This window comes from Drosophila suzukii, chromosome 2L (assembly GCF_043229965.1).
Source record: "Drosophila suzukii chromosome 2L, CBGP_Dsuzu_IsoJpt1.0, whole genome shotgun sequence".
Lineage (NCBI taxonomy): Eukaryota > Metazoa > Arthropoda > Insecta > Diptera > Drosophilidae > Drosophila > Drosophila suzukii.
In genome coordinates this window covers 2,703,055-2,844,921 of record NC_092080.1, presented here as the reverse complement: position 1 = coordinate 2,844,921, position 141,867 = coordinate 2,703,055, and the positions used below count along the sequence as shown (strand labels likewise).

Genomic DNA, 141,867 nt, shown 5'->3' with positions numbered 1-141,867 from the left:
ACCACAATAGATAAAATAATATTTTTTAACATACTAAATAGAGTTTACTATAGTAAAGTAAAGTAAATCTATACCTTAAAAAGAGATGTTAAATAAGAAAATCTTTTAAAAATAATATTGTAATTTTATTGGTGCTTTGATGTAGTATTTCCAGATATTTTAGAATATTTTCCACAGTGATGCGCCGCTGCAGACAACGGTAACATGGCGTGTTTGTTTATTGCGCATGCGCGCCGGCAATCGCTCCAGCTCTGGCGGAGATCGGGCGGCGTTGTGGCCCCCGCTTTTGGCTCGGTCGCCCCATTACTTTAGCCCACTTAGCTGCGCATCGGCATCGGCATCGGCGAGTCAGGATCTGGGCCCTGCAACCCACACCCGCCTGGTGCTCTCTCACGCGATAGTTATCCTAATGGGTTGACTTTCGTTTGGGACTCGGCGGAACTCGGTCTCTTGCTTTTGGCCACATCTATCAGTTGGTAGCTTCACGGCCTGCCTTTGTTTAAGTGAGATGTTGGTAATAAAGCAGCAATTTGTTAACTTTCCAGCCGCGCTCATTTAGCTACCTCATTGGCGGCTCTTGTTCGCTCTTTGGCGGGGTCGTGATTTGACGCTGGGAAAGATTCGCATTTCTCCCAGTAACAGCTAACAGCCAACAGCTAACTCCTCATTATGCAGGTCCTGTGGAAATGGTGGAAATTGAACATGCAAACTATCCCATTGTTCTAGTCGCCGGGGCTGGGCAACAAGTGCCGAAACAACAGCCGCCAACAACCGGTAGCCATCGCAAACAAATGCCCATAAATATGGCCAATGGCCAATGCCTGGGGCCAACTGGCTAAACGAAAATGTGGGAAAATCCAAGCTGCATGGCACATTAACACCAAGAAGCCACCGCATCGAGATTCTACCCCGGGCTTAGCTTCTTTTTGTCCGAGATTATGACATAAGCTGCACGTTCTGGCTTTGATATATCTCCCGGGGAATTGCGCATCTACGAAATTGACACTTTACAACGTTCAGCCCATATAAACGTGACCCAGACAAGGGAACATATTTGCATAAGCAACTGGTAAGTAGGAGATGCCATCTCGATAAGGCGAAGATTATATACCCTAGGGAAAGATGTCCTGGTATCATTCTTAGGGGGCCCTTTTACAAAAAAATCTAGTAATATCTTTTACATGCAAAGATAGTAAATCATTTCTGACCTGATCACATTTATCACCTACTTTTTATACCCGTTACTCGTAGAGTAAAAGGGTATACTAGATTCGTCGGAAAGTATGTAACAGGCAGAAGGAAGCGTTTCCGACCCCATAAAGTATATATATTCTTGATCAGGATCACTAGCCGAGTCGATCTAGCCATGTCCGTCTGTCCGTCTGTCCGTCTGTCCGTCTGTCCGTCTGTCCGTCTGTCCGTCTGTCCGTCTGTCCGGATGAACGCTGAGATCTCGGAAACTATGGGAGCTAGGCTATTGAGATTTGGCGTGCAGATTCCTGAGCTTCCTACGCAGCGCAAGTTTGTTTCAGTAGACTGCCACGCCCACTCTAACGCCCACAAACCGCCCAAAACTGTGGCTCCTACAGTTTTGATGCTAGATAGAAAATTTTAACTGAAATGTAATGTTCTCATCAATACCTATCGATTGACCCAAAAAAAAGTTTGCCACGCCCACTTTAACGCCCACAAACCGCAAAACCCTGTGACGCCCACAATTTTCATGCTAGATAAAAAATTTTAACTGAAATGTATTGGTCTCGTCAATACCTATCGATTGATCCAAAAAAAATTTGCCACGCCCACTCTAACGCCCATAACGCTTAAATCTGTATACCGCCGGTAGGTGGCGCATTTTAATCTCGCTTTGCTGCTTGCATATCTCCATTTAGCTGAGTAACGGGTATCTGATAGTCGAGGTACTCGACTATAGCGTTCTCCCTTGTTTGTTTTTAAAAGCTTGTTCAATAAGTAATCTTATTTTAAATCTAGTCAAATCTAACAAGAATGCTAGATAAAATAAATTTTCTAACCTGATAATGAATTTCACCCATGGTTTTGTGTCCCAATTCTCTGTAAAGTGTGCATACCCCATCGAAATAAAATCCGTTTAAAGATGCGTTTTGTCAGAAGCCCCCCTGGAAAAAATAAAAATAATACTAACCCAGGATGACGCAGAGAAGTAACCAAAGGGGGATCTTAAGGACGCAGACACGATCCCAAAATGCAAACATTCTTTATGCGCGATGCGCAAACAACAATAAAAATATGAAGCTACCAATGCCAGATCGCCGGCAAGTCGTGTAAAGTCAATGTTAATGTTAATGCCGATGTTTGGCGACCGCTGAGATCCAAAGTTGCTTAATGCACTGAGCAAAAACATCCCGATGTTTGAATGGTAATATTTGATATAAAGATTTTTAATTATTCTTAGATATTTATATATTAAAACATTTTTACATGTTATACAGTATTTTTTAAAAACCCTATATTATAACCCTAACAAAGTTAGGGTTAGTCTGGGTTAGCTGTTAGTCCTAATATTTTTACAATGGAGTTGGTATTCTTCATGAATTTTATATGTTAAATCTAAGAAATTTATTTGGGCACACGTAATATTTTGATTTTTGTAATACGACAAGAAACTATTTTTGGGAACACTTGTCCGATTTTTCAAAGTGCCGTACCTGGTTACTATGGCCTATTGTTCCAGCATCTCGGATCGGATTGGATCCGATCCAATGGCCCAGGAGTAGGAGTCTGGGGTTCCGACTCCGAGTTGGAGTCGCTGTGTCTGTAAAAAAGTGGAGTGGAGCAAGCGATTCGGAAATTATTGGCTCTGCGTGCGGAGAAAGTGCACGTTTTGCTTGTTAAAAAGCACGAATCGTAATGAAAACAACCTGTTAATCTAAATATCTCACTCGATTGTTGCGCCGGCGACTATTATTATATATAGTCTATACCATGGAGTCGTGTAACTAACTGTGCCTGCACATTTGCGCGGCCCAAAACTAACTAAACTGCCAATTGCCAACAAATGGCCGTACGTCCGATCTTATTAAAATATCATAAACAGGCCACGAACCCGGGTCGCAAAGGCATTTGTACCTGTCAATTTGTTGGCCAAACAGTTTCACTCAGTCCCCCGACGAACGCCAGCGATTTTATTACACAAATTAATTGAAATTGCAACTGCCAACTGCAAATTTAATAGCAGTATCATATCGATAAATATTACTTTTCAAATCAAAGAAATAACAAATTTTAAATTTGTATAAATTGTAAAAACAAATTGTGAACTACTTTCATTAAATATATTGTTGCTAAATTGAAAGACACGTATAATAAATGGATTCCTTTAAAATACTAGCTATGGTTGTACTTGGCAAACAGTTTTCTCATATCAAATACCCTTTAAACATTATTAAAAATACAAAATCTCCCAAACTCCTCTTGCAAACAAAAGTCAATAACGCGGTCAGGTCAAAAATAAAATCCTCAAAAAATAACAGAATTAGCACATTTGGATTGGGTTTATAATGCAAATGAGTGATAACAAAGCTGCGGCTAATTGCGGATCGAGAGCAGGCCACTGTATCACCCGAAAGTGACTCACACTTGCTCCACTTTTCGGATTGGATCGCTTTCTTGGGGACTGGCAAACCAAATGCTACCGTAAAAGTCGAAAATTCGAAGTGTCTGGAGCACAATTATTACTGCCCTGTCATAGTGGGAAAGTGAAGTGAGTCGGGGGTCCAATTATGCCGCTCTTGGCGGTGCCATTCAAACAATATCTGAGTTCCTCTAATGAAGTTGAAGTTGAAGATCGCCACGGCTACTGTCCGGCGTAATTCACCACTTCACCGGTCGTTTAATTTCGAATGTCCAACCTGTCCCGTATCGAAATTAGACACACAACCTGTTTGGCTGCCCAGAACCCCCGACACTTGATAATAAATCACCTCTTTCAGGTTCTGTTGGAGGTGGTCTTCTTTAACTTCATTGAAAGGCTTAGGAAAACACCCCATTTCCTCTGGTAAAAGAAGTAATTATTGTATGTTTAACAATATATAAAGTTCGGATTAACTATTAGAACCGATTTTAGAAAAAGTTTTATTGCCCAGAAGTTCCATAAAAAATTTTGTTCAATATTTTATTTAAAGCTTAAATATTATATTACTGCTATAAAAAAAATAATCACAAACTAATCTGGTTAATTATTGAATTGAACGTTACTGATACCTTTCATTCCCCTTTATGCCCTTTTATGAACAGTTGAGTCTTGATACAAACTCACCTACATCCAATCCAATTCAGCTGTCAGAATCTAGAACAACGCCAGGTCAAAGCAGTTAATCATCGAAAAAGTCTCTCAAGGCGCAGAAGGTAATTGCAAATTATTTCTGAATATTTCCCAAGTTTTACTTTCAAAAATATGTCAAAAGAAAATCAAACTGCTGCCAACTGAACGGTCAAATTTATGGCTTGATTATTTGCTTATGATTGAGCCAAAATGCAGCGGCCGAAAAAAGGCCTCCCCATTTTTCTGGCAACTTTAATTGGACTTATCAAGGCGATTGGAACTGAGACCGGAGGTTTCCTTCAATTTCCTGCATTTTCCTGCCCAATTGCCTCAAACGTCAAGCACTCGGGAAAGCTTTCTTTTATGGCCGCTTGGAATAATGACTCTGCGACCGACTCTTTGAATTTATCACCCACTCGAAAAGCATTTTCCATACCCAAGACCCCAAACCCATTCCGAAATCCCCATCCGAACCCAAAGTGGAGTGCAGCCAAGTGGACTGGAGTGCCGTGGAGTGGAGTGGAGTCTGGAGTCCATGTACCTGCCACGGCCAAAGCAATAATTCAATAAATCTATTGCATTGCGTTATTGGCAATATGATGATGAGACCTGCCTTGATCTCGACTTGCATTATGCAGAAGAAGAACGACGGCTCCAGGTCTTCGTACTCGCATTCGTCTCCTGCTTCTTCTTTCTGTTCGTCGCGGTCCAGAACTTGAACTCCAACTTGACTTTGACTTAAAGTCCATCAATCGGAGTCGCGGACTCCTCCGTCTGTGGTTTGTTTTTATTATATTTAGCGGAAAGCATAATAATTCTTGAGCTGCCAACGTTTGCGTTGATAACGCTTGCCCATAATACACTTGGGATTTACTTTGACTTATTTTATAATAAGAAATTTAAAGACTTAAGAATCCTAAAAATATTTTTATAATTTAATTAAAGTGTTAAGAAATAATATATATCATAATTGTTTTGCCATTTTAAATGTTAAACGTGCCTCATCTTAGAAAAGATCTGTAAATATCAGCTATAGGTAGATCATATTTGGAGAAAGTTAACTTAAAATATTGTGGAATAGAAAAATATCGACTTGAATTCAGTCCTCATAATCGGATAGGTTCCATAAAATACAACACTTTGTTCTTTTTCGCTGTGAATTTCTTCCAGTGTACTTCGAAGTGGGTGGATCGCGAGGGGCAATGATGCAAATTTGCTGCAACATATTGGCATTGGCATTGGCGTCGCTGAGTTGCCTTCAAGTGCATCAAACAAAGCGTTGCCCACTCGACTACTATACTGTACTATACCATACCATACCATACCATACCCTTTTGGAGGCGGGAAGGCGGGCGTAGGCTAGACAGGATCGGCTGAGCCTCCTGCCCGTGATGAAATATTATTCATGGCTTCGGCTGGCAACTTGTTCGGGGAGTACCGCAAAAATCTGCATATGAAAAATTATTATTGTAATCCATTTGAGAGGAAAGGCGGGCGAGCTGCCACGAAATTATGCAGCATTTTGTTTTTACTGCCTGTGCCGTCCAGAAGAAAGGCGTCGGGAGATTTATGCCTTAAGTTTTTTGAGGATTTTCGCCGCGATTCTTGGGCAGCTAAATTTGTAGAACATTGCGCTCGGTGTTTCCCATAACTCAGCCTTTGCCCAGGCACTTCCTCCGGCGGCCTTTCGGTGTTGAAATCATTTGTAGTGCAAATTTCGTACCTTGATATATGTGGCAAGTGTGAAAATATATTTGATCAAATAGCTCACAGAGAGAGAGGCGAGATTTATCGTTTGGAAAGGCTCCAGATCGGCTGTGGGTGGATTTCGGCAGAAAACGATAGAAAACACAAAATAGGAATTTATGGAAATGAGGAAACAGCTCTAATTGAAACCGCCACTCACCCACTTTCGTTGGCCAAGGCAAACACACTTAGCCCCGAAAATCAAACTCTTTTAGCCCACTGTCATAACGCAATAAATCACCGGGCCATCAGCAGGCTAACACCTACCCAACCCAAAAATCGGGGGGTTATATAACAGACATCAACAGACCTCAGGTGAAATTTTCGAATGGACCGCAGACAACATCGAACCCGCATCCTCAATGCGGCTAATCCGGCGCCTCAAACCGCAAAAAATGGTAGAAAACTAGTAGAAAGATGTCGGGGGATCGGGGAATGGGTGTACTACTCACTTGAGGGTCTTCATCAGAGACACAAGCGCTGAAACTCCGCAACTCCACAACTTGTGGCTAATGATGCGACACATTTGCTAATTTCTATTGAAGCCCACTTGCTGGCTTTGGGCCAGGTCAACCGCGAAAACAGGTCTTAAGGGTGCACTCAAAGAAAAATACTAAAAAGCTAAAAGTGCCTTTATCAAACATACCGAGGTACAATATATCGAATAGCAATTACCTATCATTTTTTATAAGTAAAAAACTATTTAGTAAGTCCTAAATGATATATTCGATGGTGGTAAGCATTTGTAAACGTATGACTTACTTCAATAAGACATTTGATTGTCTATAACATTTGTAAACGAATGTGATAAGAAGATATAATAAACCATTTATTATAATTGAAACCCCTTTTGGTAGTCTTCAATGAAAAATAAGGTCTAGGTAAGTTTTTCTGTAATTTATTTATAACTAGTTTAATATTTTTCCGCCTGTAAGGAGAGTTATAAGACGGTTTCGGGTGGGTCAGGGGGCCAAGGGACCGAAGGTGGTTTCAGTTTCAGTAATAAGCACCGCCACCCGAAGCTTTCTATTGTGCGGATTGAAATTAAACCGTGTTGGCATTAGCTCTCTACGAATTGTTAATTATTTCTGGACTTCTCGGCTGGGAAAGTGTGCAAAATTTAGCCCGATCTGTCCATCAGTCAGTCATTCAGGCAGTCAATCAGTCAAATGCTCCGTCATTGCTTCCCAATCAATTTGTGGTTCATATTCCGATTGCCTGGAGTTTCTGTTTCTGGTGTCTGGGTGTCTCCATCATGGCTGGATTTATGATTTGCATAAAAAATCGCTTGCCAATTCTTTCCCTACTTTTACCTTTTGTCTGCCCGATTTCGTTTTCTTCTCTCTCCCGCTTTTTTTGTCTCCTTTGTTTGTCTGACATTTGAACTTTTCACTTACAATTCTCCATGCGCCAATGGCAAATGATCTTTTAAGGAAATATCGCTGCGAAGAAACACCATAATGGACATTTCGCCAGCATTTCCATTTCCTTAAAAGCTTCAAAGAGTGAAAATCGAAATCACGCGTGTCGAGGCTTCGCCTAGATTTCAATTACTTAAGGTTTGACAAAAAATCAAGGGGTGAAAATAGAAGCACGAACAGTTCGATCCTATTCTTATAAATCATTCAAAAGCCCTGAGTTACCGAGAAAAACAAACGTATACTGACAAATTTTATTTTATACATTTTGCAATGTAATTAAAATAATCATTTATTGCTATTTTAATTGGTAAATATATCGTTCCCAATAAATATTTATTTTATTTTTTTGATTGGGTGTCCATGTTATATCTATCGCTTTTTATTAAGGTTATAATAATTGTAAACGCTTACTAATATGCTCAACCTTAATCTTTTCCAATAGTTATACTTTTATTTTTTTTCTCAGGAAATAGAGTGACTGATCGTTTTTTTCCAAACTACATAATGGATTACAAGTGAATAGGAAAAATCCGGAAAAGTACGCAGCTAAATAGATGGTGATAAAGACCGTAATGATAGAGGGGTCACCATTATGTCTGGGCTTCCTCGGAGGTAACTTGAACCCAAAACCCCATCGCAGATGCCTTGGGCTAAGCCCCCTGAAACTGCGTCTCCGGTTCTCCAGCAGCTCCAGGTAATCGGATAGGCGAAAGTTGCTCCTCCACTCGACTGCCCCCCATAACCACCTCATTTCACTATTAGTTTGTTATTGTTATAATTTCTTTATTGTCATTATGGCGGAGAAGCCAATGGCTGGCAATATGCCGACTCCGAACACCGGAGCGATCCACATTCGTAATTACCAATGTGTTGATGCGGCCAAAGCCAACCGCAAATCCACTTGGAGTCGGTGGGCCACTTGGTGGCAGCGAAGACTCTTCCCCGACCACTTGAAATTTATGCGGCTGTTAGCTACCAGATAACGCTTTTGATTATGACAACTGGCATGGAAATTATGGAAGCTGCCTCCCAAGCCGTCTGCCCCCCGTCTCTTGATCTCCGCTGCTGCAGTTCAGCTTTTTATTCGAAAGCCGGAGCAGCTGTCGGCCTAGCGGGGGTGCTGCCCCCTCTCCGGGGTCCCCATTCTCTCTTGGCCAGGTTGATCCGAAGCTCTAGGCATCCTCTGCACTGGGAGAAATATTTCGGGTCTTAAGAACCCACTGCATAAAAGGGGTGTACAGATCTTAAGAATGTATGAAAACGTGTCACCTTAAATTCGCATTAAAAAAAATTTTTTAAAAAATTAGAAAATTATTTACAATATTTATTAGAAATGTAAAAAAAAAATTAGTTTTACTAAGTTTTGCTGTATTTTAAAATTATTTTAAAAATCCAAAACCTTGAAAATTTTTAAATAATTTATATAGTTAAACATTGAATAAAGCAATTAGTAAATCAGTGTTCTACCAATAGTTAAAATTTTGGGAGTAGGTTACTTTATAATTTGTTAAAGAAACTAAAAAAATTTAAAATTACATAAATGGTTTCCTACTGAAATTATGTTTACTTGGACAAAGAATATACTTCTAGTGGTTTTTGAGCTTGTGATCATAAAGTTTTTATTAAGTTCAAGTCCCACCTAGGCCCTGTATTTTTCTCCCAGTGCACCCATCGAGCCATCACACTCGGCAGCTGCTGCTGCATCTTTCGAAATCAGTTTTGTTTTTGTTGCTGATGTGCCACTGTGGCCCACTCAGCGGAATATCTTGAATTTGGCTCGAGCTCACTTTTCATGTTGATGGAGTGGAAGGCTTTTGGCTTTTAGAATTCTCCCCCTTAGTCTCCCCTCCGCATTTATGGATGGAAAGGGGAGAACTGTGTGTGCTACAAAATGCATAAACAATCGAAACCAATTTCGAGCCCGGCTTTTTGGAGAAATGAAAAAAGAAATATATATGAATTGTTTGAAATCTCATGCCCCCGGTTTTTGTTTATTGTTCTGAATTCAAATGAACTCAAAGCCAATGTAAATATGGAAGCTCTATTTCAAAGTGAACTGTGGGGCAATATCTGTAAATCTGGAGCGCACATAACTGCTTTACTATCTTTTCCGAATGATAATGTTATTAAAGGTATTTCCTAAAAAGTGTTCATTTTTTACATAAAAGAATTTAATATAACTTAATGTTTAACAACAAAAATAAATTATATACTTACCCTTTAAGACCTCTTATACTATTTGGTAAAATCTGAAAATGAAAGGATTACATTAAACTTTCCATATAATTTTCGTCCCACTGTTCACAGAAATACCAGAAATATTTTCATAGCATTTGAATACCTGTGGGCCAAAAGCAGCGCAACCTCGAACCCGGCCGGCAAATGAGTAAAAAATTGAAGAAAAGACAAAAACCTGAGACAATTAAGCTTAAGGAGCATTTCATTTCATTCCATTCCATTTCATTTGATTTCGATGCGAAGAAAGTTCAGCGCTGAGCCGCCAAAGAGAAACCTCTGGCCCAGGGCTGATCTACAACCGATGGATGGCCGGGGGTTCGAGGATGGGTCGCCAGGTGAGTGGGCTGCTGGGTGGAAGACCAGTCTTGATCTTGCGGTTTTGGAAGGCACTTAGAGCAATGGACCTTGAAGACCACAAAATGTAGTACCGCAGCAGGAACAACAACCATGGGCAGCGATCATGAATCATAGGAAAGCATTTGAATTGCAAAAGACTCGCCAGATATACATACGAAAATAGTCTGCAATTGTTTCTACATATATTAAGGCATAAGTGCAGAGAGAATAAAAATGATACCAATATGGAACAACCGAAAAAAAATAATTGATCAGGTAGTACCATTATATCATTAATCTTGTCCATTACTTAGTATCTGATTTAATATTAGCAATTAAAGTAATGAACTATCCATCGAAGTCAACATATAACATTACTTTTAACTAGGTCCAAGAACTGTACATACTTACGCTCAGTGTAAGAAAATAGTTACCGAATTTTAATGCTTTTTCTGTGAGTTTTTTAGCCTGCTGCTCCGTGTCTTTTTGACATTTACGGATCATAACAATTTGAATTTAACATACGCAAAATGAGACCATTTTTGGTAGCAATGCCCCAGGGTATCAATTTGGACATGTGCCGAGTCGATTGTTAGGAAATATATTTTAAGTGGCCGCCGGCGGCAGAGAATCGAATGTGTCAAGAGGGGCAGAAATCTGGGACCCAAGAAGTACATTCGTCATATTTCGAGATGCGAGAAATTCTCACAGCTGAATTTCACACGTTGCCCCCTGTTTCAAGGTGTGTTCTATTAATCAAAACCAAAGTCCTGTTACGTTGAAATGAAAATGGAAAATTAACATAAATTATAAATAAACATGACAGGGCAAGATTTCAGGGTTTCCCCAGCAATATCCTGCCGTGATTTTCCAACGGTTTCCACTTCCGATCTGCGACCTGGGATTCCCATGACCCCAAGGAGAGTTCGATTTTCCCGATGATGCCCGCTTGTCAGCGTTCATTCCCAGCATATGTAATCTGGATCCCGAGTCCCCTCATCTTTATGCATGCGCACGTCCAGAGAAAATCATTGAGGGGGCGGGGGAAAACCCAAAGAACAGGTTCTTTTTCCTGCCTTGATTTTGATTTTTTTTTTAGTTTTATCTTTTTTTGGTAATTTGATCCGATGTGCCTGCAAGGAAGTAGAGCACTGGGATCTTTAGCATATGAATACTATTTCGGTTTCTGTTGATAAGTTCACTGCACCTTGTTTCGGGGATAGGAGTTCTGTGTGGGAGCAGGATCTTATTTTTTGTATCCTACGTTTTGTAGATTTGATGAGCCACTGACATCGGGGGTCAATTGTTGGAGGAGCGGAAGGTTATGGCCGCCAGGTGGGGATTTTGGAGGAAGTCGTGGATATGGAAGATATGGGAGATATGGAAATGAGCCAAATGAAGCGCGATTCCCACAGGATTATAGGGAAAATGGGAATTTTCTCAATACTGTGAAAAGGAATATAATTCAGAACGTTGGGAATTGTGTAATTGAGATGATGTAATATTTGAAAGTATTCCTTCTAGTTTGATGTTATGCTTACAATTTAGCCACCAACCGACAGGTAGGCCATAAAAACTGTTAATAGACTGTGCTAAAAACTTTTAATGATGTACTTGACTTCAATCAGCTTTGACCGCTAGCTTGGTTAATATTAAAACCCATTGCTTGTGCAATTGGGTCACAACTTAATTAATGTCCTCGGAACCAAAGATCTTATAAGGCCAGTTACCTAAGGTTAGTGGGATCTCCACCCACAGCAACCGTAAATGTGGAAGAAAGTTTGTTTTTCGTTTTAATTGCCAGCTGCAAACTTTAACGAAGATTCATTTATTCTGAGCCACTGGCCAGAGGCACGGCAATAGTTAAGGCCCGGCCTTATAGCCCATGGCCTATAATCTATTCATGTTGATCGAGCAAACGCATTCGCAGAAAGAGATGGGGATAGTCAGGGGGTGGGGGTGAAGTGGGAGAGAGCGAGTGCATTTCACACAAAACGTGCAAATAATAACACCATCTACGCTAATGATCAACGCCATGATGCTGCCCCTCTCCTCTAACTAACGCTAACGCACGGTGGAACGTAGAGAATAACATTGCAGGTGGGAGGGAGAGGTAAGAACAGGTGCTGCGAACTCAGCTATTTTTCTATCTTTTAGTTTTTTATAGAATTCGGAAACAAAATCCAAAAATAAGATTTCTTAAATATAATTAATATTAAAAAAAAGAAAATGCATTTTACTTTTTTTCAAGATAATAACAATCTAACTTTAAGGGATCTTAAACAATTTTTCACTTTTTTTTAGAACAGGTAAATAGGTTAGGTACGCAAATTATGATAACCTAGACTTCTTTAAAGTACCGAAATATTAAATAAGATACATTTTGCAAATATATTTCGCCAAAATGAATTAATTTAACATATGCTTGACTTAAGAATCAATTATTGCAATGTTCTATTATAACAAAAATTTATGCATTTAACTGAAATACGTTTTTGAAATACTTTTTTTTAAATAAGAATAGCTATTTTCCCGCTGAATAAAATCCTAAATTTAAGCATTACTCATGGGCAAATAAACATAGAAGGGGTGAGAAAAAAGGGGGAAAGAGGGGTTCCAACAGTGGCCACTTGCAAACAGACAATAAAACGCGTTAACTGCTCTTTTGCCTGCCGCAATTGTTGAGCTTGGTCTATGCGCTGTCTCCCTCTCACCTGTTGGCACTCCCCAGGCCACCACCCCTCAAACCACCCCCCTCACCGCCCACTTTTGGAGCACGCAGAGCCACTAACTAATTGGCTGAAGCAACAACAACTTTGAACCCACGTCGCCTCTCTCGCTCTCTCTCGCGCATTTGAAGATGATATCGTTGTGTTGCAACTCACGCACTCACCATTACACTCGCACTTAGACAAACACACACACATCCATTTTAGCCCCATCATCTCTCTGTCTCTCTTTCTCACACTGGAAATGGAGTTGGCCCCAAGGAAAAAAACAACAAAATAGCAGAAAACACTTGCGCTGTTGTTGCTCGCTCACACAAATTAGCTGAAATTGTCAAAGAAATGTTAAAAGGGGGTAGGGAGGGGGAATGGGGAAATGGGGGATAGAGAGTGAGCGAGAGGGAGACAGCAGGCTCCATTTCTGCATTTCGTGCATCTGTCTCTTATCTTCCAAACAATGAGATTCGCTTTATGACAGCTTTTCTCCGAGGCTTACGAGTAATTTAGACCAAGTTGGGAAATTACAAGCTTGGTTTAGATGTGAAGTACATTAATTTTGTAGATTTTTTTACAGGCTATTTACGTTAATCTTTGTATTTCTATGAGAAATAGCTATTTATACCCGTTACTCGTAGAGTAAAAGGGTATACTAGATTCGTCGGAAAGTATGTAACAGGCAGAAGGAAGCGTTTCCGACCCCATAAAGTATATATATTCTTGATCAGGATCACTAGCCGAGTCGATCTAGCCATGTCCGTCTGTCCGTCTGTCCGTCTGTCCGTCTGTCCGTCTGTCCGTCTGTCTGTCCGTCCGGATGAACGCTGAGATCTCGGAAACTATGGGAGCTAGGCTATTGAGATTTGGCGTGCAGATTCCTGAGCTTCTTACGCAGCGCAAGTTTGTTTCAGCACAGTGCCACGCCCACTCTAACGCCCACAAACCGCCCAAAACTGTGGCTCCTACAGTTTTGATGCTAGAATAAAAATTTTAACTCAAATGTATTGTTCTCATCAATACCTATCGATTGACCCAAAAAAAAGTTTGCCACGCCCACTTTAACGCCCACAAACCGCCCAAAACTGTGGCTCATACAATTTTGATGCTAGAATAAAAATTTTAACTCAAATGTATTGTTCTCATCAATACCTATCGATTGACCCAAAAAAAAGTTTGCCACGCCCACTTTAACGCCCACAAACCGCGAAAACCTGTGACGCCCACAATTTTCATGCTAGATAAAAAAATTTTAACTGAAATGTATTGATCTCGTCAATACCTATCGATTGGTTAAAAAAAAAAATTTACCACGCCCACTCTAACGCCCATAACGCTTAAATCTGTATACCGCCGGTAGGTGGCGCATTTTAATCTCGCTTTGCTGCTTGCATATCTCTATTTAGCTGAGTAACGGGTATCTGATAGTCGAGGTACTCGACTATAGCGTTCTTCCTTGTTTTATTTATTAACGGAAGATATTTTTTTAATGTTAAAAAATAGTTTTATAAATACTTATGTATATATGTAATAGTTGAACAAAAATGTGGAAATTTTAAATGGAGCTTAGCCAAGTTTTGCAAGATAATTTTTATTCCATTATCTTAAATATACATTTTCTGTGAACTTTCCTGAGAAATATTTTTTCAAATATACAATAGCAAACTACCTTCTTGTTAAATACTAAGGGTTTTCCAAATTTCCGGTGTACCATTTAGTTTAATTCTTTCAATACCTTCTTAAATATTTACAGGCTGCTCATACATATATTTAAAAAGGGGCCATTTCGATTTCAAATGCATAAATATTAAATACGTATTACATATAAAAAACATAAGTACATTCATTTTTAACTTGAAGACAGTTTTTAAAGTCGTAGGTTCCTTTTAGCCGAGGGTCCTTAATATTTGAACTAAAATTTTTATTTAATATCTTCTTACCTTCTTACTTATTTTAATTTCAAGTCCATAAAGAAATGTTATGAAATGCGTAATAAATATAGGAAAACCAAGCACATTCCTTTTGAAATTGAAGATGGTTTCTAAATTCCGAATTACCTTTATATTTCCAATTTTAAAATATGATAAAGGTACTGAAACCTTCTGAAATTTTTACACCCTTCTCTCATATTTCAAAAGGGGTTTATTTCGATTTCAAATCCAAATCGGACCCCGGCGATCGCGCAAAAAAGCACACTTCGACTCGTCGTGACAAACAAAACGCTCACGTTTATCGCAGACAAAAGATCTCCATTTTTACGCTAAATTTCATTTCAGTTTGCGCTTTTTTGTCGCTCGGTCTCCCTCTTCCCTCTCTTTCCCCCCTCAATTGCCATCTCTTTCTGCTCTGGATCGATCGTCTATATTTGTGTGTGTGTACTTTGCCTTTTGTTTGGAAAGTTTTTCATTTTGGCTCGTTAAAAAATTTGAAATTCAAAAAAAGTGTTTTTCTTGTTGTTTTTTCAATAGACAAATAGACAAAAGGGTGACGCAGGTTGGTGGGTGGCCGAAAGGGGGAGGCTCCTTCGCTTTGTTTATCTTTGCATATTCATAAAGCTTCGATCTGTTTACCTTTTTGCGTTGTCGTTTGACTTTTAGCTGCTTTATTATGGTGCAGCTCACTTTTTTCTGGCCAAAATCCTCAGGTTTTATCAGTGACACCAAGTGGGGGGGGTTTCGAAGGGGGGCTGGGAGCTATGGGGTTACCCCAAAAGGTGGAAGACCAGACAGACAGCTGCAGTTGCGAAAAACGTCAGGAAAGTGATATTTGTTTATTGTTAACGAATTGAAATGGATGCTGAAAAGTACTTGGGATTGGGGATATCATTCAAAGTAAAAACCATATAAAAATATTTTATTTACCAAAAAGAGAAAGATCCTAAAAATAAGTACTCATATAATAAGATATACCTTTTATCAAATTATGTTATGTGACTTGATAATAATGACTTTCAATAAGAAATTATTTCTAATTTACTTTCAGAAAATCTAATCCATGAACAAAATAATAATATTGGAATATAATCTTATAAACCCATTGACTTGAATAATTCACAGAAACCATAAGCCCTAATCCTTCTACCCCAGTTCATTGAACCCTCCCTAGATTCATCTATCGTTATTTCAAATTTTCCCACAAACAAACTCAAGGCACAATATTCATTTGCCATAAATAAGTCACCACAAGCCGGGGTCCCCAAAATCAGTCAAATTGTCGACGGCCTAACCCAAAGATCTTCATCATAGTAACCCTAACTGGACCCGCTACCCACCGTCGAATAGCCAACAAAAAAAATGCACCGATCAAGCGCGAAATTTGGCACAAATAAAATAAAATAATCAAAAATAAAGGCCCAATGGGTTGCTTTTTTCGGTAATATTTTGGGTAGGGAGAGGGTCAAGCGGCAGTTACCCTCCCGTTTTGTTGCTGCCCATGTTTTGGGCCATTTTTTATTTCATTTTTCCTATTTTTATTCCCCCGATCTTTGTTATCGAGAGCCAGAAAGCCAGACGAAGGCACACAAAAGGCCCTAAATGCGCGTCTATTTTGTTACAATTTAAGACGCTTATTAGAAATCGTTTGCAAATTGTTTAGCCAGAAAGCTGGCACGAACGATCGTCGTTTTGGGAGCAGCGATCAGCGAGCTGGGTTTTGGATTCGCTTTTTGGGTCTCCAGTCTGGGATCTTGGACCCTGTGGATCTGCAGGCTGGGCTGCCGCCTGCTAACTGCTAGATGGTAACTGGTAACTGGTAACCCGAGACTGGAGCAAACGGCTGTGGAGGAAGTGGAGCCACGAAATGCGTGCATATTAATTTTCGTATATTTACGTTGGCCCGATCTATCGGATTGGGCTGGGATCGCTCTATGCACTCCACAAAAATAATTTGTTAAAATATTAAGAAACATTTAACCCAACCATGACCTCTGGTTAAGCTGTTGATCAACTTACATGCTTGATAACATCATCAGGGTTTGAAGTTATATAATACTATGTATAGGTATATAATAAAAGTATGCAATCCGTATTATATCATATTATCAAGGATACTATGTATAGGTATATTATAAAAATATTCAATCCGTACTATATCATCCATCCATCCATCATCAATCCACCATATCATCAAGGATCATCCAAGTAAAATATGATTTATCAAAGCATGAGAATCGAGATATCGTATAAATATGCAATCCACATTCATTTATGAAAAGATGTTTTCTTGATCTTTAAAATAAATATATTTCAAACCTAAAGGGCAATATTTTACAATTAAATTTTAAAAAGGGTCTCGTAAACTCCTTGAGATTTTAAACATATTTATAAAGTTATGAGTGTCACATTCTAAGATTCGGTTTAATTTTTTTAGCTTTCTTAAAAATTTTGGAACCCTTTTCTCAGTGTACACACGTGAAACTTGACTGAGACTTGTTGCTGCCGTTGCTGTTTGGGTTTCGCTGGTTTTCTAGCTGCCTGATGATCTAATTTGGCAACAATTGTCGTGGTCGTCGATCGCTGATGCCGATGATCGTGGATCGACTGGATCGGCGGGATCCCAAGTCCCCATCCCCATCCCCATTCCAAAACCCTATCCCCACACACATGTGTGAGCTCTTTCTGGGCCTTTGGAGCAAGCTCTCCTCCGCCTGGCGATCGATTGATCTCGATAATGAGTTTCGTTTCGTTTCGTTTGGCTTCAGAGGACGCACCCATAATTTCGTATGCTCTGTCACCCGAACGATACCTTCCCGACGATTATGATTTCCCCGCGCTTTTCCGCCTGGCTGGATACTAGATGCATCGATCACACTTGGTGATCTCCAAGACTCTATTTCCACTGCTCTCTCATTAAGATCGGGTGCTCGAGTCTAATAAGACTTTTTACCGGGGCGCGGACCTACTGGGGCTTGAAGTTCGCCTTTTGATTTAGTGACTGCCATTTTGTGATCGTCGTACGTGTACCGAAATTTAAATATAATTTATGATCAGCCTGGCATATAAAGTGCGCCTTTTGCTGGGCAGACCATAAAATGTCGCGAATGGCTGATTGGGGGTTCTCATTTCCCGATCCATTCGCTCGATTTTTTGCTCATTTGTTTGGAAAGAGGAGCATGACCCAAAAAAAAAACAGATTGGGGGGAATATTTGGAGAACTTTGGAAGACCATTCACGATTATTCTGGATTCCATTGAACTTTCAAGCGGAAATAGGAATTTATTAATAACAATGCTGGACAATTGAAAAAATTATTTAAACCTTCGTTTAATATTATTAGATTGTTATATTGTTTTCAATATATATATAAAAAAAAATATTTTTCGAAAACACATTACGAATTCAATAGATTCCCTTTCCATTTGTCGTTCCATAAAGTATGTATATTAAAATTCGTTTAATGTAGTCAATATTTTCAGAAGACCATTGTGCATTTAATATGGGAAATTAAGTAAATAGAAGAATTCCTTTAGCATACCCTGATTTTGCTTAAGTTATAGACAAACATGAAATCATGATACTAAAAAATATAAACCGAATATTACTTGCATTTCAATCATTGCCAATCAGATTATACTTAGTGTTATAAATTCCATAAATGTAGCAACGAAAAAATTGGACGAGTTCAACATTTAAAATATTTTCAATCTTCTTTGGTTCTTAAAATTGTATCATTTCAATGTTGAACTCCTTCAAATTTTGGAACTAAAATTGTCAGCCTTGCTCTGAAATAAGAAATCCTGAAAAGTAGAATACCCAACCCACCCAAAAAATAAAATGATTTTCAAATTCTTTTCGTATGTAAATAAAATGTATTTTCTTCTTTCTTCGCTTGATGCAATAAATTACTTAGAATTACAAAACATTTTCGTATCAAAATATTTGTTGTTCGCTTATCTTCACTTAGGTTAAAGTACAACATTTTCAATGTATATGCGAAAAAGTAGGTTCATATCAAAAATATTTTACGGTCTACAGCTAGGCTAAAAATACTATCGTATAAAATAGAGAGATGTTGTATGTCTTGCTTGCGATTGTCTGGCGTTTCGTTTGTTTTCAGCTTAAAGTCTACAGTTAGACATAATACATTATGTACAGGATAAATCGTAGAATACTTTACAAAGTTCATCTTTAGGATATGGGCACACACGCTTAAATGGTTTGAGTTATTCAAATAGGGGGATATGTGTTAAAAAAGTGTTTTGGGGGGTACAAATTAAAATGTAATTTTTAATTTTCTCTTTTTTTCGGAGAAAATGCTGACTAGAAAATAAAAATAAGTGAAATTCTGCTTGAAGTTGTGTGTCTGCACTGGGAGTTTTTGTGTTTTGGGAACTTGGAGCCGCCTAAGAGAGCTAGGAACTAATTTTTGGTGGAACATGGCTGGGATCTCAGCTATATGTGTACGTTATATACAGCCTATTGCAGATCGCCTTAGGGCTCGGCATAGCCGGCGTAGTTGAGTTCGCTGCTGGAGGATCCGGCATTGCCGCCAGGACATCCGCCCTCCGAGTGCTTGGTCAGCAGGGACATCCTCGAGAAGGTCTTGGAGCAACTGGTGCAGGAGTACTTCTTGATGTCCGAGTGGGTCTGCAGATGGGCTCGCAGATTGGAGCGATCGGCGAAGGCCCGGTGGCAGTGCTGGCAGCTGAAGGGCTTCTCGCCCGTGTGGGTGCGGATGTGTCCCTGGAGGAGCCATGGTCGGGAGAAGGCCTTGCCGCACAGGTTGCACTTGCAGGGCAGCGTGTGGGTGCGAATGTGCATCTTCAAAGCTCCCAAGGAAACGTAGGTCTTGTCGCAATCCTTGCAGCTGAAGGACTTCTTCACCTGGTTGCCCTCGGCGGCGGGGCAGTGGAACTGCTGGTGCTTGGTCAGGCCCGAGAAGGTGGAGTAGGATTTCTGGCAATCCGGGCACTGGTAGCGTGGCGGCTGGCTCTTGTCCTTCTTGGCGGATGAGATGGGGCTGGGTCCAGGCGAAGATTCCCCTGCCGTCTTGGCTGCGGGCAGTTCTCCAGGCTGCTGGGTCTTCAGGTTCATGTTCTTGTGCTTCAGGGACAGATCTTCGGGCAGCGAGGAACTGCAGCTGGACTCGGGCGTCATCGAGCGCATGGAGTAGTAGGAGTTCTCCGAGTAGGCCGGCGAAATCGGAGCATGGTGATGATGGGTATAGCCGCCCAGGTTGGGGTAACCGCCCATGGGCGGATAGGGCAGGAAGCGGTGGTGGTGCTGCCGCACGCCAATGGGTCTGTGGATGATTTCCGATCTCATGGGCGGAGAAACGGAGCTGGCGCGTCCATGAAGATAGTGGTGTGGTGGCGGCGACAGGGAGCCCAGCGAGTCACTCGGCGAACTGGGCGCAATGAGATCGCCACGCAGCGGGGAGATCTGGTGACCCGGCTGCTGATTGATGGTCCTGTAGAATTCGGCGGTGTACGGCGACATGTGGAAGTTCCAGGGATATTTGGGGTAGGTGGGTGTGGGCACCACCACGGAGGCGGCGGCAGCGGCGGCCACGGCAGCGGCAGCAGCCAGAGCCGCAGCTTGGGTCTGGTTGGGATCGGAGTCCACATCCACGTCCACATCCTCGTCCTCCTCCTCGATGTGCTCGTCATCGGTGTGGTCCACATCCACACCCTCGTCTTCGCAACAATCGCTGACGTTGATCAGCTCTTCGGAGGGATTGTCTTCCAGAATTTCCATTTTCTTCACGCACAGATCCTGGGGTTCGTTGGGGGTATTATTGTGATTTTGGGGCGCCTCGAACTGGTAGTTAACCGGGCGCTTTTTCAGCGGGCACTTGCTGTAGTTTTTCTCCACCAACATGTCTTCCACGGAATGCATTTTCTTGCTTTTTTGTTAGAGTTTATAAGAATCGTTTGAAAAAGTTCTGGATTTTTCTTGTCACTTTTTTTAGTGTGTCCTCATGTTCACACAGGCACAACGATTTTCGGGTATTACACAGAGATACAAAACGCGTGTTCCGTTAGGCGAAGCGGTTGAATGTATCGGTTATGCTGCGGTTATGTTCAGGTTAGGAGAGCTGGTTATGTCAATCGGTTAGCGTCTGAGAAGAACTGAGCGAGTTTGGCGGTGGTGCGGCCTTTTTATACCGCCTGGGCTTCGGGTGTCTTCGGCTCTGGACACGAAGCTGGCGGAAGAGAGCGCTCGAGAGAGCTCTCCGGGTGAGAGCGTGCATGTTCATACAGGTAGCTGCGTCGACCAATCGCAGCATTCGGCGCGAAAACAGGTTTCGTCTTGTTTATATACGAATGCCTCACGTGCCGACTTCGTACACTTGCACCAATCGAAGCCGCAAACGAAGCGATGCCGTTATAATTTCACTAGTGTGGGCTATATAAACTAAATTTTTACCTGTGTGCGTTACGCTCTCCGCAGCTGCGCACTCTCTTTAACGCTGAACTAAATGCGCAATAAGGAGAAAAGCGATCTTACCTAAGAATTTACGAGGAAATTTGGAAAAACCTAACTTTTGGAGGATTAGCGAAGGAGGGTTCCTTCTGCCTCATTATCATTATCAGGTGCATCATTAGTCGACCTGATAACCGAAACGCAAAAAACAGGCAGGTAGGCTAGCTTAATGTCAAAGGGTCCAGTGACGGAGGGCAGGTAGGATTTTGCATTAATGAACCGTTTTTTGCTCCCCCGAAAGGAGCCAGTTGTTATGACAACTTTTCAAGGTATGCTTTCAGGTATGCATAATGTAAAGTTATTACATCTAACATTTCAATACTCAAAACAAAGTTTTGAATTATCTGCAACTGAAAGGAATATCAATATGACTTAATAAACCACATGGAAAATGTAGAAACCAGTAATTTCACAAAACTACTAAACACAAATTACCAGAAACAGCGTATTTTTTAGTTTTGTTGTGAAATAATTTAATTTGATTTTAAACCTCTTTAAAAATTATACGCTTAGATAGCTTTCAGACCACTTTATAGAACCTACTTTTCCTATAAGTATTTACTTAAAAATAAATACTTTTAAAAAGAGACTATTTTAACATAATTTATCAGTCTCTTCGATTGCGAAGAGCATTAAAATATCTTTCTCTTCAAATTACACTCTTATTCCGCTGTTTCGTTTCCACTTTGTTTCGGTGGCGCTCTTGATCATTTCTCTTCGGTCTCCAAAATTTTATGGGCGCCAAAGAAGTGGTTTATATATATTTATGGTTTTTTGGGATTTGTGGGAGGGATAGGATCCATGTAGAAGAGAGCATGCGAGCAATTAAGGATCGTGTTGAGGTCCTCAAGTGGAAAATGCCACACATGAGCACCCGCACACTCACACCACCAAGTGGCAGATGTGTGGCAACAACACCAAAACAAACAAACAGCGAAAGTGTTCACCCAAGAGATAAGATAAGAGGTGTTGCCCCCTCAAATTCCAATTGCAGGACATAAATCATTGAGGACCAAACCACGCAGGACACCAGTGCGAATTTCTGACCACTTACCAGGAATCACATCTACACTGGAAAATAATTCCCCCTTAAAAATCCAGACCTAATTTTTATAGCTTATCTCCCTAAAAATCCGTCCCATAACTTTTGTAGATTATAATAAGAATATTACATTTAAAAATTATAAAAAAAATCATACTTTTTAAAAATATCTTTTAGTGTTACAATTCCGTAAGGTCAAAACAAATAAAAATGATTGAAAAAATAAACCAAAAGGGGTCTCCAACTTATTAGTAGTATTTATTCTCTGTGTAGAACCCACACACAGTTGGCATTTAACTTAATTAGCGTTCTTATCAAGCGTTTGTCCCTGTGGCAGGGCGACTGCTGTGCTTCAGGATCCAGATCCAGATGCAGATCCTCCCATTCCACTTTCTGCAACTAACAGGAATTCCCAGGAAGCAGACTATCCGGGCACAAGTGCGATCCCACCGAGATTGCCAAACGAGGAACCCAAAAACCGCCAGCATAAATTAATAGATAAACATGTGCAATTCTAGAGACAGGTTCGAGTTTGGCAGGCAGTGCTGGCCATCTGGGTGTTTTTACTCTAAGTGAAGGATTGTTAAAAATAAATACAAATGGTATTGAAAAGATAAACAAAATGTACGATGCATTTGGATCAAAACATCATGAATTCTGAACTATTTTCATATAAAAAGAAATACTTTTTGAAACAGTTTATTTTAATGAAAAGAAGTTAAGGTTATCTAAGATTTCCGAAAATGATAATATAACTTTTAAAATCCTTAACAAATTTGTTTTAAATTTACAAATAATAATTTTTTAAACATGTATACCATTTTATATTATCTATTTTTCGGTAAAATGTCAATGTTTGATCCAGCACTTTTAGCCCCTCTGTTCGACCTGAGCCACGTACTGCGATTTACATGCCGTGTCCAGGTATTTTCGGTCTGGGTATGGGTATTGAGACCAGTCGAGTCCCAGGGTCTGGGAATCTGTTATCTTATCGCACGTCGTTGGCTTGGCTGTGGTTATATGGCCAAACTGCCCATGACGTCTCCTCTAATTCCCCTTAGAAGACCGAGAGACGAGACTCTGCTTTCGTTGTCTCTGCTCGATAGGCTGTTAACAAAGATTTAATGATCTTGTTAACTAATTTTTTTCTGGCTTCGTTCTTGGTTCTAGCCGGAGTAAAAGTGGTCGGGAGTGGGCCGCGAATAGGACCACCCACCGCCAAGCCGCAATCCATCCGACCGCTGTGCAAGTTAATTAGTTTGCGTTTGTTGCCGGTCTTAAATCACACTTGAACGGGTTTATTGCGAGTGATTCTACGCCGGTTAGTGAGAGTAGAAATCGCAAGTTATATCAATTTGAGAAAAAGAATTAAAAAAAGAAAGATCCTACAAAAGGTCGTCAATAAAGCGTTTTTAATGTGTCAATATCATTAGACCTAAAATACCGTAAAATACATCAATTGTACTTTCATTAAAGAAAGAATCATAATTTTAATAAATCAAAATGTTTTAAAATTCCTAAAAGAAATCGAGGGGATATATTGTTAGTCCCTCTACCTATAATAATTTCATATTTTCAGGCCCAGCTCTGCCAAAAATCAATCACGAATCTTGAAAATAGGTGACCCAAATAAGCAAACCGCAGACTTAATTTCAGAATCGAAGTCCATACGCATCCCTTGCCTGCCATAACATTTTGAAAGCGTGTAAAATGGTGATATTTAAGCGATTTTTGGATGTTGCAACATCCCAGACACGAGCGGCAAAAAGATCCCAACAAAACTCAACAAAAACATGACGCAAAAAGAGGCCAAGCCGCAACAGGCTAATCCTATTTTGGAGGCAATGAAAATGAAACAAAAATAATAAAACTTTTTTACGACAAGCTCTAAAAAGCTGAAATACAGCGCGGCCAGAAAAGGGTTTCAGAGCTTCAGACGTTCAGGGTTTCAGGGTTCCGGACTGGTTGGGACCTCTGTTTTGGTTTTTGGTTTTGGTCTGGGTCTGGAGCGAGCAACAAATTATTAACGACATTTTAAATGCAACGCCTCTCGCCGGGAAAAAAAGGGAAAAGGGTCACAACCACAAGTCGGCCGATGACTGGGCCACGATTTCTGGATGGACTTGGACATGGACTCCGACCCGAGAACCCGACTCCTTGCGGGCTCAACACGAAGACGCGACGCCTTTTAATGAGATTTGTCTGAAGACATGAAAAACTTTTGTAATTCCCTCGTTTTTGCAGGACACGCAGCAAAAAGCGACAAAAGTCGGCACTCAACAAAAAGTTACGGTCTTAAATTCAAGGATTTTTATATAGTCGTGACTTACATGAATTCTTGATATGATACAAAAAAATATTCCGATTTCAAAATGCTAAAGCAGATTCTTAACACATAGTTCAGAATTATTATGTTCCTAAGAAAATCGAAATATTAACGTTTTTACTTTGCATAAATATTTATAATTTATAAGAAAATGTAAAAATATTATAAATTTTTTTTGTGTTCCTGAATCGATTTTTCTTAGTGTGTAAATCCCAAAAGGAATCACTTGCCCCAACGTGTGGCATTAACAAGTGTGTGCTGCAAGTTGTGCTTTATATTTTATGCTCTGGCTGTTAAAATTGAAAATTACTTTTGGCCCAGTCTCTCAGACGCTCGGATCTCGAAAACTTTCGAGGCCTACCGCATTTGAAAGCTGAGACAATAATTGCACAGGGAAAATTACAATCGAGCGTTTTTATTATTGCCAGCGAACAGACTCTGTCACGGATCTGTGGGGATCTTCAGTTCAGTTTGGATCGTTTCGGTTCGGTTTGGCTTGGTTTCCAATCGCAATCCCAATTCCGGACCCAATGAAAGTGCGTGTGGGTTGTTGCCCCTTGGGGTTTTTGTTTAAGGTCTTGGCAAATGAAAGTTTTCTCTCCATCGATGCTGCAGGACATTATGTTTGATTAACGAAACGCAGGGCGAACCTGGGACTGTTGTAAATAAATTTTACAACCTTTAATGCCACCCGGACAACGTAAAAACGAGAAGCAATTGAATTGTCTGAATTATGTTTGTTGAATTATTGAATTATAGGTGGTCGGAGGGCCAGACTTGCCGAAAAATACAACATACCACGAGCATGTAACTGAGCCAAGTACTTAATTACTGCAAGAGAAATTTATTTCCATATGGGAAAACAAAATTATAACGGAGGAGAAAACATGAGGCCCTTAAGTCATCATAAAACTGTCAAGCTTATTCTTATTTTTGAGCTTTATGTGTTGAAAGGAATGCCCTTAATAAATGATTCTTTGATTTTTTTGTATTTGTTGTTCCTAATTTTCTTCTGCTTTGAAATTGATCTAAGATTTTCTGGCAATTATTTTGTATAAGTCTACCAAGCAACAAGTCAAGCCCCAGCCCATTTTGGCCCAACAAGTAGCCGCACATTATAACAACATTAACATCAAGCACATCGGTTAAGTATAATGCATGCCACGAGCATAATGATGCACTCCCCGAAACCGAAAAATGCTCGATGATGACGATGATGATGACGGGGAGACACGGCGGCTACGAAAATTATTACATACGGAGCGGGAATTCGGCATGAACATGACGCGCGATGCCACCATAAACCGGCCGATAACCTGGCCCAAACCATGGCCCAAACCATGACCCACTCGATGAGCAGGAGGCGGTGACGGAGCTCCATCTTAAGGAAAAAAGTATCATATGCAAAAATTGCGGCGGAGGAGGGCGGTGGCAGCCGCTTAATGGCTGTTAGCCTGGCTGGCGTGCCTGGCCTGTGGAGGCCCCGGTTCCTCCTCTCCTAACCTCCATTCCCACCACATGGCCCCACACTTACACCCCGAAAAACTGCAAGTAGGTAAGATCACTTTAGGTAGATTAAATTATAACTGGAAATATTTTTGAAATATTTGAAATATTAGAAAACTATAATAATTATTTTAGATTATATAATGATCTATGTTGCAGGAAAAGGACTTAACAAATGGGTTATATTTAAAAAACAATTTAGTAAGACAATAGTAGTATAGTATATATTTTTTTGGGGTGTCCTTTCAGTGAAACCTCTGAAGGTTGAAACACATGTACCCATACTACTTATACATTACACAGCTTATATTCCCATTCCTCTAATTTTTTCCAGGTGCATCCCCATTTGCAAGCTCAGAAACTGCAGTCCACCAAGTCCATCGCCATGGTTTCAACCTGCAAAAATGTATAACGACAGCATTAAGCTCGTGCCACCAGCTGGAACTGTTTTCTTCTTGTTGCATTATTTTTCAGGGGGTCTTACCGCGCTTGGATGTTGCAAAGCCATATGGGACAACGGTACACTTGGCACAGGTTCAGGTGGGTTCACAAAGCGGCAACGCTCGATCTGATTTGTGTCATCGGTCCACCCACCCTGCTCAGGCCAAAGCTTAAATAATGCTCTTAGACTTTGTAATATATCCTATAATAGGGGGAGTAGCTTTGACTTTAGGTATTATAAAGAGTACAGTACAAAGTAAAACAAATAGAATGTATGATAAACCTTTTGATGTAAAACCAAATAAGACAAAACCAACAATACCAAAAAAACTCCAATTTATTAACACACATATTAATTTTTATTCCATACTATAATGACAGTTTTATAATGTTATTATATCATTTTATTGAAAAGCGAAGGAGAGTGGTGTATCATCTTTTTCTTAATATATTTATAAACAGAAACAGAGATTTTTAAAATCTAAAAATTCCTATAACTATTCTTTTATTTATTTTTTTTTTTAATTTCCGTATGTTCAGTAACTGACTAGTCGGTTTCATTCCCCAAGCCCCAATCTTTACTTGTCATATTATAAAATTTTAATATTGTAATTCAGGCAGTTAGAGGTTTTTGTCTCCCTGCTTTATGACCACAATTTCTGAGCTCGATCGTGTAGCTGGTTTCGCTTCTGTGTCTTTGGGATGCGGTATTCAACCTGCTCCCCTGCCTTTTAAAGTAGCTGGGCTCGGTTCCCAAAATCACAGCCAGGTGCGGCTCATTCAGGCAGTCATAAAGGATCTCAGATCGCGGGATCTCCTATTGCATTGTACTTCCAGGCACTTGGCAGATGCCGGGGTGCAATTCAAATTAGTGCTCGGGGCACTCGGGATGCATTATCCTGCGGCACGTTGATTTATATACCGACAGGCCGGCGCACGCTTCGTTCTTTTCAATTACTCAACGCTTCTCCAACTCGGGATTTCTCGGGAGGGGGATCCCCAGCTCCCGTTTCGCCTGTCATGTTTCCATTTTCCATTCTATTTACTTATTTTTATTTTATTTATTCAAATGCAGCGTGCCTCGAGTGGCCGCACTAATGAACAAATCCTGCAGCCAGAGTTCTGAGTCCTGAATTTCTGAGTCCTGAATGGTTTTCCGGGGAAACATCTGCGCGTGCGATTGAAGTGGATTTGGATTCCTAGCTGGGCTGTGCATAAGTGTGCCGATGTCAATGCGTTGGTCCCTGTCGGAAATCCAGGATAATGGTTCACGACCGATAGAGAAACTCACAGGGGAGACGAGAAAGGTGAAGGTCCTTTTTGCTATTAAATGAAAAAATATTTGTAATCAAAAAGAAACCTCATGATGAAAAGAGAAACTGTTGGGTAGGTGTATTCCAATCTTAAATACAAATTTATGAGTGGCATTTTTGACAATTGCTTATGGCCTAAAGTACCACAAACTCAGCAAATAGTTGAGTGCCCAAGAAAGACCGGCCACATTTGATCAGTCAAATCAGCTAACCCATTTTTTACTCGCTTCTTATCTCGCGCATAAGACCTCTCCTTACTTAGCCCAACATCTGTAACCCAATTACGATCCCCAGAGAGATGGAGAGAAATATCTGAAGACCTCCCACGAGCTGCGCTATAAAATAAAACTTTATTCCATTCCGCAGCCAAAGAGACAACTCGCATTTTCACCTACAACCCATCAAGTTGATGGACATGATTAGAGGAGAAAACGAAAGAGGAAAGTGCGACCTTTGGCGCCTCGAAAAAGAGTTGAGGACCGAAGCCGGGGGCGGAAGACTGAGGACTGACAGACCGATCCCCAAAATAGGCAGATGCATCGGGCTTTCGGGCGATAATTGATGAGCTTTTAGCATTTAAGCAGCGGAAAATACAAACTAACGCACTTCACTCGAGGGCCGCGGCAAAATGATTAATCATTTGGCAGGTGCTCGCCACGGCGAGGCCAAAGAGGCCTCATAAAGGGTTCGACGTCCCAAAATCCAAGAGCCCTTCCCTGCTTAACGAGAAACTATTTAACTTCATTTCAACGGTTTGCATTTTTGGTTAAACTGTCAAGTGGCCGGAGAAAAGGGCTTGATGGTCCACACAAAAGGATTCGACGGTCGGAAAGGATTACCGACTTTTATTTGGCCTGCCTGGGCCACACCCACGCAAAAGGTGCGTTTTCGACTGATTTCGAGGGCTGTGAGTGGGCGTGGTCCCGATGACCTGGAACCGGCCGATTTGGAGTAGGCCGACCCGTGTTGGCATCATTATATAATTTGACGAAAGCAATTCGAGGCGAGCATCGCAACAGTTTACGGGTGAAATCAAAGACGCTGGAACACTGGGGTGAATTGGATAAAAGGGTAGATAAAAAGTAAAAATAAAATAGTTTAAGTAGTTTTTAAAATACAGGCAATTATTTATAGTTTGTATCGTACATATATTTGGATTCCCTTTAAATAAATATATACATTCATAAATTATAAAAAATATCATTTGTTATAAAATGGTTTAATGTTTTTCTAAAAAAATTTTAATATAACTTGAACGTTATTCCAAAATATTTGTAATATACCAAAAGCTATATGAGCATTTTGTACTTTTCTAAAATATTTTAATAAAATATCTATTATCAAAACACTTAACCCACTGTAAATTTCTCCTAATAACGGGGTTAAACGTCTTGAAAACTTTGCAGCTTGAACACTAAATTCGTGGCCCGGCTTCTTGTTATTGATCCAAGATTTATGACAATTAATAATAGGTATGAGGCAGTCCAGAATGGATGCCACTTCCGTTCCCAATCAATTAAGAGGGTCGAAAATCTCTCCGACGAAAATTATGACAAACTATATATAAGCCAGATTTATGCTGACAGTTTCTACTTATATTTAAGAGGGCTAGAAGATAGTTTTTTATTTTTCTGGACCACCTAGCCGTGGATGATGTAATCAAGACGAGCCGAGCACCTTGCCAAATGCTGATCTTGTCCTGGGCAGCTGGCATGTGTTCCACAAGCCATCGACATGGCTTCATCTCCCTGGATTTGTCAGCTGTCCCGAGCCCGCTTTTGTTTGCAGTTCCTTTCTTCGGGATCAGTACCCCCACTCCAGAACTCTTTGCGAATAATAGACGGACATGGAGATAGGCATCGCTATCTGGCCTAGGCACAGGTTCGTTTTCGCCTGACTTTGGTATCTCTTGTTTTTGCAGAACAATGGCTGGAATAAAGAAGCAAGATGTTCATCACCTGTCCTTGCCATCGAACAGGATTCCTTTTTTGCCAAAATGCCTTTTGTATGAAGACATCAGCTCGATCCTGCTGGCTTGTGCCAGGTTTCTGCAGGATTCATAATTATTTGAAAGGTAATTACTTTTGTATATTTATCAGTTTGGAAATCGTTGTTTCCTTGAGTTTTTTTGCCATCAATCTTTTTGAACGGTATCTTTGGATTTATGCAGATTTGTTTTCTTTATTAGATATATACTGAATAAGTTTTATTTTCAGCGATTTGCTGTCCTTTTAAAACGGCATGCTCTTTTTTGTTTGCTTAAGTAAAAACAGGATGTTTCATTATTTGATAAACTGTCTTCAAAGATACTTTGAAATAAATACTTTAAATATATTGTAAGCCCTTCTTATGAAATAACCGGTAGTCCTAATATTTATAACTATTTTGTAAGTTACATTTTTTCTTTTAAGTAAGCGTAATCACTTGTATGTATTATTATCATTATCATTTGTTATTTAAAATCAGGTAAAAGATAAATAGGTAGCAACCGACCTTCTTCAGTTGCCTTTCCCTCCCTTTAAAGACTCTAAGAGAAACGCATTATTTTAACACGATTTTTCTTTCAGTGCAGGAGTACAGATGTTCAGGATTCTGTAACCAGGAGCCCACCTGATCGAAGGGCGGGATCGGGGCAGCGCTAATGCGCCACCTACTGCTACTGGGAAAACAATGAGGAACAAAGCCCGCTGCCATTAGAAAGGAAAAACTGCGCAAAATGCCGGGTCGCATGCTGGGCAGGAAGGTGCTCGCCAAGGATTCATTTCGAGCCAAAGACAGCGAACAAAGGACCTCGTCGCAGGACAATGCTAAGCCAAATTGTATGGCTTTCTAACGATGTTGTCAAGCGGCGACGGGTTATGGTGGTTATTCATAGCCGATCGGTGGTGGTCTAGCCACAGACAGCTCTAAAAACCAATGCCAAAGAGATACTATTCCATATCGGTAGAGATCTTATCGTTTAGCACCTGCACCTAGCATCATCTGGCTCCCTTGCCCAACCAAATATAACTGAGCAAATAACCCATTTTGTGGTAAATATGCTCATGTCATCGAAAATCACGATCACCTTGCGTAGGCAGCACCCAAAAAATGAAATGAAAATGGGAATAGTAAATGTTTAATGGTTAAAATTCAGGTGCCCAACGTGTGCGTGCCCAAATGACACTTAATTTATCTATCACTCGGTTTTTCCTGCGGTCGTCGAGTTAATATTTGTTCATAGTGTGCAACTATTTACATCGTTTTTTCTGTGTGGCAATTGCTTAACAAGTGTCTGTCTGGTTTTTCTATCTCAGTAACCCTTGAGAGCTAAATGCTTCAGATAAGATACTTTCGGTTATCCTTTTTTACTGATATGTTTGGGTTATATTTGTGTTTGGACAGATTGCCTCGAAATGATGGCGAGCATTATGGACATCTTAATATGTTTACTTATAATAAAAGGTGCTCTGGGTTTAGGTTTCCTTGTCTATTAATATATTTTTTTTTATTCTAATTATAACATTGCATTTTTTATAATAACTGAAATATTTAAATTATTTTTTTTTTATTTAAAATTTATTGTATGTACTAACGATCATTGTTCTTTTTTCCCTTTGCAGATCGACAAAACATCTTTATTTTGGCAGAGCAGGCTCTCGATAATCACGGGTGTAGCATTCGCATCCCCTTAACTCTATTGTACGCAAATCTGCACCAAATTTATGCAAATTGAAATTCCTGAGCAACACCTGGAAGGCAGAGACAATTGTCCGGATGATGAATGTGCTGCAGGATTGTGTTCTTCTTGTATTATTTTCCTTTCCTAACCAGAACAAGCCAGACATCTTGGCGCGCAGAGTACCATGCGAAACTGTAGCAAAAGGCAAGGTGTCAATTCTGGGAAATCTGCCCAGCGTGCAGACAATGCCCAGCTCAGCGGGATGTCCATAGGCCCCCCTCCTCCTTCACCTCCTCCCAGTTGGCCAAGAAAATGGTTATGGCCATGTCTTTTGGTGACAATGGCATTGGTTCGAGGTGAGATCAGGTGAGGCTCGGCTCTCCTTGGCTCGAAACGATGCTAGCTGGCCATAACGAAGCGCAGACAACATTATTGTCATCGAGCAAAAGTAGTCCAGTGGGCTGTGGGAGAATCCTCTAGTAGCGCTCCAATTTACCCAGTCCTCAAGTCACTTATTCTTCTTCCCACCAGCAATTTGCATTTGCAGGTTTTTGCTGACTTTTCCCCGGCCAAAAATCACTTTGTTCAGCCTCTATTGCACTTTGCATTGAGGGGACATTTATTTATCTAGTAAATGCGGATGATTTTGCATAATTTATAAGGCTTTGCATGGCCTTCTTAGTCGGTGATGAGGCTTTTACTGTTCTAAGCCAGTTATATGTAAAATAGGAGCAATAATTCTATTTAAATTTGTAAGAAACGCAAGGAAGTTTAAAATATAATAGCTTGGATTGACGGAGAAATTCTATAAAATTTTATAATATTATATTATCCTAAAAAAGCAGTAAAACATTTTTAAAATGAAAATTGTCTACTTTGAATGAAAAAAATAATTATATTCTTTATATTTTTGGGATGCCTCAAATTTGTTGTTTTTGATAAGGAATTCTTTCCAATATTTACAAAATTGAAAAGCAATTTACCGATTTTATCGCAACAAAAACCAATCCACACTTGTTGCTTTTTGGAAAAGAAGGACCTGCTAACAAAGCAGTTCCTGTGACCTGTTTCCTAGCACAATGCCAAACTCAATGGGGTGTTCTGGGAACGGAAACAGAGTGCTGTAAAAATAAATTAGAAGTGGAAAAGAAACAATCCTGTTGAAGGTGTCCTTTTGCAGGCGTGTCAATTTACTTCCGTTACAAAAAATTAAGTCCCCCTGCAGGTGTTCATCCCACTCACCTTGCTATTACTTTGGCATTAATTACTACCTAAATTGCCGATAATTGAAACATTTTGCTGGCCTGTCTGCCATTTCCATAAGCCAAATAGATCGCTTCCTCCTCTGACAGATGGGGCTAACATTTTCAAATGCCCACGCCCACTTAAGTGGGAAAGGGGAAAACCAGTAGCAAAATCTGCGAAAATGCTGCTGGGCTGTGGTTGCAATCAAAACCATCAGCGGCCACAAAGTCCACGTCGTCGTCGTCATCATCATCATCATCATCGTAAAGCGTTTCCATGGCCAAGATTGATCATCGGGCTGGGCTCGAGCTCATCCATTTTTGTGTTATTTTTTGTTTTTTCCTCTGCTGCCTTAGCTTTTTGGCCTGCCCAATCAGCCACACCCACAAGATGTGCAACGCTCATATTAAAATGGCTTAAAAAGGCAGCCAGCCAGTGCTGAAAGTGGCAAGACGAAGCCATAACAACGGCGACCCGCAGGAGATCTCCCAGAGATGCCTCGCTTCCGTTCCAGCTGCAAGGTGTGTGGCAGCAACGGCCCGGGCCCAAACAGTAGCCCCAACTTCCACTGCCACCGAAAGCGCAACAATTGGCAATTTCATTTGCTGCGCCCCAAAACGCAGCTCCAACAGGTACGCAGAGCCGCCGATGTGGATATGGCTGCTGGTGGGTCTCGCGAACAGTGGAGACTCCATAACAGGAACTTGAGATGTTACTAGAAAAATGAAAAAACTACCTTTAGTGCTGCTTACTTTATTTTATTTGTTGTTAACAAATATAAGCTTTCCTTATATAAGTATAACTATTTATGTAAAATGTTGATACATTTTTTTAAAATTATTTTAAAATATATTTCGATAAAGAGAATACCAAAAGAAAATATCATTAATCTCTTAAATGCTTTAGTACTGATCAGAACATTTTGTGTTATTAAATATGGTTTGAAAATATATTATACTTTTAAAAAACACTTAAATATTTCATATTCAACCTTCTTCATTATTAGTTTTTTGATGTTATAAAAACCATCACAGTTCATCTTAGGCTGTGGCCACTGTTCCCAACTTGGCATGCTCCATTCAAACTTTCTACGACTGCGACACGCTGCGATCTCTATGAACATGGTCTAAATGGCGGTGGGCTACGTGGGACAGGTGGGTTCGGGGGAGGGATGGAGAGCTGTTGCTCCATGGAGCAGTGCATAAAAGCTGGCGGTGCTACATCATCGTCAAAACCGTCGAGTTGCGACTTCGATTTCCTGTGCCTGGATTGACGTCTCCCAGGTCACTTGCCACAACGTTTGGCTGCATTCGTAATTGCTCCGCAGCGAAATTTCCATATGATAATATTTATTCGCTGGAATATGCCTCCATCTCCAGTCGGCTCCACTGCATCAGTCCGTCCTGTGGAGGCTACGCCTGCGCTCCACGCAACACTCTTTTTCACTGAGAGAAATAAGAAGAGGTATTTTAAATCTTCTTAATTTTTATAGATTCTTTAAGTGGTACTATAAATATTATATCAAGAATGATTTTAGATTATATATTCCAATGTTGCCTCCTTTCAAATTATTCCCTTGACTTTGATTGTATTATATTTTTTTTTTTAATTGAAGTCCTTAAGATTTCTTTCTCTGTTCAGTTGTTTTCGTTGTCTATTTGACACTGCGCAGGCGGCGAGGATGCTCTGCATCCAACTCGAAACTCCACCTCCGAATGGCGAACTCCAACTCCGATTCCGAAATGTGTGGGTGGTCGTTTGAATGCCCTGCCCGGCTGCAAGTCTTTCTCCCAGAGTCGTGTTCGCATTTTTTATTTCCATTTTCCATCTTTCGGAAAGGCCAATGCTTCCACTTCTTCAATCGATTTGAGTTTTATTATCTGGTTGGCATTTTAGTTGAATTGTTAGCTTAGTTTATGCGGTTTGCTCCTCGGAACTGGCAGGCGGCCGTTTTCCCGACCATGTGTGGATTATGCAAGGCCCAGGGAATCTGCATTTTCAACTGCTGTTGGGTGGCATATAACACGGTCTATGAAAGATGAGAAAATGGGGAAAGCAAGGGGAGTTTGCAAGAAAATTAAAAGAATTTTATTATTAACAGAACTCCTTCGAGATTATCGATTACTAAATCAGCCACAGAAAAAACCTATTTCATTTCCTTCGGAACATAAACATTTAAGTAAAATAAGTTTTAAAAGCAAAGTATGTTCCTAAGAAAACTCTGTTGAGATAAGAGACTTCTAAACCAAAGGAAAACGATAAGAAAATCGTAAAAATAACAAACCTTCACAGTATATAAATTTATTTTAATTTTATTTTTAGTTTATGTTTAGCTCTCATATAAAACATAGGTTGTTTCTTTAAGAAAATATTACATATTTTAAGAAGTACAGTTCCCTTAGAACATCAAATATATAGAATATTTCCTTGCCAGCGAGTTGCACCTTGCAGCAAAGTTAAGTTTCAGCGAAACCCGCAGGAATATATGGCAGTAATGGGTATATAGCTACCCCTATAAGTAGGGTGGGCATGAAATTTAGAAGCTAAAAAAAATAAACAGGTAATTAGGTCAACGCCGCGTCGAGTGTCGCCGGCACGCGTAATGAACCTGTTCGGGAGTTAGGTTGAGTTGAGTTGGCCGACAAAGACACCTCGCCTTGCATTTCTAATAAATTTCTAGCCGGGCCGAGAGACGTCAAAACAACACGCGTCTTGCTCCTGGAAACGTCAGGTAAGCCGGCAATTAAATATGCGACCCAGCACACCCTTATGTGTCCGCCTGCGATGATCTTTCGGGCCAGAAGTTCAGTGGTGCACGGAAATGTGCGGGACAGGAGTTCGGCAAACGGGCGACTGTCGCGCGCCGCTGTTTTAACTAATATCCGCTCACCCCGACTGGCGACGGGTCTTTTGGGCTTTATAGAATGTAATGTCTAGGACCGAGGCAGAGGCATTCCATCAGACCGCCTCCATTTGAATAATTAGGCGCTCGTGCCCGTCGCCAGTCGCCTGAGAAGGCCCACTTGCATTCCTGTGCACTTTGCATAACGAGTCCTTTTCCCCGTCCTCCTCCTGTTGCTGGGCATTGGACAGGAACAAGTGCTTGGCCCGGGCCGAGTTAGTGGGCCATGTCAGGCACTTGAAAAAATATTCAAATATTTTTTACAGAAAAGGTCTAGAGAAATACATTTTGGATCTTTATTAAACTTATCAATAAAATAAATGATTCTTCAGAACCATGGTACAACTATACAAGGTAGTCCCGTCGGCAAAATTTAGTCCGTTAACGATACTCGCAATACGTGCAGGTGAAAAGGATAGCAATATCGCTGAAGCACGTTAACGAACTGAAAGCCGAACGATTAGGCAGCCGACGGGACTACCTTGTATAATTGTACCATGTTCAGAACTATCCTGCTGGCTATTACATTTTTCAACACTAAATTTACAGGGCTGGGCAATCCTAGGAGATTCTACAACACTTAAACCACAATTTACGGATTTTTGTGCAACCCTATCAACAATTCATTCAAAGTTTAGAGCCAGTTTTTTATATCATAGCTAGATTAATTTATTTACAACCAACAAACCATTTAAAAAATAAATTCACAAATAAGCAATATTAAAGATAGTTAAAGCTGCATGGCAATCAGTAAAAATCTGTTTGATGTTACCAATTTACAATTTTCGGATATTTGTTTTGGGAAAGTATTCATAAATATTAAATTATTGCTTGAATAGTAATATTTAAAGTAGAACAAAGGAAAACATACATTGTTTCAGTGCAGGAAAATGTTGCGGTCAGCAGTGTCCATGAGGGGTGGGTGCACTCAAGCGGGGTAAGTCGGCATATGTTTCCTTGAAGGTGTTGCTGATGGCTCGTGGCAGCACCACCAGCACCTGGCTGGGTGGCGAAGGATAAGGGCTGTAGTGGAATTCAGAGGACCAGCTGAGGAGTTCGTAAAATCTCTAAAAAGGAAATTTAATACTATATAATAAAAAACATCAAGTGAATAAATTATAAATAATAATATTCCCATTAAAATAATAATAAAATAATAATAAATGTACAGTTCACTTAAATCAAAAACATAAAACCATATAATTTTTACATAAAAAATTCAGTTTTTAAGGTTTTAAAGGAGTGAAATTTTGAAACACTAAAATATAAGTGTTCAAAGTGACCGCCTCAAATCGTGGGAACCCTGGCGTAAACCAAATGCCAAATCTCTTTTTCGTTTGACAAGTCGGCGGTGTAAAATTGCTACCACTTCTTAATTTGTTAAAAACAACCAAGACTATGTCGGTTACTGCCTTTACGGTTCCCATACAGCCATACGCTGGTCCTGTGCTCATCATCAAGGATCTCATCTTGCCGGACGCAGCTCCTCAGGATTCGAGCAAGTCCGCCAATCCGGCCAAGAAGAAGCCGCGTGCCTCCTTTTTCGACCGCAGTGGCGTCCTGAAGAAGCTGGTGAAACATTGGACCCAGAGCGGCGTGGTGGATGAGATCTGCTTCGAGGACCAAGAAGCCCTCTTGGACGCTTTTCTGGCCGCTTTGGAGACCTACATGAAATTCGTGGTCAAGAAGACGGTAGCATTGTGCGAGCATCGATCGGGCTATCACCTTTATAACGACGAGCGCTGTAAGATGAACAACGATATGAGGACCACGATGACGTTCCTCAACGATCTGGAGATGGCCGACTGTGGATCCTCGGATGATGATGCCGGATTTTATTACAAGCGTCGAAAGCAGAATACCGAAAAGCAGGGCAAGGGGGTGCGTTTTGAGTCTGTGAATGACACCGCCATGTTGGCCATCGGTGGACGGAAGCGTCCGGCGGAAGCTCCAGTACCGGAAGGTACTCCAAGCGATCCGGGGGCTAAAGCCCCGGTGAAGAGGCCCTTTGGTATGCGTTTCAAGCATCTGAGCATAAGGGATGTACTGCAGTTCATGGAGGAGGACAAGCGCTACTCTCGCTCCAATATGCTCCACGAAGCCTATTTGAGGTACACGACCTAAAAATGTATTATCATGGATTTGAAAAAATGTTTTATTATGCAATTTGAATTAAAAACCCGTAAAGACGAATGGCTTACAGAAAGATAAAAAAATTTCTTTATAATAATTGGAGTAATTGTATATTTTGCTACCTTAGAACTTTTGATTGACCCCTCCACTTATAATTTTGTTAGCATGAAATATTTTTCAAAAAATGTATTGTCAGAATTGGTAAAGTCAGATGCATAATCTCACAGCATAGTTCCCCATTAAAAATTCCAAGATTCTCAATTTTGAGACTTTGAGATCCCATTCCCGAGTCCACAATATGTTGTGCCCTCTGCACGCGCGTTACGATTTCAATTGCAGCGATCCCAGTTCAATGAACTTCCTCTTCGCGTAAATCCCCCATGGAAACCCAGCACAAAAGCCCAAGGAAACAGGTGGTGTATGGTGGAAATGTGTGTGCTGTATCCTTTGTTCGGCTGCACTTGGCATTCAATGGATCCCAGTTCCAATCCCAGTCCCGAACCCCCGCTACATGTGCACTTTGAACTTTTGTGCTGCACTGCTGCAGACGGACGACAATGGAGCGGGGCACTCAAAGGAATATCCGGCGGGACAGGAAGCATATGCGCACTGGAATCGAGTATCGAGCGTATTGCGCATGCGCCGCGCGATAGGAAACGTGATTTTATCGGTGCGGCTCATTATGTTAAGTGCTGGCAATAAAATCAAAGCGCACGCGGGCGACACATTTCATTGAACTTCAATTGAAGCCGTTCCTTGGGTTTGCTCACTCACGTACTTTTCCCGGCGACATGACCGAGGATCGTGCTAGGAACCTTTGAGGCGGGGAGCATTAATTTCCATGTAATTGTGGGCATTCCAAAGGGTTAGTGCGATTATAAATGCATTGAGGTTCGGAATATCTAAAAAAAAAAACATGGCACAGAAAAGGTATTCAGCTGGTGTCAACCTTTAATCAGTATTTTTTAGGGGTACTGGAAGTATATGCTCGAGTTCTTGGTGTTATCACAAAATGGGTTATAAAATTGGAATTTCAAGAAACAAAATGTATCTTGTTTACATTTATATTCATATTTACATAAAATATAATGTTATAAGTTCGGGCTGATCTTTTTAATAGGAACAGTCATGCCTTAGGGCAGCTGCTTTTTATTTTATTTGAATACAAAATGCGGAAAATGTAACATACTTCACTAAAAGAATGCACCCACTAGAACTGTACCTCTTCCTATTCATAGATAACCGCCTGATAAATGCCTAATGTACAAACAAATTCAAAGTGGGCCCATCCTCAGGATCACCACCTGTCGGAGGTGCAAAGCTAGCCACCCCTATCCAAGGCACCCTCTACAAAGTACTTGCTACATGTTGCAACCTCAACTCGGGCGTATATCCCTTTTTTCAAGGACTCGCAGGAGCAGCTGGCGAAGGCTCGAGGAAAATATCAAACGCTGTCAGGCGTAAACTTGACAGGTAGGCGAGAAGGAAAAGTTCTCCCCCTTTTTTGTTTGGTTTTTAACCAGACCAGCGATCGGAAGAGGAAACCACCCCAAAGTTGCCACTTTAGATCACTTAAAATAATATTTTTGATACATATTAAAAAATATTTTCAGGAACCTATCCTATTACAACCATCGATGAAAAGTAAAATGGTATTAAATAAAATAAATTTTTAAGTTTTTGGATTAGATCGATACAGCAATAAAATTTACAATACGTTTTGTATAATTCCAATTACTTAAGAACTAAAGGGAACCATTTTTTTAAGTGTATGCATCGCTTTTCCAGGCGGAAGAGGCGACTTTTTATGATATCAGCAAGGTGTATTTGAACAGAGGGCTGTGGTGCCGAGAACCTTGCAACCCAGTAAGGACAGGAAGGCGAATTCCGGCACATGCAGCACCACCACACCACCACAGACGATCCGTTAGGTTCCTCTTTATAGGTGCACCACTATCGTGTTTGTATAGCAGGAACACACAAAGAGTTGTTTTTGTCTGGGGCAGGAAAATGTGTTGCACCTTTTTTGCATAACGCTGCTTTCTGTTCCGTTCCGATCCGATCCGACGATGTGGATATATGTCTGTCATCGTTATATTTTTAAAGAAGACTCCGACTCTTCTGTGCTGAAGTAGCAGCTGTGCCAATACATGGCCGTAAAAATAAAAGTCCAACAAATTGTTGTTTGCCGAATGGCTTTCGGGACCGGTGTTCCATTCAGCAGGGAACCCCGGAGAATCGGAGTCGGAATTGATTGGAGCCGGGCTAAGCTGCCCGTGTTTGCCCGATGGAACCTGATAAGGAACCTGATGGGGCCCCACAATGACATCTTGCTTCCCGCTTATTTACATATAATTGAGCACTCTCGTTATCTATCTAGTCATTTAAATAAACTCATTTTCGAAGGTTTACTGCGTTCTACTTATAAGTACCAGTATAGTGATTGAAGTAAAGTTTTTCACGTTTAAAGGCCATGTGAAAGTCAGTGGTTTCTAAATGCTAATAGTTGCAGTTGCAGTAAACGTCCTAGTAATTTTTGTAGTTCTCAAGAGCATGCTTTAAAATAAATTCATATATTTCCGAGGTATTCCTTTTTAAATGGAGTTTACAGTTTCATTCTTTTTACGACTCTTGGATATTTTGTTTTTAATTTTTTTTATTTACTTTGGGTATTTTTTTAGGCATTATAATCCACGTTTTAATTATCACAACGATTCTGTATAATCCTCGACCCTTTCGGCATTAAGGTGTGTTCGACTTCATTCTAAATCGATCATAAAGGTGCTGAATTGTAAAATTCGAGTGTCTTAACCGCCTCGACCTCCTTTTCGGACGACTTGGCTCCGTTTCTAATCCGCAACATATGCCGCGGTACGGTACGGACCACCATCCAATAGCTAACACAGTGGGCACTCACAAAAGAAGCCATAAAAACACATGGACACGTAGCGATTTGCGACGCCACAGACTGCGGCCCCAACTGTTGCGTATTAGAGCTGGAACAGTGAATACTGAAATCCGGGAAGAGGGAAGCGACCAGCCCCCGGTAAGACAATTTATGACTTTATTAACTTCAAAACGCAACCAGGCGGGCAACAAAGTGTTAAGCCACGCCGAAGATGAAGATGAAAATGAAGCTGAAGCTGAAGCCGAGGCGGCAAGGCGATGAAGTTGTGTAAATGAAATTAATCTTCAATAGACACAGGGCAATAAACGAAACCAGGCATCCCGAGCAGCCTGTCACTTACACTGGGAAAAAATTGGCTTGTTTAAAGCATATGTTTAAGATTTTATCACAAAATACCATACAAAACCAAAGCATACAAAATTTTGCCATTGAACATTTTTAAAGAATTTTTGATTAACATAATTCTTAGAACAGTTCTTTTGATAACGAAAATATAATACTACAATGTTTAAAAATATATATTTATTTAAAGTACTGGAATTTTTCGCTGTGCATTTAGCCAAGCCATTAGTCATTAAACAATTTTTCCACTGAAGCAGCCGCTTCCATATCCATTTTGAACCCCATCTCCTCCAGGCGCATTTGCTGCTGCCGCTTTTGCTGCGTATTTTGTCAGGTGTCATAAAAACCGAATTTATTGCGCATGTGCAGCGGCCATAAGAGCAGCGGTCTTCAGCATTTTGTTACAGATTTTCAGTTTTATTATTTAATTTTCTCGCTGCGAGAGCATAAATCACGATGCGTGCCGCACTAAGGTGACAGCACTTTAGGGCACATAAACACACATCGGGTATCGATCGGGATCGGAATCGGGATCTGGAGCGGTATCGGGAGCAGGACGGATCCACAACAAAGGCGCGGAGCAGGTTGCTGGAATGTTAATTAAATGGGACGCGGGCAGGTCCATTTAAGGTGCGTAACTTGAAATTGAAGTTGCTGTATTGATGGGCGAAAGCTGTTCGATTTGGGATGATTGATGTCCAGGCACAAGTCAACTGTAAATTTGGATGAAATTTGATATATTTTTGAGAACTTTTATATCATACTTGAAGGGGAATAAAAATGAAAAACATACCTAGACATTAGTATACATATATAATATCAGAATTAAATACAAATGCTTACCTAAATAATTATTTGTTCATTTGACTCGTATTTCCCTAACTAACTACACAGAGAGAAATATTCCTGATTTGAGAACATTCGTTCTTAAAAACCGTGTAAGTACACTTTGGTATCAATTATCTCAATATTAGATCGAAATGGTGAGAAGAGAAAACTTAAATTGAGTTTATTTAACAACTAACAATAAGTATACACTACTGACTGGACTAATAGTGTAGTTGTTGAGATATACAATGTAAATACCGCCAATTCATCTTGACTTAAGCACAATGAAAACATTTTCATCTTAAAAAATGTCGTTATATTTTTAAGAACATTCTGAACTCAAATTAGAACGTCAGAATTCTCTCTGTGTACCCACTCCGTTTTTGAAATAGTCCCAAAAATAAACTTGAATTTAAAATTTAAATTTGAGTCCTCAACTTATTCAAAGGGTATATTAAAATACTGCCTTGAAAATAAAACTGAATTGTGATGCTTATTATTATTTATAAATAAATTCTCATATAATACTCATATTTTTCCAAATAAATATCCTTTTTATGTCCATGACCCTCTTGTATATCCCACTAACTTCCCACACCGTTTTCGCCATAAACCCGAAAAAATCATTCCCAAAAACTTGAATTTCACACGCTCCCGCCTGCGGGGGTTCTTCCTCCCTGCCTCCGGGTAAAAAGAGCACGTAATGTGGTTGATTCCTCCGATGCCGCTGCACTTGTTCCCACAAAATTCCGAGGCATAGGCAATTTCCATGAATGCCAAACAAACAAAAATTTCACACTCGGCGAATGGAACTCCGAATAAAAAAGAGAGATGAACCTGAATGAGGCAGTGAACCTGCCATGGGGCCTGAGAAACAGGGAACCGAAATTCTCGATCTCAATTCCAGACATCAGCATAATCAACAAGATCACGCATCAAACGAGACGACAGCCGCATAAGAATGCAAACATTAAGAGATTTTATGCGAGTTTGTTCACATGCCAAAAAGAAGGCAGCATCGCAGGGGAAAAGGGAGAAAAAACACAAAACCTGGGGGAACAAAGGAGCTGAACAGGTACCCAGGACGATTATCCTGTCATTCACTTGTTGCTGCCACAGCACAGGACAGGTAGAAAGGGCGGAGTCCAAGGAGCAGTAACCCCTGCAATTTCAGTTACACTTCCTGCAGATGAGGTGGTCCTGCCTCGGTTAGCGTGTGAACCTGTTTTACCCCTGCCCAGATTTGTTTCTCCTTCGATGCTAATCTGTGGCCTCAAATTTTCGCAAATTTCTGGTTATTTTCGCTTTTTTAATAGATCGCAACTGGGTCTTTGGAGCGGGCATTTCGTGTTTTTCGATAATTTATTACAGTTGCCCAATTGGACGAAACGGTTCGGTTCGGCCACTAAACACTTTTTTATTGTCATATTTATTTTTGCGCGATTAGTTTTTCAGTTTTTCTCCTCTTGATCCACCTTTTGTTGGATTTTTGTTCGATTCTCTTTGCGGTTTTTGTTTTTCTGCGCTATAAATTCGAATTTTAAGTCGCACGCAAAATTTATTCCCACGCATTTTCAGTTCGTGATATTTTTCGGGGCTTTTATATTTTTTCATAATATTTTCGAGAGCACAAATCAAGCGAAAAATGTAAAAAGCGACGTTTTATTGTTCTTTTTGTTCGCTGGGAGCTGCACTTTATTAACGGATTTGAAAGTGTAAAATGTAAAGCTCCTTGGGGCAGATGATATTTTGAGATACTACTTTGATATCAAAAATCTATAATATTACAAAAGCTTTTAAAGGTTATTAAGTATATTATAATATAAGTAGAATACATATTTCCTCATCAAGTAAAATAAATCCAAATACCATATTGAAAATCAGTTATATTGATACTCAAAATAACTTAGTTTCTTTTTTAGGAAGTTTTAGTAGCAGTCTGGTCGATTTGAAGTCGTAATAATATATCAGCCCCGATATCCCCACTTTTCTTCACCTTAATCTGAACTATCACTCGTTTCCCGATAGATTTCCATCAAATCTCATTTCACTTTCTCCGCGACATACCATGGCAAATAACTCTTTCTGTTGGCCAATCATTTCCTATACAACTCGAAGCTCGGTGGCCAAGTGACAGGTACAGCCATTCCCCACCCCTCGATTCAAATGACATGCAAAACAGTTGACATTACATTTAAGCCATTGCCGTAAAGGCAACCAGAAATATATAATAAAATGAAATTGCTTAAATTGTTGGCCATAAATCAACGCCAGCCAACGAGGAGGAGATCAAGATCCCAGCCAAGACCCACGAAAATCTTGCTTTGCTCGATTTCACTGCCAAAAAACAAAACAAAAAGTCGAAAAAACAACAAACCAAGAAAACAAAACGACAAAGCCCCACACAAAGCCAACTTCACCTGTTCGACGTACAGACAATGCTCCAACTTGGTGACAGGCATGTCCCCAGTCAGCACCTCCTCCGAAAAAGGGGGTTACCCCCCATTTTTGTTGACAAGTACCGAGAGGCGAGCGACTCAATTGCGGCACTTGTCGCACGACACTTCAGCCCAAAGGGGGGTAAAATACCAATATACAGAAAATAATACCCCAGAAAGGGGGCCAGAGATGGCGAAACCAGATGAGAAAACATCGAAAATAATCAAAAATCCAGACCGGCGAGTGTGTCACTTTCGGGGGAGTCGGTTCAAAAAATAAAAAGAAGAGAGGCAGTCGACCATTCAGGCCATGACATGACAGAAACAAAAACAGAGGAAAATCACCTCGGCTTCTTTTACGCTGCAGTTACGGATTTAAACGAAATTTGTTTACGGCCGAGTACGTGACTTGCACTGAGAAAGTGATACGGGAAATGTAGAATTCAAATATCTGTTTCAGAAGATTTAGTTCTTGAAGTACCTTCAAATTAAAAATGCGTGCATTATCAAATTTTTTATAGAAACTAACAGTTTATTACTCTAAAGAGAACTTAACGTGTAAAATCATTTTCTTACAAATTTTTAAAAAACATTTTGCAATACCTTAAAGTAAAAAAAATGTTATTTCATCATAACAATTTAAATATGTAGATACGGTTGGAAAACTTATCGAATATTGACCACTTACAAAAAATCAAAAATATTAATAGTTAGTAGGTATGTATATTCGTACCTAAACAATGGGGCAAACTAATAAAAATATATATTTTAATTCGAGTTTAATTAGAGTTTGAAGTATGTTATTTGGCTTGGACAAAACAGTTAAATAATTTTTTAATGGGGGTTATATTTAATCATTTTTGTTATAATTTAAGTTGTTTTGAGGATTTTTTGTAAAACTTTGAATAAGAAAATAAGTCCGAGACAATTTTACAATACTTTCGTTGCCTTCTTATTCAATTTTTTATTCCGATATGGTAATTAGCAATCCATTATTTTTTCACCTAGCTTTAAACATATTTTTACCTTTATATTTTAAAGAACATTTTCCCCCAGTGCCGCTGAATGCCTTTTGTGCATATCTCGGCTCGTTTCATTTGCCGTGCAAATCCGTCTGGCCACTCCATTGAGGAGCTTCAGTGGGCCCGGCACGTCCCAGACGTGCGGACACAATAAGCACTAAGTGAGGCAGACCGACGCGGCATTCGCATTATGAGTTAGCAGTTTAACAACGAGATCATCTCCTTCTGCCTGTCCGAGCAAGGGAATGGGACTGATTTAATCCGCCGACGAATGCAAAGCATCGCCTTAATTGTGCTACAGCCATATTTTCACTAATTAAACGAGGCCCAAAACGAAATTTCATTTCAGTTTGTTTAACAAATTCGCTGACATGAGCCGCTGACAGCAGAACAGAAACAGAAACGGAAAACGGGCAACGCAACAGGGCAAAAACGAAAGACTTAAGCAGCGAACTTGCCACACACTTGACCCCAAATGGGCGGGAACAATGGCGATGGAGTCGCATTTTAGCCGCTTTCCAGCCGAAAGAAATTAAGCCGAAATTTCAATTTGCACTGGGCCACACACACTCGCTGCCAGCACAACAAAGGCTTTCTCCTCCCAAATGGCAAATCAATAGAAATTCGAGTGTTTTCACCGACTAGCGAGTTGTACCTGTCCGGGTGTTCCCAGCCTTAAAAATAAAAATAATAGAGAATTGAATGCCAGACGATATCATTCACCTCGCCGGGGTAATTATTTGTTTGCCAAAACAAAGCCAAGGGATTGTGGAATTTGTGTCGCTCACAAAATTGCGTGTGAACCATGTCTTTCGCTATAAGCAATTCATTTTAAAAATTGTTCGGCCTACGCCCACACAACAAGTGCTTGAGTTTCGGATCCGCACAGGCATCAACAGGTAGCTACTGTAATTCGGAGAAGGCATTTCTAAAGACACCGATACTTTTTCAGGGTGTTGGCGTTACGAATGAGCTATATGTTGGACAAATCGATTGGGGTGAGATCTACAGCTCGAAGAAAATTGCTAATCGCTGGGAGAATTGTAAAAAAAGGGATCTTAAAGTAGAGTACAATAAGGAAACCACTCAAAGATAATCAAAAAAGTAAGGTAAATCTATTTCGTTATTCCAAATTCCATTTTTTTAAAAATTTTTCTAAGCTCTATATTATTTGTTTTATTTAATTTTTGCTAAGTACACAACATATAAAATACAATTGAACTGATTTCGTGGGTTGATTTAAAGTTTTCAGACATTAAAAGTAATGTACTTCCACTTAGAAAAGTTACCCAGATATCTTTAGCATGCCTTTTATAACAGAAGACATATAAAATGTAAGGGCTTTACTACTGGGCCATTGACTCCATCCAGATCCCCTATATCTTCCAATCTCTCAAAACAATCTCCACACAACTGATATCAGATCGAAGCGCACCATCGATGAATGAAATAAAAATAGAATCCATTGAGAACACCAAGTGCCATCTTCCCCACACTTGGCGCCAGTCCACTGGCCATTCCCCTTTTCCTTCCCAGTAAACCATTCAGGATTCCTCCACAACCTGCAGAGTGCAGAGGAGATGCAATCGCACCATCTTTTTCATCAAAAAAATAAAAAAGAACTCGACACTGGGGCTCCTGTTCTCGCGATCTCGTCACGTATCGCGGATATCTCCGCTCGCATCTCGGGCAATTAATTTAAACGAACTCCATAATATCTCATTTTTTGTGTTTCAGCCCAAACCCCTGAGAAATGAGAATTCAAAGAAGCAGCCATAAAGCATTTGAAATCCGAAAAAGTTGAAATATAAACGAGAGCAGTAGGCATATCCACTTGTTACTCCATTTACAAGTTACCGGGAAATGTGATTGAGATCGCTGTGGGGCGGTCGTAAAAAGCAAGTTTATTTGGAAATTTAGTTGTAAAAGTGTAGCTTGGCCCCAAGTGTGGCAGGGCAAGTGCCACTTAGAAGCGATCCTAGACTCGGCGCATAAATCTGGCCGGTAGGCAGTTTAATTTCCAAAACTTGGCCACTAAAAAATTAGCCTAAAAACCGTTGGACAAGTGTCGTTGTATTTTTTTTTCTGACCACTGCAGCGGAAGTCGAAGCCGCACGCCAACTCCCCCCGTCTGGAATTCCAAGAAGTATTCCCCTCAAAACTGACCAAAGTTGTCGCCATGTGTCGCAGCCCTGACTCTGAATTCAAGCCTCAGGAACCCCGATTTCGATTCCGACTCTGATTCCGACTTTGGCGGCTCCAACTTTATTTTTCTCGTCTGTGGTTCGTGCGTCGCCACCGCCAAGAAAACCACCGACACCACCACCACCATTTCGCTTTTGTGGCTTTGGCGCGAGTTTGACTAATTAAAGCGCAGACTTTGGGCATTTTTAATTTGTACGCTTGTAAAACGAAATTTACTTTTTTCATGCTTTGTTTCTCGGCTTTTTGCTTCGTGCAGCTTGTTTCCTTTTGAACTCTGAAATGGTGCGTGTCGCTCTTTTGGGTGATATCTTGGGGGTTTGGCAGTGATTGGGGTACGTAGAATATAGAATGGTACTTGAAAAGTAGAATAAGGTGGAAAATAATTCAAATTTTTGGTAGCTATGCATTCAAAACTGTATACGAATCATGAAGTTTATATTTATAAGAATATTTACCTTTAAGTATTTATTATTATCTATGTAGTATGGATGCACAAAATTAAAGAAATGTAGTAGAAAGTAAATAATTGTATAAAAAATCTTTTCAAATTTAAAAATAAATGTTCTCTAGAAAAAATAGTTGGGCGAATAATACACAAAGTTGGCCAAAAGTCACCTTAGCTATGTAGTCAAAAATGCAGCTGCATCTTAGGTTCTTATAAATCCTACGTTACTGATAAATGCAATGAATGATTTATTATATAAACTTTATATTTATAAAAAAGAAAATTGGTCCATAAATCTACTTACCACTTTTATTCGTCGAAAATGAAAAACTAGTAGTAAAAATTAGTAAAACACAAGCTGTATTGCCATCATTTGTTTTAAATTTGTCAAGTAACTTTTGAAAGAGCATTTGCTTAATCATTTAAAACTTTAGAGTTCTTACCTTGTCTTCCACCAGCCGTTTGGTGCTTTATGGCCAGTCCGAACTGTTTTCTGAACCCGGTACAATGTTATAGCCGACTCTTCCGAGAATCTCACGAATGGCCAGTTGACCTCCATAGCCTGGCAGCGGAGTCAAAACGGACTCGGGTATTTAGCCACCACTTGAGGCCTCACAAAGCGCTGAACATTTCACTTTCAGACCAAAACAACGAGCGGCAACGACATCTTCATCTTGGCCAAGAGCCAAAAATGGCTGGCATTGTAAATTTTGGGCTTTATGGAGTGGGCGGTGTGGGGGGGCTGGTTCAGTGCAGGTGCAGGTAAACACATGTTAACCACATAAGCCAGGTGAGCGGAATGGAAAACTCAGGGGGGCGGGGATATGGGATAGGATAGGCAACCATGTTGGCGCAAATGTCAAGCTATAAATACCGAATTGGAATTGGAATCGGGGAATTGGCCACAAATGCGTTGTACTCGCTACACATAACGCAAATATGGACATGGGCCTTTGTAGTGCTTGCTTGTTTGTTGTGGCCACAATTGTACAAATTTCGCAATCGAAATAAAGTTGCACTAAAACGCATTTGGCGGAAGTCGTCGACGCCATTTGGAGGCATATTCAAATGAGGCTGAGGCTCGTATGTATTTCTCGGATTGGCGATGATGTAATTCGGCAATTGTTTTGCCCGCCAAATTAACACATTTTTCACAATACACCGCTCAATGGGTTAATAATGACACCAGGGCAAGCTACACTTAAAAAATAAAGATCAAACTTTAAAATAGCTCTCGAAACAGAGAGAGAGATACAAATATTTTATGAGTATTTGGTTATTCATATAAATATTCTTGGAATTATACAATTTAAAAACGTAAGAATATTCATGTAACGTATTTCATCTTTATCCCATGACTTAGATATTTGATCTTTTCATTAAAACTATAGAAAACTTCTTGTAGTGTACTAAGCCGCTTGTGAGGTACTTTCACCCACAATGCCACACAATAGAAATAAAAGTTATACCTTTTGATATTATATTTTTGGGTTTTCGTAAACAATGACCATATAAGACTCACTTCGGCTCACCTGCAACAATTGTTGATGTAATAAACAAGGGCCAGAAATGAGACAAAGAAACCGCTCTTTAGCGGAGAAAACGGGCCACTTTCAAATGCTAATGACACTCTCTCGATTTGTCCAGAATTTCAATAGAATCTATATGATAATTCTAAACGGCTTGTGCCACACACGCGGCATAACTCATTTTTATGGTTCGGCGCATCAAATCGATTTGAGAAAGTACCTATAGAATAAATCCAGAATAACTCACGGCTGGCACACTTGGCGTTGATTTATTGGTGTTAACTATTTCTATGAGGCGATAAATGATATTTGAGGGTATAATGATATTCAATCATATTAATAAACGGAAAGCTGAAAAAGCCACTCGATAGTTGCTCCACTTTCTTCCCCAAATAGTTTTGAAATTAATCCCATTTTCACTGAACCCTAATACAAACATTTTTGGATCTTGTAACGCCACTTGGCCCCAGGGGTGCCATCATAACACGTGTAACTCCATAAATAATGTCATCTACATGGCAGAAGTCTTCGGGTAAACTGAAACCCTACCACTTATGAACTGCAATACATTGCTACCGTATCGTAACCCCAAAATTAATATGCAATCGGTATAATTTATGCACAAAATGCTTAAATTTATTAACGCGGCAAGTAGGCAAACACGGTGGCTGTACAAGATGAAGCTGAATTTAAATCAGGCATGGGTACAGTGGGAAAAATAGATGATACTATACCAGCATTATGTTTTTGTTATGAAAATTAATTACACTCTGTTAACTTACAATTTATCGTTAGGCCTTATACATTATAATAATTCTTTTAATTTAAAATAGTTTATATATTTTGTAGGTCACTGCTTGGTCAAGAAAAAAAATTGTATTTATTATTTGAAACAAAAATCCGATAAAATCTTTTTAGAAACTGAAGTTTTATAGGTAAAATTCTAATTTCATTTTTATACAAATTTTATAAAATATTTCTAGGTTTTAAATGTATTTTCTCTGTATTAAAGAAGTGGAGTTGCAGGAAGTTCGATCATAACTCATCTGCATGAGGGGTGTTTGCGGGTGAAAAACGGAGATTTAGCCTCACACGTGAGCATTGTATTATTTATAAACAATAATTATAGCAGCCACATGCGGTATCTAGTCTTTGGGGAAGAGGAAAGTGCATCTGTGGTAGCTGGAAAGCGATTAGAGATGCAGCTGGAACAAGAGGAAGAGGCGAAAGGGAAACGACGACATAGATGGCTTTCAAATTTGTTTCTCAGGATTGTCACCTTTCGCCCGACTTTGACTTTCCCCCATTTGCGTTTTCGGGGGATGTGTTTCTTATTTATGAAATATCCAATCAATTGGCTTTCATTTTCCACAGAAGAATCGAATGGGCCTGGGAAAATCCCAATCAGCTCTGCTGCAAAGGTGGGTGCACAAGATAAAACAAATGTTTCCAATTGGGATAGAGGTGGGAATTTTTCCAAGATCCCGTAGAAAGAGGAAACCAAATGTTCTTATTGGGGTGGTACTACTTATATTAAAATACATGTAAAACAAAAATCATTAAAAGGATATACTAGTTTGTATGTTATGAAAGTAAATTATATTTTTTTAGCTTACAAATTTCCCTTAAAATTAACTCAGCACCTTAAGTTTGCTCCAGTTTCTACATTTGTCATTCATCATCATCAATTCACCATTCTCCAATAAAACAGCGCTGAATAAGCATACCTAAAGACTGACTGCCGTTTTACAAACCGAACAAGTTTTTTGGCAAATTTACCGAAATGCCATTCATCAGCCGAAAAGCTAATGAAAACATCAGTTTATAAATTTGTAAATGCCCATATGAAAAAGTGCGTGTCGTGTCTGGGAAATAAAATGGAAATACTTGTGACTAAAGGCAGTTGGCAGTCGGCATTTGGCGTGACATTTCAATTAAAATGCTAATTTTGCAATGGAACGGACTGAGGGACCAGCAGCTTGTTAAACGGCCCCCGAAAATATAAAGGAGGGTTTAAAATTGGCTGCCGGCAACTATTTAGCGGAGTAAATTACTTTATTAGACTCGGGCCGTGGGCCGTGCAAGGCGTGTCATGGATATATGGATACGTATGTACCTAGTACCGTCTGAGGTTTTGAGTCGGGCCTGAGTGCAAGTGCATTAATCAAGTCCCCACACACGCAGGTTCGGCTTACCCACTCTATTCCCAACTCCAGTTCTCTCGCGCACTCACGCCCTGACACTCGTGACTTTTCTAAGCTAATTTATCATTTTTCGAGAGGAGGAAACCCGAAATTGATGCACTTTCTCCGCCATTCAGCGCTGTCAAGACGGTTCTACGTCTGTTTTCCTGCACTATACAAAATTTTCACTTACTCCTGGTTCTTAGAATTCTTCCAAAACAGAGTTCTAATAGGTTTCATATTAAATATTATATGGTAAAATATTTTTTAAGTACGTTCAGATATGTAATAATGGATTTTAAAATTAATTATATCAAAATCATATTATCATAATTTTACAAAAATTCCTTCAAATAATAACTCAAATATTTTATGTAACACTTTACAAAATCTATCCTAGATTGATTAAAAATATTAATTACAATTTCTTCAAGTGCTCGACGGAAGTTCAAAAAAACATAAAAATTGCAGCCCTTCACCTTCCACACAATCCATTTTCCTTGCCTTTAATTGTGACACGTGATGCGGCAGCCCGGCAGTGGGGAAATGGGGAAATGGAAAATGGAAATGGGAAAACGGGAAACTGCCTAAACAGTTGCGCGCGCATAGAAAGCTGACAATTAATCTGAACAGATGCACGCCGCACTTTCGATTGCCTCAGCGGAAAGGTAGGGTCTCGATCTGGGCTTTGGATCTCGGATCTGTGAAAACTATTTCCAAACGCCAATTGCTCATATGTGGGTGGCAGAACATGTGAGGCAATTAAGGTCGTCATGGGCTCACTGCTCTTTCTCCATCTTTGTCATGGGATAAAATGCTGGAGGAGGTGTCATGCATAATGCATGGTTTAAATCAGAGGTAAAGGGAGAGCTGGGCATTATTGAATTTTAATATAGTACATTTTTAACATAGCATTGCACATAGTATTGAAGAGAAAAGGTAATAAAAATAATATATTTAAAGAAATACTTGAAAAATTGACGCCTTTACCTTTATGGAAACCAAGTTTTTACTTACTCTTAGCCTAGCCATATACATTTTATTTTCCTACTCCTAAGATACTTTTTTCATGCCGCATTACAAATGAAATTTATATAATTTTATCGACGATAACTATCAGAAAAAGTAATATTTTTATACCTTGCTTGGGTACACTGTTCGATTAGGTAAATTCCTCTGATCTAAACATACTCTAATCCTAAATTTACTCACTATCACTGTTTCTTTTGCCACTCTCCTAATTAATTTACTACGCAAACATAATCGACACGTAAGTACAGCCGCTTTTCGCGATCGGCGCAAACACCAAGTGGGCTTATCGCCCCGTAGCATCGCATACGCCTTCCGAGCCTTATCTGCTCCTGGTCAAATCGAAGTTCGGGCAACTTTCCGCTGGCCACATAATTTTACGCACGCGCCCCGCGGGCCAAGTTGCGGTCCAAGCTAAGCGCCAGTTGGGTCCACTTTGGGCCGGGCTAACAGGCCTCCTCCAACTCCCTAGCCACTCCTCTTCCACCTCCCCCTCCTCCTTGGCTGGCAGGGATCGGGGCATCTTGGCCGGGCCGCTTAACATGCTGCCTTCGTGTGCGCTGCTCATTGATCGAAATTGAATTGGACATAAATAAAACAAGATCAATCAATTGATTTATTTTGACATGTTGCAACAGCGTTGGCCTGTGCGAGGGACCCAACTTCACTCCGTCGACGGCCGGTTTTGGCCAACTGTCCCACTGGCCTGCTGCTCCAGCTCCAACTCCAACTCCTACTTCGGGCCCGACTAAAGCCTCTGCGCCTTCTCCTTACACAGAGAGAAAAATATTTTATGTAATAATTTCTATATTGTTTTATAACAATTTCTTTAAAAACATTTGAATAAGATTATTGGGGGTGCCATACAAGTTTTTATGCAACAATATATTTTATATCATATCACTCATTATTATATACTCGAATTTTAGTTTTTAAAATGGTTATACATACATCTATGTTAAATTAAGCTAAGGAAATTTTTTAAATAATTTATAATAAAAAAAATATTCAATAATTTAAATAATATTTTAAAAACCAAAAAAGAGGTCCCTAAAATCTCCAGTCTTGAGTCAATTATTAAATTATAATATCTTAGTTTGAAGAGTAGAACCATAATTGGTTTGTCCCATTTAGTGTCCAATTAATTTATAAGAATTTATTTATTTTTCAATTTGTACTACTTATTACCCTATTAATTTTATCAGTGCAATGCGCAGTGGGTCTCATTTGCTTTGTCGCTGGGGAGATTTGTTTGCTGCCCCACTCGCATTTGCAACTTGTGGCATTGTTGTGGTTACTTTGAGCTCGGCTTGAGTTTGAGTTTGATTTTATTGCTTGTTCTGCTGCCGTTTTCGGGCTCGTTTCGTTAATTTGTCGCTCTTTTGCGGCGGGGAGCCTTTTGCCTGATTAATTTTTATATGCACTTGGGAATCTGGCCCCCAGGCTGGCATTGATTCTAATGAGGATTTTGATGAGGCCATCAGAGCCATCAGGTTTCTTGTGAAGACGATTCTCCGGTAGATGCGGATTACGCGTAGCTTCGTTGAAGGATTATTGTCTGAAAAGATCGGATTTTAAAATTGATTAAAAGTGATGACCAACAATCGACTTTGGAGAGCTACAACTGTTCAAATTAAATTAAAACAGCTTACATTAATTGGAGTTTTTAAAAATGGGCATGTATAATGATTCGTATTGAAAGAGGCAAAAGTTTGTTCTACTTAAAATAATATCTCTTTATATATAAAACCTGCTATCATCATAGAAAACAATCTTCCTCATTACAAAACCAGATCAGAGATCAAAAATTTAACTATCAAATGATTTGTTAAGCCCGGCTCCTTCTTAATTTAGCATAATGCACAGATGGAATACCAAGTTGCGGTTCTTTTCTCATGTCTGGCCACGAGTTCATCTCCCCCATGACCTCGTATAAAGTCATAGATATGACCATGCAAATTTCACCTGCACCGAAGATTGGGTTTTGGGTTTTCCGAGGGGGCTTGCATATTTTGTCATATGCAGAATGGCTATTAAATATGTGCATGACATGGTATGGAAATTTAAACAATAGATGGATGGCTTTAGAAGTTATGGACACTGGCAATACCCATCAGATTGTGGAGCTGTCAATGATCAATGGGAAGTTCATTGTTCCCATTTCAACGGCAGGCTTGAATGGAAGTATTTTAATTGCATTCATCAAAAAACGCTTTTGAATGGAAAAAGATTGTGTTAAAGTAGTAAAAAGGTATTTGAATACATTGGTTTATATAGGTGTGACTAACGTAAATACCTAAAATAAATACTCTATCCAGAAATTATATACTTAAATCAGCTTAAGTTAATTTAAAAAACCATTACCACCTACATAATGGATTATGCAGTCCAGTTTTTTGAGAGATACTCGATAGATTTCATTGAAAGACAGATGATAGGGTAAGCACTTGGCCTTTAGAGCTTAGTTTTCAAAGTATAGTTACGTTCAGCATTCATAACAACAAAATGCATTGGAAGGAAAAACAAAAACGGAAAAATGCAATTGAATTTTTTTGCATTTCATTCGGAAAAAAAGATCAATAAAAATCAAATAATACGAGAAAACTTTCCGAGTCTGGGGGATCAATCACATTTATGCTAATTAAACTTACATAATATCCTTGCGGTTCGGGTACATGGACCGTATGCCTTGACAAATTCAATTCAGATTTTGTTTTGACAAATTTCGAGTGTGCAGAAGAAATGTAAAATGCTTAGATAAGCCGGACAGATATCGATGCCGGTTTAGATACAACGCGTATAAGTGTAGCAACTCTATTATGCATCCAAGATGTTGGGGAAAATGTGAGGGGTGTGAGGTTGAGACCCGGGGTAGTTCCGTGGGGGTGGTGCACTCCATTGTAGCACAATGAACGGCTGTTTTGTGGTTCTTGCACTTTCGCTTTATTAATATGCACACCACCTACATTTGTGTTGCTCGCTTTTCTCGATCCGATCGATCGATTTCTCCGCTGCAGTTCAGTGGCCAGCTATAGAGGGATCGCCGGAATGGATTGTGTAGTATGGATTGTATTGGATCGGCTCAGATCAAATCGGATCGGTTCGAAACCCGTTAATTCCGTGCATGCTGCATAAAGCAGAAGGGAAATTGTTACGGGAAGACGATCTGCGATCACAGATCACCGTTCCGCGATCGATGCGGATGCTGGGACCATTGTTCTACTGCTGAATTGCAAATTAGGCCCATAGTTCTCACTGCTGCAATTTGCCGTTTGTTGGGGCAGGCAGCAACCACAGTCCTTCCCGGGATGTTTTTCCGTTTTCCACACTGCGAAAAACAAAATTTAGTTAAAATTAATTTGAAGAAATGAGAAGTCAGCTCTACCATTCTCTCTAGAGCGAAAAATGAAAAAGGTGAATGATGAAAAATGTGTCCTTCCTTACAGAAATGTTTAAAGAAATATTGGAACCACTGTTTATAAAGACCCAATAATATACGCGAATATACCGGAAAAAGGTTAAAAAGGTTAATCATGTTAGTCCTTTACAAGCATACTTTAAAAATTGTTGCAGATAATATATACTAAAATAAGATATATAACTATTATAACTTAAACAAGCATCATTTTAAAACTAAATTGAATGTTACAGGACTTCATTTTCTCATTGAATAAACTTCCATCCAGTCTCCAAATGGAAATAAGGTAAGCTAAAAGCTTAAATTAAGTACATAAAATTTTAATAAATTACTTTTAGAATATTTCCCTATAACCTATGAACTTTGTTAACCTCTTCTTACCTCCCCCAACTTTTTTCCCAGTGCATGTTGAAGCTCCAGTTCAGTCAACCCGCCTGGTCAACGACTTCCAGCCGCTGGACACACGTGGGTGTGGAGCGTGGTGTCGTTGGCGTGGCCTTGTCGCTTCCCCCGTCCAGGTTGAATGTCCCGTTGTGTCTTTGAACTCCCTGCCAGGGCTATGGCTATATCTATAGCCATGGGTCTGGCTATGGCATAATGCCCAGCGAAGTCGCCAGACAGTCAGACGTCTCTGATGAATGAGACAACGAACCCGCTGGCCTGGCCGCTGGCATCAGCCGCCGAACGCCGAAAAAGCCGAGAGATAAATCAATAAATAAGCAAATACCAGCCAAAATCGAAATATACCTGACGCGATCTTCGCATGCAAATGGGGATGGTGGAGTTCTCCCCCTCGACGGCCACTAATTAAAATTACAAATTCGCCCAGCATTGGGCAAAAGGAAGACGCCTCTTCTGGCTCCGGCAATTAGCATCGCTAGGTTCTTTGCCGGATTGATATATGCATAAAGACGGCTACGTGACTTGAATGAAAGCGCTCCCCCGATGACAAAATCCTTGATCGCAGCGTTCATTGATCTTCGCTCTTGCATCTCCAGAGGCTGTTGCCAAGTCGGAGTTCCAAAGTTGCAGCCTCCACGAAAATGTGATTCTCCAGAATGGACTTGAAGATTCTGGTGGTCTTCAAAGGTAATTGAGAGAGAGACGGCAGTGGTATCGAAATGGGTCTAAAAAGAGTTATAATAGATCCTAATAGGTATACGATCATTTTTTCTCAAAAATAAAACTCTATCTAAATTGGCTATCATTTCATAAGAAATAACTATAGAATTAACTTTTACAATACAAGCACTTCCAAGTTCTGTACCAATCTCACTACCAAATAGTTTCCTGCCACTCTAAAGACCATCTTCCCACAGTGCCTTCGTGCTTATAAATAAATTCTGGCATTAACTTGCCATATATTTTCATTATGTGCGACACAGAAAGTCGTGTTTTATTTCAACACAAGTGGATTTTAATAATAAAATGTGTCTAATTTGGTACCCACTCGGAGTGGACAAGAAAGGAAAATAAAAGGAGAAACCTGATTGCAGGCGAGCCTTTTTATATTTATTTTTATTCCGCCAGCCCACCACCATGGTGGACCATGGGATGAGATGTGGCTGCCTTGGCTGCACTTTCCTCGGCGGCTTCCTTCCCGGCCTCACTCACATCTCACATACATATGTGGTACGTGCGAGGCGTCAATGCTTCATTTCCACTGTCATCTTAAGTTGATTGCAAGTTACGACCGTGTTGACACCCTACCTGTCTCGCTCCTCCTTCGTGGCTAACGGTAATTGCAGTTGCGCATGCGTGCGCCGGGGTTATGCCTCGCGATCGTATTATCCCCGCACTGCGAGCACTCCGGGATCGGGACTTCGGGTTCGGGGTTAATTCCTGGCCATGTGCGGGCGGCTTATTAATCAGAGCGTTCGTTGCACAACGCTCCTGCCACGAGTCTTTCGGGCATGATTCATGCTTAATTGGCTCCAGATAGATACACTGCAAGAAAAGGGGTACTAATTAAAACTTAAATTACATTTTTGAGAACCTATAGTGGTTTGGTATATGATTTTTCGACTGAAGCTAAGATCTAGTTTAACATATTTAACTTATTATTTCTTAACTATTAATGATTTCTATATTTTTTAATGGAAAAACCATGATATGGCAAGTGATATTTTTAAACCAGGCTAGAGATGAGAATTTATTTTTGTTAAATACATATTTTGATATATGATTATAATATTATCTAAATAATAGTAGACCTAGCCACTTGTTCCCAGTGCCCCAACCCGACAGCGAAACCAAATAGCGAATCCAAACCCGAGACCGATCCAGCTGTAAGCCGTGCAAATCTCACCCAAGTTGTCAATTTCTCAGACAACACATTTCAATCAAACTTCGCCGTGCCATAAATAAGCCGCCAAGTGGACAGATCCAAAAACCCGGTTCCACTCCAATCTTTTTTAAGTCTCCCTCGCTTAAATTACACATTGTACTTGCGGTCGGCTCTATATATAATGGTCGAGCACGCCTAACGTTCACATTTTTCCACATGAAATTATGAAGTTTCCATGGCAATTAATACGCATGCGCAGAGTTGCGAGCACCGGCGAGTAGTCCCAGTTCCAGTCTCGAATCTCCAAACCCAAACCCAATCCCAAGCTGCCATTCCAGGCGGGTGTTGTCGTCCGTCTCCAACCGGCTCGGCTCGCATGTCAATTTGATGGCAATTAACTTGGCTCCGCTCCAGCCTTTGTTTTAATAATAAATTTAATGAGCTGCCAAAAATGGTTGCAAATTTACGTGGCAATTAGCGGGCTAAATGACGGCGACACTTGGCCAAGAGATCGTGCCTGGGCGGAAAGCTGCGACTCCAAGTGCCGAAATGTCCAAGTGTCCAGCTGTCCGTCTGCCTCTGCTCCATTTTGCTAATGAGCGCTGCGATTTTGCTCGTATCTTTGGGGCTTGGCTAAGAGGTGGTACTGGGTACTCAGTGGGTTTGTGTGCTTTTCGCTGCGAAGGCATTCGGAGGGTGTGGTTGCCTAGATTTTCGGCGGTGGGTCAGTTGGTAGCTGCAAGGTGACAATGTTGCTGGTGGCTTGGGTTGGTCATCCATGTGTGGCTCTAAAACTGGTTGTTTATTTTTAAAATAGATCTGCTTAAGTAAGATTATAGTCGCACGTGAATTTTAACCAGAAAAAATAAATGGAAAAATATCAAAACATTCAAAAACAAGTACATTATACCTAGACTTTAATAATTTTAAAAATATTATCTATTTAATAAAATTCCAAACATCCTTAATCTTTCTTTGGAAATATAAACCTTTTTACAGATTACAGAATTGAAAAAGGATTTGGTTTAGGTTTGTAAAGCACGCACCTTATAAAGGTACAACCACCTTAGGACTTGGAACTCCAAATGATTTTTTAACTGAATGATATGTTTTTATGCCCATTATATCTACTCACCACCAGGTCTAATATAATAAAACGATAAGCAATGTTCACAAAAAAAAATTCTTATTTTTTCTAGTATGCGTTTACAGCTTTGGTTTTTTATAAAACGCTAGTCTAGGTCTACAAAAAAAATTCTTATTTGTTTTAAGACGCGTTTAAAGCTTTGGTTTCATAAAAAAGATGTGACAGCGACGAAACAATTTGAAAGGTCACAATCCATTCGCCTACAAGCCCGTCATCTGGGGATGGTATCCGTGCAGCTCGTACAGCTCCTCCTTGGATAGGGTCCGCTCCAGCTGGTCGGGCTCCAGTTGGAAGTGGCGCGGCAGGATCTTCCACTGACACATGTTGAAGTAGTTGTACTCGCCGGACTCCTGGAAGCCCCTAAACGAGTAGTTGGGATTGTCCGGCTGCCGCTTGATCCAGAGGCGCTCGAACTTGTGGTAGCGCCAGCCGCGTTCCGCCAGCTCCGCCGCCGCGAGCATCTGCATCATGTCGCCCGTGTAGGTGTAGAAGAAAAAAAACAACAGCTCCACCTGCATCTCCTCCGTCTTCGGGTGCTGCATATTCAACCTTCCAGCCAGTAGATAGTTCAGTGGCACATTGTAGCTCATCTCGTGGGGATTCAGGCGGGCTCCCGCAAAGGGCCCGGCGAAGGTGGAGTGCGCATCGTTTGTGGCGCCTCCGAGTCCGACATTGGGCGGAACATCATTTCCGAAAATATGGGGCATTAGTTGGGGATTACGCTGGGCCGATCCGAGGCGTTTGGCCAGTCCCAGCATACCAAAAGATCCCTCGACAGCGGAACCCGGGGTATGAAAGTTCAATTGCCAAACCCTGTCATAGAGGGGGGACCCCAGCTCCAAGTTGACTCCACCCAGTGGCATGCCCGAATTGGTGGTCCTCAGGCGCGCAAAAATTTTCGTGTTCTCGAAACCGGGAGGCGGATGGAACCCGCTGGCACTTCTATTCGGGACTGACGCCTTGTGGGCCGAATTTATGGCCCTCTGACGGACACCTTCGTGCAGGAACTGCTTGCCAAAGATCAGGCTCACATCGAAGCGGGGAGGATTGGCCACAAGGCCGTACACTTGGGGAAGGAACTCCATGTCCTGCTGCTGCTCCGGGTTCTGGTTTTTCGGGAGGAAGGCCTCGCTGCAGCCCACATTGACGTTCGCTTCGCTGTCTATGACTATATCGCGGAACTTGGCCAGCTCCACCTGGTCACCCTCGCTCAACATGGCAGTCCAGTCGTCGGGAACTGCGGGCGCCGAGGGTAATCTCGAAGTTCCCGGCAGAGCCGGAAAATCCTCCCGGAAAATACTGAATTCCGGTGCAGAGACCTGGGGTCGTGGAAGTGGTGGCAGCGTCTCCAGAATGGGCTGGTTCTTTTTCACCACATCTACGTAGAGGATGGGATACCCATTGGTTGGCGAAGATTTCGGAGACGACAATGGCGATACAATGGGAGACGGGCTCGGCGAACTGGACGACTGATCATCCATGATCTTGGGGATATTGCGCTTCATCGTGACTCAGGATTTATATTAAACTCAGAGCTTATTCTGAAATTTTTGGGAATTTCGAAGAAATGACACACGTGACGGCTTCCGCTTTGCAATACTTTTGTTCCGTTCGCCAAAATGACATTAAAAGCCCGTTTTCCAACACTGTTTATCATAAAAACACCCGATTACTCGATAACCGCTAAACGATTAAAGCCATTTCCCGGAAATACATGGGCTAATTGTTATTGTTTAAAACTATAAGTAGCCTCTAAGGCTCAAACAGTTAGAAACATATTTATTTCAGAATCTTCCTTGGCAACAATGGGTCGTTTTCAGATATTTATTAATACGGTAACTTAAAAAAACAATAAATACATTTTTATTGTTTGAATATTAGGCTATTGAAAGCAAACATTTTTATTAAACAACTTTAATGCTTTTTTTAACCATCCACCTAAAACTGTAAAATCAAACAAAACCTGAATTTGAAGTTTTCTGATAAATTAATGTCTGCCTTGTGTGGGTGCCACGGAAATTGCCATAAAGCAATTTAAAAGCTACAGTCATAAATTTAAGGAAATCCACCTGCAGCTGGCGAAGAAAACGTAGGAAAAAGATTAAAACTACAAAAAAATAAGAAAAATATGACGCACAAAAAAGGCTCATCTATAAAGAAGTTTAAAAAAACTGGTTGGGGAGTATAACCCATTAACTTAAAGTGACACCCGACTAACATAAATCTCGTTCTTTGGCCAGGCAAATGTCTCTGGGAATTGACAAAGGAAAGACCGCTAAATGAGCGGAGGAGCACTGAAGACCACGAGGAGGTGGAAGAATATCAGGCTAATAGCCCAAGTGCTCCTGCCCACAAAAACTTGAGGAGTATGTGGTCATTTGCCTGCCGCAAATCAACGAACTTGTCCAGCGGCCACAAAAGTCACAACACTCGCGGAATCAGGTGCACGGCTCCCACTGCTCCTTACCTATGGGTACTCCGCAAATTAAGCACAAATAATATAAAAATACAATAACATAGAATCCCAGCCGCTGGCCAAGAAAAATGATACACATAAGCACGGCCAAGTGCAGGATCAGCACTCGAAAAACGAGGAAATTTGGAGCGGTTTCAGGACCGTAGATCGTAATACTCTTTAAAATTAATGGTTGGTTCAAGATCTTTGAAAAATAATTTCGAAAAATATTCTTAAACCTACGAATGTGAATTTATAACTCTCAACTCTTCTATAGAAAAAAAATATATATATCGTTTATATCTGAAACATAGAAATACTGTTATAATAAAAACTTTATCTCGTACTTCGACGTACTTTGTGTTACAAAACTAAAGTCGTGGGATTATTTATTACTTATGTGTATTCGGAATTTAATAATAACAATATTATGTAGTATTCTGATCTCTTTAACTTACATTAAAACAACTTTAAATTGTATGATATTTTCGGTATTTTGAACTAAAAAATGTAGTGATTTGATTCGTAAATTTTAATTTTTGTATATATACCGTCATAAATAAAAATATGATATTAAAGATCCATAATGTTTTCAAAATACTTTCTAAAAGTGTATTTAAAGCATTCAGATTCCAGTACCGACTAACGAAGCCAAGCAAAGCCATCACGAACTGCGGGCAGAAGCTGCTCCGGCCACATAAACTTCAATAAATCATACTCATGTTGCCGGGGACAGCGAAAAGGCTCCACGATGCGCAGTCCACTGGCCACGATCACCTGGCAGTTGGCCAAGAGATGGGTCAGGCCAATTGCGAAGCCATTAAATCGCCAGGGCCAGGGCCAAAGCCAAAGCCAGAGCAAGTGGAGTCTCTAGGCCGTCGAGCTGATCGCCGAGAGGTGTCAACTGGAGGTGATCTTAAATTGGATTTTGGCTTTCATTTGATTGCGAAATACTCATTTTATATATTTCAGGATATTACCCGCCCGCACTTGACGTGTCGCGTGGTCACTCCCAAAGCTAAACTTTTAAGTTTACCCAGCCATTTATTTTGTATACAAAAATCTACATTGGAGGGTGAAAAAATAAAAAATTTTAAAAGGAGATTCATTTCAATATTTATAAGTGAAAATACAAGTATATAAAATATATTGTGTAGAGGTAAAAGAAGTTTACACTATTAAAATAAATTTTGGTCCCCATCTGAACGTTGTAAAAATATTAAATCTAATTTATTTTATTTATTAACTTGGGTATTTTAAGACTTTGAAACCAAGAGCCATAATTGTAAGCTTCACTGTTCTGTTTGCAGTGTTGGGAACCTGTTGGCCGCCATCAAGGCGTGCATTATGGAAATTAGCATCGGCCTAAGTGACGCCCCATTCGTCGGCCCAAATGACCGTGCTCCAAACTCCAAGATCCACTGGGTGCGTGCCGCCATGTCGCCTAATGACCAGCGGGAGCAGCACTTGTAGTTGCATCTAAGACATCACTAAGCACCGAAAGAAGCTCTGGGATTTTACGAGCTCATTGGAACTGCAGCTCTGGCTGGGGGAACAGCCAAAACATATAACATGTGTGCATATTCCTCACCTCAGTGGGCTTAGTGGCAGGCGGGCCATTAGCCAAAGCGTTCAGCATAATGGCCATATGTTTATGGGGTTCTTGGCAGTCTTAAAAAATTATTCACAATAGGCGTAGATCACTCTTGGGACTTGCACAGCTCGTCTTTGTGGGCGTTCGCTTAGTCAAGTCTTTTTTATTTACGAGCACCTGGCCATGTTGCAAAAGCTACTAAACTCTCAAAGTTGCACTACTTAAAGAAGGAATTTAAATAAATATATTACACATGTTTCTTTGATGTTCGAAGTATATGTAGGATGGGTGGTATTACTTAAAAGTTTTGACAATAATTTATTTTTAGAAGTAGTAATTTATCTTTTCAATGTGTTTTCTCATTTTGACCGTTCGCATTTTAAATCTATTTAATTTAATTAGTTTAATCTTCCATCGATATAAGACTTAAAGTCAATTTTAGATTATTATCTTAGACAAATAAAGCACCTTTGGTATTACTATTACAATTGTTTATTGATGATATTATTAAACTTTTGTAAAAAGCTAATGAACATATCAGATTCTTAAGTAGGAATACAGATGTCGTATATACCTAGTCATTTTTATTTTCCAAATAAAACATTTTAAATGGTATCTATAGAATTTAAAAGGGTATATTTAAAAATATTAACAATATAACTAAAAAACTACTACTAACATTTATACCTAAATCTCTTATTCCTTCACTATTTACTTTGGTTATTAGCCAGGCTTTTCCCTTTGGGTTTTATGAGCTTAGCCATGGGCAAACAAATTACTGGCCATCATAAACATTGGCATGCTGTAACTGTTGCTTCGCCAACAATTGGCATTTGCAATCAGAGCAGTCGGAGAAGGAGCAGGAGCTGGAGCAACTGCGGCACGCACTGCCGGCAAGTGAATGGCAGGCGAAAATAGCCACGACAGGTAGTCCCTGGTAGTCGGGAGCTGGAGTTGGAGTTGGACTAACTTTCGGCCAACGTAGGTGGCACTTGGAGTGGACACTCGGAATGCCTGGCGGGGATCGGGGGACACTCACTAACTGGCAAAGTGTCAAACTTGCCAAATTGAAAACGAAGTTACGATGCAATCGCCGATTTGTTTATGCTGCCGTTTTGAACCGAACGCAATTATATTTATTTTTATTTTCATATTTCTTTCTGCTTACTTTTCATTTTCTGGGTTTCTGCTGCAGTTTTTGAATTTAATGAAATATTACGCGCACGTGTCAGCGGAGCGATAAAATTTATTTACGCAGCATTGCGGGTCAAGTGAAAGCACATTTTTCTGCAGGCCTTCGGACCTTCAAATTGAATTTACGCTGGGATTTCGCGATTTCGTTCGAGTGGCGAATTAAAAATCGAAACCGAAATCGAAATGTAAACCTGACTTAAAAATGGGCGTAGGGCAGTCGCATTGACACGCGGCCATATTTTAAATGTCAACAGGATGGAATGGGCTGGCATCCCGATACAGATACCGATCCGATATGATCCCAAAAAAAAGAAGCCAAGGATGGGGGCACTCCGCCTTGTCCCTGCCCAGGCACATCAGAAATTCAATAAAATACCATTAAATTACAAAATGAAGACAATTCATTTTTCTTGTTTTCCTTATTTTCGATTCCCTTCGATGCGATTGCATTTTGTTTCTTTAAGCAGGAGCATTTACTGTCGCTTTGCGGTTATAAGCAATAAAGTATTAAAATCCTTCTGGCTTATAAACGTTGAAAGCGACATTTATCGTAATATTTTATGAAATCAGTGAATATTCGGTGAGCGTTGCAACTTAGTTGACTTGCTGGGTTTTCGGTTTCGGTTTTGGGTTTGGGTTTGGGTTCTATTGTGCGGCCATAAAACTGGAATGATGGATGTTAGTTGGACCGATGCTGAATCCGCAATTGAGGCTTAATTTATCTTGATGTACTTGCTGGTCTCAGTGGGTTGACAAGGTCAAAGATTATGGTTTCGATTTGCTGGTGATGTATGGGAATTGCTTATGTTCAATGACCTGAATGGTTTTGTATAGAGACATATTTTTAAGAATTTATTTAGGGGGATATTTAGAATTTTAATAGCATAGCAACTAACTTATTTATGCTGTGAAATATGGTATACCTTGTCTACTAGATGTTTTAAAAAATTACTGAACAACGAAATTATTTTGTTTACATTTTACAGAGCATCCCGAAGTAATAACAGAATATCCTCCCTTCGAGGGATCATAATTTCAGCCATAATCGAATACCAGAGCCGAGGAAAAGGAAAGGAACGGATCGGGCCAAGAGTAATGGCCAAGGGTTGGCCAGGGCAACGCCCATCACATACTACCGAATCGAATCCGGGGCGATTTTTCTTATTGCCTTCAACTTTGCACTGCCGAAAATGTATACCAGGGCCCAACCAAAAGAAAACAAGTAAGAAAACGAAAATACTGCGAGCCAGGCGCACTTTCAATTAATCAAGGAAATTAATTAAGGCCCGTGGATGGATGGTAGCCAAGTGGTTCACTGACCAGCCAGCGGGCACCACGCTCGCCGATTGCAACATAATTTTCATTTGGCTCAGCATGCGTTTTCATCGTCGCGGTTATCATTTGGACATTTGGACTGGACTGTAACTGGGATTCGGATTCGGATTCAGAGTCGGATTCAGTATTCGTATTCGGATTGGGGCTGAGCTTGAGCCTGGTCAATTAGCACGCATGTAGCTCGCCGGGCGCTGGCGGGGCGATAATTAAACGCAGGTCGCTGGAGTTCGGTTGCCAATCCAATCCAATCCGCTGGTGACAATTGGCCACGATTTATGCACGTACCCGATTGCGCAACATTTTCCAAATAAATTTTCGCGTCTAATCGCGGCCACCACAAAATGCTACACGCTGCGCCCCAGTCGCCTGGGTTAATGGGTAATCGGAGCGGTCCACTAAACCTCCGAGTGGTAGTAGCTCAGCACGATCACCATGTCCGCGGTGGTATCTGTGAAGGATCGAAGGGGGTACAGGAAAAGGAAGTACTTCAAATGGAGTAGTACTTACACCCAATCTTGAAGAATGCGTAGCCTATCAAATAGTAGTCAGTCACACCGATGGCAGCGATCACCATGTGACTAACCATTTCCAGGATCAGGCCAGCAAGACAGGTCACCAGGTGGACGGGCAGCAGGTTGGGATTTTCCTGAAAGACAGTACTACTCTCAGATAAAAACAATAACTAAAAGATTTCCCATCTTAATCTAAGAACTATTTGCCAAATATTTTGAGAATAAACGTTCTTGATATCAAGACGAAAGTACTCTCGTTTTTTTTTGGTTCGAAACGATCGTGAAATATAAAATAAATCTTCGCTTTGTTACTCGGGACGAATGTACTCTCGCAAACTGAGAACACTTCATCTTCATATTGAGAAGATAGGAATAATACATCTTTGCTCACTTTCCAGAATCAAGAGAATTATTTTATTACTGAGGGTATCTTCTCCCTTACCCTATAAATCGCTGTGAAAAGAACCATGTCTGAAAGGATGTTCCAAAAAGCAGAAATAATCCAGATAACCAAAATATCACCACAGAACTGCTGTTTACTTATTATAGTCCATATTGATTCCAATACATCTACGGTAAGGCCTGAAACCGCAATTGAAAGGGCACCGGTTCGTAAGCTAAGACAACAGCAAAACTTTTTCATTATTGGTATCCTGAAATCGATTGAAACTTGTTAACACATGGGTTTTCTTCACTTTATGATATGTACTTACGTGACAATTATAACGACCTTTAGCTGTGGAACTTTTGGGCTCCATTGCTGTAGTCAGGTACTCGAATTTTCTACGACATTTGACAATTTTTCGAAAGGAATCCTTTTGATCAATTTAAGTAAAAAAAAATGTGGAAAATCCTGGACTTCCTTTAGTGTTTTGTGTAAAAATTAATATTTTGGGAAAATAAATGACAACATTTTAAAAGCATCTTAATAAAAAACTTTCAGAACAAAGAAAATCTAAATTCATAAAATGGGTTTTTCAAATAGGAAAAGTCAGGACCTAATTTAGACCCGCCACATTTATGTTTAATAAAGAGGATATAGTCCGTTGTTACTTTGCTAATTTAACAAACTTTGCAAAACATTTTAAAGAAATCAAAATCTAGATCACTTTTTCTATCACTCAAATTCTAAGGGTTCCATTTTCATACTTTGCATAACCAGATAGATTGTAGTTTGGCTCCCCTAGTTTGTATCAAAATTGAAAGTATAAAACATAAGAGTGGTAAAATGTGGCCCGTAAAAACACCCCCTAGGAAGCGCCTAGTGCCACTCTCAATGGAACTGATAGAGGATATAATCTACCATGGGAACGAGTACCGAACACCACCAGGAAATCCTCGGGAGGTGGAGTGTGTGGGCGATAGCAGGGAAGCCCAACGAGGAGCACCCTCCACATTCACTCAACCCATTCCTTTGGAGATCAGGCGACGCACTGAAGGATTAGCCGAGGGGCCCATTGTGGTGCCCCGTCCAATTTCAATGACCATCTTGCACAAAGCGAAACCAAAATTACAAAAGAAAACAACAATGGCCATGAAGCAGAACAAGGAGGTTAAGGATTCGATGGTAGAGCTTTGGGTCAGGGATCGCACCGTTAAGAAACTAGGTGAAAGGGTCAGGGATCCCACCGTTAAGAAACTAGCTGAAAGGGTAAGACTCTCCTTTGCTTCGAACTACGGAAAACCGGTAAAGCTGACTCCCAGCATGGTTTTGACCAAGTTGGAGGCCCGCTTGGATACCTTAGCGAATGGTATGATGGAACTCCAAAAGTGGGTGCCCATTCTGATCAATCAGAATAGGAAGCTCATAAAGGGCAAGTCAGCTACCTTAAATGCTTCCCCATCACCTGTATCACTCTCCATCAAGTCGAGCTCTGATCCGGGTCAGGTTGACACTTCTTCCGATGATTCTACCGCTTCAGAGCTGGATCTGCGGGGTGATCAGTTGAAGACGGAACGGAATACCACCAGGGAGCTCTACTACGACATGCAGATGCACTTGGTCAACATGCTGGTGGTGCCCAAGTCCCACACTTCGCTGTTCCTCAACCAGCGAAAGGATTTGATGAGCCAAATGGGCGGAGGACATGGCCATTGGCGGCATCAGTATACCGATGAGGATTGGAAGCGGGATCGCGAGGCGGCCGCCTTCCTCAATGGAGACTCCTCTGGGGAGTCGGCCACTCGGCGCTTGAAGAATGTGCGTCGTCAGTGAAAGTAAAAGATTTCTTTATTTGCCTCAAAAGTATTTGAGAAATTGTGCCAGTCATTTGGGCGGACGGGGGTAAAGGGGTATGGAATTTGGTCGGAAAAAGCTTTTAGCTGGGACATCTTGTCTGCGGTTAGGGCTAAAACAAAAGCCGTGTTTTTCCACGGCACAGTTTTTCCATAGCTATTTTTTGAGACGTTTGTCATGTGTGAGCTTTCTTCTGTGGCATCTCTCTGAAAAGGGTTAAGCGGGTTCGATCCCAGTTCTACCTCACATGATTATTTTCAAACCATAATCAAAAATAAATTATTAAACCCGGCCCAAAGTCTCAGCAACTATGGCCGATTCCTCCCTGTACTTTAAGTTTTAAACTTTTGGCAACAGAGTACAATAAAATAAAATAAATTATTAAACCAATAATACAAGGCAGATAATTGGGTAGATATATGGGAGAAGAGGATAATGAATTTATGTTTAAAACAGGAATTTTGAATGTGTTTTTTCGTCGTAATTTTGTTAAAATGGGTTCCCATCCAAAAAACAGGCAGTTTTTTTGCAGCTAAAACCCTAAGCTTACGATCGGTAAGATTTTGAAAAATCCAAATTTTTCCACATTTTGCATTTTTTATAAGGGGTAACATCATAATTTTTTGCAAGAATTAGACAAAAAAATATATTTCTAGACTTGAATGCCAGTTTATTGGAAATTTTATTACGAGCTCATCAAGGTATAACATTCCATTTTTGGGCACTGTTATAGACAGCTAACAATCTTTTTTTTTTAATTTTAAATTTTTTACACTACATTACAATTTGTTGTAGACTTGAAGGCCAATCGATTGAGAGTTCTGTTACAATGGACAATATAAATATTGATAAATTAAACTGATATGAATTTAAACAAAACATCATGATTGGTATCCTATAAACTTTCTTTTAGTGTACTATACACCCCAACTTTTACCCATTTGACAGCCGTTTCCCTGACATTGCATGTCGATCAGGCGGAATTCCCGCATCCTCCCCCTGCAAACATTTGCCAATTTGGGCTTGAAAGTAATGATTTTTATTACTGCAACGGCAACATTGAAAACTTCCCCCACCTGGAGTCACTTCGTCATGTTCGTGGTGCGGCGATAACCGCGGGCTCTTTGCATTTTGGCCAAATATTAGCACACAATTCGATTTTGCATGCCAACCCCGAGGAGGAGGAAGGGGATTTGGAGTAGGAGGAGGATTGGGAGTAGGGTCTCCGGGGGAACCAGTCAATTTCCACGAGTGCAAGTGGCGAGTTTTCCATGACACTCCATGATCTCTCCACTGTCCTCCGGCAGCTGTGCGCTTTTCGCTTTCACCTGTTGGCCTGAGTTATGTAAAAATCCACTGTCAAATTAATGGTGATTTATATATGCGGCTTAATGGGCACTTGGCATGGGATGCGGGTACTCCGTTTACGGGGATCATGAGCGCAGTGTGAATGTGCCGAATAGATTGGCCTTAAACTGTTGCTGTGGGTGAATTACTTTGAACAGACCCAGAAAGGAGACTATAATGTTCAGTTAATCATGTTAAGGTCGGTGGAGAAAGGTTAGAATTAGTTTGCTTAGAAGAGAAGGGAAGTAAAGGAAATGAAGGCCTTACGACACTTGATTGATCTATCATTAACTAACTATACATATTTTAAGCATGATTTAATGTTTACATTCAATTAACGTTATTGAGCAGTAGACCCTCTTATTCTTTGGATTTCCATCGCTTTAAAAAACAAATGTTAATCCAAAAATAAGCCAGTATCAGAAGGTAATTATTGACAACAATATGATGATAAACAATACTCAACAAAGTATATTATATAAAATTTAACATAAATTAGGATCATTTTGCCAATTATACCGATTTCTCTGTTTTTGTTAGTCTGTAAAATTGTATAGGGCTAAACATTCTATTTATGTTGCTTACAGTATTTTTAACTGTCTTACAAAATGTAACAATTTCGTAAATTATAAAAAACATTAAATTAAATTCCCAGTGACTTTAAAATCCACCTCTGCAGAGCCTGCTCTCAATAATTCCTTGTAATGCAAGGTCGGGATCGACCTGAACACAACACCCAACAAGTGGTCCCGCTTAATCCGTCGTTTAGCTGGACATCCGCGGAATGTTAAACCCATGCACTTAGCGATAATCCAAGTCAAACAAAATGCCTACAAGTGGTCGGGGATTGGACCTGGGGCTGCCTTAGCTTGTCGGGGGCAATTACCTGGACCTGGACCTGTCCGGGAGTGACTGATGATGGGACCCAGACGTATTCGCAGGCGTCGCGACAAAATGCCACCGCACTCAAATCCAAGAGTCGCGCGATTGGTGACAATAAAAGTGCAAGGCAATTTGCGAATGCGTCTCTAATTGAGCCCACTGGGGAGACAATTGGTAGATAAATTGTACACAAAGCGAAAATTTTCCGTCTAACCTTTTTGTTACAACAAATAAAAAATTAAATAGACGCCGATGGAAGCTATAATATTAAACATATAATTGTTTTTAGCTATCAAGTAAAAGATGCTTTAGAAATGATCTAGGGTTCCTTTTCTTAATGCGTTTGTTAGATCAGAAGATATTATTATTATTTTATTTATAATAAATGTAGGAAATGCCACCGATGATGTAAAACATGTGATTTTTTATATCAGGTTACTTATTATTTAGGAAAGTTTAGGCCTACTACTTAATATTATTCTTTTTTTTAGTTTTTCCCTTACCTTTGTACGTCGTTTTTTTTGTTTACCAAAATATCCAGGTGCATTTGCCAATGTAAATTAACCGAAACGGTTTTAGAAAGGGGTCTTAGATGTCATGGCTTTGATTTAGTCGGACCCATGAAGGCTCTACATTTCTGCTCGCCTGCCAGGTGACAATCAGCTGGTATATTTTTACTGGAAATTATTTCTTTAATTTTGCGCACACATGAGCGGCGAATAGCAGGGGCATTTTCGAGGGGGGCCGGGAGAAAATGGACCTAGTGCGATCGGAATTTCATTTAGAAAGTTGCACTGGGAAGTCGATGTGGTGGTGGGGTTTAATTTGCATTTGCCAACTGTGAGCGACATTTGGCCAGGGGAAGGAGGGGGAATTGAAACCGAAGCCCAGACAGGCGACATTCTTCTCCATTCACTTTTCTTGGGCCGAACAAAAAGCCGTTTAGCCACAATTGGGTCATTTAATAATACTCGTAATCGCAAAGAGGGGTCTCGGTACTCGGTACTCGAGACTCGGGACTCCCCCGCACCGCTCACGATTTCCTATTCTAATTCTGTCAATCATGCGCTGCAACTGCTTTTTTCCCCATCGTGCTCTATTTGATCTTGATTTTGATCTTTAACTTGTCTTGACGCATATTTGATTTTGCCACACCCACCCGCCGCGTCTCCCCCATTTTCTCCGCCTTTTCTTCTTTCCAGCGAAATGCTTTCTACTCCGCACTGATTGTCTTTGTCTCTCGACTGAAACGCTTGGCTTTAATGGTTTTTGATTGATTATCGCGTGCCATGGGTGCCCCAACCTCAGTGGGTGCTCTACAGACCCTCTCTAGACCCAGCTCCATCTCGAGATTCAGCTCCAGGTGGTGTCGCTTGGCCCACGATCGAATCTCTTCTTTTGTTGGCTTTCATTTGAAGTCTGCTTAATTAGCCCGATATGTGTGCCTGCCTTGTTGACTCCCTGCACGTGCTGTGATCTCTCCTGCTTCTCCACCCATATACCATATTATAACCCATAAGATACAATGTCAGTTCCTGGTACAAAACCCACTTGGGCAGGCATGAGTGGGCACATCGAATCGATTGTAGAAGTTCAAAGTTGAAACTTGTTGTACAAGGTGGAGCGGAAGGGGTAAACTACGTGACGCATGTTCCATGGTCGCTGGAAGGGAAATTTCTTTTGGGTAAGTGGTAGGGCACCGAAATTGATTGGTCCAAAAATAATTAGAAATTTTTGGGCTTTTGTTCGTAACTAATATGTTAACATTCATTAGTGCATACAAATGTTAGTAATATTTTTCAACCAAAAAATGTTTGAGTTCCTATTTCAAAATCAATAAATCCTAGTTTAACATAGAAAAGCTTCTTTGCAAAAGGTCAAAGCCTAAAGACCAATAAAAATTAATGGACAGTTCACTCAAAACACTAACCTGAATTAATTTTCCATTAAAAGCATAGATAATCAAGCTGCAGTATTACTTTTCCTGGCTCCCTCGACTTTCCACTCATTATGAATGTAAGCTGACAATCCTGGCCCGCAGTTCATCGATGGCTGCATCTCAATCGCGGCCATCAAATGACTCCGACTTTCCCGACTTTCAGCCATCTCATCACAATAATGTCCTAGTCGGTGAAATCAAATCTCGGTGAGTGTGCTGTCAAAATGTTATTCAACCAGAGACGATATATACGGGGTTACCCAACTACCGACTACATATGTCAACACCATGAACTTGAAACCCACCGAAGACCCAGTGGACCTGAAGCCAAGGAGCAGGAGCTTTAAACTGAAGCTGCAGTTGCCTCTAAAAGCATTTTGTATTCTAATTAGATTGTCAGCGGCACGACAACAACCTCATTTTGGCTCACAAAATGCCTTTTCACATTTGCATTAGCGCCAACGTGAGGAGAGAAGACAAAAATCTACATAAACTTTGGACAGTTGGTCGGGCAAGCACTAAGAAAAAATTAAAGAACTAGTTTTAAGTAACAACAACATGCTTTTTATCCTTAACACTAAAAACATTAATAAAATAAATAGAACCTCCTAATACTTTTTACTTTTGGAGTTCTAACTTTGGTAAATGAAATGGAATTTAGTTATTTATTGAATCAGCTTCTTAATTATATCTTGTTATATTTTTATAAATTAGGTGAAATATAAAATTCAAAAACTGTCCAAATCTTTGTCCTATACTTTTCGAAATAAGATACAGAATGATGTTGAAACTATACAAACATACTTTCCAAGAACTTTCACTCGTTCTTATGGTAAAGTAAAGGTAGGTTTTAAATAAATCAAGTATTCTTGTGGATCATTTTATAATAAAAGCCTTCATTTTTTCGCACAGTGTCGTGGAGTAGGAGTTTGCAGTTTGAAGTTCATTAACATGCACAGGTTAATTACCGTTGTTGTTGGCCGCTCGAGGAAATGAGCCATTAGAGGAGGGGATTCCAAGAGGCGATGGAGCGCCGCAGTAGCCAAAAGCCGGCGATAAAACTGGCTAAAAGCATACATAAAAAGACACATGTTACGAGTGAGTATGAGTGTGTTTGGGCCTTATTTTCCAGCGGGGGAAGGACTGTGACAAATGCTTAAGCCCGAGGAGGAGGACGTGCCTCTGGCCACTGCGCTTTCCTGGCCAACATGCAAAATGTTGCACTGATAAGAGACACAAAGCCAAGGAGTCATCCCGTTTGCCGTTTGCAGTTTGCAGTTTTCAGTTGGCCAACTGCAGCGGTAAATGAGCATCCCGGGCACGATCATTAAAACAAAAGCGGCAGCCGAGGAGCCATCACTGACAAGCCATGACCAAGAGCAATGGCCAACAAAAAAGGGGTGCACTTTTCCAGGGGTCTTCGACTTTCAGATACCCGGCATTCAGAACTGTTCTACCTTAAGATGTTATAAAAATATCCTCAAAAGAAAAAATACAACAAAATTGTCTTTAAAATAGAATATCCTGACCAATTTCATCAAAAAGCATTTGATTTGATCTGTCTCTTTCTTACTCAGAACAGTTTTAGCCTCCATCTTGGATTTTTCTTACATTTTCGAAAAAAAAATTTTTCAATAGTAAATCTACATTTAGAACCGTGGAAGTATCAAAATGATCTGTGATTTTCAATTTTACCAAACTTGAAATTTATTTGTAATGGATTATTCGGCACTAAACTATGTTAAAAAACATTAGGCATACACAATAATTCTTCCAGATTACTTAGTTTATATGTATATGTACCATACACTCTTTCGTCCCTCTAACTACAGGGTATCCTAAATAAATACAACAGTAGAGCAGCAGGCAGCTACCAAGTTTGTGCCTTCTGGTGTTGGATTGCCTTAAACGATCCGCGTGAATAACTAATTTCAATGGAGTCTGTGCCAGTGCCGCCGCTCGCCTCTCAACATTTATCACCCACCATCGGCGCAGAAGTCCCGGGACTTCCAACCAGAAGCTATATGCACAGCCGAGCTCCCGAGGAGCCCTAATCTCAGAAGACAATGGGACAGTTCATTTATTTTTTTCGCTCCTCGGCCACTTTTTGTCCGCCTGCCCGCACAAACAATAAAAAGTTAGTGCCGGACTGCGTAGGACATGCAAAAAATAAGAACGCATTGGGCCAGAGGATCGGTCTTAATGAGCAGAAATGGGACTAGCAAAAAGGAGCTGCCAGCGAAGTGTGGTCAAGATAAGTTTCCTGAAAACAGATTCAGGCGAGGAACAAGTGAGCATGGGTTTTATGTTAAAGCGCTATGATCTATGGAAGTTGTAAGAGCTGGGGATAAACAAAGATGTTGCTTATAAGATAAATAGATTTTTTTTAAGAACCAACCATACAAATTTAGTTTTAATAATTCAATAAATATTTTTTCTGTTATATAGATTAATCGAATTTCACATTAAGTTCTTGCTTATAAGTATTTGCACGTAAATATAATTAAAAAAAATTTTACAAAGAGAATATTAGCAATGTAAATCAGAAATCTCAATCTAGTAGCTTAGTATTGCTCCATTTTATAGATCCAATCCAGTGGGTCTTGTGAAGTAGATGGTGCTCTTCTTGTCTGCAGTGAGGGCCACCAAAATATTCTCCACCTCACACTCCGAATTATAGAGATAGGCCTCGGTGAACTTGGTGTTGGCATGGCCATATTTCGTATATTGATGAGGAGCCTGGTTGACGGTCACAAGTTCGAAGGCCTCCCTGCAGGTGTCCTTGTCACGATAGTTCTCATTGTAGTAGCCAAAGGGTATTAGATTGGTAAGCTTTTCATGGGGGGTGGTGATCTCGCCAATCAAATGACGGGTCACCTGATTGCTGGTCACACTGTCCAGATTCTCCTGCGGTTCCGAGATGTATCCCCTGAAGGTAGAACCCTCGATCTGCACATCCAGGAAGTATATGGCATTGCTGATCAGTGGGAAAGTGTAGTTGAAGCACTTGTACCCGATGCCCTCTCCTCCAAAGGTACTACATTCGAAATTATCACCTGGGCTCGCACCTGTGGCATCCCAAACGGAAAACAGAACCGTATACTTGGAGCTCTTGTCGTAGTTCTGCAATCCAATATAGCCACTCGATTCGGTGGTGTAGAACTGCAGGAAGTTATAGACGCCATCGTTGCGAGGATTCGGACTGGTCATCCACTGGAAAATGCTGCGAATCCCAATGAATCCTGTTTCCTGGTACTCGATTATAGCCCTGGCGTTGCCCAGAACATCATTGAATCGGGGAGAACCAGGACTTAACTGCTCCTGACGAAGGACACTCATGAACCTAGACATGTTCTCCTCCGCTTCCTGACGAGTTGGCTTTATAGCAAGGACTCCAGCTAGGAAGAAAGCCCAGCCTGCTAGGAAAACTAGTGCAAATTTCGTAGATACTGCCATTGTGGAATTCGAACGATTTGTGACTATTTGCCGGTTGATTGGCCCACTTTTTATATGCGGAAAATTGAGTGTTTATTTTCCAAGTGATAAGCTTCTATTCGCATTGCGAAAGTCTTTTGTTTGTGATAAGAACCCACTCAAATGGCTAAGCTCCGAGGTAATCACAACACGTACACTATAAATCATTCTTATAAAACTATAGGGTTATACAACAAATTCCTAAATACAAAAAAAATATTTTCTGTTTCCTGTACTTTATTTTTTCTTCTACTACCATTTACTACTTCCTACTTTAATTATTCTTTTAAATTTTTTTCGTTTATTTTTTACATTTATTAAGAAATGTAAAACTAAATAAAAAATAAATTTAAATAATGGCTTCATTGAATAAAGATTAATATACTATTTTTTAAGAAAATAATTAGGGAATACCTACTTTCATTTATATCTAATTCAAATACCTACTCAAGCATTTGCTTCAAGTGCTCTTCAATGAAAAGCCTTTTTTACAGATAAGACCCTAATCAATTGGCAAATACTAACCAGGGAAGCCTTTATTTTTTGCGTTTATAGTTATGAAAGCCCCAAATCGAGGGAACTGGCACTGACACTCGAATTGTTATTGACCCACAAACTGCTGGGCTGCAAAAATTCCACTCGGATCAAGGTCCGTAACCCGGAGTCAAGAGCAAAGCAGCAGAGTTCAAGTCATAACTCAGCGATCCTCTCCATCCTCTTCCCGATCCCCATCCTGATCTTCATTCGCGGCATCAGCAGTCAGAGAACGTAGCACTAAATCAAGCCCACATGGAGTTCAGGCCATGCGACCAGCATCAGTTGTTCCCTCGCTTTTTGACAGTTTTGCGCACAGTAGCAGTTGCAGTTGAAGTGGAAGTGCCAGTCCCTAGACCAGAGAACAGTAGCAGAGTGCAACTGCACTGGAAAAAAAAATGATCTTTAATCAAGGGTTTCCGAAAAAAATGGTAATATATTTACTACTATTAACATGATATATTTTTAACCTCTAAATAAATCAAAGTGCAACTGCATTGGAAAATCATCTAAAACTAAATTAAGGGTTTTCTAACAAATGTTAAAAAAAACTAAAATGATAAATAAATCTTAAATCAAGAATTTGTTAAAAATGGGAAACAATAAACTAAACTAAAAATATTTTATCACTAATCTCTAGTTAATTTCGGGTTTTCTAAGATATGTAAGAAATTTACTATTTATAAAATTGGTTATTTTTAATCGCTAGTTAGATAAGAGCTTACACAAAGTTTAAAAATTTTACTTTTAAAAATATATTTTTATCCTTTATCCTTTAGTTCGTTGAACTTAGTCTTGATCTGTCAATATTTAAATGATTTTTTAATTTTTTTTCATGATGAATTTACATGTGTTACAGAATATTTGTATTAAAAAAATTTTTTTTAAGCTTTTTCCATTTTTGTTTAGCAGAGCTACTTGATATACCATATAAAGGTAAGTGTAGATGGAAAAATGGCTTGTATTCTCAGATAAGAAGAATTATCAGGCGATGAGACTGTTGTGGTTTGCTATAAAACTCTTCAAATCATATAAATCCCTGCACTAATCTTGCTAGCAGTAAGTCTTTTAAAAATAGAAATATAATAGGGTTCTAATATTCTTGGTCTCCCCTATTTTTTGGCACAGCGTAGAACCCATAGTCATCCGCCGCCGTCATCATCATGTTGACTGGGGCATGATAAACGCAAGCTGGGCCCAGTGAGGAGGAGGCTCTGGCCGAACATGTGTTGCCTGTCGAAGATTCAGCCGGAACGCGACCCACAGTTTTGGCCAGGTCTACGAGTCTAAGACTACGAGTGCCTCTGAATGGCTGCTCTTTTTTGTCCGCTGTGAGCTGTGAGCCGCTCGGTGTTCGGTGTTCACTGGAACTGGCACAAAACCTTTCGGTGGCTCACATAAATTTTAAATATCCGCGAGAGATGCGCCAGCGAGTTGGCCTACCATATTTGGGCATACGGCCAATGCAGTTTTTAACCATTTTTATTGACCCAAGGGAGGCGAACCATCCAACCAGCCACCGGCTCATTAGTGGATTCGGGGGCACATCGGGGCGTATGAGTAATGCCCCGCAATTTGCACGCCTTGAAAGGATTAATTCGTTAACAATTTTTCGCCGCTGTAATATGCAAGACAAAACCAATAAATCTATTAATTAAGCCGACATTTGTTTAGCATCTGTTGCGATTTCCTTTTTGCTCTGCACAATTTGATAAATATGACCCGTTCAAGTCGAGAGTCTGGTCTCGGTTTCCGAAGTGGATTTGCTGAAATTTAAGACAGTGGGTGGTCCGGATTGGAAACGGTTTTTCGGCTGAATGAATCAACTGACAGTACAGTGAGGCGAAATAGATAAAGTCTGATATATTTGCAGGGAAATACTTGTATTGAACTTTAATGTAATGAAAAATAACTATATATTATGTATCTTTCTTGAATTCAATGATCAAATACATCACTTTTTAAAGACCTCTTTTTAACTATTATATCTTCGTTAGTTCCTAAGTATATAAGGATTTTCCTTTAGGAACTTCCCACTGTTCTGGGCACAATAAACCAATTGCCGAGAAGTAACAACCAACTTCTGCAACCGCGTGGTGTGTATAAATTTGCCAAATTAAAAAGCGACAGCGACGGCGGCTCCAAGAAGGTTTTTCTTTGGGGGGCAGCTGGGTGTTTTTGGGTGGTTTTGAGATCGAGAGTTGTGAGTTGTGAGTCGCGAGCCACCCACCGCCGCCCCCAGATGACGCAACAGGGAGCCCATAGCAGGCGTCTATAAATAAACCAACCGCCAGAGTAAATCAAAACAAGGCACGAACATGTGGCGCTTGCAGTTTTCCAGCCAGGATCAAGTGGGCCGACTGGGATTGGGTCTTGGATTGGGAATGGTATTGGTACTGGGATCTCGGGTGTGGTCGCCGCTGTGATATGTGCCCAGAATTGGATCGGATTTGGTGGATTTGTCATCCCCATCTGGGCCCATAAATTCGTTACGCATTTTCTTAGCCAGCCTGCCGAACAGTCGGCCAACCAACTTACACAATGCAGCCATAATGTTTCCAATACGGCTTTTGATCTGGCCCGTTGTCAACATCTTATTCCCATCCTGACATGATTGATTTTCCATGTTCCCGGCAAAGTGGAAGCCTCTCTGGGGTCAGTTGGGGACTTTCTAAAAAAATATTTCACTTGGCCTCTCGCACACTCATCAAAATTGCAATGGGCACTGAAAAAATCATATATATCTTCCTTTTTAATGGATTCTTTTTAAAAATCAAATTTTTAGACATCCATATTGTTATAAAAAAGTTGTATTATTTTCAAGAACCTACGAAGATATGTAGGTATATTAAAAATGATATCAAAATATAAAACATTGATTTTATGTTGCAATCTTTTAAGTGTGCGAAAAATGCGATGTATTTTTGTAAAACTGCGGCCAACAAAGGTTTTTGGCCATATTTGGTATTGAAATCCATATCCATTCACACCTCCCACACTGGGGCAGTAACCATTACATCAACATCAAATTCTGGTGGCAGTAAAAGTGCCTTAAAACGTTTGTAATTGAAATTTATTGGGCCGCAAGTGTTGCACAAATTATTTTGTTTGATATGGCCGAGGGATAGATCCCATATCCCATTCCAGATCGAAGATCCAAGAGGGTTTTGCCGCCATGGGGCAAGAATCGTCGCTTAGTGGAGCAATCAATCGACTATATATGGCTGGAAACTGGGGAAAACACTTAGCCAAGACGATTTCATTTGGCTTTATGGCCGACCAAAATCGGCCATGTGAGAAAACTGAGTGTGCGGAAAACTGAGGCAGCTGGGGAGAAGAATTGGGCTGGGAAAAAGTTATTAATATGGGTCGATTGCCCCGGGGCACCCGACTGCAGACTCTTCTAGCCGCCGCGGAGTTGGCTTCCAATTTTGGTAGCTTGATTTGTCACGATGCTTTTTTTCTGGTTTCCTTGCGGTTCGGCGGTTTTTTCTGTATTTTTTTTTTTTTGTTTTTCTGCCAGCCGGGAGAAGACAAACAAATTGGTCTGTAGTTGAAAATTGACAAGAATTTCGTGACTTTGTCACCTCTTTTTCCCTTTTTTCGAGGTTTTTTTGCAGCAGTCGAGGAGATCTTACAACGCCCTCGAAGGCAGCAGGAGCTTTCTTTCCTTGTGGCCTCCGCTCGTTAAGTGGCAGGCAGCGCGTGCGCATTAAAGTCGCTCCACCGGCTTCGAGTTGGGTTCCCTCTAGCCCCCTATAGCCCCCTGAATCCCCATCCCCATCCACAAAAAAAAGCCTGCGCCCCCGCCCCTGGAAATCACTTCATCATCGGACATCGGGCCATTCTAAAGTCAAAGCTGCGACTGAAAAACTTTTGTCAGATTTATTTTTCGGTTTCGTTGGTGTTTCTTTTTACTGCTGCTGGTGTTGTTGTTTCGGCCAAGTTGTATAGTGTACACTATTACCATACTCTGTGGTTAAGGGTCGATAAGTGATATTGGTTTACTGGATTTTTTGAAAAGGAATTTCTTAATTTATGTCAAAATAAAAATCTTTAATATCTTTGTTCTCCCAAAACAATTAAATTATGTTGAATACAAACCATAAAAATAGTATTTAAATAAAACTAGCTTTAAATAATCGTATAGGTGTATTATTATAATATTTTACTATGATTAATCAATTTTATTATTGTTGTAAAACGTTTATAACAATGATAAATAATGTAAAAGAAATTGAAAATTAAGCCCAATTGATTATATTCATTTTCCAGTTTCACACACAACTATAAAGTAATTTCCCTAGGTAGAGCATGAAAAGTTCTCCCTCAGAGACCACTATTTTCCTGCTTACTTCATTTGGTTTATTGTGATTTTTATTTCTTATCCCTTTCTTCGGTTCGTTGTTTTTTTGTGTGCTGGCTCTACCTGTAACCTTTTGCACTTGGTACCCTTTTTTCAATTTAATGAATTTTTTTGCCGTCGTTTTCTTTTTCTGCACCCAGTGACAGCTACAAGAGGCCTTTGGCCAACTCGAAGGCGGGAAGTCTGGGGATACTATGGGTATACTCTGGGGACAACTGCAGATGCATGTCGCCTTCGGGGCCTCGAGTTTCCTTTTATTTTCGGGTGTTATCAATCGGCCATCGGGGGGAGTTGGGCGGGAATATCATGACCAGGGACCGCAATTTCAGCAACAACTCCGGCAACGCCCTGAATACTCGCATCCATCCGGAATATGCATTTGTTCTGTCCTTCAACCGCGGCCCATTCAATTGTTTATGGTCAAGTTTATAACATTTTGGCAAGACTGCCAAATTGAGAAGAAGAGAACCAAATGCAAAGTTCGTGTCTGTTTGCCCAGTGACACCACCTCCGAACAATGCGAATAAAGTTGGTATTATTTCTGCTGCTTTGGCACTGGAAAAAATATAGAAGCTAAAAGGTAATGCCGTAAAATTATAAAAAAAGAGTTGTGAATTTTTAGATATTTAAGACAGAGCTTTAAGAATAGTTCTGCCAGTTTTCTGCCGCCACACATAAGCTAGAAACCAAATATATCTATTCCAAAAAAATCGAATCTCATTTTTAAGCATTGCCTATAGTTTTCCTAATCTTTCCTCAGTGTATCTGCTTATTCCCGCCAAGTAGGCCAAAAGCAGCACCGCCCTCCACCCACCGCGGCCAATATGAGTTGACATTAGGGAGAACATGGCCAAGAGGAGCAACTGGAGAACTGGCGACTCGCATCCCATGGACCCATGGACCCATCGACATCGACGCCATCGCCATCGCCATCGCCCTAGACTGACCTCGTTGTACCTTGTTGGTTATTGTGGTTGTTGCCTGGTTGAATGTTTGTTGCTGGCCAATTTGCTGCAATTGCATTTCCCAGTTGGAAACTGCAGAAACAACTCCAAGTGTGCCACTTTGCCCGCCGAGATCATGTCGAGGCCAAAGGCAAAGTGGGTGAAAACCCAGAAAAATGGCAAAATAAGTCAATATTTGTGTTGGAAAATATGATCGATTTGGGTCATGTGATGCAATCTCATGGGCTGTGGTACGAGGTACTAAGACTAATGGCTTTGGCCAGGTGGGTCACACGTGATGTGGCTAGTTTTGGGAGCAAATATTTTCATCGGGACTTCAAATGTTTTCTTATATCTAGGGCACAGATGAAAAAATGTAGGTATACATATGGCCAATTTTTTTCTTAAAAACAAGTTCAAATAAAATACTTTAAAAAAAGTGCTGTCTATACCCCTTTTAAAGCTCGACCCATACGAATCCGTTTAAAATTCTTGAAAAATTGAGCCAACCATTAACATCTTTTGCAGATTTCATATCTCGCACGCGTCTCCCTCTTATTCCAGCCCCAATAATATTTTTTTAGCCACTCCGCCTTTGAGCAAACAACGATCAATAAGGCAGCTGCCACGCCCCTCTTTACGTATATGAATATGTGTCTGCCACAAATTTGCCCCTGCCAATAATTCAATTAGGTAGCAAGGGGGATTTGGGCAGGGAAGCATTTATTTCACAATTGGCGCACATTAATCAATGGGGCATGATCTTCGGGGTGGGGCCAAGTGCCACAACAAGTACCTAGTGCCCAGTACCTGGACTAAGGAGCTCCTCCGGGTGGCTGCAATTAAAACTAGATTAATAATTCGCCTCCTTCTGTGGGCTTCGAGGAGCAGCTCAGGTGTAGACAACGTTGTCGATGTCGTTGTCATCCTCACTTTCCTAGCCTTTAAAGGGGGCCATACGGACGGGATATAAAGCGACTCGAATTACCCACGGGTAATGTGGGGGACGGGACTAGCCCACTTTAATTGCACATTTCATACTTGTTAATTTTTCAATTTTCCTGCCCACCGACTGCGACGTTGAGCGGTTGACCACTTGCCAAATGTCGAATGCTGGATACTGGATGTTGGATGCTGGATGCTGGATGCCGAATGCGAATGTTGAATGTCCGGTGCCGAATGCTGGATGCTGAACGTTCGTTTGTCATCGAGCCGGGGAGACTCAAGACTCAAGACTTAGACTTGAGACCCGATGGACCCCTTGGACCACACAGACGCCGCTCCAACTGGGTTGGGGTGCACCAGGGAAAATTTCACCTACAATATTACAATAGGTTTTCTAATAAAATAAGATCAACGTTAATTTTTGTTATAGGTTCTACATCTTTTATTATTAAAAATCACTTTAGGTAATGTGGAGTAATATATTTTTTAAAAACAATTTAATTATGATGAGACCCTAAGCATAGGGTTAACAGTAAATATCGAAAGACATCGCAGATACATGGATAGATCTTTAAAATCTTAAGTGCGGAATCCCTTCACAGATCGTAACATTTTGAATATTTTTAATTCGAAAAACAAGTGTAAGTTATTTAAATTAATTTATATATTTTACTCTACTTTATTACATTTTTTGTACTTGAATATCTCACATCCCATTTGAAAGTTGGGCTTTTCAAATGGTAATATAGGTCCACTAAATCTAAAATATCTACATAAAGTTAATTATGAAACTTAGTTAATTTTGTAGGGTTATTAATAGTAATAAATGGAACTTTCTTTTCAGTGCACCTGCTCCCGTGGCGGCTGCTGCTCCCAATCGATACAGGTGGACATGCGACTGACCCACCTCGACGCTCAGCGGGCGGTGCAGCTGCTGCAACTGTGGGGGCGCCAGTCCTAGCCCCACCCACTGAACCCCACCCCCTCTTCTCCTCCTCGGAAACGCTTTTCACTGCATTTGGAGCAAATTAATTGCCAGCGATTAAATTTCAAATTTTCCATGCAAGCCCAAAGCCACTCAAGCCAAAGCCCGAAATCCCATTCGCTTCCGTGCGGCGGGTTTTGCGTGAGTTGGACTCCCAACTCCACTGGCCTCCTCCCTTCCGTCGAAGTTATAAAGTGAAAATCATTAGTTTTCATTTGTGGCGTTTAGGGCGTGTGCCGTGGATCGGGATCGTGCAGCTATTTTGCATTGCAAATTAACAAAAATAAAGCAGGCACACACACACACTAAAAGTGCAATTTTCACTTGCGCGACCGTAACATTTTCCTGAGCATCGTTTTGGCAGTTGCATGTCAACTGCAACTCCGTTTTCCATATCCTGTGGAGTTTTGCTGTGGATCGAGTGAAAATAGAGGCGGAATCCGGGGCGGAGTTGGGTCGGCGGTAATTAAAGCCAGTCGAGAGTTACCCCTGACAGATATTCCATCGTGGGCGTTGTGGATATGAGAGGTTCGACTGCCCAAAAAAGCAATAGAAAGGTAGCAATGGGGCTGGGAAATTCACAAGTAATAGCATTCACATAAAGCATAATTTATGTCTTGGTTTATTAGTGTATTTATTAGCACTACATTTGAATATAAACATAAAAAATATCAGCAAAATTTATAGTTGGGTGCAGGAGGAAATATAGGAAAGCAAAACTTTATTTCAATTCTTTGTTTACAGAAAACATTTAACTTTTATGCTCACATTTATCAAAACTTAAAATAAATCAGGCTTAAGTCAAATCAATAACAGGTGCACTTACACTAAAACTTTGTGGAAAACTTTCACCAAACATGCCTTCGTTTTATATTTAGACCACAAAACCCCAGTGCCAGAAATAAGTTACAGCCTATATATCTCATCTACGGGGCCCTTACAATTATACCGCTAATTGCTAGGTGCGTTTCTTCACGGATCGTCCTTGAAGTTCGATCGATTCGATTAGGTCCACCCCATTTTGGATAAACGGCTTCCATTCTATTTCTGAGAAATTGAGTGGCCCAACATCGTGTTTCGGATTAGTCGCATCAATAGTGCCATAAACATAAATCTAGGGGTTAATGGGCAGGGAGGTGGACCTAGACAGCTTGGCTACCAGTTGGCGGAGCTCCTCCTGCTCACGTTGAAGTCGCAGCCCGGCAATTACGCAGCAAATTAAAATCAAATAACTTAGCATGAAAATCGAGCAAGCCATAAAAATCACATGCAAATTATAGAGTATCCAATAACCAGACCGGCAAGTGGCAGTAGCCGCAGCTCCTTGGCCGTCTGAGAAATTGTTGTAATTTGCGCCACGGAGAGACCTGTCCCAGCATCGCTTTTAGCCAGCGGCGCTCCAATAAAGCCTTAAACAAATGAAGTTATTTGAGCCAACAAAAAATGGCAGCCACAAAATGATGGGGAGCCATCCCATCCCCAGGAGTATGTCAAGCGGAAAGGGAAAGTTGGTTGGGTCGGAGGATCTTTCATATTCAGGTGCGGTTCGGTATTTTGAATGCAAGAAATGGTAGCTTTTAGCTTATCTTATCGTAATTAAAGTATACACAAAAATTATAGTCTTACTGAAACACCTAATATTATAAACTACTTGATTTATAGAGTAGTATACAAATGCGGGTTTCTGTCACTACGTAAAATATGATAATAGTTTATTTAGTTTGACTTTTTAAAACAAAACCATGTTTTTTGAAAGTTCATCAACCCCAAACAACTTGGTTATCTCTTAGCACTGTAACCTTACCCCTCTGAAATAATAAATCCGCACCTGTTGGCAATCACATCGACATGGGCACAATCATGGGATTGGGGGCTTTAGCAACTCCTTCAACAAGTGCCATAAACATTGAAGAGCCAGCAACTTGTTCCCATATCTCCGGTGTTCTGGGATCCTTAAGGGTTCGAGATCGGTCTTGCAATCTGGTTCTGGTCCGGCCCTTTCTTAATGCACACCTTGGCAGTGCTGCAACTCAGAGGCAATTTGTTATTTGCCGAATAATTATATGGCATCTTCTCGTTGCCGTTTGGCTTATTTAGAGCTTTATTTATTAAAGCATTTAATGTAAAATTGTTTGCCCAGGCCAGAGGCCATCATTAAACAAAGTAAATTGTGTGTATAAATCAATATCGGGCTGCGGCTAATTAATATCAATGTTGATTTTCTTGACTCGAAAAAACCTCGAATAAAATGCCTGCAACACCCACGAAGATGCCCCTTGTGAAATTGCTTTTCCTGCGATTTTGGAACTTGCATATTTTATGCACATAAAGTGGATCATAAAGTAATTAATGCACTAAAATGCGACATCAAAATGCTTCGGGCAGAGGAGGCCGAAAGAAATTTCTTTCAGCTTTTCGTTGCAGCTTCGTGGGTTGCCTGCACCACCGGCAATACACTCGAAAAGAATCTTTAGTTCAAGATCATATTTATTGAGGAAAAATAATAAGGAAAAAGGCTCTGTAAGAAGTTTTTTTTGTTTATTATGCATTTATTATATGGTTTTCTGTATCAGTTATTGTAATGAATTTAAAGGATATCATATCTTTTTGATAATTTTTAGTTAGGTAAAACCTATTATTGTTGGTATCAAAGGCTTAAGAAATCTTATATTAAACTACTTAGAAACATAAATGGTCACCCTTACATTTTTTTTATCTATAGAAAAGGTTTTACAACATTTCTTCCAGTGATTTAACCACAGAAACAACAAAGCGTCTGCAATCAATCTTTAGGCGGCGTTTTGCTGGGCGTGTTCTCTTTGCTCTGAGGTTGCACCTACGCTGGATGCAGTTGGGTGCAGCACTCAGTCCGGGATTAAGACCCTTTGCCACATTTCAGGATCCCGCATCTTCTTCACATAATTACAGAGTGTTCTCCTCTTTTTTCGGTATTTTTTGGCATGCGTAAAGATTCTGAAACGGGAACTCGGCGGCCGGGCTTTCTTTTTACCTTTTTGGCCCGTCTGACAGCGACTGACAGACAGCAATTGCCAAATAATAAATAATTAGTCGGGGCGGCCCAGATGGGCGTGGCTAAGTGACATGGCATGCATTTTTCATGGCGTTAAATCAAATATCGGCTGGCCAAAAAAGTCCGCCAGCTAGAGAAAGCGGGTGCGACCCAAATTTCCGGAGATCGGGAATTATTAATTCCACAGAAAAAATGTTAATTAAGATATTAAAGCAGCTGAGTTAACTTAATTTATCAATATTACCGTCAGGTTTCACATGAATAATGGTGGCATTCAGGTTTATATTATTTTATCATTTCCTTTAAAAAATTAATTTTATTTTAAGTGTTCCTTAAAAACTTACAATAACGAATGACGAGTATATAAATCTTGTTGTAAAGAGCTTTCCACTAAGACTCAAAATTACATCGTTAAATTAAATTATATTTTACTAAATAAATATAATTTCTTATGAAGTGTGAAAATTTTATAAGACAATACATTTTTAACAGAATAAATACCATATTTTGTTTACCGTCCTAACATTATAATAACAGATCCATGAGACAGCTGTTCAGCAAAACAGCTGAGAGCACCTGTTTGCGCGGGAGAAAAAAGCGAATGAGCTTGTCGAAAGAAAAAGCTGATAAGAAAAGCCACTTGTTGAACGAAAAATAAAGCTTTCGATCAGTTCACTTTTAGCAGCTGCACTTGTCTTGACGTTTTGCCACTATATAGTATCCCAGATCAAAATGTCGACGATTGTGAGGAAACTTATCAGCACAGTAAATGCAGCCAAGCCGGTGGCTCCCTACAAGTAAGTATATTATATATAAAACCACAACCACCAACTTTTCTCATATATTTACATATATGTTATTGGTATTATATTATATAGTCAAGCTGTGGTTGCTGACCGCACTGTCTATGTGTCTGGATGTCTGGGTCTGGACAAGGACACCATGCAGTTGGTTCCCGGAGGACCAACTGAGCAAACGGAAAAGGCCCTGGAAAATCTCCAGGCTGTTCTCAAGGCAGCTGATTCTGGAGTGGACAAAGTGGTGAAGAACACTGTCTTCTTGAAGGATCTCAACGATTTCGGGGCCGTCAATGAGGTCTACAAGAAGGGTGAGTTCTCATAAATATTGAAGTATATATTGAAAATGAATCATTAACTTAATTTAATTTACGTAAACTGTATTAAATGTTTTATTGTCACTTCGTTACCTATAAAAAATGTTCAGGTCTTATTTTTTAATAATGCCTTACCACTAATTTTGGTTATATAGCAATACCTACTGTATACCGGCCTTTTGATCGATGTCGCCTGATAAGGCAATCGGCATCGTTAGCGTCTTATCGCCCCGTTTATTGTTTACTATAAACACTTTATGACAGCGATTCCCATATTATTTTTGTTCTTTCAAAAATAAACTGTATGCTTTATGTTTGCTTATCTGCCGTTTCAGTGTTCAATAAGGATTTCCCGGCCCGCAGTTGTTTCCAGGTGGCCAAGTTACCCATGGACGCTCTGGTGGAGATCGAGTGCATCGCCTTGACCGGATCCGTCGAAACCAAAACCGTGCAATAGCAACTAAAGCCCAGTAAACTGTGAAAAAACATTAAATAAAACTTTGTTACAAATTGAAAAATATACTTTTTTCTATCAGGCACAAATAAATATTTACAATTTCGAAAGAAATAATCATAAAGAATGTTTTATGATATATAATCCAATTATTAATAAGTAAAAAATAGTTAACGTGCTGGAAGCGCAGTAAAAACCAAATGAAGTCATAAAAGCAACATTTGTTGCCCGGCGTTATGTAAACGGCAACTAGCAACATGCAACATGCAACGTGCAACAGGCAACGGACAACACACTTTGCATTTAAACCTTATATAGTTTACAATTTAGCGTGCGGCAATTTATCTTTGTTGTTGCAGCGGCTGCTGTGCGCCTTTTGTATTATATTTCATCAAATGTTGCTGCATAAATCACTGGCAGCAGCAACTGCAGCAGCAGCAGCAACAGTTGCAAGAGCAGCATGTTGCTAACGGTAGCCCGCTTAGACAAAGCGTTTATTTCACATTCAAATTTAAAAGTTATTCATAATGCCGACGTTGAGCTGTTGTTGCTGTTGTTGGAAATGATGGCTAGACAGAAAGAAATATTTATATTTTTTATATTGTTTTTAATTTTTAAAAAAATACGTAATGAATTTTACTTTTCGTTATAAGAAGCCTAAAAGGACCATAAGATATCATCATACTTTAAAAACATTTAGTCGAAAATGACACAGAAATTACTTGAATATTAAAACCGCTTGAAAAGGTGTCTTAAAGTATGCAACAATATACTTTGAATCCGAGCGTCTGATGAATTCATTTCGTAAAGCTACTTACAATTTTTCCTTGCATACTTCTAGACATCTTTATAAGGTATCTAAAAATCATAGTTATTTCTGTGGCACATTTTATAATAAAGGATATATAGTATTTAATTTTGCATCCCAATTTTCCTCTATGTATGCTCCATATTGATGCGGCTGCCTTTCAGGCTCTTTTCGCCTTTTACGGACCCCGACTCCCGGACTCGTGTTTTGTCTAGCATTTGTTTTGATTTTTATTTAAATTTCAGTGAATTTGTCTGCACTCGGCTGCCTTTGGGATGATTTATTGTCCTTGTTGCAGCGAGTGCCTGGTGTGAATATGAGTGGTTGCGATGCGGCACGATTATATGGTGCTTATAATGGTTATGTGGTCGCGACTATTTCCCCAAACCGACTGGCTAACCATTCATTTTTCAGCAGCAACTTTGTGATATTGTTGCACCCGCAGAGTGCAACATCCATGTTGATGTGCCCCATAGTGTAATTAATTCGCGGCGCATCCGCCAAACAGACAGTCGTGCATAAATGGTAATAAATACGCCTGGATTGACGACAACGGACGAACACCTACGCAGAAGGGAACTTGAAGTGCGACTAATTAATTTCGACGCACGACAAATGAAGCCGAAAAGGGACCCGATCCTCTGGAGCGGTGAAAGTGCGCATAATTTACACGCACGGGCTTGGGGTTTATGCCCAAATTAAACTCACAATTCTGTTGTACATTTTTACCAATTTGCTTATCAGCCAAGGTAGTGGGTCTCGTTCGGCCAATTAAGAAAGCCGCATGCGGTAGCCAACGCTGGATATCCGTTTACATCTGTTTTTTGGCCAGTTGCAAGTTGTCATAATTAAAATATTATCCGGATTGCGAGGCCTTGCCGCAAGGTAATTAGTTGTTAAACTGAGCTTTCACTTGCTGGCAATCAAAAAGGTGTTTTTGATTGCTAAAATCTGATAAGATATAGCTTATCTTATCTTAAAAAGTAATAATATAATAATACTTTAAAAAATATTTTAACTCGTCCTTATCTTTACAGAATCTTAAGTTGTTACTCAGAAAAAAATTGTTACAGATAATGCTGCAGTATAATGATATTAAACCAGTTAATATTATTTGCTTAAGAAAAATACCTAACCAATAACAATATTTGAATTTCGCGCCTTTCTTACAGTATTGCCTACTTTTAGGGATGACATTTAACAAGACTGCCATTCACACAACGCTAATAGAATCTTGCAGCACTGTCAGCTAGTGATGGGCAAAGTGTAAATTATATAAATATTCATTTTTAAACAAAAAAACTCAAATATGGTGATATATTCACTGTTAACTAATTAAATTTTTTTATAAAGATACATTTGTGCAATTAAAATTAGCGTTTAATACAGGCCAAGCAGAAGAAATGGAACTATCGGTAAAACAAGCCAGATCTATCGATAGGCATCGCCATTCGCCGCGGGGAGCAACAACAAAACAACGACTATCGCCCATCCCTATTACGAACTACAATCAATATGCAATGCAAGTAAAAGTAGAAAACAGCAACAAATCGAGCAAAATAGAAGCAGTGACAATATTAGTGCATTAGCGCCAGTGAATTACATTTTTAGACAGTGAAAATTGTTGAAAATCACCGTGGAAAGCCGCTTGGAAAGGCCAGGTACAAAAACATACACACACAAGTGCGGAACAGAGAGACGGGCAGCCACACTCACACGCACGCACCCACACACATGTAGCCCGTCTTTTCCATGACAAAGTGAAATAGAAGAAACGTAAGGAAAATAAAGAAAGCAACAAATTGAAAAATAAAAGTATTGGAGTGCTAACGTCTGGCATTTGCAGAGGCCCATTTGGGATATACATTTATCGGTCATCGGTCGGGCGTGCGTGTAAAACAACGGTTCTTGTATTAATTGCACGTATATGTACATAACAATTATATTGTCGCCGTGTGAGTTTTTTTTCACCGTTTCTTTTACGCGGAGAGATCGGCTGGGCCAGCGAATATATACCCCGATATAAGTGCATATTTCCCGATATCTGCACACAGGCGGCCACAAAGGAAGTGACGGCGCATTTAAGCGATCGGGATTGCCGCCCCCGGGATCCCGGGACATTCGCAATTGCGAACTATTCGCGAATAAAAACCGCCGCCGCTTCCCCAAATAGACATACATACACAAGCATATGTATGTTTGTTTGTGTGTATATACATCGCGCTTGACACCCTAACATTTGCGTGGAATGTTTGCATAAATACAATAAAAAGAAAAGTAGAGAACTTATCTTGGGGCCACCCTACTCGGATAATCCTATAAACAACCCAAGGAAATTGTGCTGCAACTAATCCCCTAACCATTCCTTATCTTCTAGGATTGCCTGAATAACCATAGGAATTGTGCTCTCGTCTTGGGGAACATTGTTTACGTACGAGGAGAGAAGGTTCCGCCATCGGAAAAGTCGGAAAAGCACCTGCTTTTCCTGCAGCTCCCTGCTCCGGAGTCCGGACCGCCAATACAGTGGAGGAGCAGTGCCGACGCTTGCAAAGCATGAATCTACGGGGAAATCCTCCCAAGAAGGAGGGCAAAATGCGTATACGCGCCTTTCCGGTAAGAACCTCAAAGGGAATTACGGGAATCCCCAAAAAACTAGTTTTATAAAGTCTTTAGACCGATAACTCATGGATAACTATTAAAATATACCATAAAATCACTAAAAAGTGTTAAAAACTTCGTGTATTAGTTGTTCGTATTGATATAAGACTATTCTTTTTATTAGTTCAAAAAATGTAATGGGTACCAATAATAAGAATGTATATATAAGTATTCCCGTTAATTACATAAAATAGTATTGATGTTCGGTAAAAACCGTCCCTTTCCTAAAATCTATAACTGTATTACAACAAAAATGTACTAAACGTAAAGGTCAGTTTTATGGAGTGAGTGACTTTATTTTATTTTTGGAATTAGGGGCTTGAGTTCTTGCAGCTCGACTTGATTGTATATACGGCTAGGGTTTGAGAGTAAGCTATTTTTAAGCTTTGATAGCAGCAAACATTTCAACTTGTAATCTCTTAAGTGTTTTGCGTTACATTCCATAGTCCTAATCGCATTTGTGAAAGTATTAAAAAACCTAACAAACATTAAATAACGATTCAGTTGCTTTGCAGTTCTACAACTTTGACTTTAGATGACAGTTTAAGTATTACCTGAAAAATCTGTCGATCGCAGCGTGAACATGCAAAATTTTCCGATAAGATAGTTGCGAGGACTGCCGCGTATTTTGCACTCTAGAGGTTTGCAAAACCCAGTAAATGTTTATTCAGTCTTCAAGGGTTTCACCCCTTACCAGACCCCAAACTTCTCATGAAAAAATGTCAGGCGACAAGAAAAGCAAACCAAAAAAAATTCAGAACAAATAAAAACATCAAAACACTTGACCGGGGACAGGGGAATTTTCAAACACATTTTAGTTTTTAAGTTACAACGAATTCAAACGTACTTTTCGAGAAATTATAGTTCCCCAACAGCACACACGAAAAGTCTGTGAACACCTGTATGTGGAGAGCAGGGTGAAGGGCGAGACCCGAAACGCGAGTAGAACTCTGGCCGGAGTAAGGAGCACAGAGGAGGAGGAGGAGCAGCGGACGAGGAGCACCGCGCGGCGGATGTGGCAAAGAAGCCGTCACCATTAAGTCGTCAAATCAAAGTCGGTCCCGCAAGGCACCGGCCTCAGCAGCGGGCCATCGTACAGCCCGTCGCTCTCTGGGTGCCAGCGAGGATCAGAGGAGCCACCACCGGGACAGGACGGGTGAGCTGGACCAGCGTAGCCATCTCATGCACGGCCGCGATCCCCGCCAGCAGCAGCCGGAGCCACTGAACAACCTCAACGCCAATGGCCGCTACCACAACCGCATGGTGGCCGGCTCCAACAACTTCAATGGCGCAAACGTGGGCAATTCGGACGCTGGTGTGGCCATCCGGGTGGCCAGGCAAACGGTTCTTGGGCAGCAACAGGCGCGCAACTTGAACATCAATGTGCCCACCGTCTCCTCGGCGCAGCAGCAGCAGTCCCAGCATCGTTTGTCCTCGCAGGGATTGAATGCTGCCCAACGGCGTGCGTTCTTCCTTGCCAGTGGATCTGGACGAGTGCGGACGGATAACAGAACTACCACTACTGCGTCTACTGCTCACCCGTCCACGTCCACGTCCACGCACATGGCCATGCCAACCCCAACGGCCATTCCCACGCCAGCTCCAGTTCCTGCCGCTCCCGCTGCCGTCAAGACTACACCTAATGCTACCCCCACCGCTCCACAAACCTCCGCTCCACAAACCGCCGCTCCAGTGATCGCCGAAAGTTCGGGAGCGCGGATCAAAGAAATCGGACGGAAGTATCCGCTTTGGCTGCCCGAGTACAAGCGGAGGGCCTTTAATGTTAGCCTACTTCTTTAACAAAGCCAAACAGGGTCTTAAACCATTAGTCGAATTCTGCAAAAAGCTTTCAATTCGCATTTCAATTCATATTTCAATTAACATTAACGATAAAAAAATAGGTAACAGTTGCAGATATTGTAGAATTAAAAAACCGGTTATGTTATAGAGACTTTGAAATAGAGAAAGTTTGAAATGCGATGCCGGTATCAATGTCGTAAGATTAGAGACTAGGAAACACTCAGATTACCGATATTTACTTTCGGTTTTAATCCCTGAATCCAACTATTTCCCTATATTATCTAATAAACATTATATTTTTCCAGGCCTCCATGGACGAGAAGTACGTGGAGACCATTTGGGCCAGTTTGAAGAATGCTATCCAGGAGATACAGAAGAAGAACAACTCTGGGCTGTCGTTTGAGCAGCTCTACCGGAACGCATACAATATGGTGCTGCACAAGCACGGCAACAGGCTGTACTACGGCCTGCGGGAGGTCGTCTCTGAGCACCTGGAGCACAAGGTGCGGGCGGACGTGTTGGAGGCGCTGCACAGCAACTTTCTGCCCAAACTAAACCAGGCCTGGACGGACCACCAGACTTCCATGGTGATGATACGCGACATACTCATGTACATGGACAGGGTCTATGTGCAGCAGCGTGAGGTGGACAACGTATACAATCTGGGATTGATTTTGTTCAGGGATCAGGTAAGGAAAACATTTTGTTTTTAATTGTTTATGTTTTAAACCTATCTTATCTACCAGGTGGTCCGCTACTCGGAAATCCAAAAGGCACTGCGGGAAAAGTTGCTGGGCATGGTGATGGAAGAGCGACACGGCGAGGCCATAAACCATTTGGCCATAAAGAATGCGTGCAGCATGCTGATCACACTGGGTATCAACTCGCGCACTGTCTACGAGGAGGACTTCGAGAAGCCATTCCTTGCCCAATCTGCGGCGTTTTATAAATTCGAGTCGCAGAACTTTCTTGCCGAGAACAACGCTGGCGTTTACATCAAGAAAGTGGAGGCGCGCATCACGGAGGAATCCTCCCGGGCAGCGCTCTATCTGGACAAGGACACGGAGCCGCGCATTGTGCGCGTGGTCGAGGAGGAGCTGATCAAGAAGCACATGCGCCCCATTGTCGAAATGGAAAACTCGGGCGTGGTATACATGATCAAGAACTCAAAGACCGAGGACCTGGCCTGCACATACAAGCTCTTCTCGCGCCTGAAGGAGGAGGGCCTCAAGGTGATAGCGGACACCATGTCGGCATATCTGCGCGAGCAGGGACGCATGTTGGTCAAGGAGGAGGAAAACGGCAACACGAATCCCATCACATTCGTTCAGAACTTGCTGGATCTCAAGGATCGCTTCGACCAGTTTCTGGTGCACTCGTTCGCGAACGATCGCATCTTCAAGAACGTCATCTCGTCCGATTTTGAGCACTTCTTGAATCTAAACAACAAATCGCCGGAGTATCTTTCGCTATTCATCGATGACAAGCTCAAGAAGGGCGGCAAGGGAGTGAGTGTTCCATTACCATAATCTTGGTGACATGTATAAATGTTTTTCCTTGTTCTTTCACAGATGAGCGAGCAGGAAATCGAGTCCATCTTGGATAAGACAATGGTGCTCTTCCGTTTTCTATTGGAGAAAGATGTCTTTGAGCGCTATTACAAGACGCATTTAGCCAAGAGATTGCTGCTAAACAAATCAGTCTCTGATGATTTCGAGAAGAACATGATATCCAAACTAAAGGTCGGTTAAATATCTTGCACCTCAGCAAGTATTATAATTTGTTGTCCCTACAGACTGAATGCGGCTGTCAATTCACCTCGAAGCTCGAGGGCATGTTTAAAGACATGTCAGTCTCCAATACGATCATGGATGAGTTTAAGAACTATGTAAATAATAACAATTTATCCCTGGGCGGTGTGGAATTAACGGTACGCATACTAACCACTGGCTTCTGGCCCACACAGGTAAGTTTGAAAAGTCTTGTTAGAGTCGAAACTCGGTGAACTGTATTGAATTCCCCCAACAGACAGCAACTCCCAACTGCAATATACCCGCCGCACCTCGCGAAGCCTTCGACATTTTCAAGAACTTCTATCTAAACAAGCACTCAGGACGTCAGCTGACGTTACAGCCACAAATGGGTATGATTAAGATACATTTCTATTAGATACCTGTACTTAAAATGATTTATTTCGTTAGGAACCGCCTATATCAATGCTGTGTTTTATGGCCGCAAAGCAGCCGAAAGTGAAAAGGACAAGGATGCACCCAGCTCCAGTTCAAACGGATGCGCAGTGCCCACCACCACGCGCAAGCACATTCTGCAAGTGTCCACTTACCAGGTGAGTTTTAATGGGTCTACATATATCATAAACACATTAAACATATATTTACCATCCCAAAACAGATGTGCGTGCTGCTTCTATTCAACAACCGCGACGTGCTCACCTATGATGACATTCACCAGGAGACGGACATACCGGAACGGGAGCTTGTCCGAGCTCTGCAATCGCTGTCCATGGGCAAACCCGCTCAGCGCTTGCTGGTGCGGAATTCCAAGACGAAAACCAAGGAAATTGAGCCCTCGGATGAGTTTTATGTGAACGACGCCTTTGTCTCCAAGTTCCACAGGTGAGAAATAACTGCCAACTAAGATGGAGCTGTTACTTAAATCGGTATTAAATCAGGGTGAAGATCCAGACGGTGGCCGCCAAGGGCGAATCGGAGCCGGAGCGCAAGGAGACGCGCGGCAAGGTCGACGAAGATCGCAAGCACGAGATCGAGGCGGCCATTGTGCGCATCATGAAGGCGCGCAAGCGCATGGCTGTGAGTATTATATATTGTGTGCTATTATCAGATAACTTACTTAATCATTTTTTATTTTCCAGCACAACTTGCTAGTGTCGGACGTGACGTCGCAGCTGAAGTCGCGCTTCTTGCCCTCGCCCGTGTTTATCAAGAAGCGCATTGAGGGCCTCATCGAGCGCGAGTATCTGCAACGATCGCCCGAGGATCGCAAGGTCTATAACTACTTGGCCTAAGCGACCCAGGCAGAGCAGCAAGAGCAACAAGCATCTTGTGCAGGATCCGGATCACACTCATCTTCAAATCGCCAGGGCTAGTACACTGAACAAGAAATCCGCAGCTCCGACGGCAGGCGCGCTGAGCTAAGCACACGAGGAGCATTGATATTTTTGACCACGATTATAGATGACCGCCAGCCAATAGCCCGAAAGCATAAATATATCAATTAGTGCGCCCCGAATTGTGAAATTTCGTTTCGCAACCCCTTTTGTAAGCCTGACATTCAAAATTGATCAGTTAAAAATGCTATTACATAAGGCACACACCACCACCATACTTATTATCCCTCTAATATATTACTTGATATTCTCTAACTACTGTTTACGGTCATTTCTTTGCGCATAACAAGTGTATAGCAGTAAGCCCAAACCCAAGTCACACACACCCGCACCTCCCATTCAGAGCCACACCCACACCACATCCACCCACAAGATTCGTACGTAAAGCCAGATAAGAGAAATAATGCATAATGCAAGCCCTAATTGTAAGCAGCTGAGTAAAGGTAAAGAGAAGCAACAACAGAAATCTAAGCAAAAGGAATATTAATAACTATAAATATAGCTAAAGTAATAAATTTATAAATGAATTATTAATTTTAGTGAGCGTTTGATGTACATTTATACGTCTGACCCGAATCCAGATCCTAATCCCTCTGCTAAAAACATTCAAGCCACGTTTTGAGATTCATGTGAACAGAACTTAAAGATCGCAATGATTATTCCTATCTTTACTTTTGTGTGCGCCCAAAGCAAGTGTTTAACGTGAAGTGATTATGATTACGATAATCTGTATGAAAGTTGTTTTATCTATTAGTTGATATGTGGAATCGATTCCAAGTATATAGGCAACAGTTCTGTAATGGATTTGAGTTAAGTAGGACACAAAGAATTCATTTTGAATAACACACGAAAAACAATTTAACGCCGAACAAACAAAACGCATGAAAATCGGAAGCAAACGCGATCTGAAAATTGTAAATACATTTTTGTTCTTACGTATGAAAAATCGATATAAATAAAACGTATAATGAGCGTTAACATTTAACACAGTTGTTGTCTATCTTTTAAAAAGGATTTTAAAACAATTTCAATGGAATGCTTTTATTCGCCTGTAAAATAAAACTAATTTGGTAACATTTTTTATCCACAAAAAATATTGTTTTCAATTGGTGTCTAAACTATATGACTAAAAATGGGATAAAGTATAATTATAGTACTGAAAGATACATTTGGATTTAGGCTTTATAAACTTTGTATACTTTTAATGTGTCATCTTTTGCTTTTTTTGTTTCAATTATGTTGTGATGGAAGTGTTTCTGATATAGTACTGAAAGATACATTTTGATGTTGGATTTCCAATCACTTTTTAATTTTCCTGGGTAATGTTTGGTATTTTTTATTTATATTTAAAATTAAAAAAATATTTGTAAGAAGAAATAGAACAGAAATTTCAAAACTTTTGAGGTTTCTTATCGAATTTTCTTAGAAACATTTATGTATGCCTATTTATTAAGGAACTTATACTTTTTGGCCTTTTTTTCGGGATTGCGTAACCTTTTGGATAGCTCAGCCTATCTGGCACCAATACCAATCCCATATCGCAGTTATCAATTCGGCCAAACAAACTTATCCATTGGCAAATACCCCACACAAAATAAGTTAACAATTATGCGAAATTGGCCGAGCCGAAACCGCAACTTTGGCAAACAGCGATGACTTGCGGATAGGGATACTATATGGCAAGATATATCGGGAGCAGAAACTCGGCACCGCTAAGTTCTTGGGTAAACACGGAGCGATCCAATTCGATCCGATCCGACGCACTGATAAGCAGAGAGTCGGGGGTTCCAGTTCCCCCGATAAAGAGAGAGGTTCTCTGGGCCTGGGGAGCGGATGCGAACCGCTCAGTTCGCTTTAGTTGGCGATCGAGATTCGGTTTTCAGTTTTTGCTACGGTCCCCAGGCGAAAGGTTGTTCAGTTCGGCCAAGTCGCGGAATTCGGATCGTATCGCAACGGGGGAAAGAAATAAAAACAACAAGCTGAAACCGTATACTTAATACGCGTGTGTGTAGCTCAAAAAAACAAGAAAAATATAAATAAACAAAACTACATTGCTACGTCAGAAGACTACAAACAAAAGATATGAACGCAGCGCTGACGTCGCCGCCAAGGTTCGAATCAGATATTATATTTTTCCGTTTTTTTTTCACCCATTTCTGGGTTCTTTTTGATAAGTTTACAACTTTACAAAGGCTGTGATTTTATTTTTTCCTGTTGGTTTGTGACTTTTTGCCAAGCGATTTGCGTGCACTTCAAGGGGAGGAGAACTGCATTCGGGGCCCTCGCTCTCCTCCGATCTTTCCGATCAGCAGTGCCTTGAGATTGCCGCTCTCGAAGTGAACGTTCCGATGTGGAAACCTTATACACATGTCTAACTACACAAGCTAATCCCAGCCAGACCAAATCAGCTTTGAATCGGCAGCATAAGAACTGGACTAACTTAATGCTATCCCGCTGCACCAGTCGGAACGGAAGGAGGAAGTAGTTTGGAATTTCGCTTTGGATCGATATCATGAGCTCGCGAGGAACTGGTTTCGTCCTGAACGCCCAGTCCATGGGCCTAAATATCTCGAGACCGCCATCACCATCACCGCCACCGGCCAGTTCCAGGTGTCAGGAATCGCAGCAGAGCAATGCCTCCCAGCTGGATGTCCTGACGGGGGAGGGATCCTCCCTGGAGGCCTCGACCCAGTCCCAGTGCAATTCCAGCACGGAGTCCATATCCACCGATTATTATCGCTGCCTGCTCCAAAAGCTGCCGGACGCCAACGACGACGGCAAGATGAACTTCGAGCTGAACAACATATTCCTCAAGCGGCTGGAAGAGATTGACAGCCTGGACGGCCAGGGAGGTGATGCAATGGTGAGCGGATAGGTAATCCATGGGGGTAAATGGAAGAGGAAATAATTACCATCTAAAAAATGATGTAAAATATACGTAATAATTTTAATTTCTCAAGAACCATCTGGTAGTACTAGGTCTTATTAGGGCTAACTTTTTACTATTCAAATTAAAATAGTTTTAAATCCTTTTTAAGCCCCCACATTTTTCCTTTACCTCTAGTACACCTCGCAGCTGCGTCTGGTCACTTATCAGGAGTGGGTGGACTTCCTGCTCCACGTGAACCACGTGATCCTGGGCAACATGTCGGATCTGGAGGAGGAGGCCTACGGCAAGATCATGGACTGCTTTCAGTCGGCCCAAGGAGAGCAGCAACAGGCGCTGGAGGTGAATCGCAAGCTGCAGAAGGACATTTGCAAGCTCATAAAACTTGTGCAGACTGCCCACCATCGCGGCATTTGGGACCTGAAAGGCCTGTCCCTGGAGACCATGACCGTGAAGGAACTGATGGGCGTGGGAGAGGATGAGCCCCTGCCGGAAAGCGAGAGCGAGAAGGTAGGCCAAAGACCCCTGAGGGAAAGGGGCAACGGCGATTTCAAGAGCAAGTGCGTCCACAAGTCCCGTAGATTTGGGAACTCCACAAGAAGTTGAAACCATTGATTCGTTGATCTATTTCTGTTTAATAAAATATTATATTTTGTTTGTTAAGCCTGTTGAGCCTGGTTTTCATTGGAGTTGTATTCTGTTGCAGATGGCCGAGTGCATGAAGTCTCTGGTCAGCGAGATGGCCGCCAAGCACGACGAGCTCTGCCACCTGAAGTCCCAGATCAGCGCCCTGGATGAAGTGATCATCACGGCCAGGCAGAAGCTGCTCCTCAAGGATCAGTGCATAGCCCAGCTTCATCAGCAGGTGAGATATCCCACATACAAAGTTTTTAAGCCATTCAATATTAGTCTGTATATTCAAACATTGAAAGAATATAATTAGTGGTACATTTAATTATCTAGTATACCAAAATAATGATGGATAGATCATAAAAAAGTTATAAAAACAATCACTTTTGTGGGGCTATCAGGCGAGCTAGTGACGTTATTCAAACTATTAATAGAACATATGGATTATTTTTCTTATCATATAATTCTCGTTTAATCATATTATCGTTTAATAGTCTGATGTGATATAGTTTAATGTTTTATTTCCCATAAAAACCTCAAGTAGTAAATATAACTATCTTATTTACAAAAATAAATACAATCCCCATCCACCGATTGATATTGAGATTGGAATTAATGTTAAAATAAATCAGTTTTGAAGATCTATCAGGAGAGCTAGTGACGGTTCTGAATTTATTAATAGACTAATTGGAATATTTTCCTTATCGTTTAATCGTCTGTTGTGACGCCCGATCGGAAACCCGATCAGCTTACGTTTTAGTGTAACGTCGAGTTCATAGGAAATTCTCAGTGTACTCAACTCAAAAGACTCAGGAACTTCATACTAACACATTTCTTTTCCGAATACCCTATAAATAGCTGCAAGAGATCACTGAGTGCTTTGCCACCATGTCAGAGCATACGAAAGGCGTGGGTCACTCTACCAATGTAAACTCCACCGGGGATTTGGAACACGATCAGGCGAAGGCGGAGGAGTTCGCCAGCGATACGCTGACCGCTGATCGCACAAACAACATGCTTGAGAATCTCACGATGCAGGACTCCCAGGAGAGCGAGATGCTCCGGATGCTGAACAGGGAGCTCAACGAGCTCTTCGATTTGCACCACAAACAGGACTACCAGGCCATGGAGTGCAGCCGGAAACGTCTGTCGTGCTTCTTCGAAAAGTTGGTAAGATATCCACCGACACCTCTTTTTGATAACATTTTATTCTATCCATATCCCTTCTTTTTCAGACATCCGAGCGTGATGATACCGTGAAGAAACTAGAGAGCATTCGTAGTCATCTAAGGATCCTTCAATCGGACATAGACCAATCCTGGCTAAACTCAGTTAATCCACGGACAGGTCCCGGTGATCCTGACACCCAGATGCTGGAAGCCCTACGAAGGCGGATGCACAACCTTAGCCAAAGTAACAGGGAATTGCACGGGAAGTACCAGCGCCTGGATACCGAGTCAAAAAGTGTGTATTCCTGATCTACGATACGTTGACGTTTCGCTATAACCTTGGATAAAGTCAAAATTTCAGAGCTGCAGGCCAGAATTGAATCGGAAAGCGGCTTCAGTCAGAGGAATAGCGATATCCTAAAGGAGATCGCCGAAATGATTTGCAAACTGGTGAGACTACACTATATTTATAGTATTTTATTAGATTATTGTTTTTATGAAATTCTACAAGGAATCTTAAAATCCTTAAAAAAATAATATTTTTTTTTTGAAAAATACCGAAGAGAACTATATTTTTATTAGAAAAGTTATATAAATTCCTAATAGAAGGAAAATCTAGACGGATATAACCACACAGATTGTGTTTAATCCAACTCCTTTCATTTTAGGGTTCTGTGGAATTCTCCTACAACGAAATCTACGAGGAATCCTCGACGGAAAATCCCTTCTGTGCGGCCATCATGGAAATAATCGAGCAGAGATCCGAGCAGGAGCAGAAACAAATGGCATGTGTGAGTATCTGACGGTTTCGATTACCCCGCAATTAAGCGATTCCAATAACCCCGGTTGTCATATCAAATGCAGAAAAGCGATACGAAAACACCTTCCCAAATAAACACAAGGGAGCCCAGCAAAGCCACCAAAATCCCCACAGCCACGGCAAAACAAAAGTCAGCCACTAAACCTTCAACTAAGCCAACGACAACTAAAACTATAACAACGAAAACAACGACAAAATCGAGGACCCCCAAGTAACTATGTCACTTGTTGACCCTCCTAAACATTTATCCTAAGCTAAGCCAAGTTAAGTAGTTAAGTATAGCTTAAAGTTCGACAAAGTTGTAAAGTTATTTATCATCGAAATAGTTCCCGCCAAAACCCTAAAAGAAGAAAAAACGTTTGTTTATGTACACAAATCAACTGAAAAGCATGGGGCGAAAAAAAGCCTGGAGCTTAGTGAAACGGGGGGCAAACTATAAATATTATCTTTAAGATACAAGATTTAAATTTAATTAATCTCAGATTGCAGAAATAATTATTGTTATCCTAGTTCTATTTTATATCCTCTAATATATTTATCAACTTTTAGACCATGCCTCTGACTTATAATATTGCTCCTATGTGGTAAATGACATTCGCCTTCGCGAAGGAAGCCACTTATATACTTTCTATGTATATATCCTGGTTGGAATGACAACAAATATTGTTGCCATTCGAGTCCTCTGATTTATTTACCCATATATACCTTCTGCCCGGACCCAAAAGTAGGAGATCCATTTCACTCCCCTTTCGAGTTTTTGTCTACATTCGACAAATACAAATCGCTCGCGAATGTGTTTATTGTGGAAACTCGGCTGTATGTTCAACTGCAATTGCCAAAGAGAGGGAGCACCTCCTGCCCTCCATCCAGATTCACCTTCCCCCCAGGAACTGGCGAATCGGAAATAGGTTTCGTGTTATTTATTTACCCACAATCGACACGCGAGGCAGGCGAGCAGTGATATGCATATCGATGAGAGCCGCGGGGATTGGATTGAGCAGGGATTCGAGTGACGAGGCCTGCTCGTGATCCTCGTGAGTGGGATCAAGGGATAATATAAAGTGATCCTAGATCCCGTAATTCCTGTTTGATAAAAGTTACAATATATTTTTTTATATTAAGAAAGTGAGCTTCCGTGACTCGAAGTCTCTATAAGTCGTAGGTTTATGGCCACTAGACCATCTCTAGGCCATCAAAAAAGGGAAACGTAGAGAACAGAACGGAAAATAAGAACAAATCATTTTTTTAAAACAACAGTTTGCAGGATTAATGTATGTGCAGACTCCTCAAAAATACAAGTTGAACAAATTTTTTTTTTCGAATTTTTTTAAAAGTATATCAAGTTCCTCACGAGATCATCTCCTTGGCAAACTGCTGGGCGCAAAATCAAACACAACTCGGCAGGAAGCCCCAGTCAAGGGGTCGTCGGCGCTGGGAACCGGAGTAGTTCGCTTCAGAATCCTGTCATCCGTCGGCGGTTGCTGTTTAGTCGCGTGAAACAAATCAAGGAAGCGCCAGGAGTCGGGAATTTCGCGCTATATACTGAACCTGCGCCTATAAATCACGATTTACGACCCCTAATTAGTCGCCCACGCGCCTAGTAAACCAATTTGAATTTTCGTATTTTTCGGCGCGAAAAACAAAAGGAGAAGCGTGCAATTAGCCAGGAAGTTTTCCGCTCAAAACGCGAGGGAAAAGTTGGCCAAAAGTGCAAATTGTTTTCGAGTGTTTTGAGGGGGGTAAACGAAAAAAAAAGGTGAACAGCGTGCAAACTGTAAATGTGCAAATTGAGTCGGTGGAAAAGGTGTGGAAAACTGAAATGTGGGGGCCCCTTAATGGGTTTAATGACAGACAAGGAATCATAACAATTCATTGCCCCCGTCTTAATCGATTTTCACATTTCCCCGGGGCTATCAAATTCGAACTCCTCCTGCTCCTCAATATAATACGCCTTTAAAAGTGTTTTAAGTGCGCCGAGCCACGCTTTCCTCTAGAACTCACCCCCCAATAAATAACTATAACTATAGTTCTCTATAACTATAGTTCGTCAGACAGACGATATTATTTGCTGCCACCCGCTCGGCAACTTTATTTTCAAATCGTGTCAAACAGTCGGGCCGCGCAAATAATAATATCTATAAAACGGGGGGACTTCCCCACCCCCACCAAAACTTGTGTTGCCAAAGTGCCAAAGAAACGAAACTTTGAAACCCGAAACCAAAACCTTGCCACCTACGGCTCGAATTGGTTTTATTTTCGTGACAAACTTTTAATAGCAATATTATTGAAATGAAATGAAACGGTAATGAAGTCGAAATTCGTCTGGGTTATGCGAGATATATTTCTGTGGCCGCCGACACGAAGGCTCCGTTCCCGAGCATTCGACACCGAAAGCGATTTGAGTACAGAGATATACACTCGTATCTGCAATCGACAATTGACAACTGACAGGTGATTCCGTGCGCGGATTTGCAGGCAATTAGTTACAGATTTCTGACTTGCCATGGTAAGCCAGCTGTCCATGTTCCACTTCCATATCCATTTCGGCTTTTAATTTGAATTCGTAGAACGCTGAGGCCAGTTCCTCCGACTGCCCCCATCGCCAGCAGTTGGAGCACACGCTCCTCCACTGCCAGACCCAGTCGGAAATCCTGCAGGCCACGCGGGACAATTACCTCAGCATTATCGATGAGTTCAAGCGGGACCTCGAGGAACTGACCGAGCAGGTGGAGCAGCAGCAGCGCCTGCAGCAGAGCACACACACCAGCCAATCCTGTCCAGAACCAGAGCTCCACAGTGTGGATCACCCGCGAATCAACTGCGAACTAGAAATACAAGTTGGCCATACACCACACAGCTATTTTTTAAACAGCTCTTAACTTTAATCTCTGGTTTCTTCCCATCTTTCTCGCACCAGAACGAACACCTCGCCTGCCAAATCCAAGGACTGCAGAACAATCTAAAGGATCGAGATAATCAGATCGACCAGCTGCAGTCCATGATCAGGAGCTACTCCGACTTCAGCGAAAACAACCGACTTAAAGGAGAGATACACGAACTCAAACAGAAGAATTGTGAGTTTACAAATTATCACAGATCCTTTTTCCCTAACTTCCTTGGATTTGAATTTGAATTTAAAAAGTATTTGTTTATTAATTGCTATTTCATTTGACCATGAATTCAGCATTGAACGGGTTCCTGTAATCAAATATATTTATCCCTCTTACAGGTGACCTGTCTCGCCAGGTGCGGGAAATGGCTACTTTGCTGAACAACCGAGAAGAACAACGCGTGGAGCTGTGCACCAAACACGGGCACTTGGTGACAAGCTTCGAGAATCAGTGCCAGGAGCTTAAGGCAACCAATAGAAGAGTGCAGAGCCTGCAGTCAAAACTGGATCAGCTGGAGCAGCTGCAGGATGAGTTGAGGACAGAGGTGGGTTTCGGCTTTGCCTTCTTAAAACTAGCAAAGAAATGACACTATCTATTCCAGCGCAAAATGCTGCGGGAGGAGGTGATCGCCCTGAAGGAGAAGGAAGCCGTATCAGCGGGACGTGAGCGGGCACTTCAAGACCAACAGAAAAATTTCCATCTGGAGGTGGAGAAGCAGCGCCAAACAATTAGCGAATTACATGCACAACTGCGCTTAGAGGAAGCCCGGTTCCATGAAAGTCAACGGCAGATGGATGAGGTCATGAAGTCTGTGAGGCAGGACATGCGCGCCTCAGAGGCCAAGCACCAGCAAGTAGTGACCCGTCTGAAGTAGGTAGTCCGTCCGGGATGGAGTGCATCCATATAAGAGCAGCCGCCATCTTCTCTCCTTCCGCTAGGCAGCAGACCGAGGTAAACCAGCAGCAGGATCAGATCATCGGCTCGTTTCGCAAGTGGAAGGATGCACAGGTCAGGGCCGACGATGCGATGCGCCAGTGCGCCAAGCGGGCCGAGGAGCACATCCACATGCTGCTGGAAGAGAACCAGGCGCTGGCCGAGGACTATCGCAACCTCTTCCGGGACCACACGCTCCTGGAGACGGAGATGTACCGGGTCAAGCAGGCGGTCAACTATGCGTCCAGCTCCTCGTTGGCATGCCCACCTCAGATGAGCGGAAGACGGACGAATGCCGAGGCGGGAAACGATGTGAGTTGGTTAAGAATATAAACATCAGCAAGGATATTATACGAGAACTCCAAAATGATTTAAAAACTATTTGATATTACTTTTGTCTTTTCAAAATTATCCCTAATTGGATTATCATAGGACCTCTAGAAACGGATAGTAATTTGATTTTCCATAAGATGCCTAACCTATCCTGTAAATCCCTTAGATGGACAGGCGACTGCAGAACTTGACCAGCACCTCCCAGCGTATTTCCAACCAGAACCGGACTCTCAACGAACAGTTCTGTAACCCCTTGAGTTCTCGTAGTCCGTCAGGAATAGGTCGCCCGGTGGCCGAGTCCACATTGAGGCCTAAAGGATCCTCGGATGATTTGTCGTAAGACAGGACGTATAACCTGGAATTCCCTTTCCCTCCGTCCATTTTATCTATGTTTTCACCCAAAATCCCTAGGCCAACAATATTTTCGAGGCGCGTAATTTGTAAATTATCTTTGTAAATTGTGGTAGAAAAGAAATAAAACCAAGTGCTTGTGTAGCTGGTCCTTAGATGTCTTGGGAACGGTTTCCTTCAAGTAAATTGTCTATAGGAAATTATAATAATGATATTTTTAGAGAGAGCTTAAAGCTGTTATGGGTTTATTGTATGTACGTTAAAAAGTTTCAAAAACATTGGTATATATAGCTCTTGAAGAGTACCTTAATTCTAATTCTGTAGAATCAGAATATCCCATGTCTTCTAAACATCTTGAATGAGTTTGGCTCTTTCGCTTATTGCTATTAGGGCCATTTTGATTTGGGCCCTTTTCTTGACGCTCTCCTCTCGCAGGACGTCTGATTGCTTGGTGAGGATCTTGACGCGGGTGTCGCTAAAGCGTTCCGCCTCCGGAATGGACATCTCCAGGTAGACATCTTTGCCCACATTGACCAGAATGCTGTCCATTTTGCGGACGCGTGCCTGCATGAATATGTTGCTGCCGATGTTCACCTGCGTCTTGTAGCCCTCGGGTAAATGGGTGTCGAAGGTCTGGAGGGTGTTCTTCAGCTGGACGTACTCCATGATCTCCTCGTTGAACTGGCCGATGCACTTTTCCAGCTGCCGGAGATCCTCCTTCAGCACTTCGTTGATGAACTCCTCAATCCGCGTGATTTGCGTCTGATTTGCATCCTGCCTGTGGGATTTCGTAGTTTAAGAAGGATTCTCTAGTTGATTTATTACTTACTCCTGCATCCGCTGGGTTTCTGAGCTGGTTTTCGGTTTTATTTGCATTGTAAGGGCGGTAATTAGACAGAAAATAGAAAATCTACACAATTCAATCCTTTTGTTTACTTCTTGCTCTTCTTCTTCACTTTGGAATTGCGGCAAACTGCTGTTATCGATAGGCAGTAGTGTTGTAAATGTAGCTATTTTTAAGCCTAACCTGGCTATTTTTTGGCCTTTTAATTTAATTGTTTAATTTTAATCAAATGATATACCCAAAAATATGTCTTCTTCTAATGTCTAAATGGTGTTATCTCCAAAAACGGATAAATAAAAGTGTGTAAGTGTTATAAAAAGGATTTAAAAAAAAGTAGCAATCGCATTGTTCACGAACGTGCTCCAGAAATTCTGTTTATAAAATTGGATGAAGCCAATTAATCGATGTTTGTGGAAAATTTTATTCTTCACAGTTCTAAAATAAAATATGAAATTAACTTATAGAAAATGCGTTCTTTACTTTAATCAAACGGTTCAAAAGATAAAATTATCCTTTTATTTTGCTTATAATGGAATGTAGTTTATTATCTTGTTTTATGTTCCTTGCCTTATACTTTTAAAATTGGCGGGTCTATTTTCACCTCTAGTCAATTTTTAGCTAACTGAGGTCAATTTGAGTACATGTTGAATTTCCTCAAGTTGGCAGCCCGTTGCTCGACTTTTGTTTTCGCGCAATTTTTAGCAAACAATTTTGGAAATGTCGCTTAAAAAGGCTCTCGACGATTGCATGATCGATTTCGACCGCTGTGTGCTGGTCACCGACCTCCTGGAGGAGTACAAGCTGTCCTACAAGGAGGTGAACGATGTGCTGGAGGCCTACATCAAAAACCAGGAACCCGCCACAAAGTTCGAGAAGAGGTTTTTGGTGCATGGCAAAAAGAAAACCCAAGGATCTGGTGCCGGCGAGGATCTGTACTCCGTGGTGCTCGAGAGCAAGCTGAAGGATTGGCTGGCCAAGGTCCAGGATGCGGAGTCCCAGCTTTATAGTGTGAAAATCGCCGGGGGCACCAAATCGCCGGCTGCGACTTTCAAGCCCATGCAGCACTTGGAGGTCAAGTTGGCCAAGGTGGAGCAGCGACCAGGAGCGGGAAAGCTAGTTCCCACTGCAAATGGAGTCCCAGCCACCAATGGAGTTAAAAGTGAGCCCTCCAAGTCGCAGGGCATCAAGTCAGAGGCCTCCAAGTCTTCTGTAAAGGTGGAACCATCCAAATCCTCCCTAAAAACAGAGAAAGATGCCGATAAACCCCCAGTTGGCAAGGGAAAACACTCTCCGGAATCCAAGAAGACCTCACCCAAGGAGCAGGCCTCCAAAGCAAAGCCTGCTGCTGCCAAAAAAGGCAGCATCAACAGCTTCTTCACAGCGGCGGCCAGCAAACCCAAGGATGTCAAGGCCACTCCCAGCAAACCAGCTGCCGGTACCATGGATAACTTCTTCAAGAAGCAGCCACCAGGAGCACAGAAGTCGCCAACCGAAAAGGAAAAAGAAACCAAGAAAGCTGCACCCGCTCCAGCTAAAAAGGAACCATCTAAGAAGAAATCCCCCAGTCCCACTAAAAAGACTTCGGCGGCCAACACCTCTGTCCAACTGTTCGACGAGGAGAGCGCCGAATCCTCCGACGAGGAGGAGAAGCTAGACAAGCTGCGGCGCAAGGTGATTGGCTCCGACAACGAATCCGATGTGGAGAAGCCCTCTACCTCCAAGCGGCGACGCATCAGCGATTCCGAGGACGAGGAGCAGCCACCCAAGAAGGCCACCGAGCAAGAAGTAATCGCAGTGGATGAGGAAATGGATAGGGAACCAGCCAACGAAACGTATCTGGACGAAGATGGTTTCGTCATCACGCAAAGGAAACCGGTCAAGGCCCAACCCGCCAAGAAAAAGGTTTCCCCCAAGGCCACAGCCCCTGCCAGCAAAAAGAAGTCGCCGCCTTCAGCCGGAAAAGCTGGGAAAGATGGGTCCAAAACCAAGCAAGCCGGCATCATGAGCTTTTTCTCCAAGAAGTAATAAGCATGAAAGAGTTGTTCTAAAGTTTAAGCACTAGGAAAGAAACTATTTTTGTTTTTAATAAATTTATTTATGCCCATGAAAATGTTATTGTTCTATTTAAAAAAGAACTTTAGAGATTCAATTCAAGAGAAGAAAACGATGTATGAAAAAAATGGTCAAGGAATAATTATACTCATAAGTAATATATTCTTTTCTTTTTTTTTTAAATACACACTTTTCTTGTTCCTTTAAAAGTTTGCTAGCCACCGTTTTCTTTTAAAAATTAATACTCCCTCAAAATATTTGTTTTGACCTCCATATACTGTATTTTTCCTGCTTATGAGCATATGTATCCTGAAAATTCTCATATATTTAATGGTCATTAAAAACACAAGTTCGGTTTGTTGTTAAAAAGAATTTATTGCATTTGTTTATAGCTGCTAGAAGTTGTTTGAGTATCTTGTTTGTAATTTGTATTTAGTTATTTATATAGATTCGCGTGTCTGATTGTGTGTCCGTGTGTGTGGGCGTGTCGGTGTGAATTTTGCCTGGCCTATGCTGTATCAGTGCGTGTTGCTGTTGTTTTTGTCTTCGTTATCTTTACCGTATGTCAAAACACTTTAAAAAATTAAGGCGAGGTTTGAAAAACACTTGTTCGTTCATATAATTCGAATATTCATTAATTTAAATTGTTCATTTGTTGTCTTGTTGTTTTCCTTTTTATATCTTTTTTGGTTTCTGCAGTGATTGCGTTTGATTCCTATCTGATTTTTAAGCATTAAAAGCTTACAGTCAGGCTGCCCGATGGCAAGCAAATACATATGTATGTAAGTGATTGAAAAAGGGCTTCTTTAAGTGGATAAAACAATTCGTCGTGTTCCTGGCAAACAATCGAGATCAGTGGCTACACTTAGGTAGAAGCTTCTCAGAAGCTAAATTAATGCTTACACTTAGATTTGCTTCGGCCTATCTACCGATTAAGTATTCCATTTTGGCTCTGCTCACTGTATGGATCATCAAGATTTTGAGTTCAGGGTTCTACTTAAATTTGACTAAATTTTAAAGACTCCAATCATAGGTATCCATACAGTGGGCACTCCAAGTAGGTTCCACTTTTAGCTTTTGTAATTCATAAATATTGCTCGCAATGCATAATGAAAAAGTCATTTGCTATATAATCAATCAGTTAATTAATCATTTCCTAGGTGTGATATGAACATAATGTGTGCATGATATGACTCTCTACTAATATGATCGTTTGATTTCTCTCGCACGCTATTTGCCTTGACTTAATCACCTAAATGAATGTAACATTCGTTTCGTACAATTTAATATCTCAGCACCATTTTTTTAATAATAGCACAAAGTATATATGCATTTATGTTTTTTGTATGGGTCAACAATAGAATTTTCCTAGAAGTTTTTGTGGGTGTTTTTCATTTCGTTTCATTTCGCTACAGAGTAAAATATATCTAAGTTTATTTAACTTTGCTCGGTTTCATGGTTTCGGCTTGCTCTTTCTCTAAACTTGCGTATCTACGACACTGCCATAGGACTCTTCAGCGAATTTGGGCGCAATATAATCCTCGTAGTAGTTGATGAATATATCCTTGAACTCATCGGCGATGAACTCCAAAGCGTTTAGCATTTGCATTAGCTCCCGATCGTTGCACTTGTAGTTGCTCAGGGCCATCACATCCCAGAAGTACGCGAAGTACTTCACGTACTCGATCGACTGACCGCCGTACTGGGCCATAACCCCGGGAAGTACGGATCGCAAGATGGAACCCAGTTTGTTGAACTCCCAGTCGTCCAGCACGGTGGCGCCCTCTGTTGGTTGCCGAAGTTGTTAGAGGTAGGAGGAGCAGACAGAGAAAGAGAGAACAACAGTGATAGTTTTCAAGGGTAGAGGACTAAGTTGAAAAAATCCAAAGAAAATTCAAGGGTATTTCAGTTATAAAGTCTAAAACTGTTCTACAAAAGAAAAACAATAAAAACCTTTGAAAAAAAGCATTATCATCTAATCTGACTATATTGAAATGCTATCTCGTATGCTATATTTTTTGTTAAGGCGACTATTAAAGTAAATATAATTATAATTAGTTAAGAAATTTTTTTTAAATCTAAGTAGCAAAGCTCCCAAGCTATGGCTAGAACTACCTAGTGGTATGTTATCCTTATAATAACGTTTATAACAATACTTGAAATGCATTTTTTTCGAAGATAACTATTTTCTGGTTCTACAACTACCTAGTGATATGTAATCCTTATAACAAGGATGAATACAATGAAATGGAAGGTCGAGTAGTGGGAGAAGTGCGCAACCAAGAGAGAAACGTGAGCTGGCAATGACCGAAAGTCACATAAATTGCAATGGCTTTTCATTTCCGAGGACTTACCACGGTGCACCATGAGGCACTGCTCCAGGAGGAGCCTGGCCAGAGCTACCTTGCACTCGTGCAGGTCCATCAGTTGGTTCTCGGCCCGCTCGATGGCCGCGTACAGCTTGCAGCGCTCCTCGATCAGCTCACAATCGATCAGGGACGTGGTAAAGGCCCAGAACCACTCCAGTTTCTGGAACTCCCCGCAATGGGGACACTGGATCAGCTCGGCGCCATTGAACTCCGGCTGGGTGTACTCCTCGGAGAGCCACCAGCGCAGATTTGGGGCATGTGGCAGAGCTTTGGGCGTGAAGATTTCCATGCACTTTGGATTATCACAACGGTAGCGATGAAACTTGTGCTGAAGGATTAAAAACAAAGGGAAATTATTAGATTTTTAATATATGTTAAAAACGTATTAGAGAACAGAGTAAAATAGTTTACAAAATATATAGAAGAGAATAGTTTTACCCAAGTAAACAATTATAAGTAAACTTATATTTCAGTAAAAAAGTAAGTAAGGTTACATTTAGTTCTGAAAACTACTGTATCTTTCGTGTTAGGCAAATAAAAAACAGAGGTTGAAAAAGCTATTCTTAATGTAAGGGTAGAATTGTGCCCTGACTTACGAACTGATCTTCCGATTGCGCCATCTGGCAGGCGTTGCAGTGGCACTTGATGCCGCGCTCCTGGAGCTGCTTGCTGCGCTCCTCCCGCGGCATCTGCTGGAAGTTGCCGCCCGCGAAGCAGTTGTAGATCCCCGATCCTGCCGGCAGATCCAGCAGGGCCAACGCGGTCACCTTGCGGCCGGAGAACTTGGCGCAGATCGTGGATGAGCAACTGTGGCGGCACAAACTAAGGGTATCCGGATAGACGGCGTACGAGACGACGGCCACCTCGCCGGCCAGCAGATGGAGGCGACCCTCCTGGAGTCGCATGGGGGCGGCCCACAGCTGGAACTCGTTGAGCGGCGAGAAGACGTGAGGATCAGCGGGCAGGACAAAGGATCGGCAGGCGGTGAGCGATCTGTGGCGCAACTGACCAATGTGCCGCATCAGCAGGGCGGCACAGAGCAGCTCCCACTCGGCACTGGACATCCGGGAGGCCGTGGGCAGGCTCTTCTCCAGCTGCTCGAAGAACATGGTGCACTTGCTCAGGTAAATGGCCAGGATGTGGCAGACAAGGGCCAGGGCAATCACCGTATCCGAGGGCCGCTCCTCCCGCAACCGCTCCAAGCGGAGGACAGCACTGTAGGCGATGTCCTGGCGCTCCTGCAGACTCCCATTGATGGCCGCCCAGAGCTTGCTCAGCGTAGGCTTCTTACGGCAGTGGCTCAGCATTTCCGGCAGTCCGGTGATCAACATCCGGAAGGCCAGCTGCAGGAGTCGCGGCATCCCGAAGACCTCGCCGAAGGACTCGAACAGCTCTATCTGGTGGCCAAAGCACTCCACCGCATGGATGGCGGCGTGCTTGAAGCGGCACTTGCGGGAACAGTAGACCACCTGGCGGTTGGAGCAGTAAATGCAGGGGAAGGGAATGAACTGGGTGATCCCGCAGTGGTCGCACACCCGGCAGTTGCCACTGGGCACCATGGCCACCGCTTCGGACTCGAAGATCAGGGCGTTTTTGGCCAACGCCCGGGTGGTGTGCAGCGAGGATGAGTTGTCCAACCAGGCTCTGGAATATATAATATAAGATTAGAAGAGGATTTTTAATATCTCGATATATCCACTCACATTTCGAAGGCTTTCGAATCGTTGGTATCCAGATCATCGCCCGTTTGCACGGCCATCTCGAAGCGCTCCACCTTGAGCACCTCGCACTGGTGCCACAGCTCGTGGGTCCTCGTCTCGAACACCTGGTTCAGTTCGATGTGCAGGAGCTCGTGCAGATGCTCCTCGCAGAGCGCAAAGTTGCGCAGTTTTAAGGCACAGGCGGCTTGGCGCAGCTTAATCAATGGCAAGTACTCCTCCGGATAGCCCAGGTCCAGGGCGCACAGGCAGTCGTCGTAGGATTCCTGGTGAGGATAATTGGAAACTTCATTAAAAAAATACTTATTTAAAAGACCTTATAAGCCATAATACTATATTTTTACAAATTTAAATCTTAATCTTAAGTACTAAGAATATAAAATGATTCTACTTTATCTTATATTATTCTTAAATCCATAAGGATATTTATGTGTAGCTCCCCTATTATAACTAATACAAAATAATCCTGTCTACTGGGTGAGTAATATAAGGCAAAAGATTTAGATTTATTCCAAACATTCTATTTATATTCAAGGATAAAATTTCCTTATCATCTTTGCCAATAAAAAATGTAATATAGATATTGAAAATGGTACTTTTTGATCTGTTTCGAGTAAACGCGAGTTCGAACTGCTTTTTGAATACTTTAATATCGAAATAAACTGTACTGAACTATTATACTCATATGGAATTTCACCAAAATTAGTATATTATCTTATCAATCTGGTGAGTTCCAGATAGTTAGGAGGCTTTTCAAGACTGTCTTCTTACCGCATAAAGGCCGCAATCAAAGAGGGCCAGGGAGCGATTGGCGTGAGCTAGGGCGGCTGCCAGCGTGTTCCGGGCGGGGGCCAGGAAGATGGCCTCCGTGAAGAGATCGCTGGCCTTGAGCGGATGCCGCTCCTTGCGGTAAGAATCGTTGCCAGCCTCCCGCAGACGACGCGACTCCTCCTCCGACTTGAAGTGGCCCGATTGGTGGCGCAGATGTTGAAACCATTTGAGTACTTGTGGCCTGTGCGATTTGGAAAATGGAAAGGAGGGGTGGTTGGTTAATTATTCACGGCAAATGTCAAAACGAAGTGACCCAAATTCCGAGTTCGACAGCAAACAATGCTCCTTAACCTAAACGTACGAATGCATGCAATCGTTCAGGCCACACTGGGCCAGGCTTAGACTCTTGTAAAAAAGGAAAAAAAATCTTTTGTAATAAAAAAAAATAATACTACGTATCCGCTCCATTTTCAAAATTATTGGCGGGATAATTATGTATATAGAAGAAAATTATACCTTATTATAACATTTTATTTTTTTGAATAGGCCTTAAAAATCGTATATCTGGCCCAGTGTGCAGGGGTGCAAAATCAACTCCCACAAATTAAATTAATTTCATGGGGTAATTATGGATTTGCATAATGGCTTGAAAGGCCGCCCGGCACTTAACCCATATAAGGTCACTGGTCGACAAAGCGACCATGCGTTTTGAATATGTTTCAAATATGTTGGGCAATCATGTTTGGGGGCGATATGAAACGAAGATGAACACGTTGGATAAATACAAAAAAATAAACTACATTGTGGTTATAAAAAAATATCTACAAACATGTTTTCTAATATAAACAGATATTACCAATTTTTTTAAGTTACATAATGGTAAATATTTTGTGTTTGGGTACATTTTTATATAAATACGTAGTTTCAAAAAACAATTATTTAGAGAACTATTTCTGAATAAAATATTATAAACATTTTCTCTAATATTAACAAAGCTATCATGGAACACATTGCTATATTCAGTGTTTGGTAACTGTAGTATGCATAAGTATTACATACTTTTAAAAAACAACAATTTAAAGAACGGTTCCTGAACAAAACCAATCTTATTTTACATTGCTTCATAATATCAATATTTCAAACCTCTGATTTTCCTAGTTATCTATAATCAAAATTCTTGAGCATCATAATAATCGGTAGATGGAACCCCAAAAGGGTTAATGGCCACAATCGTAACCAGCGTTTTGTTCACCTAAAATCCAGCAGCGGCTCCTTGGTCGTGGGAGGCGAAGAGATCCCCAGTCCGCCCACTGCCCCAATCAGATCCTCATCCTCCTCGGCGTTTTCGGGACGGGAAAGTGGCGCCGCCGTTGAAGTGCTGGCCCCCAGCTCGACATCCTCCAGATCCCTGCTCAACTTCTGGCGCTGCACGGGTGTTAGGAGCACGAGCAGCTGCAGCTCGTCCTTGTGGAGCAGCTCATCGGGATTCAGGTGCTTCAGTTGCTGGCCAATCAGGTCGCTTAGGGTCACAGCTGGAAAACCGGAAGTGGCAGAAGGAGCGGGAGGGGCAGCTCCTGCCAAGGAGGCGGGACCGGAAACGGGCGCAGATGAGGAGGAGGAAACAGGAGGGGGAGCGGTGGTGGTGGTGGTGGCGACGGCGATGGCGGCTGGGGCTGCTTTGCTGTTCACACGCGCAGAGGATGTGGAGGAGGCCATCACTTGGTGGCTGGTTGCTGCTTTTGGCTCGCTTTTTTCTGGTCTCGCGCTTTCGAGCCTTTCAGTTGGCCATCTTGTCACTGCCGCGGCGGCAGTCCTGGCGAGTTATTGGCTATCAATTCGAGTGCACAACGCCCCGACATCATTGACTAATAACGCTTGCTAAACTTTCACGAACTCCCGCACGTTGTGGCCTTCATATTGATTTTTTTAAACATCGCCTTTCGCCCTAGCGATGTGCCAGTCGTAACGGCCGTATCGCATAGGGGTGGGACTCTATGGTCTCCCGTTATTTTGGGGGATGACACTTTGAACGAGTCTTTTTTTAGTATTTTAAAATAAATATTTTTAAATAATAGTACTTAATTGAATATTTTTTGAAAGACTGGCAATCTTAACGAATTTAAATATGATTATTTTTTAAAAACAGGCCCAATCCAGGCACATTTTAAAAATCTTATAAAATTTCAGTTAAGTTTTGTCAATAAATAATTTTTTTGTATGTTAATAAACTAATTTTGATTTGTATAATGTATGATAAATGCTAATGTTGAGTAATAATGAAATATAAAAAACATTATATTTTAATTTAGATTTATTTTGTTATTCTTTTCAAGAAACCACCCCAAAGGTTGTACTGGAAGAGTCACACCTGTATAGCCCTTGCCGTAGTCTATTGTGACTTTCATTGCGAACTACCCTAAATACCAAAAATCTACCACAGTCAACCTTTTTTCTTTCATCTGGCATCACTATGAAAACCGCCAAGTTCTAACTTTTGGGGAGGGCTTTTTCCGTTTAAATTCTTATCTACCGGCCCGGTAAGTCTTCTCTCAAAAAACAAACAAATCCCGTTGGTTGTCTTACCGCACGTTACCATCATTGAACGGACCGTGTGCTATGTTCACAGTTGACAGACCCTGTTGATAAGAATGGGCATCTCTCCTCCTCTTCCCATTGCCTTTGCACACAGAGAAATTTTAATATAAACATAAGATCATATCGATGTTAACCATTATAAAAAGGGTAATAGAATGTTCCTCAATACAAATTTAAATCTTACGAGTCTAAAAAGATATAATTCAATATAAAAATAGGATTCCAACATCATTGGGGTAATTTATAGTATCTTCAATGTCATAATAATATGATATTTGACTTTTTTAATGATATAAGAAATTTCCTTTACATTTTCTTATTTTTTTGATGTGTACCTCTCGTTTTTGCTTTGCTTACCTTCCAGATTGATCCACCTCATCTCCCGCTCGAAGAACAAACACATGCATTGCACTCGGCTCTCTCCGATCTGAAAGTTGTAAGTTTAATCGGGCTTATCTGGTATTTGCTCGGATCTTATCACTCACAGCCTCTGGAGCAGTGGAGCATATGCCGTCTTATAAGAAACACTTGTCGCTCGAGTCTTGTGTTGTAACGTACTGTTTGTGTCTTTAATTGTTAGAGATAAAATTAAGTAAAATAAAATTGGGAAAATAATGTCGAAAAACGAGGATACACCAATTGCCAAGTGAGTTTTGAGGTGGAGGGAAACGGTTTATCGTCTGACTTCTTCCACAAAAGTTGCGCCGAGCAAAAAGTTGGCCCAAAATAAAATCTCTTTTGGGCGAAATTAACATAAAGCGCCAAATGAGCTGCTGATTTGTTAAATAGGCGTAAGAGCGGACCGCGTGGGACCGACGACAACTGACGTTTCTCGGGGTCTTGGGATTTTCTAGGTGCGCGGAGGCCTCGAAAAGTTGGATAGAAAGCTTAAAGTGCGACGGCTAACGTATTTTGCTATTTTTTTCCTGTATTTTTTTTTGATTTTTTCCTTTGGTGCAATTGCGTTGGAAAGTTGCAGAGCAAGTAGTTTAGCGCCATTTGCACTTTTCGTAGTAAAAATTACGCGCACTTGCTCTGGCACACCCACCGACTCACACACACACGTGGAAAACTTATCAACGGGCACATCACACGCACACACACGTGCTGCTGATGAGGGCGGCGAAGTGGGCGTGGCCTTTAAGTAGTCATCGTAGTTTGCGTTAAGTAACAAAACTTCAAATTGAATTTTTCGCAGCACTTTTCATTTTAGCACCTATCAAAAAAACCCTTTTCGAGCGTCTCACCTCGCTTTCCGAAGCATCAGCTCATTACAGTGGGAACTGCCTGCTGATGGACGGTTTTTAGAGGTGTTTTGCCACGGGGGGGGGTTTTTGGGGTGCAATAGCCGACCATACAATGTGTCTGCTTAAATGCCGCAGTGTTTTGTTGGCACCGGCAACGCTACGTTTTAATTCTCTGCTGGGGTTTTTCGAGTCGGAGCTTCCCCGAAAAACTTTTCCTGCTGCGGCTGCACTTACTTCTCATTCTTTCCGAGCTTCTTTCACTTGTTTACCGTGGAAAACAAGTACATTTCTATAGAAACTTGGCTAAAAACAGCTAACGAATGGCACATTTTAATTAAAGAATTAGTTGTGAAATAGCTGAAATGGTTTTGAGCTCATTCTTGGGTTTGATTGTGTTGCAGAAATGGATAAACAGTAGGATTTAAGATTTAAAAAAAAAATGTTTTATATTTTGTTGTAGATTTATATAGTTTGTGGAAGTTAATAATACTAAAATATTTTTTTACTAATGTAAAACAATTGAGAACTAAACAAAATCAAATTTAACATGAATCTCAATATCTTAAAATTCAGATCATTAAGTAATAACAGAAAAAATCTTAAAATAAAAACAAGTTTTGCCTTTTAAAAACAGAACTTTAAATTAAAATAAAAAAAAGTATTGCTCAAAAATCTTAAAATAAATTCTTTGAATACTAATATTAGTTCTATAGTTTTAGTAGTTTTTTATAGTTAGGAAAGTAAGGTACCTGTAGATATGTATGCCCTTATGCGTGCTTTTAAAATATTCCAACAGGTGGCGCACGCGAAACTTAAAATAAGAAGCACCAGAGTCATCTGTAGAATGTAAAAGAAAGCATATTATTTTATAAAATAAGATACTTATTGGAGGGAGTAACACACAATGGTTAATTTTTTTTAGTCTTTACAACCTCTTAAATAATTTCCTTGTGCCTGTAAAATGTTTCCCGGAAGATCGCAGCTATTCCACAGACTTAACCCCTTCTTTTCCTGCAGGCGCAACTCGGATCGCTCGCGGCGGAGCAACTACGGCACGGCGCCCTCGTTCCACCTGCTGGAGCAGGGACAACCAGGTGCGAACGGAGGCATTGGCAATGGCAACAACAATCACCCGGCAACGCCCTCAACACCTGCGCAAATTTTTTGTTTACACGGGCGGTCCAACAACGTCGAAGGTGAGTGGTTGGGGGGTCTTCTGGGGGTGAAAGGGCGACAAGGTGACTGTGACAAACTGCGGGGCACTTTCGTGTCGCTTTCAATCAGGGCGGACTGCCTCGCAGCAATTTGCAGTCATTCATAAATTATCAAGAAAACGCAGCAGGCAGCGGCACTTTGCACTAAAAGTCAAATGCAAACAAATCAAAATCGACAACAACGAAAATCAACCAAATTAGTTTTCACATTGTTATTTTCGTGTTCCCTCTATGTATGTAGATGTTTGATTGTTCTTAAGCGTTATTTGTTTGTTTTTCCTTTTTTTTTTGCTGTACTTGGTTTTGTTTGTTTTTGGTAAAAATCGAAATTTCTGTGCAATTTACTCGTGCATTCCGATGTATGGGTGACTGAGGAGCTGTAATATCGGGTAAATGCTCGCTAATTGGCAGACGGCACGGAAATCGTCGGAAATGAATGATGCCCGGCTCTATAGGAAGGCGACTTCGCTGGATAAATGCCGCTTGGAAATGCTGCACGAATATGGTGAGCAAACAACTTACCACCTACTCGAGGCCTTATTTCCACCCAGCCACATTTCACTGCCCCTCTGTCATCAATCAGCTGACGATGATTCTCGAGGTTGGCAAACCAAATTATGGTGGAACTGGGCTGGCCACGGTCCAATCTGCCCCCCTCTGCCTCTCTGGCCCTGATCCACCCACAGCATCTGTGGTATAATCAAAATTTATGCTCTTTGCTGACATACCGCCGCTGTGAGCAGACCGCATCCCAGTTCCACTCCCCCAGAACCATATGTCATAAATCGCCGGAGGAGCCAGTGTAACGCTCGCCGTAATTTACGTACGACATTGTCGATGGACCAAATAAATGTTTGGATCATTTTTTTCACTCCCCCCGGTGAGAATACGTTAGTACGTAGGGTCGAGAAACCGAGAAATCGATGTGGCAATGCCTAGTTTATATTTTAATTTCCTGCGCGAAGTCTGCTAGGGGCTACATTTTTTACTTTTGGGAAATACCCTGTTATGATAGTTCTCAGCGAAAGTGTTTTATCGGGACTATCAGGATAGGCCGTTAAAATATCGTAAGTCCCCTAAAACTGATATAGAAATAGTGTACAAAAAGATCTTAGAAAAAATATTATAAAAAGAAAGATCCAGACTTACATCATAACTCATACGAAAACCTTTCCATACCGAAAATAACTAATCATTGAAACTGGGGCTCTAATATATACATATGTTTTTCCAACTTGTCCGTAAATATAGTTCTATTTGTTTTCCGAATTTGCTGTTTTATATATACTCACACGGTCATATTTTCTTATACAGGGAGATAACATAGTTTTTCTAAATTTCTCAGTTGTTTCTTAAGTAGTAAACTACTTTTATAAGCTATTCGTTCTAGCTATAAACCTAAACAGTAATGGCCATCCGTTAGTCGCGACCTTCCAATAAAGAATCCCTATTTATTTCTCCTTTTTTGGCGATGATTCGATTTATTGGCAGACGAGCGGGCCTTAAATGAAATTAACTGGCGTCTAGACGAGGTGGATCCGCTTCTGGGAGCCGAGATGTATACTGGCGCACACCGATAGATAGATAGATATATATTATGCAATCGTCTTGGGGCGCTCGGTGCATTCAATCATAGTTTGAGTTACTAACTCCCATTAGATAGGTTGACTAGCCAAGTGCAGTTCGATGCAGCTGCTTTGATTTGCGCTGGCCCGTAGTTAGTCGTTCGTTAAACGCGCTCCAGATGGGACCATTTGCAAATGCTGGAATACTAAGCAGTTCGAATAGGTACTCAGGTCCGTATTCATTGTTCCCCCGGGTGAACCTGCTCATTGTTATCGCCGCGTGCTCAGGATTCCGGGTTATGGATGTGCCCAGGCTCAGGAAGGCGGAACTCAGCAATGGTAACTGGCGAATTAGGTTGAAAGATGATATGGCGGAGTTATGTGTACCATACTTGTAAAGTTGTTATTATGATAACAAGCGCATTATCAAATATCTTAAGGTATCTTCTGAAGCTTAAATCAAACTAGGAATGTAATGCTTCATGAATAATGATTAAATTTCTTTGAAATCTTATATAAATCTGAGGTAATTTATATACCCATGCTTTCCCCAGTTTTGTGAACTATAAATTAAAAGTACGTTGCTTCAACACGATATTACAGATGATAATATATCATGGGAAAAATATACTTTCTCTTATTCCTGTTAAATTATTAGGGTTTGTGCTACAAAAAAATTTGCATGTGGCTTCTTAATATATATTATAAGATAATATCTTATGAAAAGAAGCATTGTATTTAAGAATTTATTATATGTCTTGTTTAAAACCTTAATATTGAAGTGCGAGAGGAAGATATTTCTTAAAGGCTTGTCTCTCATGGCTACCAAAAAATATCATATATTGAACCTCATATTGCTCAAAATATTTTCTTTCCGTGTAATTGTTGCACAATTAGGGAGAATATGTGTGTTTCCATAGTCTTCTTTTGATCTCAGTTGACGAGCATTCTTGGCACCTGTCGAGTTATTGTCATTGATATTTGCATATAATGGAATGCTGTTTGTCGCGTATTTATTTCTATCCAATTAATGCCTGTGCGCCTGCACTCGCCCAACCGATGCCTTCGCCCTGGCTCCATTAATTATTTATAAGTACAAGTACACAGTACACGGCACAGCACAATTGTTGCCATGGCAGAACCAGATATGCGATGATGTGAAGGAGAAGAAAGCGCACATATCCAGCAGCCATCCACCCAGCCACCCAGCCAACAACCTCCTTGTATCCGACATTAACCTCAGTTCCTCGGGAATCCAACATACTTTCCGCATTGCGCAAACAAACAAGGCGAACGGAACGGTCCAAGGCGACCAATTAAAGATGCAGATGGATCGGAGTTGTTTAAATTGCAAGTATGACGATTCTTATGCATCAGCTGGTGGCACTGGCTGCTCTGCCTGCTCCGCCAGGTGGGAAACTGGATGCGGGTCTAATAGGTGAAATTTCCACGTGCCACAATCGTCGCTGCAGTCGCAGTTGCAACGGTAGTCGCTCCTCCAGAGAACCAAGCCTTGGTTATGCACAGGAATTTAATTTCGCTGCCGGCAATGTTACAGCCATTGTGTGAGTGCGAGGGATGCGAAGGATGTGGAGGATGTGGGCCATGTGGGGATGCGGAGGTGGCAGGATCAGGAGCAGGAAGCAGACGCAGGCCAGGCGTCGGTGGCCTTGTGCTGGATTCAAATGAAGAAACCGCGTTCACAGCGCCACCACATCAGAGATGAGGCCCCACATGTTGGGTGACACGCTAGGAAAACCATAAATTCATAAATAAGTGGTTATATTACGAGCCAACTAGAAATTTTAGTGATTTTAGTTGAAATCTTTTGAACTAATTTAATTGATCAAAACATTTCAGGCTTTTCAAAGTATTTTTAATAGACTTTTCACCCTCAATGCTTTTTTATCACGGTAATATTATTCATTATATATATTCCTCCAAGAAGGCGCTCTGCAATGAAAAAAAAAAATATATAAATCGATCACATCGAAAAATGTTTCGTTCAGTGAAATAAATATTGCCAATGTATCAAAAAATCTTTAAATAAAAAATGATAAACAATCTTGGAGAAAAACATATCTATCACGAGTGATGAATGATCATTGACAGGGAAATACATCAATTCGATTTTTAAATAGAGATAAATATGTAGATGTAAAATTTGAATGAATAACTAAAAGTCCTCTGCAAGTAATAGTTCTAAAGAATTCTCGTTTTTTTTATCCTCCCGTAATTGGTCTTAAAACTATCAAATTTTGCGTTTATAATAAGGTTTGTGCAATTAATTATTTTAACATTAATGCAGTCCATCTTTTGTTTAGAGCTTAATTACCGTCATTAGGCATAATAGAAGCCAAACTATTAGGCACGTGCTCATCTCTAGGGCTTCCCCTAGCGGAGCATATGCACATGTACGAGTATGTAGCTCCGGTAGCTTTTCCCGCTCCGGACAATGGAAAGCTGCACTGCGAGGAAAGTTCGAGGAGTGGGTGGCGGCGACCAGGCCAAGTGCAAAGAAAATGCAGCGGAAATGACAAAGCATGAAATACGGCTGCGACAAATGCAATAAAGTATTTAATAGACTGCTCCTAGCCGACCAAGAGCAAGAGCAACCAACCAGCCAACTGGCGAACTGGCGAACCCAACCGAGCCAAGCAACTACCAACTACCAACTTTCGCCTCTGTCACTGACACCCAAAATGAATAAAACCCAGAGAGGGGGCTGCGAAATAACATAAAAAACAAGCGGAGAAACTCCCGGAAATGGGCCATATACCGCTTCCATACAAGAGGGGCGTGGCAGGATCGGGAGCTGGGCTGGTGGTCATTATTCACGTACCATGTTAAATAAATTTAAATGCCTGTTTTGTAAATATGTATTGCACGCTCGGCGGCATAACAGATGGGCGAAGGGAAAACTTATTCCCCGAAGGCAGTCCAAAGCGCACCGCATGTGTGCAGTGGCACATGGTTAATTTAACACTTTTGCGAAAATAAAAAGTTTACGGTCTTAAGCGGGGCTTAAGAAAATCATACAATTTATTCAAGCAACGAGTGCGTTAAGACCTTATGTTAACAATAACGAATAATTGAGCTCAGTGGAAGTTGGCGGAAAGTATAAGAAAACCACTTTCCTTTTGTTATTCATCATTGTAAACATTACAAGCATACAAATTGTAAGTCCAATTATGGAAAAAATATGTATTAAAGCTGACTACGTTGGTGTATCATTGAAATGAACTTACCAAATAATATTTTAGGTTCGACCAGTTACACTGTGTGGACTGAATCAGAACTGTCCTTGATGAATCTTAATGAGCAATGTTAAATGCATAATAACAATTTTTAATAAAAATAACGAAAATTATAATCCATTTTGATGTGATCTTTGAAATAAGAGATAGATAAATAGATAGGTAGATAGAAAGAAAGAAAGATAGCTAGATAGATATTTGGGTGCACCTTATGGGTTTGACTAGGGTCTTATGACTATGTTCTATAGTTGTTAAATATCTTTTATTATAATGCATCGTACCTTATGGGTTTGATTAGGGTCTTATGACTATGTTTTATAGTTGTTAAATATCTGTTATTATAATCCTTCGCTTGCACGTAATATATTTTTGCAATATATCTATTAAATTTCGAAAATTTTCAGGACAACCAGCTATCTTTATTAATCTATCTTCTATATAACTGCTTTGTTTTTTATTTGAACTTAGTTTTTTTAAATTTCATTGTGATATTAGTGATATTTTTTTGTACTTTCAGTCCGGGATCATTGCCATCGGGCCCGCAGCGAGGGCGTGGACGTAAAGGCGCGCCGGAAACTGATCATAGCCAGCATTTTGTGTTTGGTCTTCATGATTGCCGAAATCGTGGGTGAGTCGAGTTAATATTCATAGAAGGGCAACATCCGTTCAGAGTTCATCCCCACAAAGGACTCTTTCTCGTTCAATTCCTTTCTGCCTTTTTTCCTCTGTCTGCCTCTCAATTCCCAAACTAATTTTGCTCACCTCTGAGAATCTGAGCCAACAAATAAACAAAACGTAAAGAGTGAAAAGCGAAGGGAAAAAAGAAAAAGGCAAAGTCAAACAATGCGGGCAGTGAGGAACGAGGAAAAAGGACACGAAGGAGACGACGACGGCGATGGCGAGACGATTAAAAACTGAGGACCGGAAGTGCAACAATATGGCGACCGGAAGGGCTTACTGTCTGCCGTCAACCCTCCTCCATTTATGACGGCACTGGGGTTGGTTATACAATAAACATTTAATTTTCGAGTGGCGACGATGTCGTCGGGGCTTCGACGGCTGTTGCCGTTAATCGCTTTGCAATTACCTACAATGTTCGCTCTGGAAAAGGACGAAGGACCGGGAGGAGGTTACCAATTCCCACTTCCCAGGAAAGGATTTCATTTTTGCACCCCTTGCTTTGCGCTTTTCTTTCGCTTTCAAATCGAAATTGTTCTTGTTGCGATAATGGAAAATAGAGAGAAAGCGGGATCCCAGTTCCTCCCTTTTAATGTTTTCCCTACTAAAGCCGGGGGGATTGTCACCCTGTCTTCGTAGCCCCCAAATCCCCCCCCCCCCAATCAACATCCACAAGTCCCACAGAATGCCAAGTTAATTTTTTGCACATTTATTTACTTTCACCCGAATCCCCGGAACAGGTGGCGTCCTATCGAACAGTCTGGCCATCGCAACAGACGCCGCACATTTGCTCACCGATTTCGCCAGTTTTATGATCTCGTTGTTTGCCATCTGGATTGCCGGACGCCCATCTACGCAACGGTAAGTACTCCATGCCAAATGAAGACCCTATAGCCGACTTCTGCCAAAAGTCGTCCTGCGAGTCGGGAAGGGAAATCAATAAAACGTAAAGTTTCAATCTTATCCGCATTTCTTTTTGTCACTGCTGGCTGCCAACTCTTTTGCGATGGTTCGTTTGCGTCCTCCTTTATCACCGAACTGGGGCACTTGGGACCCTGTTCAGGGAAACAACGTTCAACTATTCTTTAAATATCCTTACTATGAAAGGGGTATATCTGTTGTAGGAAGTCTCGGAGAATTTCATAGAGTATTTAGTGGAAGATTTAGAACATACATTTCTTGGAAATCTTATCAATAAGGTCTCGAACTTAAAATGTTAAGGACATAAAAGTGCTTAGGCCTATATTTTTTCATTTTAAAGTTATAGATATATAGAACAAGTTGAAGTTAAGTTCTCAAGAAAATGATATCAATTCAATCGTCAATCATTAGTTTAACATAATAATATAAATATATTAATACTTCAAATATATTGTTCGATAGGACTTTAGTCGTTATTAATTCTATAAGGAGGAAATCAAGGAAAATCTGTTTTGTTTACCATTACCAAGTATATACCAATTCCTTGCTAAGAAGGCGCCCGCTCTAACGAGTGTATCTGCATTGGCCTGCAATTTATATTCCACTCTTATATGGCTGCTCTACCACCATAATTTCTGTCGCTCGACTTGGCTATTTTCCATATCCTCGCTGCTGCCTGCATTTCCCATTCGCCATCGTCTAATTAGGCGAAAAGCCTGTTTCCAAATTTTCAGTGCCTTCCTCTATCGTCTGTGGCTGCTGTTGTTGATATAGCTTTATTTTGGCAGTGCTGTGGGCTTGTCTATTTTTTATAGCATTATAGTTGAAATATCCAATAGGAACTTTTATTTCAAAGATTGTTTTATGTAACATTGCATAACTAAGATTATTTTTGTTCAATCTTGACCATAAGACAAGTGCTACTCTGCTCTTTAAAAATGAAAGTGGTGTACATATGACTTAATTTATTAAAAGGTTGCACTAGTTAAAAGAACTAATTTTCAATATTCTGAAATATGAATTCTGCAATCAAAAGTTAACAAACTAAGCATTTGATCTTAGGGGTTTGGTTAAGATCTCCTGAAAATGTCCATCTATATAAAAAGTTAATAAGCAGTTCTAAATTATTGAAACATTTTTAGATGCCCCAATAATATCTTCAGTTGAAAGTACCTTATTATTTTAAATGAGGATTTATCAAAATATTTTTCTAGAAATGTTTAGTTTTTGAAATGGGTTTTCTGCAGCACTGATGGCTGCTGTTGCTGCTGCGCACTGTACACATGCACATTTTTCAATTGGTCTTTGGGAGCACCCCTCCGTGCCTCCGCCCCTGGAACAGCCCCCTCCTCCTGCTGCCCCCCGCCACCACAGCATCCATCTTGGGCTCAACTAGAAGGAGGGAGGCAAACGGCACGTTCTGCTCATTCATGCAAAAATCTCACTCACTCGACGACTCGACTGCAGCCACAAAGTGAATAATGAAAAACTTTTGCAATTTCAAGCGTGTTGCATGGTAATTTTGTAAATTTCGCTCCTGCCACCAGACTCGCAGCCTCTCAGGCCCTGGGTCTCCTTCTTCCACGTCTCCTGTGCGTTGATGTTGCCTCTGTTTCAGTTGCTGTTTCTGTTCCAGTTGCTCTTGTTGCTGCATGTTGCTGCTGTTGCTGCTGCTGCTGCTGCATGTTGCAGCAGTCCCAGTCTCAGTCTGGCTGAATGCCTCTCTCTTTGGGCCTGGTCCTCTGGCCGGGTTTGGTTTCAGTGCGGTTCGCAGCCTTCTACCTTATTTTTGGCTCTAGCTCTAGCCATAGCTCCCACTTTTCCCGCCCCCAGAACCACCCATTTTGGCGCTCGAGCTGGCGTTGCCGAGTTGACAAGCCTAATTTATCAAAACAAAACACATTTGCACAATTGCAAAGGCAAACGCAGAAAACGAAATGCAAAAGCGAGGGAAATCTAAGCACGGTACAGTGGAATGATTCAATTATAACCTGCGGTACGGAAACTGCAGCAGCATTGGATCGTTAATTAAACCTCCACTTCTTTGGAGTAGTGCTATATAAGGGGTTAATTAGTTTGTAACTATACGAGCCATGCATTCAAATTGGCCTGTATTTTACCTACACACAGAAAACTAATCTGTTTTTAAAACCATTCTTTCTGTCTCGTAACTGAGCCAAGATCATTTCATCCTTAGAATCTCAAGATCAAGATGACATTTTATCGGTTTTCGAAACTTCTTTCGTCTCCGTAAACAAAATCGAGACAGTTCTCATCTCTATTTTACGTTAGCTTCATCTTGAAAAACAAACACGATTATACCTTTGTCCAAATTTCAAGAACGTTTCAACTCGGATAAGAGAGAGGATGATTTCTTGAATTTTGGCTTCTTTCTGTTCTCAATTTTTCTGTATATACATTACAGTTATATTTAAATTCGAATAGTATGTATCAAATATAATCATTGTTATTCCTTATATATTTTAGTTCTAGGATTTCTTATTCAATATACCTCTTATTTATCTTTGTGATGAATTGTGCTAGGACTTTTATTATTATTTTGAATTTGGGAATATAACCTAACCCATTTACATTTGGGGTGTGTGAAGTTTTATTTATTTATAAATTAATCCGTTTTATAAAATCGGATAGTTAAGGTCATAAATATTAAAACGTATGTACACATGCTCGTAATCTTTGTTTGCTTTTTCTAGCTTTGGTTTTATTTTGCACTCTCTCTATTAATTTTTTGTTGCCTGCCAAAAAGTTTGGCATAACACACTACCGTTTTTCATTATCGCTAATCCCAATTAAGTGTTTTGGCTACTTTCTTTTAATTATCGCTCCCGGTCCCAGTGTGCCCGGAACCGCCGTTGAGGTAGCGATGTAGCTGCTCCTCCATGGGGGATAGAAAGGACCGGAGGACCGGAGGACGAGGGGTGGGCCGCCAGCAGCAGGCGGTCATTAAGCAAATGGTTGCACTTGCAACGCCAACTGCAAGGCCCCAACTTGCGTATATATATTTGTATACACACATATAGAAAGCTCCGCCATACATTGACACCGCCGGGGGGAGGGGGTTTTCGGGGGGTCTTTATAGGGTTTGAGGAGTGAGGATACGACGGATGTTTGCTGGAAATTAAATTGTATTATTATGGCGAGACATTCGTTGCTGTAGCTGCCTGCTGCCTTCTGGCATCGCATTAGTTAGCAGGCTGGCAAAATTGTTGCCTTTTGCCATTATTTCAATTTTATAACGAGAGTGGTAGTCACCTCCGCCCCTGCCCTTCCCACCTGTCGGTTACTGGTTGGTCCTGCTCCTCGTTCAGGTCCTGTTCCTGATGTGGCTTGGCTTGTTTTCTGGTCTGGGTTGGGCTTTAATTGAACGACCCTCGACTTGGTCGCCGCCGCCACGGTTCAGGTGTTGACTTTGACCCAACAAAAAACAGAAAATAAAATAAAATAATACACGAAATATAAGCAGAGGGGCGCACATGCAAAACGCTCATTACATTAAGGAAATACGGTAACACACCCCACTCCTCCTGCACCCCAAAAATTATCATCCCGGGGAAGTAGCCGCGCCCCCAAAGCGAACTCAAATTAAAATAGCATTTGACAAATTTTGGTCACATATATCAACTCATGTTAATTTTTAACTACCCCACACACTGGCCACTCTTCATGTCATCAGCAATTTGTGTTTCGTTTTGCGGCCGAGAAGTCCAGCTCTTGACATCCCCTTTGCCTTGATGTTTTATGAAGCATATATCACTTTATTGAGGGCGACTTATTCTGGTATTTAAAGGGATGCCTTGTTGAAGAGGAAATTTTATGAAAAATTTTTATTATACATACTATTTATGGGCTCTCTTCAGATAAAGTGGAAAATTTAAAATTAAAAGGAATATGTTACGTGAAAAGGAATGGTTTTAAAAACTTAATAACTGAAATATGTAAGGCATCTAAAGATCATACAGTTAATCTTAAAATTTTCAGGAGACTTAAATATTTCTTAAATGGTATTAAGTAATCTTCCGAAAGATCCTACAGTTTGTTTAGATACTTGTAGGTTTATTTTTCATTTTATTAAATGGTTTTAAGTAATCTTCCAAAATATCCTACAGTTTGTTTGGATAACTAAATTTTAAGCTATATGTACTTAATCTTAACCAAAAGATGATAATGCAAAACAAATTTAGATTAAACGGAATATCTACTAGAAATAAGCGGCTGCGTTTAAAGTGCAATAATAGTTTGCATTTAATACATAGTCTGTTAGTTTGCCAAGTTATTCCCATGCCAAACTAACAAAGTTTTGCCAACGTTATCGTGTGGCAAGTGGAAACTGCTCTCCTCTCCATCGCAGCCTCATTATCTTCACCTGCCTTCACATTAATTAAGCACACTCCCTTTTCTTTCTATCTTTGACAGGATGTCCTTCGGCTGGTATCGGGCCGAGGTTATTGGAGCCATGGCCTCCGTCTTCATGATCTGGGTCATCACGGGCATCCTCGTCTGGCTGGCCATCGGACGACTCATTAGCGGCGACTACGAGGTGAATGCCAAGATCATGCTGATCACTTCGGGCCTGGCCATATTGGTAAATGTCATGTGAGTACGAAAAAATAGTATTTTTCCCCTGATATGCAGATCTTTGATTGCCGAACGTCGCCCGTGCGACTGCAAAGTTTTGTCCCCTGTTTTCCCCTGGGCAGTTTTCCAATTGCAATTGCCGCAATCAACTTGTCCCGGGCATGGGCCACCAAATGGGTCAACACAGTGCACACTCCAAATGTCTCCCGATCCCAATCCCAGGCCAACTGCGATTCCAGGACGGCATTCCCCTACGTATCCGCCAGTTGTTGCGGCAACTTTCTCCACATTTTAGCGACAACTTTTTCCACAAGTTTAGAATTTCTTCTCGTTCTATTTTTACCCTCCTCTTTTTATTTTTTGTACTTTTCCTCCTGCGTCAACAAAAGCCAAAAGCGGCGTCGACGAGGAGTTTGCTGGTGTTTGTGTTGGCCAGCCCCAAAGGTGGAAAATTCTCTAGGCGGGATGGGGTAACGTGCCATCGAAGAGGGTTTCGATAATGCTCCAAACGGTGGCCAGTGGGGAGTCTCTCCTTCTCTGGCCATCGAATTTCTTTTAACTTCGGAAAGCTAAAAATAAACTGAGGCCGGTAAAGTTTAACGCTTTATTTAATTTAATTGTAATTTTCCAATTGATTTTTACACGTTTCTGGGAAAGAACAGAACAGTTGAGCTGATGTACGAACTCAATTTGTTACTTGGGTTGATTTTATTATAGGCATTTAAAAGTATTCGTACACCAGAGTCTAAAAACGTAAGAACGGCTTGTTAAAAGAAAAATATTTTAAGAACCCAAGACCTGTATTTTCGCACTACTGTAAAAACAAGAACCTTTAAATAGGCAACCCTTTAAGAAACAAAGATTTTGAAGGGCATTCTGTGTTCGCGTGATTATTTACTAATCGCTTCGCTTGTTTTGATTTCGTCGAGTGCAAAACCTGCAAGCATCTGCCTCCCCCCTACCTTTCCCCTAAGACCTGCGACCCCCCCTCTTCCGGCGCCTCCTTGCCCCCATTGATGCTCATTCATGTGGCTGTCGAAGCATAGTTTTTGGCGCATAAATCGCAACGTTCAATGCCGAGCTCACACACACGTTATGCTTGCAACCCCAGACCCTATCCCCCACACCACCCACCACCCCATGCCACGCCCACCTCAGCTCACCTATTTTCCTGCACGAGTGTTGTTGTCGTTTTTGTTGTTGGTGGTCGGGCGGTAGCGCAAAAATTTTCCAGTTGACGTTGGCATTTTCAGTGTTTGCCACTTGAATTGTTTGATTACGTGAATTGATTGTGAAAAACGTGCAGCAGAAGCAACTCTCCTGGCTTACAGATATGGCCAAGGAGGAGAAGAAGAAGATGGCCGGACTTGGGGCAGATGGGCGGCGGTCCGGGGGGCGTGGCTAAGACCATCTTTGGAAGCTGCCATAAAAGTAGGAAGTTAAGTCAAGTCAATGCTGCCCCTTCCTCCGGAATTTCGTACATAGAAAAAATTGACCTTATAAAACAGAACCCTTCTCTAACTAAACCCACATCTAACAAAATAGTTAGAGAGAAGTTTTATCCTTTTTTTGACATGCCAACAAATTCTTATTAATGAATTCAGGTCACAAAAACACACCATATTAAAACACACTTTAATTTGTTGAATTAAGTAACATTGTACATTTTCAAGCTCCCAGACTTTTTCAAGAAACCATTGGAAAGAGTTGAAAACCTTTGTAAAATTCTATGTATTATATTGAAAGGAAATGCTAAAAAAAACCTTTTTTTTTCGGTGCACCTTTGACCTGTGTTCGAACAACGGTATTAAATGGCCACCTTTTACCGTTATGCGTTGGGGCAAACGAGCTTGCAGCAAGTTTCAACTATTTTCAGAGTCCGGTTTGCTCTCGTTGTTATTGAAGGCTTTTTACTTAGTTTCATTTAGTTGTTGAGCACTCTCTGGATTTTATTTTTTGCGAGTTTTTAGTTCAATTAGCACAATGCCGAAAATGGCTGGGCAGCACACACACATACATATACGCACTGAATTTTCCGGATACGCTTTGTGTGTTGTTGTTGGGTTAACTTTTGAGTGGCGGCAACGACGTCCGTCGACTTCACATCGTTAAAACGCCCATTAGGGCCAAAAGCGGGGAAAATGGAGAAACAGAACGAGAAATATAAGAAGAGAGAGTGAAATCACCCAAGTACTGTAATAGAACACCCGATGAACCGCGGTTTTGATCCTCAAGTCATTTGGTTTTCTTGAAAAGTACTAGTCCTAAACACAAAACTACAAAGTAATATCGAAAATTTTGATACTTTTTCATATTTTTTGTAAGAAATGATATTGGTTTACAAATTAAGTGAAATATACAAAGTATTGTAACATACGATGAACGGTAGTTTCAATATGTAATTTCGGTTTCTAGGAAGTAATACCTATAAACATAAACATAACAATGAATATCGAAATATTGGTGTTATTACCTTGTGAAACATATAAAATGAATGATAAAGGTTAAAATATAAGATTATATATTGTTATTGATATACCAAACATAAAATATCAGCTAGTATTGACTTTATTTCTTAGTTTTCCTTATAAAGGGGATGTAAAAGTGCCAATCTCAATCTCAGCGATTGAGAGGGATCTATCAATAAATGATCTTATTATCTCATCAATGTAGAAATCTAAAAACACTTATTTAGAGGTATTACTGTACCAACTCCCATAGGGCCTGACCTTAAACTGCAAGTGGGACATTAGCGAGAGCAAATGCCAGTGAAATATGAGAGGTTTATTCTGGTGGGAAAGGCGGTGGAAGTACTAGGGCAGCGAGGTGCTAAAGCAATTACAACCAGAGTGTGGAGATGAAGGCGCTTAGCAATGGGAATGGCAGTTAGGACAGATGGATGAATGCACAACGAAATTTCTTTAAAGCAATCAAATAAATTTGATACGAAGCAGATTGTGTTTTTGTGGCAATGGGACGTGAAAAGTGCAATCTAAATTTAAACCGAATTAAATTACATCTAAATAAGAAATGGTATTTATTTACTACAAATGTAAAACGTCATTATTAAAAGTGGCAATTTAAGCTATTCTTTTTCTTGATAACAACAAGCATGGATTAATACAATATTTTGTTTTGTTCTTGCTTGAAAAGCCATTCGATTTTGAATAGTTTTGTACAATGCAAGTATAGTACAATTTAAAAGTTTCTGCCACAATTTGCAATACCATAAAGCAACTAAAACTATTGTTATCCTTGAGTCTCTCTTATGAATTCGCTTCTTCCACTTGATATATTTTTGCTTCTTGTTTATGCTAGTGTTCATCATGTGAATATTGAGCCTGGTCGTCTTCTGTCCCGGGCTTCCTTCATTCTGGCCGGCCACTTGAGACCGAAGCTGGCCAAAAGCTTGTTAGCCTGACAACTCAATTTCATTTTCAATTTCTTAAGACCACGCTGTGATGGCGAAGCCAGCTCGGTTCGAAGAAGTTACCAGGCCAAATGTGGCCATAATTTGTCAAACAGCAAAAAAGCAGGAAAAAAATGGGAGACGCCAGGGGAGAAAAACAAGGAGGAAATAAATATAAACGGTGATGAAGAAGGAGAAGCGCTTCTTCTGCCGCTTCGTGTGGGGCATCGCGTTGATGGGCACTAAATAAATTGTACGGAGCACCAGTTCCAGTTCTCCAGTTGCCGGTGTCAGTGCTGCCAAATCAGCTTTTTCCGGTATAAAAATAGTAATCACTGGGAAACACCAATTTTATTATCCTTGAACGACCCATAAATATTTATGTATTCATATTCCTGGTCAGCACTTAAAGGGGAGTCAATAAATACTTGTTTGCTTCCATGTTTCTAAGCTTTTTAGTCTTTCAGTTTTAATGCTTTTATATTCGCACAAGCTATGCATAAAAATGTTTCTGATTTGACTACCTCTGCAACGATATCATAATATTTTATCTCTTTTAGGTCCCAGTTTATATTGAAATCTGCTAAATTAAAATTTATAATGTATAATGCATACAGCAAAAATATTAAGCTAAAGGGTTTCGTGATCAAGCAAGCTAGTTAAACAAAGAATTAAAAAAAAAAAGCGTCAATATAATTTCCAAATCGCATCGCATAGAATTTGTTTTCTCTAGAACACCACATTGTGTTATCCAAAAATATCAGAGATTGTTAGTATCTCACCTTCGAATCTGTCGCTCCTAACCAGCGTGGTCACGTGGTCAGTGATGGTGGACCATGCTGGCGCCAGGGATTCCATGGGAGCACATACGCTTTTCGACTTTGAACATCCGATTGCCGAGGCATTACCACGGCTGCTCCTCCCCCTCCTGGTCCTCATCCTCCTGCTCCTGCTCCGATCCCCTCCTGCGCTGTGTGTCCTCGAGCGCAAAAAATGCCAATGCGAGCGACATTCCCCGACCATCAGCAGAGCCCCACACTTTCCCCACTTTCCCCGATTTCCCCATTTCCCCCTGGAAGCCCAGGCATTGTTGTTCCAACTGTGGCGCTGTAATTTGTAGCGCGCAATGAAGCATTTCCCCTTGATTTTGCGGCATCTTTACTCGCCTCGTTAGTGGCCAACAAACGACAGCAGCCATGACAACACCAGGACTCGGGAAAGTCGGGAATCGTTGGGAGTTGGTAGCTGGTAGCTGGGAGTTAGGAACCAGCAGCAAGGTCCTGCGACCCAGGGAAAAGAGCTCCGGCTGTGTGGCGTATATGCCATGTCCTGATTTAATTGACAGGAACATAAATATTAGCGCATATCTTGACTCAGCTCGCCTTGGCTTTCCCTGGGCTTTGGCTTTGGCTTTGGTCGCGTATGTGACTGTTGCCAGGATTCGCAGCCACTGAGGATGTCTTGGGGCATGTGTGGAGGGTCCTGATCCTGGTCTCGGTCTGGTCTGTCACCCGGATGAGCAGCTCGTTAAGCTGTCGGTCCACGGAGCCAAGGAGCCGGGAACACATTGCCAGGACCACGGACAACGACAACGGGACACGTTTATTGCACTCATCGTAACGCGAATTTAACACCCAGAGCTGGTATTTGTTTGACTAGTCCTGATTTCAAGACAGTTGTAGTAAATTTTCCAGAAAAAGTCGCTTCGAAATAAATATTTTGGGGCCATTGGGAGTCGGTTATTAGCCTGGGAATTTATTAATTATTTAATACCACGAAGCCAAAAATATTTCGTTATTTTTCATTTTTTACGAGAGAAATTCTAAATAGTAACACAAAAACAAGATCTGTTTAAATAAGTACTTCTTAAAATGGTATACAAACCTTTATCGAATAATCGGCTTAAACAGAACTATAATTTATGTAAAAGAGATAACATTTTTTTTGTGAAAATTTAAGATATATCAGTATTTGGGACCTTATTTATTAATGTAAAATATATTTTACATGAACTTCTATTGTAAGGTATTAAAGTTTTTTGATTTGATTATCCCTAAACTATAATTAATATATTTCTATAAAAAGCCTTGGCCCTTTAATATATTTATAAAAGCGGTCCACTGGGTTAAAAGTTCACTTTCTAAATATTTTGCCAAAATGTATCTTTTATAGAACGTAACTGTCAAATTAGTAAATAAATTAAGCCATCAATGCAATGCTTTGCTTTTACCACCCGGAGTAAAGTCCTTTTAAGACCATCAAAATGTCTTTGAGTCATCAATTGAGTACGTCAATTAGTCGATCGACATTGCAGCAGCAGAGCTTTCTCTTTGGGGGATGGGACTTGGCCTGGTCTATAGGGATGGAGATGGTTAGATGGAGGATGGTGGATGGTAGATGGTAGTGGTTCCGCTCCGTGGCTGCTCACTTTGTGCTTTGTGTGGGCTCCTGCCAATGGTTGTGCGTAATTTATGCGAGTTTATTTATTGATGCCCGGCACTGCATTGTTTCCCCAAAAAGCCGGCTAAGTGCAGCCGGCGGCGACGGACAGAAAGAGCCGGTCTTTTGGCATGTCGGTCTGTCGGTCGCTTGGTCGACCATGGCCTTTTTCCCCAAATAGAAAAGCCATAAATCTGCAATGTCGGAGCATTTAAAATGAATAAAAAGTCAATGTGCCGAGCTATTAACTGCCGATCCATGCCGTGAGCTGGGGAGGAGTGGGAGTTTTGGAATGGGGATGGCCTGGCCCGGTCAACCGGTTGCCATTTTCGACAATACATTTGTATTTGCATGCGGCAATGTGTGTCCGGACGTACTGAACTGGAGCAGCCCAGATGGGCCCGGGGTCGGTCGGAATCATCGGACGGGAGCGGTTAGTTTGGCTGGTTCGGTTGGGAGGTTTGGGGACTCGGAGGAACCCCTGGCACACACCTTCCGGTACACAGAGCAGCAAAACAGTGAACAGTGAGCACTGAACCCAGGATTCAGAATGCAGGATGGTGCATCCAGACCAGGGGAACGAGGGAGCACTCTGTACAGTGCCTAAAATTATTTATTTTCAAAAGAAAAGTGTAATTGATTTATGGAAATGACTGCACAACCTATAAAGTCTAGTTAAGGGGCTCGAAAAAATATGGACGCCAAAATAAAAGGTTAAAAACCTGGTAATTTAGTGTTATCTATATTTTTATAAGCAATCAGTTTTTTGTAATACAAATTGGTTGGGCAAGCATAAAAATAGCTTTTGATAAAGTAGAATTTATTGGGTTATTAAAAAGGAAAATGTATTTATTTATTACATGTTCCATTAGGATTGTGTCTGAAAAATAAAGGAACTTAAAAGTGGAGTTTTAAGAAATGTGGTAGTACTGTTTCAGAAATTAATACATATTTTTAAATACTTTTCATATACTACTTCTATTTTTTATATCGTGGAAATATACCAAAAAATCCATCCTGGATCTTATCAATACCGGGAAATGTCACTTTCGAAATTGAAATGCACAGTAATCTCTGGCATCCCAACGATGGCGCAACCATTGACAATTCCCGCTTTAAATTTCATTCAAAGATTGTCGCTTCCTGCAGTTTAATTCCATTTGGGGACTTGCTCGGCCATTCGGCTCCACTGTCCGTGACCTGAGTGTGTTTGTTTGACTGTGCGGTGCGACTGTTGTTGGTGCATTAAAATGCTGAAATAAAATGCCAAACAATGCAAAAGCGTTGCCCGCATACCGTTGGAAAAGCCCTCCCCGTTTCCCCATTTTCCAACAAGGAAAACACACAAAAAAAGAGAAACATTTTGGGTGCGTTTTTGTTTTCATACTGTGGCCAGGACAGGCTAACGTGCCCCCTGTCTGGGGATGGGTTTTTTGGGGCAGGGGCAGTGGCTGCACAGAACCGGCACAAAATAGCTTGCAACATTTTCAAGCATATTAAATATTTGTGATAACGTTTCCAATTTCTCTCTCCAACTCGGTCAGAATGGGCGTTCAGCTGCAGCACGGTCATTCGCATGGCCTGGGCGGAGGAGGTGGGCATGGCCACAGCCACGATGGCTCCAAGAAGCCGACCAAGAAGAACGCCCCCACTACCATCCCCTCGCACGCCCATGCCACGTCCACGCCCTGTGCCGCATCGCCCAACCAGCGAATTGAGGGCGGAGTGGCCTTTGCTCCCGAAGATGCCGAATTGCCCGGAGGAGGACTGCCCACGTTCTCCTACCAGAACGCCAAGTTAGTGGATCCCGCATTGGATCTGGAAATCGCAGCCGTTCTGGCCGAGACTGCTCCAGGTTCCCATCATCATGGAGGACCCGTGGGACGCGAGGCCGTCAACATGAATGTCCGGGCAGCCCTCATCCATGTGATCGGCGATGTCATCCAGAGCGTCGGAGTGTTTGTCGCCGCCGGGGTGATCTACTTCTGGCCGCAATACTCCATCGTGGATCCCATTTGCACTTTTGTGTTCTCCATCATCGTTCTCTTCACCACGTTCACGATCATGAAGGATGCTCTGCTGGTGAGTTGTAGGGATTGCGAATTTTAAACAGTCCTATATTTAGTCAGCTTTTATATCTTCACAAAAGAATCGAGGTTTATATACATTTTTCAAAAATGTGCTAGTAGGGTATACATTAAATACAAAATGTAATTTCAGAATTTGGGCAGCAGTCATAAAAATTTCATAAAAATTACTCATACGACACGTATCCACCAAGAACTTAGATCTCGAATTTATAACCTTCTCAACTTATTGACTTTAGTGCAATTAATAAAAAAAATAGAGAAAAAACTAATGTTTGGTTGAAGGCTAAACCACCTGGATTAAAAGAAGTTTTTAATCAAAACCAACAGTGCGTATGAGTGATCAACTTTGTTTTAGGTAATATTAGAGTCTTAAAAATATGCAAACATATACATTTGTCTTTACTACATATAGTATAGAATTTACTTACGGATACAAGTTACCTAATTGTTATCACTAATATATTAAGAGATCATCATTTTACAAAGCCCTTATTCAATGGTCCATGAGATTGCATTTATTTTATTTGACTACTTTGTTTGCTGAATACTTTACCCTGATTTACTGGATTGCTTGTAAACACTTCACCGTTTGGCTTCTTCCCCAGGTGCTCATGGAGGGGACCCCGAACTACATGCACTACGCCGAGGTGCTGCAGATATTCCAAGGCATCGAGGGCGTTGAGCGGGTGCACAATTTGCGCATCTGGGCGCTGAGCATTAATAAAGTGGCGCTATCAGCCCACTTGGCCATTGGTAAGTAGCTGCCCCCGGCTTTTTCGGCCAGAACAGAACTGGCCAGAACCAGAGACCAAACCGAATCAGACCAGAAAGGGCGTTGGGTGGCCTCTTGCCCTGATGCATGTGTTTGTCCAAATGGGTGGATGGTTGGGTTGTGGGGTCGCGCTTTTGGGCATGGAGGGTAATTATCCCAATGGATTTGTTGTTGTTTTAAGCCGACCCCCCCTGCTGGCACTGTTTCATGGCCATGTCCATGGGCAGACAGTGAGCAATTAGCTTAATTATTTTTGAAATGGCTTTTTAAGCGCGGACAATTTTGATAGAGCCGGCAAGAGAGAGAAATGGAGTTGGCCCGCTCCATTAGTGTTATCCCTCTGATATCCTAATCGTTTCCCATCTCCCCCCCCAAAAAACAGCTGCCAATGCCAATCCGAAGAAGATCCTGGATGCAGCCACCTCGGCGGTTCACTTGCGGTACAACTTCTTCGAGACGACCATCCAAATCGAGGACTATACCAGCCAAATGGAGAACTGCCAGCAGTGCAATGTGCCCGAGAAGTAGACTACCTGTACCAGATGCCCCCAAAAAATATGATAATATAATTCGATGTATATTCAATATTTATTTTTGAGACACCCTGTCTGTCCATCCATCCCCATAACGAGTAAACAAATTCCCCATGCCGGCTAGATCCGGCAAACAAATCAGCTACAAAATATATACCCAGCTGTTTATCAGTTCATAGTCAACAGCTGAGACTCGATTAATATATGCTGCATTTACATGTACCCTTCATAAAGTGTCAAACACCTGGAGTTGTTTAACATATTCCCCTCATAACGCTCACTTCATCATAAGCTGGTGACAGAATATGGCGCAAGCTGGTGATAAATATCACTCACATTATAATCTGAATAATGCTGAATACGCTGCATTTTTCAAACTCTTTTAAAAATTGTTTCGTCTGGCTTGGGTATCTCTATCCCACTAAAGCCACTCTAAAATCGATAAAAGAAATGGATTTCGGATAAAAGTGATTGCCAGCGGCCGAGGACACCAATCAACTCCATCGAAATTCGTTGGTTACAATTTTTAATCGAATTCCCCAATGGCAGTCCCTATTTTTTCCCCTCCAAATTGTTCAGGGTTCCCTTTGGGAAGTTTCTCGTAGGTATACGTATTTTCCATCAAATTCGATGCATGAGCGATATGCAAACACGCATAAAAGTTATTAAGCTGCCGATGGCTGCCACCGGCGATGTTGCACCCAAAAATGGCCACCGCGCCCCGAAACTAATGCCAATTTATGGGGGCGGCGGTGGATGTAGATTCCCTAGCCAACCCACCTGGCGGCGGCTTACCTGGCCCACTGGCCAATGCCATTATGCATAATTTGGATGTGTGGCCATTGCGTAAGCGACATTGCGTGTGGAACGGAGCGACGCTTTCAAATTATGTCTAAATTGTTGACCAGCAAATATGTGGGGAGTTGTGGAGTGTCAGGAGTGTCAAGAGTGCCGGGAGTGTCGCTGTCTAACAGTTGGCGCCTAATCGCCGCCAATTTGTTGACAGATTTGCATGTGGCTCACAGCGAACAAAGATCCCACCGACAGCCAACCGTCACCTTGAACAAATGCCGCAAATTTCCGTTGAAGTGAAGACCAAAGACTGCGGACGGGGAGTCCCCAAGAGCCAGTAATCCCCCCAAAGTGGCCAGAACTCACATCCCGCTGGCCAAAACCCACACTCCTTGCGCCTGCGCAGCTGCGAATGTTCTAAAAAAAGTGGTCTAAAAAGAGCAGCCTCCTGCGACGAAGGAGAGTCGTTTGTTTTCCATGTCCATGTGCTCACGTTGCGGCTTTTTCTTTGGCGGCCACTTGACCTGCACTTGGAATTGAATGCACTTCGCCCCCGCCGCCAGAAAGGATGCGGATCCACACTTTAAGAGATTAACATGCAGCGGCCACATCCATAATAAATACGGGCTGCATGCCAGCCGTTTGAAAACCGGAAGATTAAATGTGAAGTCGTTGGGATAAATGAAGGAAAATCATCTTGAA

At 41.1% G+C, this 141,867-nt stretch overlaps 13 protein-coding genes across 27 annotated transcripts; 7 read left to right on the top strand and 6 right to left on the bottom strand.

Moving 5' to 3' along the window:
- Positions 1–18,547: 18,547 nt before the first annotated feature.
- esg (escargot) lies at positions 18,548–20,824 on the bottom strand. The gene has a single exon (XM_017072878.4). It carries the CDS (start codon positions 20,597–20,599, stop codon positions 19,193–19,195), a length of 1,407 nt encoding a protein of 468 aa, XP_016928367.2. The 5' UTR covers positions 20,600–20,824; the 3' UTR covers positions 18,548–19,192.
- Positions 20,825–36,954: 16,130 nt separating this feature from the next.
- On the top strand, positions 36,955–37,830 carry nht (no hitter). The gene has a single exon (XM_017077622.4). It carries the CDS (start codon positions 37,022–37,024, stop codon positions 37,745–37,747), a length of 726 nt encoding a protein of 241 aa, XP_016933111.2. The 5' UTR covers positions 36,955–37,021; the 3' UTR covers positions 37,748–37,830.
- A 21,746-nt stretch (positions 37,831–59,576) lies between these two features.
- Positions 59,577–61,165, bottom strand: LOC108010309 (uncharacterized). The gene has a single exon (XM_017075203.4). The coding sequence runs from the start codon at positions 61,040–61,042 to the stop codon at positions 59,738–59,740; it is 1,305 nt and encodes a 434-aa protein (XP_016930692.2). The 5' UTR covers positions 61,043–61,165; the 3' UTR covers positions 59,577–59,737.
- Positions 61,166–65,797: 4,632 nt separating this feature from the next.
- Positions 65,798–67,525, bottom strand: ms(2)35Ci (male sterile (2) 35Ci). Of its 2 annotated transcripts, none has more exons than XM_017076349.4 (4): positions 67,341–67,525; positions 67,070–67,280; positions 66,623–66,761; positions 65,798–66,563 (listed from the first exon to the last, which is right to left on the bottom strand). In XM_017076349.4, exons 2-4 carry the CDS (start codon positions 67,268–67,270, stop codon positions 66,511–66,513), a joined length of 393 nt encoding a protein of 130 aa, XP_016931838.1. In that variant the 5' UTR covers positions 67,271–67,280; positions 67,341–67,525; the 3' UTR covers positions 65,798–66,510. The 2 variants fall into 2 exon arrangements, with proteins under 2 accessions (XP_016931838.1, XP_065723646.1); XM_065867574.2 differs by having other exon boundaries at positions 67,358–67,525.
- A 225-nt stretch (positions 67,526–67,750) lies between these two features.
- Positions 67,751–69,152, top strand: LOC108010191 (uncharacterized). 2 transcript variants are annotated; one of them, XM_070994398.1, is made up of 2 exons: positions 67,751–68,234; positions 68,271–69,152. In XM_070994398.1, the coding sequence occupies exons 1-2, from the start codon at positions 67,856–67,858 to the stop codon at positions 68,840–68,842; spliced, it is 951 nt and encodes a 316-aa protein (XP_070850499.1). In that variant the 5' UTR covers positions 67,751–67,855; the 3' UTR covers positions 68,843–69,152. The 2 variants fall into 2 exon arrangements, with proteins under 2 accessions (XP_070850499.1, XP_016930527.2); XM_017075038.3 differs by having other exon boundaries at positions 67,753–69,152.
- A 6,318-nt stretch (positions 69,153–75,470) lies between these two features.
- On the bottom strand, positions 75,471–76,506 carry LOC108010682 (uncharacterized). The gene has a single exon (XM_017075594.4). It carries the CDS (start codon positions 76,485–76,487, stop codon positions 75,612–75,614), a length of 876 nt encoding a protein of 291 aa, XP_016931083.2. The 5' UTR covers positions 76,488–76,506; the 3' UTR covers positions 75,471–75,611.
- An 11,441-nt stretch (positions 76,507–87,947) lies between these two features.
- On the top strand, positions 87,948–88,942 carry UK114 (reactive intermediate imine deaminase A homolog UK114). The gene is made up of 3 exons (XM_017074578.4): positions 87,948–88,107; positions 88,189–88,418; positions 88,760–88,942. The coding sequence occupies exons 1-3, from the start codon at positions 88,043–88,045 to the stop codon at positions 88,879–88,881; spliced, it is 417 nt and encodes a 138-aa protein (XP_016930067.2). The 5' UTR covers positions 87,948–88,042; the 3' UTR covers positions 88,882–88,942.
- Positions 88,943–91,169: 2,227 nt separating this feature from the next.
- Cul3 (cullin 3) lies at positions 91,170–98,274 on the top strand. 3 transcript variants are annotated; one of them, XM_017089456.4, is made up of 11 exons: positions 91,170–91,347; positions 92,064–92,299; positions 94,450–94,833; positions 94,891–95,652; positions 95,716–95,886; positions 95,940–96,110; positions 96,173–96,287; positions 96,346–96,488; positions 96,554–96,777; positions 96,834–96,972; positions 97,035–98,274. In XM_017089456.4, exons 2-11 carry the CDS (start codon positions 92,240–92,242, stop codon positions 97,185–97,187), a joined length of 2,322 nt encoding a protein of 773 aa, XP_016944945.1. In that variant the 5' UTR covers positions 91,170–91,347; positions 92,064–92,239; the 3' UTR covers positions 97,188–98,274. The 3 variants fall into 3 exon arrangements, with proteins under 3 accessions (XP_016944945.1, XP_016944946.1, XP_016944943.2); XM_017089457.4 differs by having other exon boundaries at positions 91,170–91,462; XM_017089454.4 differs by lacking the exons at positions 91,170–91,347; positions 92,064–92,299 and adding an exon at positions 93,180–94,126.
- An 893-nt stretch (positions 98,275–99,167) lies between these two features.
- On the top strand, positions 99,168–107,447 carry yuri (yuri gagarin). Of its 8 annotated transcripts, none has more exons than XM_036817564.3 (13): positions 99,168–99,400; positions 99,527–100,152; positions 100,354–100,686; positions 100,883–101,041; positions 101,665–101,976; positions 102,042–102,270; positions 102,325–102,425; positions 102,644–102,766; positions 105,713–105,869; positions 106,025–106,230; positions 106,288–106,556; positions 106,625–106,931; positions 107,119–107,447. In XM_036817564.3, exons 2-13 carry the CDS (start codon positions 99,802–99,804, stop codon positions 107,290–107,292), a joined length of 2,721 nt encoding a protein of 906 aa, XP_036673459.2. In that variant the 5' UTR covers positions 99,168–99,400; positions 99,527–99,801; the 3' UTR covers positions 107,293–107,447. The 8 variants fall into 8 exon arrangements, with proteins under 8 accessions (XP_036673459.2, XP_070852490.1, XP_070852524.1 ...); XM_070996389.1 differs by having other exon boundaries at positions 99,482–100,152; XM_070996423.1 differs by lacking the exon at positions 99,527–100,152 and having other exon boundaries at positions 99,169–99,400.
- Positions 107,448–107,517: 70 nt separating this feature from the next.
- Uxt (Uxt prefoldin-like subunit) lies at positions 107,518–108,289 on the bottom strand. Its single transcript, XM_017075168.4, has 2 exons — positions 108,133–108,289; positions 107,518–108,081 (listed from the first exon to the last, which is right to left on the bottom strand). The coding sequence occupies exons 1-2, from the start codon at positions 108,177–108,179 to the stop codon at positions 107,649–107,651; spliced, it is 480 nt and encodes a 159-aa protein (XP_016930657.2). The 5' UTR covers positions 108,180–108,289; the 3' UTR covers positions 107,518–107,648.
- A 503-nt stretch (positions 108,290–108,792) lies between these two features.
- On the top strand, positions 108,793–110,359 carry PolD3 (DNA polymerase delta subunit 3). Its single transcript, XM_017071477.4, has one exon. It carries the CDS (start codon positions 108,865–108,867, stop codon positions 110,170–110,172), a length of 1,308 nt encoding a protein of 435 aa, XP_016926966.2. The 5' UTR covers positions 108,793–108,864; the 3' UTR covers positions 110,173–110,359.
- Positions 110,360–110,554: 195 nt separating this feature from the next.
- Positions 110,555–117,004, bottom strand: dao (down and out). Of its 2 annotated transcripts, none has more exons than XM_017089989.4 (6): positions 116,310–117,001; positions 115,058–115,298; positions 114,272–114,552; positions 113,165–114,212; positions 112,554–112,896; positions 110,555–111,984 (listed from the first exon to the last, which is right to left on the bottom strand). In XM_017089989.4, exons 1-6 carry the CDS (start codon positions 116,771–116,773, stop codon positions 111,677–111,679), a joined length of 2,685 nt encoding a protein of 894 aa, XP_016945478.2. In that variant the 5' UTR covers positions 116,774–117,001; the 3' UTR covers positions 110,555–111,676. The 2 variants fall into 2 exon arrangements, with proteins under 2 accessions (XP_016945478.2, XP_016945479.2); XM_017089990.4 differs by lacking the exon at positions 110,555–111,984 and adding an exon at positions 112,375–112,496 and having other exon boundaries at positions 116,310–117,004.
- Positions 117,005–118,139: 1,135 nt separating this feature from the next.
- ZnT35C (Zinc transporter 35C) lies at positions 118,140–140,556 on the top strand. Of its 3 annotated transcripts, XM_017090536.4 has the most exons (8): positions 118,140–118,298; positions 119,917–120,095; positions 125,453–125,563; positions 126,354–126,474; positions 130,969–131,148; positions 138,523–139,060; positions 139,674–139,821; positions 140,223–140,556. In XM_017090536.4, exons 1-8 carry the CDS (start codon positions 118,267–118,269, stop codon positions 140,366–140,368), a joined length of 1,455 nt encoding a protein of 484 aa, XP_016946025.2. In that variant the 5' UTR covers positions 118,140–118,266; the 3' UTR covers positions 140,369–140,556. The 3 variants fall into 3 exon arrangements, with proteins under 3 accessions (XP_016946025.2, XP_016946027.2, XP_016946026.2); XM_017090538.4 differs by lacking the exons at positions 118,140–118,298; positions 119,917–120,095 and adding an exon at positions 120,469–120,618; XM_017090537.4 differs by lacking the exons at positions 118,140–118,298; positions 119,917–120,095 and adding an exon at positions 121,843–122,017.
- The last annotated feature ends 1,311 nt before the right edge of the window (positions 140,557–141,867 follow it).

Excerpts from the sequence above, each read along its gene's own strand:
- esg (XM_017072878.4), bottom strand. The coding sequence starts at position 20,599 with ATGCATTCCGTGGAAGACATGTTGGTGGAGAAAAACTACAGCAAGTGC.
- nht (XM_017077622.4), top strand. The coding sequence starts at position 37,022 with ATGTCGGTTACTGCCTTTACGGTTCCCATACAGCCATACGCTGGTCCT.
- LOC108010309 (XM_017075203.4), bottom strand. The coding sequence starts at position 61,042 with ATGAAGCGCAATATCCCCAAGATCATGGATGATCAGTCGTCCAGTTCG.
- LOC108010191 (XM_017075038.3), top strand. The coding sequence starts at position 67,856 with ATGTGGCCCGTAAAAACACCCCCTAGGAAGCGCCTAGTGCCACTCTCA.
- LOC108010682 (XM_017075594.4), bottom strand. The coding sequence starts at position 76,487 with ATGGCAGTATCTACGAAATTTGCACTAGTTTTCCTAGCAGGCTGGGCT.
- UK114 (XM_017074578.4), top strand. The coding sequence starts at position 88,043 with ATGTCGACGATTGTGAGGAAACTTATCAGCACAGTAAATGCAGCCAAG. Across the intron at positions 88,108-88,188 it reads AAGCCGGTGGCTCCCTACAA|TCAAGCTGTGGTTGCTGACC; the intron begins GTAAGTATATTA and ends TATATTATATAG. Across the intron at positions 88,419-88,759 it reads CAATGAGGTCTACAAGAAGG|TGTTCAATAAGGATTTCCCG; the intron begins GTGAGTTCTCAT and ends CTGCCGTTTCAG.
- Cul3 (XM_017089454.4), top strand. The coding sequence starts at position 93,527 with ATGCACGGCCGCGATCCCCGCCAGCAGCAGCCGGAGCCACTGAACAAC. Across the intron at positions 94,834-94,890 it reads TGATTTTGTTCAGGGATCAG|GTGGTCCGCTACTCGGAAAT; the intron begins GTAAGGAAAACA and ends CTTATCTACCAG. Across the intron at positions 96,111-96,172 it reads CTGGCTTCTGGCCCACACAG|ACAGCAACTCCCAACTGCAA; the intron begins GTAAGTTTGAAA and ends TTCCCCCAACAG.
- yuri (XM_036817564.3), top strand. The coding sequence starts at position 99,802 with ATGAGCTCGCGAGGAACTGGTTTCGTCCTGAACGCCCAGTCCATGGGC. Across the intron at positions 105,870-106,024 it reads CGAACTCAAACAGAAGAATT|GTGACCTGTCTCGCCAGGTG; the intron begins GTGAGTTTACAA and ends TCCCTCTTACAG. Across the intron at positions 106,557-106,624 it reads CAAGTAGTGACCCGTCTGAA|GCAGCAGACCGAGGTAAACC; the intron begins GTAGGTAGTCCG and ends TCCTTCCGCTAG.
- Uxt (XM_017075168.4), bottom strand. The coding sequence starts at position 108,179 with ATGCAAATAAAACCGAAAACCAGCTCAGAAACCCAGCGGATGCAGGA. Across the intron at positions 108,082-108,132 it reads GAAACCCAGCGGATGCAGGA|GCAGGATGCAAATCAGACGC; the intron begins GTAAGTAATAAA and ends GAAATCCCACAG.
- PolD3 (XM_017071477.4), top strand. The coding sequence starts at position 108,865 with ATGTCGCTTAAAAAGGCTCTCGACGATTGCATGATCGATTTCGACCGC.
- dao (XM_017089989.4), bottom strand. The coding sequence starts at position 116,773 with ATGGCCTCCTCCACATCCTCTGCGCGTGTGAACAGCAAAGCAGCCCCA. Across the intron at positions 114,553-115,057 it reads TTGATTGCGGCCTTTATGCG|GAATCCTACGACGACTGCCT; the intron begins GTAAGAAGACAG and ends TATCCTCACCAG. Across the intron at positions 114,213-114,271 it reads GATTCGAAAGCCTTCGAAAT|AGCCTGGTTGGACAACTCAT; the intron begins GTGAGTGGATAT and ends TATATATTCCAG.
- ZnT35C (XM_017090536.4), top strand. The coding sequence starts at position 118,267 with ATGTCGAAAAACGAGGATACACCAATTGCCAA. Across the intron at positions 118,299-119,916 it reads GAGGATACACCAATTGCCAA|GCGCAACTCGGATCGCTCGC; the intron begins GTGAGTTTTGAG and ends CTTTTCCTGCAG. Across the intron at positions 139,822-140,222 it reads ATCAGCCCACTTGGCCATTG|CTGCCAATGCCAATCCGAAG; the intron begins GTAAGTAGCTGC and ends CCCAAAAAACAG.